This window comes from Phoenix dactylifera, unplaced genomic scaffold (assembly GCF_009389715.1).
Source record: "Phoenix dactylifera cultivar Barhee BC4 unplaced genomic scaffold, palm_55x_up_171113_PBpolish2nd_filt_p 001015F, whole genome shotgun sequence".
NCBI lineage: Eukaryota > Viridiplantae > Streptophyta > Magnoliopsida > Arecales > Arecaceae > Phoenix > Phoenix dactylifera.
Genome location: NW_024068369.1, coordinates 1 through 120,574, shown reverse-complemented (window position 1 = coordinate 120,574; position 120,574 = coordinate 1). Strand labels below are relative to the sequence as shown.

The 120,574-nt window shown below is 41.2% G+C and overlaps 8 protein-coding genes across 21 annotated transcripts; 2 read left to right on the top strand and 6 right to left on the bottom strand.

Moving 5' to 3' along the window:
- Positions 1-15,974: 15,974 nt before the first annotated feature.
- LOC120107781 lies at positions 15,975-40,620 on the bottom strand. 9 transcript variants are annotated; one of them, XR_005509428.1, is made up of 19 exons: positions 40,409-40,620; positions 40,197-40,299; positions 39,443-39,496; positions 39,273-39,325; positions 36,250-36,283; positions 35,165-35,255; positions 32,942-33,033; positions 29,755-29,829; positions 29,287-29,381; positions 25,386-25,515; positions 24,491-24,580; positions 22,961-23,026; positions 20,386-20,477; positions 19,924-19,986; positions 19,748-19,811; positions 17,270-17,618; positions 16,868-16,991; positions 16,306-16,430; positions 15,975-16,168 (listed from the first exon to the last, which is right to left on the bottom strand). XR_005509428.1 is itself a non-coding variant. In XM_039121234.1 (18 exons), the coding sequence occupies exons 1-18, from the start codon at positions 40,462-40,464 to the stop codon at positions 16,380-16,382; spliced, it is 1,422 nt and encodes a 473-aa protein (XP_038977162.1). In that variant the 5' UTR covers positions 40,465-40,601; the 3' UTR covers positions 15,975-16,379. The 9 variants fall into 9 exon arrangements, 1 of the variants encoding a protein (XP_038977162.1); XR_005509422.1 differs by having other exon boundaries at positions 17,270-17,358; positions 40,409-40,600; XR_005509423.1 differs by having other exon boundaries at positions 17,270-17,358; positions 40,197-40,293; positions 40,409-40,600.
- A 5,315-nt stretch (positions 40,621-45,935) lies between these two features.
- LOC120107779 lies at positions 45,936-53,431 on the bottom strand. Its single transcript, XM_039121219.1, has 7 exons — positions 53,002-53,431; positions 51,228-51,401; positions 51,010-51,102; positions 50,832-50,900; positions 47,037-47,243; positions 46,440-46,565; positions 45,936-46,301 (listed from the first exon to the last, which is right to left on the bottom strand). Exons 1-7 carry the CDS (start codon positions 53,260-53,262, stop codon positions 46,146-46,148), a joined length of 1,086 nt encoding a protein of 361 aa, XP_038977147.1. The 5' UTR covers positions 53,263-53,431; the 3' UTR covers positions 45,936-46,145.
- A 4,516-nt stretch (positions 53,432-57,947) lies between these two features.
- LOC103711388 (histone H3.2) lies at positions 57,948-59,108 on the bottom strand. Its single transcript, XM_008797512.4, has one exon. It carries the CDS (start codon positions 58,653-58,655, stop codon positions 58,245-58,247), a length of 411 nt encoding a protein of 136 aa, XP_008795734.1. The 5' UTR covers positions 58,656-59,108; the 3' UTR covers positions 57,948-58,244.
- A 379-nt stretch (positions 59,109-59,487) lies between these two features.
- On the bottom strand, positions 59,488-64,658 carry LOC103711409 (IRK-interacting protein). Its single transcript, XM_026806352.2, has 2 exons — positions 64,249-64,658; positions 59,488-61,771 (listed from the first exon to the last, which is right to left on the bottom strand). The coding sequence occupies exons 1-2, from the start codon at positions 64,462-64,464 to the stop codon at positions 60,254-60,256; spliced, it is 1,734 nt and encodes a 577-aa protein (XP_026662153.2). The 5' UTR covers positions 64,465-64,658; the 3' UTR covers positions 59,488-60,253.
- A 5,229-nt stretch (positions 64,659-69,887) lies between these two features.
- Positions 69,888-76,887, bottom strand: LOC103711389 (lysine-specific demethylase JMJ30). 3 transcript variants are annotated; one of them, XM_008797516.3, is made up of 7 exons: positions 76,333-76,887; positions 75,409-75,618; positions 74,078-74,209; positions 73,829-73,972; positions 70,752-70,844; positions 70,395-70,462; positions 69,888-70,285 (listed from the first exon to the last, which is right to left on the bottom strand). In XM_008797516.3, the coding sequence occupies exons 1-7, from the start codon at positions 76,825-76,827 to the stop codon at positions 70,282-70,284; spliced, it is 1,146 nt and encodes a 381-aa protein (XP_008795738.1). In that variant the 5' UTR covers positions 76,828-76,887; the 3' UTR covers positions 69,888-70,281. The 3 variants fall into 3 exon arrangements, with proteins under 3 accessions (XP_008795738.1, XP_008795735.1, XP_008795736.1); XM_008797514.4 differs by having other exon boundaries at positions 69,908-70,285; positions 70,372-70,462; XM_008797513.3 differs by lacking the exon at positions 70,395-70,462 and having other exon boundaries at positions 76,333-76,886.
- Positions 76,888-83,965: 7,078 nt separating this feature from the next.
- On the top strand, positions 83,966-112,832 carry LOC103711390 (clustered mitochondria protein-like). Of its 4 annotated transcripts, none has more exons than XM_026806353.2 (30): positions 83,966-84,188; positions 84,875-85,139; positions 89,143-89,204; positions 91,328-91,517; positions 91,612-91,743; positions 91,973-92,120; positions 92,617-92,810; positions 92,886-92,987; positions 94,076-94,211; positions 94,404-94,532; positions 95,329-95,483; positions 95,567-95,742; positions 96,927-97,031; positions 98,017-98,135; positions 100,522-100,630; positions 100,716-100,808; positions 101,694-101,828; positions 101,951-102,121; positions 102,201-102,287; positions 103,009-103,143; positions 106,004-106,159; positions 107,053-107,121; positions 107,895-108,053; positions 108,250-108,306; positions 108,389-108,429; positions 109,439-109,558; positions 109,654-109,963; positions 110,052-110,159; positions 111,035-111,106; positions 111,846-112,832. In XM_026806353.2, the coding sequence occupies exons 2-30, from the start codon at positions 84,884-84,886 to the stop codon at positions 112,290-112,292; spliced, it is 4,173 nt and encodes a 1,390-aa protein (XP_026662154.2). In that variant the 5' UTR covers positions 83,966-84,188; positions 84,875-84,883; the 3' UTR covers positions 112,293-112,832. The 4 variants fall into 4 exon arrangements, with proteins under 4 accessions (XP_026662154.2, XP_017699348.2, XP_008795739.2 ...); XM_017843859.3 differs by having other exon boundaries at positions 83,967-84,188; positions 84,884-85,139; positions 111,837-112,832; XM_008797517.3 differs by having other exon boundaries at positions 83,967-84,188; positions 111,837-112,832.
- Positions 112,833-114,347: 1,515 nt separating this feature from the next.
- On the top strand, positions 114,348-118,191 carry LOC103711391 (FT-interacting protein 1). The gene has a single exon (XM_017843860.3). It carries the CDS (start codon positions 114,820-114,822, stop codon positions 117,898-117,900), a length of 3,081 nt encoding a protein of 1,026 aa, XP_017699349.2. The 5' UTR covers positions 114,348-114,819; the 3' UTR covers positions 117,901-118,191.
- Positions 118,192-118,957: 766 nt separating this feature from the next.
- On the bottom strand, positions 118,958-120,557 carry LOC103711393 (60S ribosomal protein L6-like). The gene is made up of 3 exons (XM_039121221.1): positions 120,345-120,557; positions 119,402-119,583; positions 118,958-119,317 (listed from the first exon to the last, which is right to left on the bottom strand). Exons 1-3 carry the CDS (start codon positions 120,349-120,351, stop codon positions 119,162-119,164), a joined length of 345 nt encoding a protein of 114 aa, XP_038977149.1. The 5' UTR covers positions 120,352-120,557; the 3' UTR covers positions 118,958-119,161.
- Between the last annotated feature and the right edge of the window lie 17 nt (positions 120,558-120,574).

Here is a 120,574-nt window from a genome sequence, read left to right as displayed (position 1 = left end):
CATCATTCTTCCACCAACATAGGTCTCAAAGTGAGGGGTGGCACTGCTTTCAAAGCAACTACTGGGCGATCTCTTTTGCGTGCTCCCGCTCACCGGTAACCCTTGTTTGTCGGTTATGAAGGTGGCGATGGAGGGGTGGCGCATGTTGTTGTTTGACAATGACACAATGGTAGTGTTCATGAACTCGCAGGATGCCTTCGTCTCCTACACCAAGGATAGTTCCCTCCTCATCGATTGCTACGACGTCGACCTCCTCCTCAATCGAATCTCTTCTTGCTATGCTCACAGGAGGCACCTCCATCACGAAGACCCTAGCAGCAATGTCTCCCTCTCTGACCTAGACCACAAGTGGTACCTCGATCTCACTCCTTGTCATCAGCTCTACCATCCTTCTTTGCTCTTGGATCCTCCTCCGCCATGACCTCTTCATCCTCGCCCGCCTCAACTTCAAGCATGACCTCACCTGGCCAGCACTCGCCCTCAACCTCCCCTACAGCCTTTGACAGAATTTCTTTCCCCACCACTTATGAATCATCCATTGCAAAAATCTCAAAGCACGCCATCCTCTATAATTCATTCGCTTGCATAGATCTCAAAGCAACCAATGGGCAATCCAACCCACCTTCACATATCTCAAAGCAACTAGTAGATGATCCAACTGTTGGGAATAAAACTGTCCCAGAAAATTCTAAATCTATAATACTCTACTTCAATAAATAATAGGCAGAAATAGGCTTAGAGAAAATAAATAGAGAAAGTGGAAAAATGGAACCCGATATGCTGAGGCGTGGTATGTTGGTCACTTTCCTTGAAGTAGATTTCGCCGCCTTACAGTGCACTAGGCTTAGATGGCGTTCTACTCCTGAGATACAACAGCCTCTCGCACTGTTCCTTCTGCCTCAATGATTTGCACGGATGAAAGAAGCCTTCGAACCCAGAATCAGTATGCAGCAAGCCCGTTGATTGAAAGAAAAACAGCAAAACCGGGAGAATAGAAGTTCTCTGATTTCAATTTTATATATATCCTGTCTAATCCGAAGAGGTCTATTTATAGACTTCTTCGGGACAGACGCGACCCAAAACCGATCCAACGGTCAAAACCGGTAAGAAAGTTTGAAAAAACACTGGGAGTATGGCCAGCGGATGCGAGGTTGGTTGCGAAGAGGTGCTAACGAGGAAGCGACGTGGCTCCTCGTGCTATGGGTGCGAGGCACGGCCCACGCACCTCTTGGCTCATCGTACCCGTTGTCCGACCTCGGCTCCTCTGGGCTCATTACACCTGTGGTCCGACCTCGGCCTCGGCTCTTCGCGCTTCAGTTGAGGTGGGTCGGACGAGCACAGGCACACAGAACCTCGGACGAGCAGGGGCAGGGCCCAGCGAGCACTAGCACATGCGCAAAGAACCTTCGCTCGGACAAGCACAGGCACAGCTCGGCTGCAGAGAACCTCGGCTCGGACAAGCACATGCCCAGCTCGGCTGCAGAGAACCTCGGCTCGGACAAGCACATGCCCAGCTCGGCTGCAGAGAACCTCGGCTCGGACAAGCACAGGCCCAACGGGCACAAGAGAACCGAGCTCGGCTCGGACAAGGAGGGAACATCCCAACGAGCACAAGAAAACCAAGCTTTACGTAATAGAAATAAAAAGGAGGGAATGGGAATCGAACCTGTTATCTCATCCCCACCCAAACAACACACCAACCACCAAGACAAACTCCCTTATTAACATATATATATAATATATATATTTTAAGTATGAAAACTTTTAATCATTATTTAATAAAAATCTAACACCAACATGGCTGCATAGATCACAAAGTAACTAATAAGTATATGACTTTCCTTTCTACAAAGTTAATGGGAAGGGCATTTTGAAATTTTGTAATAAAAAAATAGACGGTTAGGCAACATTACAACAACTAAAACTGATTATAGCCTAGATTTGGGCACAAAAAATGTCAAATTTTACATAGATCAATTTTAATTGCAACGAGTTTCAAAACTTGAAGAAGTACCTCTATAATTTTTTCTCTTATAAACTGTTTATAAGTTACTGACGCAAACACTTCTACGTGACGCAAATGCTTGACGTGCCTGATGTTAAAGAAAGTCAACAACTTAAATTCTATCGAAACATACGCGCACACAGAGAACCATTAAAGGGACTAATTTATGAAAGTTTCTGTTACGGGGGAAATAAGCCGCCATGCCCCACGTGACCGGCACGCGCGCCCAGGAAGACTACGGCTGCCCTTTGATCCAGCAATCCGACCCCGAGTCGGACATCCTCGGCTCCGCAGCCCGACCCCGAGTCGGCTGCCCTTTGATCCAGCGCTCCGACCCCGAGTCGGACGTCCTCGGCTCCGCAGCCCGACCCCGAGTCGGCTGCCCTTTGATCCAGCAATCCGACCCCGAGTCGGATATCCTCGGCTCCGCAGCCCGACCCCGAGTCGGCTGCCCCTTGATCCAGCGCTCCGACCCCGAGTCGGAGATCTCTTGATAACGACAGGCTATTCCCCAGAGGCACGCCGCGGCCTCCTGCTCCACTACTCCCTGCAACGGCTGTATCCGATGCTGCTCCACGATCTCCTGCATCAGCCGTACAAAGCGGAGCCCCACTATGCCCTGACGTGGCCGTACCCGGTGCTGCTCCACGACGCCCTGTAACGGCCATGTCAGTGGCCACACCATCGTGCCCCACGATAACGAACCCCCCTGAGAGACCCCCCAGCCAGGTATATATGCGGCTGGGGGGAGAAAGGGGGGGAGGTGAGCAATATCTCCCAGAGCACTCTCTTACTTGCGATTATCACCTCTCCTCCTCCTCCAATCTCCTCTGACTTGACCGTCGGAGGGCCATCACCACCCTGGTGGTGGTGCAAGGCTTGTTTGCAGGTTTCTTGGCGGAAGGTGGAGCGCAACCAACACCAACCAAGACAACTCAGACGGAACCCCGTTCACACCGCAGTGCCAATCGTTCTCGGTTTGGACCACCAGCAACAGTTGGCGCTAGAGGAAGGGCCGAATCTTAGAACGATCGTAATGGCACGGCGAGGTGGTCGTGGAGCTTCCAATGCTTCCGGTCGCGGAGCCTCTCGCGCCTCCGGCCGAGAGGCTGCTGCGTCCCCAACGCACTCTCAGCAGCACTCCACCGCCCCTTCTCCCATTCAGACGGTCGAAGCTGCTCAGTTCGACCAGCTAGCCCAGCAGGTTCGCACCCTCGCGGAGGCAGTGCAGAATCTGCAGGGTGTGATCTCTCGGGTGCCGCAACGGGCTCAGGAGCCGCTGCCCCCCGAGCACTCGCCTCTTCCTCACAACCCGCGCTCCTTCCTCTCCCATGGAGAGGAGCGCCGGCGCGAGGAGGATTCTCGAGTGCGGTCCATTCTGCCAGGACCTTCTCATCGGAGCTGTGCGGGGTACGAGAGGCGGACCCGGGCGCGTTCTCAGACACCCCAGTCCTCGAGGGGCCCGCACTCCAGTCGGTCCCCCTCGCGCCGCTCCTTGTCCCCCACCCACCGGTCGCGCTCCCTGGACCGGCGGGTGGACGATCTCCACAGACAACTCCAGGTCCTGAAGGGCCACTCCAAAGATCCCTTCGCTGACTTGGAGATCTCCTCCCAGCCGGCGCTTGCCTCGAGGATCCTGCGGACCCCGAACCCGCCGGGGTTCAAAATGCCGGCGATCGAACCCTACGACGGGGCGGCGGACCCGCGGGACCACGTGGAGAGTTTCAGGACTCTTATGCTCCTCCATGGAGCATCGGATCCGCTCCTCTGCAAGGCCTTCCCGGCGACCCTCCGTGGCCCGGCAAGGGCATGGTTCGCCGGCCTGGAGGCTAACTCCATCCAGTCCTTCGACCAGTTCACCCGCTTCTTCATCAGCCATTTCGCCGTCAGTAGCAGGCGGCGACTGGTCTCCGACTCCCTCTTTGATGTCCGGCAAAACGAGGGAGAAAGCCTGCGGGATTATCTCACCCGCTTCAACAAGGCTACACTGGAGGTCCGGAACCTGAGCCAGGAAGTGGCTCTCTCAGCCCTGAAGCGTGGCTTCCGGAAGGGCAGACTCACCTTCTCCCTGGACAAACGCCTGCCGCGGAGCTTCCCGGAGCTGTTATCTCGGGCAAACCAGTATGCAGACGCCGAGGAGGCAGCCTCCCACCGGAACAAGGAGGCCGCCGAGGCCCCTCTAAAGCCCGGGAAGAAAAGGCGAAAAGAGGCACCCCAGAGGAGGAGCCCGACGCCTCAACGCCGGCGCAGAAGCCCGTCACCAGCAAGGAACCACGGCGCCACACGCCCTCGTTCTCCGCACCGACGCTTCAACCGGTACACCCCACTCCTGGCCCCCCGGGCCCAGATCCTCATGGAGGTCAAGGGGCGGGAGGACCTCCCGGTCCCGAGGCAGATGAAGAAGATCCCTGGGAGGAGGCCTTCTCGGGCGTACTGTGAGTACCACCGAGACCACGGCCACGATACCGAAGACTGCTTCCAGCTTCGGGACGAGATCGAGGCTCTCATTCGCCGAGGGCGTCTCGGTCGATATGTAAACGACCGACGTCCCCCGGCAGACCCGCGTCCGGCCGACCCGGCCCCTCAGGAGCCTCGGGAGCAGAATCGACCCGTTGCGGGAGTGATCCACACCATCACTGGGGGCTGCTCTCGGCCCGTGAGGAACGCAGGGGGCTCGGCGGAAGCATCAGGAGTGGCCGTCGCGAAGAGGCAGCGGGTCGGAAATGTAATCGCTTTTTGTGATGAAGATGTAAAGGGGGTTCAGACTCCCCACGATGACGCCATGGTGATCTCTCTCACTATGGCGAACTATGATGTAAGGCGTGTTCTTGTGGATAGTGGAAGCTCAGCTGATATTTTGTATTACGAGGCCTTCCAAAAGATGAGCTTGTCCCGACAATTGTTGCACAAAACATCCACCCCCCTCATAGGATTCACTGGAGACGCTATCTCGGCCGAAGGTGTCATTGAGCTGCCTGTGACTGCGGGCGTTGCACCCGCAGAAGCCACGGTGCGACTCGGGTTCTTGGTCGTCCGTGTCCCCTCGGCCTACAACGCTATCCTCGGACGACCCGGACTGAACGCCCTTCGCGCGGTGGTTTCTACCTACCATTTGCTCATGCGGTTCCCCACGGCGGCCGGGATTGGAGAGGTCCGAGGTGACCAACCAACCGCACGGCAGTGTTTCCTAGCAACTCTCAAAGGGAAGAAGCCCATGGAGGCCCTAAGCGTCGAGTCCCTTGACGCCAGAGACGAAGTGGCCTTGCGGCACGGGGAGCCGGCCGAGGGCGTAATCGAAGTTCCCCTCGAAGAAGGCCGCCCGGACCGCACGGTCCGGGTCGGTGCCAACCTCGACTTGGAAGCTCGGCTCCGGTTAGTGGAATTCCTCCGAGCCAATGCTGATGTGTTTGCCTGGTCGGCGGCCGATGTACCTGGGATCGACCCGGAGGTCATTTCTCACGCCCTCAACGTCGACCCGACCCACCGACCAGTAAAGCAAAAGAAGAGACACTGTGCCCCGGATCGGATCCGGGTGGTCGACCAGGAGGTAGACAAACTCTTGGAGGCAGGTTTCATAAGGGAAGTGAGCTACCCCGAGTGGCTGGCAAACGTCGTACTTGTCCGGAAGGCGAGCGGGAAGTGGAGGATGTGCGTCGACTACACCGACCTGAACAAGGCGTGCCCCAAGGATAGCTTTCCGCTTCCGCGAATAGACCAACTGGTCGACGCGACTTCCGGATATCAGCTGCTGTCTTTCATGGACGCCTTCTCCGGCTACAACCAAATAATGATGGCTCCACAGGACGAGGAGAAAACGGCCTTCATAACAGACAGGGGGCTGTACTGTTACAAGGTAATGCCCTTCGGTCTGAAGAACGCTGGCGCTACTTACCAGCGCCTCGTCAATAAAATCTTCAAGGAGCAGATCGGCCGGAACATGGAGGTGTACGTGGACGATATGCTGGTAAAGAGCCGCCATGCGGATCAGCACATTGCGGATCTGGAGGAGACCTTCGCCACCTTGCGGAAGTTTCGTATGAAGCTAAACCCAGCGAAGTGCGCCTTTGGTGCTTCGGCCGGGAGGTTCCTCGGCTTCATTGTCAACCAGCGGGGGATCGAGGCCAACCCGGACAAAATCAAGGCCATCCAAGATATGTCCCCTCCGACCAAAGTGAAGGAGGTTCAGGAGCTCGCTGGGAGGGTCGCCGCGCTCGGACGATTTGTGGCAAAATCGGCCGAACGCTGCCAACCGTTCTTCAAGGTGTTGAAGCGCCCGAAAGACTTCCTCTGGACGGCTGAATGTCAAGTGGCGTTCGACCAGCTCAAGGAGTACATGGCGTCTCCTCCCCTGCTGTCCAAGCCGCAAGAGGGGGAGATGCTCTACCTTTACCTGGCGGTCTCCCCAACCGCAGTCAGCGCAGTACTGGTTCGGGAAGAGGCAAAATTTCAGAAGCCCGTGTACTACACCAGCCGAGTCCTCCGGGATGCCGAGACGCGGTACACGAAGGCTGAAAAGATCGCCTTCGCGCTGCTGACTGCGACCAGGAGGCTTCGCCCCTATTTCCAGGCTCATTCTGTCACCCTTTTGACCGATCAACCACTGCGGCAGATCCTCAGCAATCCTGAGAATGCGGGACGGCTGGTGAAGTGGGCAGTAGAACTTGGTGAGTTCGACATCCGCTACCAGCCCCGGCCCGCCATCAAGGCCCAGGTGCTCGCGGACTTTCTCGCTGAGTGCACTGTGCAGGAGGCGGAACCTAGGCCGCCGGAAACACCCAGCCTCGATCTCCCGATCTGGACGCTCCACATTGACGGGTCGTCGAACCCTGAAGGTGGAGGGGCTGGGCTGGTCCTTACCAATCCCGATGGAGTGATAGCCGAGTATGCCTTGAGGTTCGGATTTCCAGTGACCAACAATGAGGCGGAGTACGAGGCCCTAGTCACGGGACTCAAACTCGCCAAGGAGCTCGGCATCCGGCGTCTGAAGGTCTTCACCGACTCCCAGCTGGTGGTCGGGCAGGTTCGAGGGGAGTTCGAGGCACGGAGCCCGACCATGCAGAGCTACGTCCGGAAGGTGCAAGCACTCATTCCCGACCTCGGCAGTATTGACATTCAGCAGGTCCCAAGGAGCGAAAATGCTAGGGCCGACAGGTTGTCCCGCTTGGTGGGCGCTGAGGCACACAACTTGTCAAGGGCGATATACCTGGAGACCCTAGATGCCCCGAGCATCGGCGAGGCTGAAGCGGTAATGGCAATTGATCCGGAACCATCTTGGATGGACCCGCTTGTAGCTTACCTCGCCGAAGGGATCCTCCCCGAAGATGAAGATCAAGCTCGGCGACTTGTTATGAAGTCCGCCCACTACGTACTCTACGAAGGGAGGCTGTATCGGACCTCGTTCACCGCCCCCCTCTTAAGGTGCCTCCGCCCTTCGGAAGCGGCTTACGCCCTCAGCGAAGTCCACGAAGGCATCTGCGGATCGCACCTGGGGGCTAGGTCCCTGGCACATAAGATCATGAGGCAAGGCTACTATTGGCCGACCTTATTGGAAGACTCAAAGGATCACGTACGGAAATGCGACGCCTGCCAGCGCCACGCCAACATCCAGAGAGTCCCCTCTGTTCCCTTGGCGCCAATCACCGCCCCCTGGCCCTTTGCACAGTGGGGAATGGATATCCTCGGACCATTCCCCATCGCTTCGGCCCAGCGGAAATTTTTGATTGTCGCCATCGACTACTTCACCAAGTGGGTGGAGGCAGAGCCACTGGCCACCATCACGGAGGCGCAAGTCCGGAAGTTCGTAAAGAAGAACATCATTGTCCGATTTGGGGTACCTCGGGTCCTCATCTCGGATAACGGTCGACAGTTTGATAACAAGCATTTCCGAGACTTCTGCGAGGAGTTCGGGATCGAACATCGGTTCACGTCCGTGTCGCATCCCCAAACCAACGGCGAGGCCGAGGTCACAAATCGGACAATCCTCCAAGGTATCAAAGCGCGGATCGGACGGACGGGGCAAGCTTGGGTCGAGGAACTCGAGAATGTCCTTTGGGCGTATCGGACCACGCATCGGACTCCTACCGGGGAGACGCCTTTCAGCCTAACCTATGGCACGGAAGCCGTTGTCCCCGTAGAGCTCGGACTTCCCTCACCTCGGGTAGCCGCACACCGACCCGAGGCCAACTCGGAGCAACTCCGAGGGAACCTGGATCTCTTGAAAGAAGCAAGGGAAATGGCGCAGGTTCGGATGGCAATGTATCAGCGGAGGGTGGCCCGATATTACAACTCCAAAGTCCGACCGAAGCTTTTCAGAATTGGAGATCTGGTGCTGAGGCGAGCTAAGGCATCTCAACCTACGGAAGGTGGGAAGCTAGCGCCGAATTGGGAAGGCCCGTATAAAGTTCGTTGGGTAAACCGACCTGGCTCCTACCAGTTGGAAGCCCTAGATGGCCGAGAAATTCCAAGGGGCTGGAATTCCGCTAACCTGCGGATGTATTACCAGTAGAACAACAAGGCCAGAAAGACAATTTGAAAAGGTGCAACACTTTTCATTTCAATAATTTCTGGTTACAATGGCGTGCTCGTGTGATTACAAGGAATTCCCAGAGGGGAATTAGGGAGTAAAGAAAGCAAAGAAGAGGTGGAGAATCCGTGGAGCTGAGGACCGAGGATCCCAAACCCTCAACCCAAAGCAGCTGCAATCCCACCGGAAGTGGGTGCTTCTAACCGGAGGCGCCATCCAGCACCTCACCAAAAAGACGAGGAGCCGCCGCAGAAGAAGCTCCCGCTGCCCCCAGGGGAACGCCGCCTCCAAAGGATATTCCCATCCTCCCCAGTGGTAGGAAAGAGAAGGAATTCGAGGGGGAAGAGCATATGGAGGCGCGGTCCCGGACTGAGCGTCTGGTGCAGAGCTCAATCGGGAGGCTGAACTTCAAGGAGGGGAGATGTGATCCCGGATGAAACGCCTAGAGCGGAGTTCCGCCGGGAAGACCCTCCTTGTTGATCCCAGATGAAACGGCTAGTTGGCTGAAGTCGCAAGGGGAGCGCCTCCCCTTTCCTTCAACAGGAGTCTCTCAGTCATATGCCAAGGAGGAGGTCCGCGATCCATGGCAACCTGAACAGCTCCGGCTTGGCAAACTCCATCGTACCTGCACCTGTATTTATAGCCAAACTGCGGCCCCCTGGTCGTTCCGATGCGGGTGGCTCCAATAAATGCAGGCGCATTGAAACCGGAGCCGTTCCGGCTCCCGAGGCGTATCTCCCCGCGATTTCCTAAGCGTCATTCTCCTTAAACCGCATTCTTTGTGCAGGACAATCCGGGTGTCATGTACCCCTAGGTCCACATATCTCCGCTCGCGCCCAGGCCGTATCCTCCTCGAAGAACCCGCGTATCGCGGCCGCTCAACTAACACTCCTCGCAAGCAGCAGCTGGCGATCCGATTTCCCAGGTAACGCATTAATTAGCGTTTAATGCCCTTCTCGTGTTCCCCCAGGCAACGCTTAGAGAAAAGGAGAAACATGATCGCGGCTGGCCACGGAGAAACCCCGTCGGGCAGCGAGCGACAAGCGCACGACCAGCGAGCGGAATTTCCCGAGGCTCGGCCCTCGGATGCCTGGCTAGCCCGATGATCATCCCGGGAGCAGACTAGCCGGAAGCCCCGACCGGTCGCCTCGGCTTGCGCCAGCCTTGGCCGACCAACGAGTGGAATGTCCCGAGGCTCGGCCCTCGGATGCCTGGCTAGCCCGATGATCATCCCGGGAGCAGACTAGCCTGAAGCCCCGACCGGTCGCCTCGGCTTGCGCTAGCCTTGGCCGACCAACGAGCGGAATTTCCTGAGGCTTGACGGCCCTCGGATGCCTGGCTAGCCCGATGATCATCCCGGGAGCAGACTAGCCGGAAGCCCCGACCGGTCGCCTCGGCTTGCGCCAGCCTTGGCCGACCAACGAGTGGAATGTCCCGAGGCTCGACCCTCGGATGCCAGGCTAACCCGACGATCATCCCGGGAGCAGACTAGCCTGAAGCCCCGACCGGTCGCCTCGGCTTGCGCCAGCCTTGGCCGACCAACGAGCGGAATGTCCCGAGGCTCGGCCCTCGGATGCCAGGCTAACCCGACGATCATCCCGGGAGCAGACTAGCCTGAAGCCCCGACCGGTCGCCTCGGCTTGCGCCAGCCTTGGCCGACCAACGAGCGGAATGTCCCGAGGCTCGGCCCTCGGATGCCAGGCTAACCCGACGATCATCCCGGGAGCAGACTAGCCTGAAGCCCCGACCGGTCGCCTCGGCTCGCGCCAGCCTTGGCCGACCAACGAGTGGAATTTCCTGAGGCTTGACAACCCTCGGATGCCAGGCTAACCCGACGATCATCCCGGGAGCAGACTAGCCTGAAGCCCCGACCGGTCGCCTCGGCTTGCGCCAGCCTTGGCCGACCAACGAGCGGAATTTCCTGAGGCTTGACGGCCCTCGGATGCCTGGCTAGCCCGATGATCATCCCGGGAGCAGACTAGCCGGAAGCCCCGACCGGTCGCCTCGGCTTGCGCCAGCCTTGGCCGACGAACGAGTGGAAGGTCCCGAGGCTCGGCCCTCGGATGCCAGGCTAACCCGATGACCATCCCGGGAGCAGACTAGCCTGAAGCCCCGACCAGTTGCCTCGGCATGCGCCAGCCTTGGTCGACCGACGAGTGGAATTTCCTGAGGCCTAACCCTCGGATGCCCGGCTTAGCGCCGGAAGAATTTCCTGAGGCCTAACCCTCGGATGCCTGGCTTAGCGCCGGAAGAATTTCCTGAGGCCTAACCCTCGGATGCCTGGCTTAGCGCCGGAAGAGTTTCCTGAGGCCTAACCCTCGGATGCCTGGCTTAGCGCCGGAAGAGTTTCCTGAGGCCTAACCCTCGGATGCCTGGCTTAGCGCCGGAAGAGTTTCCTGAGGCCTAACCCTCGGATGCCTGGCTTAGCGCCGGAAGAATTTCCTGGGGCCTAACCCTCGGATGCCTGGCTTAGCGCCGGAAGAATTTCCTGAGGCCTAACCCTCGGATGCCTGGCTTAGCGCCGGAAGAGTTTCCTGAGGCCTAACCCTCGGATGCCTGGCTTAGCGCCGGAAGAATTTCCTGGGGCCTAACCCTCGGATGCCTGGCTTAGCGCCGGAAGAATTTTCTGAGGCCTAACCCTCGGATGCCTGGCTTAGCGCCGGAAGAATTTCCTGAGGCCTAACCCTCGGATGCCTGGCTTAGCGCCGGAAGAATTTCCCGAGGCCTAACCCTCGGATGCCTGGCTTAGCGCCGGAAGAATTTTCTGAGGCCCAACCCTCGGATGCCTGGCTTAGCGCCGGAAGAGTTTCCTGAGGCCTAACCCTCGGATGCCTGGCCTAGCGCCGGAAGAATTTCGGGAGCCAGGAGTCAGCAAGACGCTACCGAGAGTTAAAAGAAAAAGAAGGACGAAGGCGAGATGAAGAAACATTCAACTTGCATTAATTTTCATTGTTTCAGGGCCGAGGCCCATACAATTTGGCAAAACGCCGGTATACAAAAAAAAAGAAGACAACGAAAGGTACAAGAGGTCAGCTTGGAGGAACTCCCGGGTCGGGAACGTCGGGCTCGTCCGCAGGAGGTAGGGAAGCAGCAGGAGAACCAACAGGCAATGGCGCCGGAGAGGAGTCGAGAAGGGAGATCTCGCTCAGGTCAACTTCGGGGTACTTAGCCGACACCCTTGCCAAGCCCTCCTCGAAGCCTAAGACAAAGGCTTCGGCCCCCGCGTCGGACGCGTCACGGACAAACTCGTCGGACTGACGATAGGTCTGTACTGCCTCCGACATATCATGAGCGAACTCGGCGGACTGGCGATAAGCCTCTACCGCCTGACGCCCGATTTCCGCACTCCTCTCGGCCAGCGCCGCCTCTGCCTGCTCCATAATCTGGGCTTTCGCCTCCAAGACCTTCGCCACAATCCGGCCTTCCGCCTCGGTGGAGACCCTCAGCAGCTCAGCCCGAGCCTCCTTGTGCTTCGCTTCGGCAGCAATGCGAGCAGCCTCAGCCTCCGTCAGGCGCGAATGAAGCTCCTGATCGCTCGCACGGGACTTCTCCAAGGCCGACTCCAATTCGCCCAGCTTAGCTTCAAGAGACCGGGTTCGGTTGCGGGCGTTGTCGGCTGACCGCTGGGCCTTCTCCCACCTCTCCCGGTAGTCGGCAGCCTTCCGGGACTGCTTCTCGGCCCGCTCATCCGCCTTCTTGACCTCGCCCTCGAGACCCGAGGCAACCTTGAGCTGCTCCTGAGCCTCCAACAGTTGCTTCTCGAGGGCAGCAAAGCCGAGTGCCCGCTCTTCGGCCTCCCGGAGCCTCGCCTCGAAGTCCCCGGTCGTCCTGCCTGCCACAGCCTGGCCTCCCTTTTCCACTGCTTTCAGCCGGTCCTCGGCCTTCGCCAGAAGCCCCGCCTGTTCCTTGTAGCACTCCTCCAGACGGATCATGTACTGGGCGAGCTAAGAAATAGGAAAAATAAGGGAGTCAGGCGGAGAACAACAGAGCCAATAAATGGTGAAAAGCGGCCAGAAGAACACTCACCGACATGAGACAGACACAGCTGGCAGCCCCAACGTCAGAGACCTCCAACTCCCGGACCCGCCGACGGTCCTTCTCCAGCAGCACTGTTTCGATGAGATTTCGGGCGCCATCGGTAGTGAAGGCAGACCCCGATTTCTCCCCAGAGCCGGACGGTGGTTCTGCAGCCTTACCCCTATCCATCGCCTGGGGAAGAGTCCGGCCGATCGCGCTCGGGGCGGGGGTCACCCCAGGAATTGATAGGGTCCCGCTCGGTCGGGGCCTCGGCGCGTCCCTCCTCGAGTCATCAGGAGCCGACCGAGTCGAAGGCCGGGTCGGGGACCGATCACGTCCGACCCGTCCGTCTCGGGCAGGCTCGGATGATACCTCCGGAGTAGCGGCAATCTTACCACCGGAGGGCTGATACAGCGTCAGCTGCCGGTCCGTGCCCACGACGTCTCCCTGATCGGTGGGCCCGGACTCGTCGGTCGGCGTCGGAGGCACCTCCTTACGGGACTTCTTCGCCGGTGGGGCCCCGCTCGGAAGAGCTCGTTTCCTCCTCTGGGCTGCTTCCAGCAGGGACGCCCTACCAACAGCCTTTGTCTTCACCGACCGCATGACGTCGTCGATCTCTGCAAAAAGGACGGGATAGTCGGAGACGGAGAAACCAAAGGAAAGAACGGGACGAAAGAAGGGAAAAAGTCAAGAAAGAATCGGTGGCGGACTCACGGTCGGTGGGGACCGAGCTCAGACCGACATTCACCAAAGTATCCTCGGAAATAAGGCGGGCCACCGGGGGGAGCTGGCCCTCGGCAACCAACCCCTTCAAGGCGGCCAAGCCATCGGACTCCTCCCTTGACAGTCTCGATAGGCCGATCGGAGACTTCATCGGGGTCTCCCAGGTCGCCCTGATTTCCCAAGAGGGATCTGCATCAACAAAAAAGAAGCGCTCCTTCCATTTGTGAATGGAGGTAGGAGCCTCCTTGACAAGGCCGCATCCTCGCCGCGCTGCGAAGCACCACCACCCTTTGTCCTGGGGGTGGCCGCTCAGGCTGTAGAACTCCCAAAAAACATTCAGGGTGGCGGGGATCTCGTGCATACGGCAGAGAACCTGGAAGACCGTCAGGGCCCGCCACGAGTTCGGCACCAGTTGCGTCGGTGCCACTCTTAAACCCCGTAGCACCTGCATGACCAAGTCCGAAGGGGGAAAGCGGAACCCGGCCTGGAGAATGCCCTCATTGATGGCGATCTTCCCTGGAGGAGGATGGGACATCCTCTCCTCAGGCCCCGGGAGCGTGGCGTTGCAGGCCTCGGGAAGGTGGTACCGAGCCACGAGTCTGTCTAAGTCTGTGGCGACCAGCTCCGACTTAATTTGGTCTGCTCTCACTTCGCCCATTCCTAATGGCCAATAAACCTACGGTCAGGACGGGGACAGGAAGGGGGGAGAGACCGGAGCGACTGGAGTACACTAGTATAAGAGGGGAAAGTATGGAGAGCCCTAAGTAGAAGAATGGGGAAAACTCACCGGAAAAGAGGTAAGAACGGCTCCGAGAGCGCCAAAGGAGAAACAAGTGAACAGTCCGACGGCAGCAACAGCTGCGCAAAGGGGAAACTTGAAAATATCTGTAAAGAAGAAGACGGACGGGGAAAGGCCCCCGATTAAATAGGCGGAAAGGCAAGTGACGCCTCGATGACGCCAGAGGACGCCTGGCTGCCGAAGGGTCGCTCGCGCCCCAAAGGCGAATCGACACCATTAAGGAAAGATGTCCGCCGAAATCCCCAGACTGCCAGGTCAGCAATAACCGCCATACGCCATAAAAAGGGCGGGGAGCTCGAAGCGCGCGCGCCTCTCCGAGGAACGGCGGCAATCCCGAAACATCACTCCCTTCACCTGTTCCCTTTCTGGTTCCAGGTTCGGAAGTGGGGGGCTACTGTTACGGGGGAAATAAGCCGCCATGCCCCACGTGACCGGCACGCGCGCCCAGGAAGACTACGGCTGCCCTTTGATCCAGCAATCCGACCCCGAGTCGGACATCCTCGGCTCCGCAGCCCGACCCCGAGTCGGCTGCCCTTTGATCCAGCGCTCCGACCCCGAGTCGGACGTCCTCGGCTCCGCAGCCCGACCCCGAGTCGGCTACCCTTTGATCCAGCAATCCGACCCCGAGTCGGATATCCTCGGCTCCGCAGCCCGACCCCGAGTCGGCTGCCCCTTGATCCAGCGCTCCGACCCCGAGTCGGAGATCTCTTGATAACGACAGGCTATTCCCCAGAGGCACGCCGCGGCCTCCTGCTCCACTACTCCCTGCAACGGCTGTATCCGATGCTGCTCCACGATCTCCTGCATCAGCCGTACAAAGCGGAGCCCCACTATGCCCTGACGTGGCCGTACCCGGTGCTGCTCCACGACGCCCTGTAACGGCCATGTCAGTGGCCACACCATCGTGCCCCACGATAACGAACCCCCCTGAGAGACCCCCCAGCCAGGTATATATGCGGCTGGGGGGAGAAAGGGGGGGGGTGAGCAATATCTCCCAGAGCACTCTCTTACTTGCGATTATCACCTCTCCTCCTCCTCCAATCTCCTCTGACTTGACCGTCGGAGGGCCATCACCACCCTGGTGGTGGTGCAAGGCTTGTTTGCAGGTTTCTTGGCGGAAGGTGGAGCGCAACCAACACCAACCAAGACAACTCAGACGGAACCCCGTTCACACCGCAGTGCCAATCGTTCTCGGTTTGGACCACCAGCAACAGTTTCTTATCAGCTTAACTTCTAAAGGTGCAGCAAACATAGAAAACTCCATCATGAGTAGCGAGTGCTAAACGAGACAAGTCTGTCAACGCTGGAAAAACTACAGACAGTTGGGCAACATTACAACAGCTTTACTAAAGCTGATTATAGCCTAGACTTGGGCCCAAAAAATGTCAAATTTTACATAGATCAATTTTAATTGCAACGAATTTCAAAACTTGAAGAAGTATCTCTATAGTTTTTTCTCTTATAAACTGTTTATAAGTTACCAACGCAAACACTTCTACGTGACACAAATGCTTGACGTGCCCGATGTTAAAGAAAGTCAACAACTAAAGTTCTATCGAAACATACGCGCACACAGAGAACCATTAAAGGGACTAATTTATGAAAGTTTCTTACCAGCTTAACTTCTAAAGGTGCAGCAAACATAGAAAACTCCACCATGAGCAGCGAGTGCTAAACGATACAAGTCTGTCAACGCTGGAAATGCCAATTAAATGTTCGTCCTACGTGTTGACTTTTTTAATCTCGCTGCAATGACGAGTCTTTTTCTCTAATGGAAAAAGTGAAGCCTTTCCCCCGTTCCTACTCTTTTCCAACGATTCCGTCAGCAAAAGCCCTGTTTGGTTGGAAGCCACCGACCATACGACATTCCAACCTCAAAAGCGGGACTTTAGGCATGCATCGTCACATTATTGCTAGAAAAAAACCATCTTAATTTATTGCTATTCACACAGCGAAATGCAATTACATGTTTGGATCCTAAAAAAAAATTGATAAAAAACATCACCGTCCATCACCGTCCATTTGTTCCTTGCTGCCAACCAGACTCGACGATGTAGCAGCTCATCCTGTCAAGACAGACAGGTTGCATATTTATTGGTACCTGCAAGAGTTTGCGTGCTCATCATTCTTCCATGTAGCAATTTTCTTGGTGCCTACAAGGGGATACGTCTTCATAATCCCCCCATGTTCGTTTACATGGGTAGTCTTTTAAACGTGAACGTGCGTGCTCTCGCTTACCCAACATGACGCTGACGCAGTGTCTCAGTTCAACTACAATGAACAATGTTGACCAGCCTTCACATAGTACAGTCCTAGTCTTCCAGAGTGTGGGACTTTTGAGAGATCACCAGTAAAGAAGATTGCTGAAATCAAGCATTAGATCCATATAAAAAGCTGATTTGACAAGAAACAATCATCAAAGAAATAGCACCCCACCATTCCCACCATCCCCACCCCCAAAAGGAGAGAGACACAAGAAACAAAAAAAAAAAAAAAAGAGAAAGTGATGTTCACGCCAAATCCAGACTAATATGGGCTCTATGGGAAAATACTATCATTAATCTTTTATTCACTTAGAAATCTTTTATACCAGCTCATGATAACAGTAAAGATTATGAAGGAGCACGTAAATGAGAAATCCTTGAGTACATAAATAAGCATAGTTTTGAATAACACATGCTCAGCGATTTGGTGAATCAAAAATTTCAGCAGCTAAAAAATTATGTGAATGTCATGAATTTCATTTATTTCAATGTCTTTCCACAAAAGGAAAAAAAATAATCATGTTGTCGAACCTAACCTTAGTTCCTGCTATGATGGTACCATTGCAGGGATGAGCAGCACAAGACAAAACATTTTGTGATAGAGGAACAAATTTGTTTTGGACGGTTCCTCTACTTTCTCCAGAAATGCATTGTACGTCCCTGACAAGTAGAAGGAATAAGTATCTGGAGTCTAGACACACACAAATGATGATGATGGTGATGAAAAAAGAAAAAAAACAACAATAGCAAATTCACTTTTCATATTAAAACACACACATGCACCTAAGCTAAATCTCTTGCTAGTATAAATAAATCATTTGCAGTGGCAAATCGATAACTACTTGCAGATGTTGAGCAATTGATAGGGACGTCCTCCAGCTCAATCTGCCTCTTCGAACAAAATTTCACAGAAGGGAGTAAGATTTAATTGTACTCACTCAAAATCTACATGGCATGCCGAGCTTGTGTCTGGATAGAAATCAAGCAGATAAATCCCATGACCAGAGGAAGATCCTACCGCATAGATCTGGACATAGAAGATATATTGAGCTTTTGAGGTAGCATATTCCTACAAAATACTGTGTGCATGCATGGTGACAGCTGAGCAGACATGAGACTGTAACACATCAGATATCAGTTTACCCTATGGATTTTCCATGTTGAGTTCTCCAAAATAGTATGATCTGCACAAATCATTAGCTGCGTTTCCCATAATAGTTGTCCTCTTCAAGATATAAATGCTGTCTTCAGTCACAAAGCGCTGATTGTTGTTACTTGTCACCTTTACTAGAAGTTGGAAAATTGTTGTATTAACTATTTATTTTTTTTGAAGTTGTTTAGTACTGTTGTTAAGCATACTGCCCAAGCACAAAAACACAAACAGCATCAACTATAGAGCAAAACTCAGTTTTTGCATGAAAGAATTTAGCAGATTTTATGAGTAGTTGTCAAGCCAACATCAACCCTATAAATATCAGCACCAGATTCCTTTGCATTAGCAATTTAGTATTTAATACTCCAACTCTGGTTTGTTGGAACTTCAGATTATATGCTCCAAATAAAATTTTGGATCATTGGAACTACAGTGCATATAATCTAAAAGATCTCTCCATGCTAATGATGAATAATTACAAGCATATCCCAGATGCTGCATCTTAAAGTTGACACCAGCTACCCAGCCCATCCGATAATAGCATGGACCGATTAGTGATCCCACGACAAGCATCACAATTGGTTTACAAAGCATGATTCTAAGCCATATACATATACCCACAAAACACCAGAGCAGCAGCCTGTAGATTATCAATTTCTTGAGTGACAGCAAATTTAGAGATTTTCTTAGGGCTTGTTTTAAACTGAATATAGAGCTCTGATTGCCTTTTGTTATATGTAGATGGTTCCTGGTATATGACGACTATATTGCACATAGCGTGAAAAAAGTTTTGCAAGACTTCCTTTTTCAGATTAAGAAAGGATTTTAATGTTAGTGTACTCTATACACTTTCTGGCTCTGTTATGTAGTTGAATTAAACAAATCACAAATTTTAGTTTATTTTGGCTGGAAGTGCATATTCATGCAGAAGTTCTGCAAGGCGACATGAATCAGCACAAGGCTTGATAGATTTTTTAAGAGATAGGAGCAAGAGCTAGGTGCTCTTTATTACATTGCCAAACCAAAAAGAGTTGTCTCGATTCTACAAGATTCCTAGGACACCTTTCTGAAGTTTCTTTTACATTTTAACAATGCTCTGCAGTTCAGGATGTCTCCTGAAACATAACATGCCAATATCTAAGCATTCACTAGCCTTAAGAAAGTCAAAACAGGTTGATTCAAACACCAAGGGAAGAAATATCTTGAAGATTGTAGAGATAATCTTGTTAGCTTCAGTCACTAAGACATCAAACCAAGATACGTCATCTCGGTACCGGGCCCATCTCAGTACTAAATGTTGGAACGCCCTCGTACCATGTACTAGTACTGAACCGGTACGGTACGTCCCATACCACCCGGTTCAATATGATATGCCATACCATACACCAAACTAGTATGCCGTGTTTTTTAATAAAAGAAAAGAAAGCTTAAAAAGATGAAATACTACTAGGTTTAGGGTATGTTTGCTTAGAAAGGAAGAAAACCAATTTTCCATTGAAAATCTAGCTTTCCTTTGTATAGTTCATTAAAAAGTTTACAAATTTGGAAAGCTTATAACTGATTTTCTGAAACATTTTCACTTCTCCATCTGTGGATTTCCTTGCAACCAAACATACCCTAAATAGAAGTCCAAGACTAACTTAATAATGACTTAAAGAAGCAAGCTTGATTGATAGACTTATATTTTTTTTTTTCGCAGTTGCGCGGGGGGCGGGGGTTGGGGACAACTGTTCCTTCTCAATAGCATACTTATTTCGTTCTAATATAACATACAACAAGTTAAACACAGTTACAACACAAAGTAATCCACCTTTCGAGAATCATTCTAAGAATCACTAGCCACTTTTATTATGCCAATAATTTTTTCACTGGGGAATTGGCACTTTGACATTCATATTAACTAAGCTTCTAGTTTACTTGCAACTTATACTGTAATTTAGTAACATACCTTCTCAATGGGTGCTTCTATTGCATGATTCATCTCTAGTTTGAAAAGAAGAGGGAGCTGGGGAAAGCTTGCTCATTCATGAGCTAGTGTATTATACTACTTAAGCAGTTTCAAAGCATGAAGTGGTGGTGGGTGAAAGAGAGAGAGAGAGAGAGAGAGAGAGAGAGAGAGAGAGATTCTACAAGTGACTACAACATTACATCATGGAAGACTATTATAAAACACTAGATTTATACTAGCAAGACTAAGTTGAAATCTGTTTCAGCACAATTTGGAATGGTAGTTGAACCTATACATTATATTGGCAGATCTTACCGAACATGCTGGCAGCCAAGACGGTCTTCTCAAATTTGGACTGGTGGACATGCCCACGCCATCCCTAATTCCACAACAAAAGAAAACAAAAACATAGTAATTGATAACTTGTATTATATTCATACGACCTCCAAAATATCACTTGATATGAAAGAACAGATTCAAACTTCACTTACAACCAAGCAGGAGGACAATGCACATGTGTCACACTAAGGCTCCCAATATTCAAGACCCCGGACCTGCAAAAACCATGCAATGCTAAATAAAAAAGTTCAATCATACATAATAGTGCAGGAACACCTTGTGTCATGTATTGGCAAAAGCAGAAGCTTGTAGACCTAACTAGGATCACCAAAGCAGTTTGCTGTTTGAGAACTATCAACATGACTCCACTGGTGGAGAGAACAAAAATATCAGTTGGCTTGACGAAATGAGATTGTCTTTTTTTCTTTGGAGAAAGAGGGAGAAAAAGGGGGGCGGGGGGGGGGGGGGGGGGGGGGGGAGGGAGGGGGGGGTGGTGGGGTTGAAACATTGTAGTGTATGTAATAAGTAACTCACAAAAATAAGTATCATCATAAAGACTAGAATAATTCCAAAGGAAAAGGTAAATTGAAGTTGAAGAACCACCAAGAACCTACCAACCATCATCTAGATGGAATGCTAACTGATAGGAGCAAGATGGATTGAAGCTGATCGAGTGAATTTCCTTTGGCGTGATGTTTGATTGTGCCTGAAAAGTGATGAGGGTATAAAATGTATATTTTGTACAAACTATAACACATCTAAATAGAGAATGCAAAAAAAAAAATCATTAATTATGGAAAAGGGAAAAAAGTGCATATATGCTTTGTTTTCCATCAAAATATATGCTGATAAAGAGTAAAATGTGCATGTCTAAAGCCCACACCATGCCATTTTACCGCATAGATGAGAACAAATTATAATTGGACTTGCTCAGAGCAACATTACACCATTAAAATCAGGATCCATCCATAACATGGTTCCAAACATAATTTCAAGTAGCCACAAAGTCCAACTCGGTGTGCCAGGTGGATCTAGTAACCTGCTTCAAGAATATCAAGGCATGTACCCAAGGATAAATGCTAGAATAGGTTGACAAGATGTAATATCATGACCTTGGGATGATAGGCTAGTAAACACAATTTTAATAGTTTAGTGAGGCCATTATCCAAGGAATGTTCATATAGCGACCCTGATGTATGTCATGTATTCTCAACTATTTTACAGTTTGTTAGCTCAAGAATAAATTTGAATAATGTTTGGGCCAGCAGTTGATATGCCAATTTTAGAGCTCTCTGCAACTGGTTTACTCCGATGCTTTGCAGGCAAAATGGTTACGTAAATTCACTTTGACAAACTTCTAGTGGGTGCCAAGCACTCTGGGAGAACGCACCACAAAATGCTTGCGTCATATATTCTGCTAACAGGATGCACAGTACCACAAAATGTTTGCATCATATATTCTGCTAACGTGATGCAGGGTGCTACTTGGTGAATACATGGTACCCAGCACCTGCCCGGGCCAATTTTTGAGGTAAAGCTATATAATGACGAATTCACCAGTCCAAGATTCCCTCTTCCCATAATTGCCCAGATTGCATGCAAGCTAATTAACGATAGCTTTCATGTTTTTTTGCAGCAGGATTCACAGAAAATCTTTACCAAATGGCCCATATGCCGAAACAAGATTTTGCATTGCCAAGGCTTGTTAATTTGGTGCAAATTCTAAAACATGATGTTTCGCAGCTGCCACTAAAACACTTCAATTAAGATTTTTAAGTGAGTCAACCTCAATGATTAGCATCATCTTCCCCAGCTACCTTTGATGTTATTCCAAGTTTCTCCATATCCTTCCTCACAACCTCCATCCATGTTACCATAGATCTTCTCAACCCTCTTTCCTTACAACCTTCAACACAAACCAACGTGCCTCTCCTTTTTGGAACCTCATTAGATCTTTGTTGTACATATCCATACAATCTCAATCGATTTTCCATCACGGTCTTTAATTTATGCAACTCCTAAAGCTCCTTTAATATAGTCATTTTTTATTTTATCCTTTCTAGTTTAATCACATATCCATCTTAACATTCTCAGTCATAATCAACTTGTTTTCATGTACTTTCTTTATTGCTAGCACCCTAAACCATACAATTGGCAGGCCTTATTGTCCTAAAAATTTTCACTCAAGTCTCCAAAGTATGCACCTATCACAAAATATTCTAAATGCACCTCGCCACTTCATCCCAGCAGCTCTAATATTATTACATATATCTTCAAGACTTCAACTATCTCCTCATTATTTTTGTATAATAGAGCCCAAATAATGAAATCAAACACTTTGTTCGATCTCTTGGTCACCAGTCTTCACATCTTCATTTCCATTCACCAAAATTACATTCCATGTATTCTTAATTAATAAAATAGAGGATACTTCTCCAAAATATGCATCAATGCTTTTTATCAACACCAACAAAAGTACAATTACACCAACTAACAAATCCAAGCTTTAGTAGCATATTCTACTACTTGTTAATACCTCTCCGATCATTTGCCACTTTTTCATTAGAGTTACATTCCAATGTTTATCATAGGTTGTTCAAACCTTTTTAAAATATATTTTACACTTTAGTATCCTTCTATTTCCTAGACCAAATGAAAATTTTACCAACTACAAAACAAATTAACTAAGGACTCTTTTAAGAGCAAATAGCAATTTAAAAAAAAACAGAGCTACAACCTTAACTAACAAACTGCTATTATAATGTCTGTTTAAGTGTGCACAAGTTGAATTTTGATTCTTACCTTCCATTTAAGAAAAGAAAAACCCAAATTCATGCAATAAAAAATTTACACCCTACAATTTCATAAATTCACATGGTAAAATTACATAAAATATATATTTGTGTGACTTATAATTTCGTTATTGAAATCTGGAATTAGTTGGTTGGTTTTATACGTATTGCAGCAAGCAGGTGGTGCAAATGTAGACATGCACACGCATGTTTTTAAATTCTAATGACAACATGAAAACATATATTATATGCTGAGTTACCAAAATTGACAATTTTTAAAGGTCTGGATGTGTGTTGGATAGATGAAACAAAGTAACAAACACTCAGCATAGAATCAAATTACTCAACAAGCTATGAGAGAGACATACAATTACAAGTTGATATTTCTTTCACATACCTTTAAAGATGTGATTTTCCCCAACAGTGACGGTAACTTCACAGATGTCAAAAGGGGATAATACACCTAGTGGAAAATTTTGATGAAAAATTTAGAATGTTTTAAAAATTACAAAATATATAATGCTGAAGACAATCTTTACTTATCAAAATAAAGTGAATAAGAAAAGGAAAAAAGCTCAAAAGAGTCGTAGTAGAGAGCTGACTAATATAATCAACACTTGCCCATGTGTAATATCATTTTACCCTACATGACATTGTTCCATTTCTAAGATGGACTTTTTATGGGTGGTACAGCATTCTTCATGGGAATATTTACACTTTTAGTAGTGAAGTCCACTACTCAAGGTTTTAAATTCTAGTGGTTGAATAGAATGTTAGCTATTTTAAGGTTTTGGGTTACAAAGCATCTTACCCTTTCAAAAGTATACCACTATTGCAGAAAAGAGTTTTATAATTAATGTTCACCTAAAAAAATTATCAAGTAATATAAAATCATTATTGCTTTAGTATGCAAGCACCAAACAGCATATCGTTGCAATTTGAGAGTTGCATGCAAAATCACTATGTTTCATGAATGAGGTAGCCCTCCATAGGAATGCTTGGGTAACTCACAGAGCCAACTAAAACAATTGGAACAAGCATTGATCACTATAGTTTAATAATTTATAGTATTCAGTACATGGAATGCCCATGGAGAAAAAACAGTGTTTGACAACGATCTCCATGCATGTGAAACCAATCCCAAATTCAGAAGTATGGACATTTACCATAGTTTTAATCTTGAAAACATACTTTTTGCCTACTGGGGCTCTAAATATTAAACAAAACCCAACTCTGCCACTTCTGTTCCTTTTCACCTCTGATTCCTAAAAATCCGCCAAGGCTTCACTACTTTGGAGTTGGCCACAGATGGCCGCCCGACTCCAAACCTTTGATTTAGATAATGCAGATGACAATCCATATCATCCTTTTTTGATTTTGCAACACGCCAATATAGTATTGGAATGATCGAATGTGGACTATGTGGGAAATTCAATTTTTGTGACATTACATTCTTACATTTCCAGTAAAATCAGCATTTCCCATATGCAGCTAACATTTGCATTAAATGCCGACAATACTAACTTATGGCTTGGACACCTACAAGCAAGGATTCAAGTCCCGACAGGATATCCCGTGGGACACTGAGACGTGGTACCATCCCATGTGTCGACACAAGACTACCCAGCCATCATCCTAGCACCCCAATCGGCACGTCTTGGGACATCTCCCATCCCAAGTGTCGAGACAGGGCGAGACGGCGGTGCATCACGTTCTATGGAAAAACCGAGATAGCCCCGTCCCACGGAATTTAAAACCTTGCCTACAAGTACATGCAAAGGCTCAAGACCCTTTATACAAGCAGGCTGTCAACTATCATGTGTTAAAGAATGAATACAAGGGTAATATAATGAAGACCATATTGAAACATTGAAGACCATATTGAAATACTAAAGACATCGATGTTATAGTTATATGAGCTGGGTACCTCATTATGACTTTGAAAAGCAAATGATGCTCTTCCTCCACGAAGATCCCAAGCATAAATGGTCCCATGTTTGCTTGCCCCAAATACAATCTACAGTTCTCAATGACAACATATAAGGATCTTCACAAACATTAAAAATACTTGTGTATGAAGGAATTCTACAAATCCTAGGCTTGACACACATAATACAAAAGCACATGGGTATTAATTCAAGTGTCTACAAGATCAAACCACTTCAGGTCTTCAAGACATTCCAAATATTTTTCTAGTATAATATAATACTCAAGTAGATATCAAGAGCATTGTACTCCTACAAATTTAAATGACGAGGAATTTAAGTGTCTATCCATTATGTCTATCACAATGTTAAGACTATGAAGATGTTCCACCATATACAAGAAGATATGATCGTTCTCATTTAAGCAAACATTTTCGAGATTGATCATAGGCATATAATCATAAGTATGGTAACAGGATTCAACTATAAAGTTTCTCTATTAGTCCATAAATAGTCATGCCCATAAAAAGCCATTGGCCTGTGTAAGATCAAAATATGAAACTTCTGTTAATATGCTAAGTGATGAATAATACTAGGTGATGTACCTTAGAGAGCCTAATTGATAAGACCTTTTCAACGACAATTTTGAATTTTAGAAATATCTTAGCATATTCAGAATGAGTGTTTAAAAAAGTCGGAGAACAATTTTGGACAATATCAAGCAAATTGAAGAAATTTCTAGCTAATAATTATAATCATACAAAGGAAGTTGTCAAACAAAATATGAAAAGAAAGGATATAAGTAACCCAACAAACTCCTCATCAAACCATTTTAAGGAAAATCCATATAGTAAATCTATGACAGAGAAAACAAAGGCTGCAATCAGCACTACTAACCCGGTCTTCCAAGTCCAAAACAATACTATTAATTTGGCTTTGTGAATTAGTTGTAAGCTCAAGACATGGAAGATTACTTAGCCGCCTATCCCATATGTAGATGGCACCATCTAAGCCAGATGCAAGCAACCTATGAAACAGATAAAAGAAAATCAAAGACAATCATATAGAAATTTATTCGCATAACATTAACCAGATTATAATGATTGCTCCCCTCTTTGTAAATCTTAATATGCTGTAAGCTGTTGGAAGCTATTGTTTTGTTTCTTTCCCTGGTCTTTTTTCTCTCCTATCCCTCTGCTTTTCTTTCTTTTTGCTAGGCACTCGTCTGGCTTTTGTCCCTTTCATTCTCTTAAAGAAAGCTAGTTGGGTAAGAGGTCAAAATATTTGTCCCAAGGGTAAGAGGTCAAAATATTTCATGTCACGTTTCCTATAAGGTTTGATTTAACACCATTTAAAATAGATAAAATTCATCCCCATAAGATGGTGAGCCTCAGTGCAAGGAAAGGTTGCTCCATTATGACCTAAAGGTCATATGTTTGAAGCATTGGAACAACCTCTTTGCACATAGGTGTAAGGTTGTATACATCCGGCCCTCCCCAAAGCCTACAATGATGGGAGCCTCGTGCTCTGGGCCACCATTTTTTATCTAGTTTGCCCAAAGCAAAAATCCACTTATAGTTAATATAAGATAATTAAAAATTTATTCTTCACTTAACAATTAAGAATTCCCATTCTATAATAAATCCAATGCTTCTAAATAACCTACACTTTCCACTCAATGTGATAAGTTTTTGATTAAGCATGTTTTTGTTTTCGTATTTGCTAATTGCTCGTAAACTTAAAAACAAAAGTGTATTTATCTTGATGGCTTCTCATTAGTAACAAATATATTTTTTTGTACATACTGAGAAGCAAAATTATATATAGAAGCCATAATTTACGACATATAGAAGCCATAATTTACGATAGAAGCAGCAGCAAAAGAAGAAGAAGCAGAAGAAGGAGAAGAAGAAGAAGCAGAAGAAGCAACAGAAGAAAAAAAAAGGAAAAGAAGAAGAAGCAGAAGAAGAAGCAAGAGAAGGAGAAGGAGGAGAAGAAGAAGCAGAAGGAGGAGGAGGAGGAGAAGAAGCAGAAGGAGAAGCAGAAGAAGGAGAAGGAGAAGGAGAACAAAAAGAAGGAAAAAAAGGAGGAGGAGGAGGAGGAGGAGGAGGAGGAGGAGAAGGAGGAGGAGGAGGAGAAGCAAAAGAAGAAAAAGAAGAAGAAGAAGCAGTAGAAGGAGAAGGAGGAGTAGAAGGAGAAGAAGAAGGAGTAGAAGGAGAAGAAGGAGGAGAAGAAGGAGGAGAAGAATGGGGAGGAGGAGGAGGAGAAGGAGAAGAAGAAGGAGGAGGAGGAGAAGGAGGAGGAGAAGAAACAAGTAAGGAGAAGGAGAAGGAGGAGGAGAAGAAGGAGAAGGAGAAGAAGAAGCAGAAGAAGAAAAAGAAGAAGAAGGAAAAGAAGAAGGAGAAGAAGAAGAAGAAGAAGAAGCAGTAGAAGGAGAAGAAGAAGAAGGAGAAGAAGAAGAAGCAGAAGGAGAAGAAGAAGAAGGAGAAGGAGAAAGAGAAGGAGAAGAAGAAGAAGAAGAAGAAGCAGTAGAAGGAGAAGAAGAAGAAGGAGAAGGAGAAGAAGAAGAAACGAGTAAGTTCTGGCTAGAGAGATGCTCAAGAGATGCATTAAAAGGATTTCGGCTCATTTTCATGTGTTGGAGGTTCTGGCTATAGAGTTGCATTGAAGAGGGAGAAGAAGAGAAGGAGAAGAAGAAGCAGCAGTAAGTTTTGGCTAGAGAGTTGCTAGAGAGTTGCATCGATAAAATTTTGAGTCATTTTCATGTGTTGGAGATTCTAGCTAGAGCATTGCTAGAGAGTTGCATTGAAAAGATTTCTACTCGTTTTCAAGTGTTGGAGGCCAAACCCAAGCTATCACCAGATTTGTGTCTTAAGACTAAGAAGTAAGGTGTAAAAGGAGTGCATTATCAAAGTTCATTATGTTAATATTGTTGGTACTATTATTCAACAATAATAGACATCCTAGTGTATTTAGTACTTTTTTGACACTATCTTGGTCTACAAGGATCAAAATAAACTTGGCATCTACAACTTTATCTTTATTAGGGAAAGTTGCCCTGCTGATCGAAGAAACCTATGTGCATTTAAGCATATTTTCTTAAGAATGGTATAATCAATTGACATGGGATCCTAATGCTTAAACTTTGTCCAACATACATTGCAGAATAAGAAGAGGCAAGAAAGTAGGAGGAGGAGGAGGAGAAGAAGAAGAAGAAGAAAAAGCATAAGAAGAAAATGGAGAAACAAGAAGAAGAAGATGGAGGACATGCAGAAGCAGGAGGAGGAGGAGGAGGAGAAAAAGAAACAAGTTGTGGTTCTCTCTAGAGAGTTGCATTGAAACGATTTCGACCCATTTTCACGTGTTGGAGGCCAAACCTAAGCTATCACTAGATTTGCGTCTTAAGACCAAGGAGTAAGGAGTAAAAGGAGGGCATTATCAAAGTTAATTATGTTAATATTGTTGGTACCATTGTTCAACAATAATAGACATCCTAGTGTATTTAGTACTTTTTTGACACTATCTTGGTCTACAAGGATCAAAATAATCTTGGCACCTACAACTTTATCTTTATTAGGGAAAGCTACTCTGCTGGTCAAAACCTATACGCATTTAATTATATTTTCTTAAGAATGGTATAATCAATTGACATGGGCTCCTAATGCTTAAGCTTTATCTAGTATACACTGCAGAACTACTTTTTTGAATGGACATGATAATTTTGTTTTGGCTTTGGAAAATCTAGTCTATTTGCTGGGAACAGTAGGCAAAAGTCTCAAAATTGGTCTTGCATAACTACCATTATTGACCAAAAAAATATTAAATTGTCCATTGTTACAAAATGTGGTAAGCTACTTGTCAGTCTGGACTCTTCTGCATTGGTTTATTAAACCTATTAATCTTCATCCATTTTCATATATTTTTATGTGACACAATACAAAATTATGGAGTTGTTAAAGGGTCTCTTCAGAAATTTACCATGCCAGCAAAAGACCCAATACCAGTATGTTGCTGAAAAAGCAAATGCTGCAGATCTAAACCCACCAATGAAAGTAATAATGATATTAGGAAAGGAAAGATTGGTGCATAGTGGGGAAATGAAAACAAAATATAATCGTGTTATCAAAATTTGTATCAAATAAGGAACTTTACAGATTTTTAAAGCAGAGAAGAATATAAGCCATATTGAATTACCTGTTAATGCATGACAATCTATAATGTGCTCATATATATTCACTGAAATAAAAACGACAGTTGATACATGACCATGGAAGCCATGACTGAATCAATATTAGCAAGGAAACTTGATTTTTCAGAGCAATAGGTTCCTTAGGAAATAATAAAGAGCATAGAGACTCTTGAACTTAAGGACAATGGTCATGATTATGTGTGGACATAGATATATAGAGAAGGGGGAAAAAATCAGTTTCAAACTAACCAAACTAAGAACATGCATAGAATATGTTCAATTATTGAGTTGAACATGCATAGAATGAACAAAAATATATCCCTTTTAAAATATGTTCAAATATTGAAGAATGAAGTTCAATCCCATTAGAGATATGTTCAAATATGAAAATATATCCTTCTAAAAAATTAAAAAAATAAGAACTCTCATGATTCGGAGATGCACATAGGAGTAAATTAATTAGGGAAAAAAAATGCAAAAAAGGAATGTGAGAACCAGCTGCTAGTCTCATAGTTCAGAGATGATCTTTGAATGAACTTCAAAATTAAGTAGAATCAGTTATAGTAAACCTCTATACAGAAGTTTAATATGATAGAAGATGTTACCAACCTTGACTTGTCAGCAGAGGCAAAAGCTATATCAGATAAACCATTGTACAGTTCACAGCTGTGTCGAGAAAACTTAGATTTCCCTTTCGCAAACACCTATATTGGTTGCCAATACAAAGAAAACATCACATTATAGCCATGCATCAAATGCGTGATAACAAAACGGATAATTATGAACCCTTTGAGATACAATTATAGGGAGGTAAAAAAAGGTAGAAATACTGTGATTAGAAAAATGAATAAAATTTGAAGGTTTATAATGCCAAATTTCGTCCATTAATTTGGTAGCCTAAGGAGTTCAGCATCATTAACAGACAAGGGAAAATGGACAGGGTTGAATATCCAGAATAAGAAGACTGAAATTTAGAATGAGACGAGATAGCACAAATTAGAAGGTAAAGCATGAACTGAACACGTCGGCCAAAGATTTTTTTTTTAGCAATAACCAAAGGTAATTAATATCACTTACTTCAACAGGTTCGGATGAAATATAACCGATATCAAAAAGCATAATTTTATCATCTTGTCTAGATGCACAAGCAACCTGCAGAAATGTGATAAGCAAATTAGTCTCCTGATCTTACAAAGCATGTAGTACACCATGCCAGTCCATGATTGCTTACATAAACTTGCAAATATGTTAGGGTTCAACCTTGTTGCAATTGTTAATTGAGAATAGATAAACCAAAACCAAAGACAATTAACTGACGGGCAGAAACACCAATATTGATGCGTACATAGAAGTACATGTGCAACCTTTCGATGGATAGACATGCCAACTGACATCCACACATACACTACATATACGGCTGAAGGTGTGCAAGTATGTTCCCATGAAGATGTCTTTATTCATCGCAAGTTCACAAAACACAGACAAGTATCCTTAAAAACAAATGGACAGAAGAACACAGGACTAACAAATGGATAGCTGCGAATATATGCACATTGACCACTAATGAACAAATTTGTGTATGGTATATATTACATATGAACATAAACATACCAATCCTATATTACGAGAATATCAATGCAAATGTAAATTCACCTTAATCAATTCACGAAAAAATTATCATGCTAGGTATGTCCATTTTTACTATAGAATATTGTTCTGCGCTTTTGACATAATATCTAATATGAATTTAACTAAAAATAAGAAATAGAATCTATAAGATGACCATTCACTCCTTGTAGAACAAGTTTGAAAACTATGCTAATACTCCACCCCCCAAATTGAACACCCAGCATTGGGCAAAGAAGCTAAGAGAGGAAACCGCAAAATGTTAGCTCAGTATGTGCCTACTCATGCTCAAAATCCTACACATAACAGGACCTTGTTCCATAACTCTTTAAACCATGGTACGCTATACCGGCCCGAACCGAGCGATATGGAGTTTACTATACCGTACCGATATCCACTACGGGTGACATATCGATACTCAATATGCCAAAAAAACTCCACACCTTACCGTACCGACACTGTGCTAGTGTGGCACCAGTACCGAGACGGCGAATCTTGCTTTAAACCTTATTTATGATTTCTACTTGCAGCAAAATGTCATTCCTCAGATTTTAAATCAAAGGAAAAAACTTAAGTTTCCAGAACAAATGCTGCATAGAGAAGCGTCGATAGAATATAAAAAGCAAACTCTATGGAGGCAACCATCAGTTGTTCATGGACTATCTCATGGACAGCTGGATGAAAAGGGAAGCCATGCAGTGCAAACGTAGAAAGTATAAGAATATGTATGCATTCTGGCAAAGAAATAGGGATTTCATCGGTCCCTTTCTCATTCAAGTACTAAATAACATCTAATCAAATGGACGAACCACAGCCATCCATTTCTCTCATAAATGATATCTGATTAAACAAAGAAATCAAAGCTGTCATTTCTCCTCTTACATGACCTCAACAGGGAAATCGAAGAAGGGGGGAGCGTGGAACTTGCACACCTCTAGATAATTGGAAAGGAGAAGAGGGGGCATAATTGGAAATTATTTGGGAATCTCAATCTAGCCACTTCTCTATCAACACCTGATGTACTAGATGCATTTTTGGTTATGTTATATTTGCTCTCTTTTAGGAGAGAAAAATAGCATAGGTTTAATAACCAAAATTGGAGTCTTATTATCAAGTGTCATAAACAAGAGAAGAAGAGGGTGTTTGGTTGGGGGGGGGGGGAGACTTCGATCATGGAAGCTCAAAGCCATCCATGCTTTTCCTTGAGCATCACACATGCATGAGACTAGTAAACATTCATAAAAAATGTTTAGATAAGGAGATCACAACCATCCTTCCTTATTATCATGAGCACCATATGCACCCAAGGCCATCACAACATCCAAGATTCTACTCAAAAGTATCAAGCTATATAAAAAATCTCAGCCACTAATTGTTCCCAGGAAGCAACTATGAAAAAGGATGGAAAGAATGAAATATTTATGTAAATGCCTTGGGTTTATAATAGTCATGTTCTAAAATATGATAAGCTATTATTGTTTTACTATAGACCATTATTAGAGAAAAGCTATAAAAGTAATATGTTATTAGCTCTGTTGTCAGAACATAATGGTTTCCTTCTCAAATGCTTGAATGACTGTCATTATTAAATAATGTTCATAATGGTGATTACCATTGTGATATAACAATTAAAAACTTATAGTTTGTTGTATATGCATTTAGCATCATAAAAAGTCCTAAAATTGTAATAATGGTTATTATTTGGACCATATACGTATAACTTACATGTAATTAAAAATATTTAGAACTTTATTAACAATCAACTAAAGAAAAGATTGTTGGAGTTCATTAAAGATCTAAATTTATATGATGGTATATTTCTTCCAAATCATGTAAATCATAATTGATCTAAACTACTATACCATAATACTAAGCATTTAGTTAATCTAAACAAACAAAATCACAGAAGCTCATCTCTTAGTACCATAATGATCAAAATCAGATATATGTGTTAGAGGAACTACAATAGCTAATCTTTAACAATACAGTTTTCACAAGCCAAGAAATATTTATTATTCTAAAAAGTATGCAATTCAGATTGAATTTTAACTTCCATATGGAATTTAAATTCTAATAAACAAGAAAATCAAGGAACAAATCCAATTGATTCACCATTGATTCTTTTGCCATTTTAAAAAATCTTAAGGAATGCACAAATATGTGGAGGTTTAGAGAGGGAAAGGGGCCCACCTAAGTTTTAATAGATGTGTGGTAGGGGTGCCTAACTCAAGGGGACAGGGAGCTGCGCCAAGGTGAATACTAGGATTTTGGGGAACCTTAAGGATTGTGCCCCCATAAATGGGGAGCCCCATTGCTCTGTCCCTGATAGTTGCTCTCTCGTACATTGCATGTGCCCTACACTAGTAATCATGAAATAGGTCTTTCTATCAAGATTTGTGCGACTTGCAAATATGCATATAATACATCTAAACAATTTTCCACTAGCATTCAACTGACGAATATATAAGGTCAAAAAAAAAATGAAAGGTCAATTTAACCATTTGATGTCACAAAAGTTTTTTTCTCTTTTTTTTTTTTTTTTTGATACCAATAGCAGGCACCAAACAGATTCTTAAGTTAGATAACTGAAAGATGCAATAACATGCATCAGGGATAAGATGAACCATCTCACTCAGACCTCGTCTTGATTTGCTGGGTTCCATCGAACAACATTTAATGGCAGACATGTAGAAATATGTAGCAAAGGCTTCACTTCATCCGCTAATAAACCTGTCAAGAACCAATAGAAACCTAGCCCATAATGTTCAACCTCAAAAATGTCTAATGGTTACTGAATTAACATAAAATATGCATATTTCCAGCAAACTGTTGTACCATAAGTACAGGTAAAATTTTCACATAAAATCATATATGAGAAAACATACAGCTAATATTAATTGTTGAAAAACAATTATTACACAAAGTGAAGCTAGACTGATATCAGTCCTGGTGAGAGTTTTGACTTTCACAAACCACATCATAAGTACCATTATTGAGCTGTACTACTACATATATATATCTAAGGCATGGAATATGTAGCCTATCTTTTAGCAAATTCTTTGAAAATATGATTATAAGCAGCTATCTTGTTAAGGATCAAGTGTGAGATTTAGTCCAATATGAAATAATTAGTGGGAGGGAGAATGATTTATATAGATGATCGGGCCCAAAATGTAACAGCTTTAACCTTTAAATTGAGTTGGATTCCAACATGTATATCAGGTTCTGTTGGTTTTAGGACTCTGCCAAATGTACGATATTTACTCTTTCTGAATGTATCCCAGTATAAAATTCAAAATCAAAATAGGCCTAAATATCTGAATTTGCAAGAAGATGAAAAACTCAATGAACATATAGTGAGTGAAGCACCCTGACAGATGCTAGGGGGAATAAAAAGACTGGGGCCTCCGCAGGTTGTTTGGAGGAAAGACCTCATTACCCCATATCAGGAGGCCTGATTCGAAGAAAAGTTGCATCCATTCAAATTTCTTGGGATTCACTCTATAAGGATTTCTAGTTCTATGTTGTCTGACATATGATGATTCTGACTGGCACAAAATTCTTTCTTCAGTTTAGGTTTGTATGGCACAAAGGCAGTGTCACTGTGACCAAATTCATTTTATTCCAGCCATTTTAAAGTTTCAGACATGGAGTCACTTAGTTTTCTCAGGACGTTTCAATGCTATCCTGTGTTTTCACATTTCTGCAGCATAGCTTAATCGTTGACTAATTAAGCTAAATACCTTCTGTATATATTTTCTATCACAGAAGATGACACTTAAAAGTTTTGTTATGATGCAATCTACAGGTTTGACTAAATCAGATGAACATTTCTGTGCCTTCTATAATATCTTCTTACCATGTTACCTGATCCTTAAACATAAATCATGAGTCAATGAAGAGATATAATCGATAAAAAAAAAGGTCCAAAAGTTCAAAAAGGGCTTGGAGATTGGAAGCAAGAAGGGCATAGGCTGAAATGTATTTGAGCCTGAAATGAGATTGTAAAAGGATTAATTTCTGAAAGGCTTCAACAGATAGTGGAGAACTGAATAATATCCAGAACAAGATTTCTGAAATTCAATGATTTGAATTTAGAGTCCTTTTTATTTTGATGATTATTAGATATACAGCATCAAGATAATGGAAGCATAATGTTAATACCACACAAGCATGTATCTGTATTTAGGTTTGAAGTTGTATTAATTGCATATTTCCTACATGACATAAGTTATTTCACACTACTATGACAATAGAATTCAAAAAAAAAAAAGGAATTGGAGATTATAATACTAGCTAATTCAAAGTGCAATCTCTGCTAATATTTGTAATTGCTGGTTTTAAGCCTCATACATCATTGACCCTTTCCCTAACAGCTTAAGATTTTGGAATCAAATAGTCAATTAATATGGTATGGAAGCTATGATTACACGAAATTTTTGGTTCAAGTCCCCTCCAAATCAATTAATTAATCCAGTTGTCCTTTCAACCTGTCTCATGCCTCTACTCATTTCTATCTCCAAATGTGTAGTCCAGCCTGCACATGAGAAGGGGACCTAATGTACATTGTTGACCCACTCCCTAACAGCTTAAGCTTTGGGGATCAAGCGGTTAATCAACAAGTATATAGTTACTTCTTGCAGTCTTAGATAATCAAAGTACTTTAGGCAAAAAAAAAAAATAAAGAAGAAACCAACTTGTCAATCTGAGATTTACTCCTGAATATTACATGATTAAGAAATATTTGAAGATAACTTTCATAAAAATATAAGCATATCGAACATCATCTCGTCATAAAACTAAATAATTAAAAAGATTGCATCAAACAGCTGATTATGTCCGTCATAATATGGAAACTTACTTGATGCTGGACCATATGCTATACAATAGAGAGTTTCAAAGTCATGCACTGTTAAACATCCTGATCTTGTTACTGATGCAAGATAGATTCCCTACAGAGTTCAAACACAATTAATCAAAAAGCTCAATCTTTCTGAATACAAGGTAAAATAAGTGTGAGATCATAAGAGATTTATAAAAGATTATATGCCTAAAAAAATGATCAAGGTAACAAAAGTTAATGCTCTTGACAATTCTGCAACCGTGCTGGAAAATTGAATGCACGGAACATTGAACTACATTTAGTTTTCCTGATGCATTCTGTACTTCTGTCTAAGCTTGTCACTATTAACTCAACAGCTACGGAATAGTTACATTTTGCATGAGCTATCAAGCCAATAATAATCCACACCCACTATAACTATTCTCAGGTTAGTCAGAGAGAAAGCATGAATTTTAATACTCATCCAGATGATTCAATATTTAGTAAGAAAAAGAATTGCAGGCTTAAGCATTAGAATAGAATAATGGTGGTAGTGATTTATGCCTTCACTGATAAACCGCAACATGGACATGATTATCCATAGTTAATATTAGCAACTTGAATGGGCTAAAACTCTAAATAATCTTTCTCAAGAGTTGAAGAGGGCTCAAAAACTCTGACGCATGCTAATGAACCAATTTAGCAACTACAGCCAGTTAGCACCAACTCAATCTTGCAGTCTTGCTCTTCTATTAAATAGCATGAATTGGCATCCGGAACTTGAAATGTCAGTTATGGAATCCTGGATTTGTTATTAGATACAGTATATATTCAGCGCCAGACTTAGATGGACAATTATAACATTCATGAATCGATAATTCAATACCCAGAAATTTTACAAAACAGGCAAAAAAAAGAATTTGAGACTTTGGCTTGGAGATTGTTTCACAGCCAACACCAAAAACCAGCCCCAATTTACCCATAAATAGTAACATGCTTGATCATGTTGAGCTATATAAGACTTGGAAGCAGAACTGGCAACAGCAAAACATATACATTAGAAAAGAAAAGGCCTTCCATTTTAATATATCCAAACATAAAGTTCAAAAATACCAAAGGTCAACCTTCATGTCAAATTCCAGTCCTAAAACTCCTTCCCTGCAAAAAAGTTAATAGCAAAAGGTTAATAGTATCCTGTAGAACACAGGAAAAAGTCCTTGGCAACTGAAAATACAGCTGAAGTGCCATCAGCATGCAAATAAAATCATTGGGCAAGATATAAATAACATGGTACAGAAGACAATTGGAGACAGGAGATACAATGCTATGGCAGACTAATTTTTGGTTTTATTATTTTTTTAAAAAAAAAGGAAAATATATCAGCTATAACTTGGCTGGATAACATAAATGTCAGCATCAGTGAGTGCAGCTTTAAAAGATCACTGGAGATGATTTGGAATACTACATAGTCTATACATATTGTTCCAGTTGACACTCAATATTAAAGAAAAAGATAATATTTTGAAATGAATGTATACTAATAATAATTTGAAATGAATGTAAAGTGTAGTTCAAATTATTTATTGCATAACTTGCTCTTGCATGGTGTTAAGACTTATAACATAAAGTAGAAGATCATGATAATTTTTAAATCTTTAAATATTAAGATTGAACTGAGATAATTTGGAATACAACTTCAAAAAGGAGAAACATATGTACAGACATAAGTTAATATGCTCCGGAGCAAGGTCCGCCGTACCGACTATATCAACGTACCGGTGGGCACCAGTACCGTACCGAATCAAACCAGTACCGTACCGGTTTGGCTGGTTTGGGGCGTCAGTTTTTTTTGGGGGGGGGGGAGTTCTCTCACTTTTGGATCTTTTTTTGATGTTTTTATATTTAGATTTAAGGTTTAAACTAGATAATGCAACTTATTACTTCCAAATAATTGAAATTATGAGATGAAGAACATAAAATTTCTTTAAATTAAGATACAATCAATTACATACATTTAAAGCACTCTCGAATATCTAAAATCGGATCGAGTAGCGATGCTTCTCGACGATATCCAGATCATCAGCATAATAAAGAGGCAAACAATCCATCCCTCTAACCAAGCGGTGTTATAGTCTGTATGCTCAATCTCCGAGGCGCGTCGAGTCATAAGAACTTTTGGATCTCTCGCTGAAACTCTGGCTCTGAAAGGTATCCTGTTAATAAAATCGTTGTGGAGGACATTAATTTATTTTTAAATTTTAAATTATTTTTTAATTTTAAATTATTTTTAAATTTTTTAATTATTTTAAATTTACCAAAAAATTCTGCCTCTAAAATGACTTCTAAATTATGTACAGCGTACTACTATTTTACAAAAAAAAAATATTTTTTATTAAAAATTAATTTTTAAACTTTTTTATTTTTTATTAAAATATAAACTATATATATTCTGAAAAAAATAATGTCACCATGCACATCTTCCATAAATCTATGACATATAAAAAATTCAAAATGAAATGAAAACATTGGGCATCATCTTCTATTTTTTGGCAATTTTTGACATATTTTTTAAGCACATTAAAAGATATATTAAAAAAAATAGAAAAAAGATTTTAATTAGCCTTTGCTGGATTTTTTTGGAAGGAAAACGACGCTCTCTCACCTCCTCAATATTTTTCACGCGGCCTCTGCAGAATTCCTGCTCGATCCGCCTTTCCTTCCTCTGTTGGATGCCTTCCTTTCCCTTCCCTTCCTCCGTCTTTTTTTGGCTAATCCATACCCTTCCCTTCCTCAATATTTTTTGGGCTAATCCTTACCCTTTTCTTTCCTTCCTCAATATTTTTGGCTAATTCCTTCCCTTTCCTTCCCTTGCCTCGCCTCTGAAATGTGTTCCTCGTTCGGCTTTTATAGCCGAGCGGGAAGAGGCCAACCTCAATTTGAATGGATAACCACGCGTTGTCGGAAAAATGCATGGCGATGTGGTTGAAAGGAAGACAGGCCACGCGCTGTCGGCCGCGGAGAAAAAAGGTCGTGCGTTGTGGTCAAAGGCCACAGCGCGCAGCAAAGTCGGTTCCACCGACGTACCAGTGCGAACCGAGTACGAGTATGGAACCGATCGGTTCCAACCCAGATAAGATCGAAACTGATTTTATATGCTGTACTGGAACGGGTTGAACGGACCGATTCCAGTCGGTTCAGCATGACTTGCTCCAGAGTGTAGTGTGAAAGCTTGTTAGTTCAAGTTTTGTTGTTTTATGGACCTCCTCTTCTGAACACATGCAACAGGTATCCATGCACTTCTTGCTCTTTTTTCTTCTATTGCAAAGTTGGTTGAAGCTGTAGTATCCTTATCTAAGTGAGAAGTAGTTTTGTCCTGGCATTAGCAATAAAGACAAAGAAAAAGACGGAGACTTGTTATTCGAGATTTTGTATACTAATATGGTTAGTGCAGAAAAAATCCATCTTTCTTATTGCATTGGAAAGCTATATGGCACTACTTTGTATCGTAAATGATTCCATGAACTTTCATCTTCTTTCTGGAATTAAACAAATATAAGTGTAAGACCTTGCTTTGTGGCTTAGATACATTGTTCAACCAAAAAGTTTTTTGACATTTTGCTACTTAATGTCGTGGTTTCTTTTTAAGTTTCCTGGTATGTTCCCAGTGCAACCCTCAGAATTCAAGATAACATAGACAAATAATCTTCAAAATAGCCTCTAGAGATTTATCTTACCCTAATCCTAGGATGTCTGATTTTATTCAGAAGGAACAAAACAATTGCAACAATGAAGCGCCAAATTCCTATAAGACCTAATTTGCGGAGCTAAATACTATATCAGAGGACAGCACAATTTATCATGATTATATCCATTAACATTCATGAAATATGCCATTACCATTCATAAAATAACTAAAGATGTCGATCAACACACCCAAGCTAAAATACAAGAAACATACGAAAACAAATATGTGCTCATAGGTTATCTACAAACATCTACAAGAAGCAGATCTTCAATAAATCCTAAAAACTGCAAAGATGGACTAGACAAAAAAATTCGAGTTCAATTTCTAATGTCATTTTCCCTTTAAAAAAATTTAAAAAAGGACATGAAACTTTATTAATAAAAAAAAGAGAGAGACACTGACCTCGCATAAGATATTGACGTTTCTTGGTTGAAAGCATTAGCCATTCGAGCCATCTGAAAGGCAAAATTTTGTGACTAACTTATAAATAAAATAATTGCAGAGAAATCCTCAACTAGAAGCAAAAAATTCAAAGAGTACTGCTAGAAAATAAGACAAGGTAGGACCCTTACATGTGTCGGACAGCTATCAGACCCATTACTGTAATTATGATCAAAAGCCCTAATCTATGTCAACATAAAGAAAACCAGTCAAATTCAAGAAACAATGAACCAACTGAATGCAAGCAAAAATTATCCTAAAAGCAAATTACAAACAGGAAAAGAACAATATCAAGATTGGGTCAAGCACCAGAGTTCAGGATCTCCATAAAGTGAGAGCAGACAGAGTCAAGAACACAGAACCAATTCAATGCAAGAAAACATCAAACTAAAACGAATTAAAAACAGAAAGGAAGCAATTCAATGCAACAAAATCAAAATCCAGTCAAATCCTAGATTTCAGAATCTCGCATAAACTGAAACCAACCAGCTCTAGAAATAAAGAACCAATTCATGGCAAACAAACGTTGTATTAGAAAGAACTACAAACAGGACGGAAACAATATCAAGATCCTGTCAAACGTCAAACCCTAGATTTCAGAATCTCGGATTAAAAGAGACCAGTCGGATTCAAGAAAGAAAGAAACAACATTTAAGCAAATACTGTACTGCAACAACTTACAAACTGAAAAAGAATTAGCTCGAGATCCAGCGGTCAGATTCAAGAAAAAAAGAACCAATTCGATGCACCCAAACATTACACCAAAACGAATTGCAAATGGGAAAAGAACAACATCAAGATCCAGTAGAAACCCTAGATTCCAAACCTAAAGAAAATGAACGGATCAATATGGAACTCGAAGCTGAGCTGGAAATTGAAACCCACCTCGGCGTACGAATCAAGAAGAAGCTGAGAAGCTTCGTGGCGGTACCTGGAAGAGATCCTTCCATCCAGTTCTGGAGCACTTCGCTTCCATCCAGGCCTTCCACTGCAAGAAAACCAAATCGATTCGAACGAGTACGTTTCCATCAAGATTTCAGAGAGATTTCTTCACGAGAAAGCAAGGAATTGGGAAAAGAAAGAGGAGAGGGCAGTACCTGGGAAGAGGTCTAGAGTTTTCCCGAGGGGGGACCGGGACGACGTAATTGTCCATGGACCGGGCTCTCGTCTCTCTGGACACCGGCGGAAAAGAGCCCTCCGAAAGCTTTTACTCGCCGGAGAAGGTGGTTCTCGCCCCAAACTCGGCGCCTGTTGGGGTGGGAGCGAGTCAACTCCGCTCCGAATCCAAGTTGAACGCCGAGTCGAGTGGAGCCTTGGGCCGGGCCCAAAGAAGCGGCGGGGCGGCTCGAGCTAGTGGGCCGCGTATTGTGGACGTTGACATGGCTAAGACGGGCTCCGGTGCGGGCCTTCTCAAGCGGGCCAGAAGCCCACCCTTGGACCGAGATAAGGCGTTCCGGGAGGAGCCCAACCCGACTCGGGGTAGGGCCATGCTTCCTCCCCGGAACCTGCGTCTTCTTCCTCTTGCCTCCAGTGCGATGGTCACCACCGCGCTCCGCTGGCGCTAGCAGCCACTACCTTACCAAAAATGCAAGGCACCACTGTGGAGGGTGGCGAAGTGGACCCTGCGATCGAGCCGGCTAGGAGGACCGGTGACTTGGAGCACAAGGGGCGGCGGCGGTTGGGTACTGATGCAATGGCTGCTGGGGCGGCGACTGGTTCTGGATGTTGACGGCCACTGGTGAAGCAGTGGGGATGGAGCCGACAGGACCTGAATTGCCTGACAGGTGGAGTGGGCCATCGGACCTGGCTGTGTTGACCGGCAACGCGAGGAGTTTGTGGAGGACGGGATGCAGAATCCCCGGCATTGGGGGCACTGTTGTGGCTGGGACGTACTCGAAGATCCAGGAAGAGGCGGTTGGTGGTCATGCCCGAGCTGTCCAGTGGCTCTCAAGGCAGCCTTGGCGATCAAGGCAGAGAACCCAGGCTGTGGTGAGGGGGTAGTGGGAGAGGTGAGCAAGACGGGGGCCGGTGAGGGGACCGTGGACAACAGTCAGCCCGAGGATCCTTCCTCATCAGCATGAAGCTGCTGCTCTGGAATTGCAGAGGGGCGGAAAGCCTTCCAGGTTAGTACACTTATATGATCCAGATGTGTGTGCTCTCTTGGAGGCAAGATTGTCAGGTATTAGCTCGAGGATCCTTCCTCGTCAGCATGAAGCTGCTGCTTTGCAATTACAGAAAGGTCGAAAAGCCTTCTTTCCTAGCCACGTTTAGGAGGTTAGCACGCTTGTATGATCCGAATGTATGTATCCTTTTGGGGTTCCCATCACAGGAAGGAGGTTACGGGTGGCAGAGTGCTCCACCTTATTGGAGAGGGTGCGGAGCAGATTAGAGGGATGGAGGGCATCATCTCTTTCTATGATGGGGAGATTGACGTTGATCAGGTCAGTTCTGTGTTCCATGCCTATTTATTTGATGGCTCACACAGTGGTGCCGAAGATCGTGCTGGTGGAGATTGAGCGGCTTATGTGGAGCTTTTTTTGGGGCTCCTACCGGGGGGGCCATGGGATACATCTGGTGGCTTGGGAGAGAGTGTGTTTACCACTGAGGGAGGGTGGGCTGGGGGTGCAGTCACTCTTGGTGCGACGCGAGGCCCTCTTAGCACGGAGGGTGGTACAGCTTGTCCTGGAGCCGCACGGTTACTGGAGCCAGGTTATGGCCGAGCGGGTCTCGAGGGCCAGGCGACAGGCCGGCGGATGAGATCCTTTATGTGGCGAGAGATTGGGAGGTATGTGCCTATGGCCCTGGCGCATTCGAGGTGGTTGATCGGCGACGGACGGAGTATTGATGTGATGGAGGACCTATGGATGGATGCAGTTCCTTTGAGACTATGGCCGACGACTATCAGCACTGAGGTGGGGGAGGGACTCCGAGTTTCTGATCTGCTCCGGCCGGGAGAGGCAGAGTGGGATGGCGACAGGCTGGGCCAGTTGTTTGGAGAGCATCTAGTAGAGCGGGTTCGGTCGATTTTCCTTCCAGGATCAGCAGGTCCAGATGTCAGGGTCTGGAGCACTACCTCTCGAGCGGGCGTTGGGATCGGAGAGGTTGCCCGGCTCCTTCAGCCAGGCTCATAGCCGGGCCTAAATTGTGGCTGGGTGTGGAGGTTTGGGCTACACCAGAGGGTTGCTCTCTTCCTTTGGAAGGTGGCCTGGGAGCGGTTGCCGACATGCTCAGTGCTGTGTAGACGAGGTATGAGTCTTTCCCCCTCATGTCCAGACTGTGGGGTAGATGAGTCGGTGGATCATGTTCTATTCCACTGTGTATGGGCGAGAGGTGTTTGGAGTTTGACTGGGATCCCGGGGGACACCTGGAGTGGGAGGGATCTCTTCCTGGAGGAGGTTCGGCTGTGGGCTAGTGCACCTCAGATGCGGGGATTGGCTATCAGGGCGTCTTGTACAGCGTACCAGATATGGCTGGCCAGGAACGCCCGAGTGTTTGGTGAGCGTCGGCTATCCCTACGTTTTGTGATGGAGCGGGCTTGCGCTCAGGCTGCAGAGATTGTTCAGGTAGAGCCAGCTCATAGACCTTTGACAGCTCGGAACATCTGGGGTTCCTATATTGCCTCGGCAGCTCCACACAGGGTATTCTTTACCTGGGAGCCCCCACCCCCGAGTTTCCTCAAGGTCAATTTTGATGGCTCTGTCATGGATGGTGGCAGGAGGGGAGGGGCCGGATTCGTTGTTAGGGACTCGAGTTTTGATGTGGTGGCAGCAGGGGGCCGTCGGATTTTTGATATCTCTGTTCTAGGGGCAGAGCTGCGAGCGGCCTGGATGGGCCTGTCTTATGCGCGGCGGGTACTCCAGGCGAGCTCGGTTTTTCTAGAGGGTGATTCGGCCACAGTGATTAGCTGGATCCGTAGGGGCCCGGGTAGTCATGGATGTGCTCATCCCTTGCTTCGCGACATTTGGATGATGGTGGAAGAGGGGGTTACATTACAGGCCATGCGTGTATGTCGTGAGGCCAATGGGGCGGCCGACTGGGTGGCTGCTTATGTAGCGAGCCACTCAGGAGGCACCCTATGGGCTGGGGAGAGAGAGATGCCCAGAGCACTTCGGGACATTCTGTATTCTGACTTCTTAGAGTGTATTCGTATCCGTGATGTATGAAATGCCCGCTTTAGCCAAAAAAAAAAAAAAAAGCCTTAATCGAGCTAGATGGCGCTTTCCTCCATTTTAGGGCTTCTATGCAATTGAGTCATAGGGCTTGTCTAGGGGTGTAGTGGAGGTGTGGAAACTAGGCTTTGCTAACTTGGACATCTTTCATAGATGTAATCAACAAGCCATTATGGTGACTTCAACTGTATTGACGGCCTGCAAATGAAATAGAGGGTTAGGGCATTCTCTAGCAAGGTTGAGGTTAGAAAGTTTCAAGATTTCATGTTGTTAATGGCTTGGTGGATCTTGGTTTCATTAGACTAAGGTTTACTTGGTGCAACAACCACCACGGTAGAGCAAGGTTCTAGGAGAGGATTGATAGGGCTTTTGCCACGACATGATAGATCTAGCAGTTTCTAGATTACCACACGTGTCATCTGCCCCATATTCCGGTCCTTATCTACACGCAGTCCACCATTCCCTATCGGTTTGAGAAGATTTAGCTTTCGTACCCGAGATCCTAGGACATTGTTAGGGAGGTGTACAGTATGGCGATGCGAGGTGTGTGATGTACCATGCGACCCGCAAGTTCCAGTTACTCAGACGCCAGCTTTGGAGGTGGAACAAAGAGAAGGTGGGTGACATTTTCAAGAGACTAGAAGAGGTCAAAGACTCGATTGTCTCTCTGCTGTGAAAGGAAGAGTGGGACGGGAGTTTGTCTTCGGAGGATTTGGCTAAGTTGAGATCTAAATTGTCTATGCATTATTGTCTCCTGCATCAATATGGAACCTTTTGGCGGCAAAAATTTAGAGTCTAGTGGATCATGGAGGGCGACCGAAACACTAGATTCTTTCACCGATCGATAGTGATTAAAAGGCAGAGGAACAAGATCTGGAACCTTAGAGACAGAAATGGAGTGATGACGAAGGATGTGGAGGTCATTAGTCGGGAGCTCTTGTAGTTTTTTAATCAGAGGTGGTCCTGAGCATGGATGTCGGCCCTATTCCTAAGGCGAGAGTTTCAGAGGCTTAGAAGAGGGCTCTCTCTATGCTAGTCACAACTTTAGAGGTCCAGGCAGCATTCTAGTCATTGGCAGAGGATAAAGCTTCGGGCCCCAATCGTTTTTTCCCTTCTTTTATAGAAGGTACTGGACTATTATTCATCATGAGGAGGTAGCTTCTATCCAGCATTTCTTTGACACGGCATCGATGTCGAGGAAATAGAAGGAGATTTTTATTACCTTGTTTTCTAAGTGGCAAGATGCGCCATGCCTGGCTATTATAGACCTATCAATATTTGCTTTACTCTTTATATGGCTACTGTGAAGATCTTGGTTGCAAGACTCAGAGGGATCCTTTCTAGACTCATTAGCCCTAAGCGTGTGTCTTTATTGGTGGTCGTCGCATCTCTAACAACATTCTCCTTGCCTAAAAATTCATGCATGACCTACGTAGAGCCCCTTGTAGACCGAGCCTCATGGCTGTTAAACTGAATATGGAGGGAGCCTATGACCGAATGAGCTGGCGCTTTCCCTCTTATTTCTTGGAGAGTTTCGAGATTGGTGAGGACTGGATCCGGTGGGTTATGGGATATGTTCAGTTTCCATCCTTCGTCATTCTGTTGAATGACACGCCCACTCCTTTCTTCGACCCCATCGTTGGTCTTCGGCGAGATTGTCCTCTCTCCTTATTTGTTCGTCATTTGTGCCGATGCCTTGTCTAAAGCCCTTCGGGTTGCTTCTTTGATGCGAGTCATCAAATCCTATAGGCCTACTCTGGAGGCCTAACCGATCTCTCGCCTCCTTTTTGTGGACGATCACATGCTCCTAGGTTGAGCCACGAGATAGGGTGTCATGAGAATCAGGGGCATATTGGAGGACTATTGTGCTGCATCAGGCCAACGAGTCAACCTTGCAAAATCAGCAGTCCACTTTAGCCCAAAGACTAAGCCAGTACTCAAAGGCTGCATCAAGAAGATCTTAGGGATTGGAGAGCAAGTTGGCTGCTGTAGGTATCTGGTGGTGCCCGGAAGACTTCTATGGAGGGCTAATTGTGGCGAGGTTGAGAGAGCATCAGTAGATTGGAGGGGTGGCAAGTAAGTGCCCTCTCTATAATGGGCAGAGTGATGTATCTCTTGTCCAAACACCCTTTTGCCCAAGATGTTGTTGCTAAGATTGGAGCAGATGTTTGGGAACTTCCTTTCGAGAATGCAAGACGGAAGAAGAGGTGTTCATCTACTAACAGATTTCTTTGGATTCCATAATACTGTTTCAGTGCTTCTTTGAGGATTTAAACACGCTTCACTTTTGTATGCACAATTCTGCTTCCATGGGTTCACAATAGTACGAGATAAGGCACCACTAGTAAGCCTATACAGGGGAAGTGCTTAAATTAAAATTGACTATGATCACTCTTCCAGCATAGATGTGGTGGAATTTAGTTTGTACTGAACACTGATAAAGACAGAAGACACAGAGCATAAGCTTAGCCTGCAACATCATGGCATATAATAAGAAGTATTTCCATGCACACATATGCCAAAGAGTATCGCAACATCTGTAAGTGATTATTGGATAAATAACTGGTTAGGATACAGAAACCAAGACCAGCCTCCTACCTGGATTACCCTCGAACAAAGCTTATAAGAAGGACATGAATCAAACTTTATTTCCTCCAGGCTTGGCCTACGAGTATCCTTTCTTTCCTTTGAGATTGATCACTGCAAGCTCTTGTTCGACAAAATCTCCAGCACAGATGGGAGGGTACTTGCTTGCATGGGGTGCCTCAGCAAAATGGCCTAGTGGCTGTAGTGTTGCATCAGAAGCAATATGTGCGAAGAGCTAAGCAAGGACCAATACGAGAGGAAAAGGTGATTAATCAAGCAACTCAGGAGCAACAGAAGGGAAGTGGGGAAGCGAGTGAAAGTTGAATTCTCATATAAAATTAAGTCAGCTTAACAGGCAGTCTGTAGTACTTACTGTTGATGAGACCCTCCACAGGCTGCGGTTTTGCTGGCGAGCCAGTTCAATAGCTTCGAGAGTCCTCTTAGTCACAGCAACCTCATGCATTCCAGCTAAACACTCACCCCCAGTCAGCCACTCTAGCTGTATACAAGCACAACCATCAACTGAGCTATTACCATGATATTGTTCTATTTATGTTCTTTTGACAGGAAATTTTCATGCTATCAAGGACAATTAGCCAGCCTCATTGACTATGGTGAGTATTATGCCGTCATGCAGCAAGCAGATCCAGCATTAATGTTGTCATAGTCCAGCCATATGCTAGCATATTTTGAAACTTAAAGAATGACAAAATGAAAAGGATAAATAATCAAGTAATCAGAGATGAAATAATCAGAGATCACAAAGGATACTGATAGAATACTGTCATTTTGTTGGCTCATGCTGGCATATATGGTTGTCTTTCTTTGTACATCTCATGGTATTACAGATATTTCAGGTATTACCAATATGAAATTTGCTTCCTAACAATCAGTTGAAATTTGAAGTCGAGATACTATAGTTGCGATGCATTTGAATGTGGCATTATCAAAGAGCAAAACCGTAGTTTACCTGTTTTCCTGTTTGAATGAGAAGGCACCCGACAGGGACCTTCACTTCCATTTTCTGTCCACTTCGCAACCAGATATTAAGGCCAGGAAACCTGCTCCTGCCATGTATAGTCAAGAAATTGAGGTCATAATGATATCCTGCAAATACTGTGCCCTTGGTTCCATGATGCTGAAGGTCGCTTCCTGTTGGAGCAAGGAGGTGAGGTCCCTAGTTTCAAAGAAAATGTAGAACTTTGTAAGAGAAGGAACATAGATATGATACTGAGAGGAATACTTTTGGTAAAAAAAAATGATATGGTCGGTAAGATGCAATCGAAAACTTTAAGAACAATTATCAGCAATTAAGTGCAATAGTTTACTAATAATGCATGAAAAGATTCAGTCTAAATACTCCATCAAAAGTGTTCGCTTTATTTAAACCACTTCCATATGGAACAAATATTCATAACTAAACACACTGATTAAACTCATTACCATCAACTTTCAGCTTTTTTGACAGTTAAAAGTCAAAAACTGTAGTTTTCTTGAAATAAGAAGTGGTGATGTCATCATACAAAGTTTGATTGTACCGCTAAACACTCAATAAAGCAAAGAGTTGGCTTCTTCAATCTTGAACAAGATTTATGCATGAAACATAAACAAAAATGGTGAATGTTAAAAGGCTGCCAGAAAAGATAGTATGAGCAAAGCTGTAATTTCAGATTATCATATTCCACCTCAAAATGATAATCAAACTGGAAAAGTAAATAAATCCCAATCCTGAATATTTTAAAAACAAGCAGAGTGGAATATGCAATCATAACATATTCTCATAACCATTAGATTAACTGAATTTAGTAAAATATCACCAAGAAGCACATGATGTTACCAAGATCATATTGGTAAATGCCTTGATTCCACAAGATAATACCTATGAAAATTTTAACATAAATACATAAGGAATCCGTGGTCTTCAGTCTGTGAAGTTTGTCTTACAAGCTGAGAGGAAAAACCAATCTGTCCCTCTTCCCTTTCAACTACCAACCAGCAACCACCAACTTCAGAAAGACACAAGAAAGGGAGCGCCCTTTACTTCTCTTTCTTTGCCATATGTACTTCATGACTCTATTTTGTGATGCAACACAAACTACTACAAATAAAGTTGAAGTGGGAATAAAAGATATACCAAAGTAGGCAACAATGAAGTGAAAAATGTTAGATTATCAAGATTCAGTGGAGAAATGTTTATAAAACATGAAGTTAGAAATGCCATATGGGCTGGTATCTTAGCCAATAAAGAGAGTAAGCTTAGAAAAGGTGAGACCGTCTTTTTTTCAAAAAAAAAATGAGGTAAGTGGTGAATTCACATGAAGGATGGATACTTCAGAGAAAAAAGAACAAAAACCATTAGACAGACCAAAAAAAGAAAAAAGAATTAAGAATGCCTTGGAGCGAGTTTATTTCATTATAATGTGACTATAACATAACCGAACAGGGGACAGACGCAGATTTAAATGTAGGTGGTAACATATTAGCTAAGACATACACTAAAGCAGCTTTTTACATTTTTACGCAGATAAATGGAGAGAGAGATGAAGGATCTCCAAGATATAATAAGCTATTGACACAAAATTATGAAAGGCACATCTGAAGCTGATATGATAGACCTAAAGGAGTCAAAGGAAATTTTGCCCCAAAAGAAAGGAGAACAAAAGATGTAGCCAACAATATTGTGTGGATTAGTTCGTTAAAATGAAAGAAAATACACATAAGAAGAGTATGAAATAGATGAATACATTGAGATGAGTTATGGAGGAATTAAGACCTTAGGAAAGATTCGAACCATGCGAAAACAAAGAAGTCAAGCGAATAAGTTAATAAGCACCATGAATTCCTAATTCCTATGCGTCATGACTCAATCAATGAATTAAATTTGTACACATTGTCTTGGATGTTCTGCACTTTGTATCACTATGGGATGCATCAGCGTGTAATAACAGGTTCATTGATGCTTCGCATACGCTTATCAAATTCCAAGTTCTCAAGGCCTAAGAATTTATATGTTCTACATTCACTTGGACATCCAGAATTATGAAAGTCAAGATTTTCTATATTTGCTACTTGTAATATCCCAGATTGCAAGACTACTTCAAGGCATATTGTAATAGATAATTTGTGTTAAAAATAAAAAGTCGAGGATTTTCTGCGTAACATCATTACATAGCTAAGTACGATTGTTGCCTCTTAAAATTCACAAGGAGAAGAAATGAGCATAAACATGGGAAGTTGAACAATTTCATCTTCATTTTTATACCACAAAAAGTGGAGAATTCTTTTTTGCTGAGGAATTACAAAGGCTCCTGGCATAATCCCTAGGCTAGATCAGATCTGGAGCTAGGATGTTTAAGGTCTTATAGGACAGTGGGTTGATGAAAATGTTGATGTCTTAGAATTCTTCTTGTGTCTCAAAAACAGTATTTAGGAGCACAAGTGGGATATCAACTTGATATGAAGAAGCATTGAGAGGGTTAAGGGAGGAGGCACTAAATTGGAGAAGGTAGGACTTGTTTTTAAAAGATCTACAAGAGATTGGATGTTTAATGCTTGATTAGTGTCAAATTCCTGTATATATTTGAACTGTCAGGGCAAGACTTGGCACAACACTAAGGTTGTTCCATTATAACCTAGAGGTCGTGAGTTTGAAACAAGGAAGCAGCCTCTCCGCATGCGTGGGTAAGCTACATATATCTAACCCTTCCCAGACCTCACAATTGGATGAGCCTCATGCACTTTTTTTCCTGTATATATGAATTGCGAAGTTCCATGATACAAGGACTTTGGATTCTCTAGAGATTTCGACCCATTTCACAAAGAACTAATGGAACCAAAGTTAAAGCACTAACTAAGCATTCTACAAAGGTGGCAATGTTTAAAATCATGATGCATATTTAACCTATCTGAGTTCTCTTCAATAGCTGCTGTATTTAGTCTAACAATTAATACTTAAAGTCCTAAATGGTGCACTGGTTTCCATTAATACGAAGTAGGAACATTGTAACATGATTAATTGCTATTTTGATCAATTCTAACATTTAGCTTTCAAGAACTATCTAGGCCTGTAGCAGTCACCATGCCATGTCAGTTTGAATGCCATCAAAGTAAATGATTGCCTGAGATCTTGTCTTGGGGATACAGAAAATCTGTCAAAATCAAGGCTCCACCACCATGTGCCCATATGGGGCTAAAAACAAATTCTCTACACATTGATAAGGTAAGTAGTCAACCAAGAAAAGAGTAAAAATCAGCAAATTGAGCTGAGAAGATTCTCTTGCTCTATAGCAAAAGATACTGAGCTCAACTAGCCCCATCCTGCCTACAATGAATATTATAATTCTCACACATTCATACATATCAAGTGCTACACATCCTTAAGTTGATTTTCTTGCTATTATATCTACCATTTAAATACTTATAGGCCCTTAATCCATTCAACACATTTCTTTGTTCCTCTCCTTACTAGTTCCTCCCATGATATTTGGACGTGGCTGTACCATGCAGATTCGTCAAGCCACCTAAGCAATGAAGCTCTAGACAGCCTATACTGCCTAGCAAGTGCAACTGAAGTTGAAAATCTGAACAACTTATCAGGATATTCAACAAATGTAAGACTACTTGGCACTACATATAGTATTATTAATTAGTTTGCACTAGTAAACTAAATAAGCTTGTAACATGATGAGAAATTTGCATTGCAAGCCCGGTTTTGGTTGATTAGAAAGCATAAGTGACAATATCTGCAACAATATGTCACCGGTACCTGTTTCATCAAAGAAGTGAATGCATCCTGCGACAAGCCAAAACCAATTGCAGCCATCTCAGCAACAGCCTGCACCAGAATATGCATCATATAAATTTATAATCTGGAGTTTATAACCTGTCACCTCAGAGGGCAACAAAAAAAATTGCCTTAGTAGAAAAGGACACTAGTGTTGTACCTCAATTGCGGCTATCATCTTGAATCCCCATAGGTCCATGGTTTCTTTCCACTCAGGAAACCCTTCTGGTATGACAGGTTCAGAATTCAGTTCCTGCATGAAAGAAAACAATAGTTCCACAGTGCCCTAAGTCCTAACCATGTAGAGAAGAATATTTTGTTTTAAAATAAATGTACACAGAAAGATCTTGCTAGAAAGAAATTCACAATGCTTGATACCTGAAAGCAGGTATTTGCTGGTCGAGGACCTATCCTCCACATGTATCGCCATTTAGGATCTGGTCCTGTAGGAGTGAATGGCCGAAACTCCTCTGGCATCATTTTTATTTTTTCTTGCATGTCCTTATCCACTAGACTGCGTGGTATCTCCACCCCTTCAGGTGTTACACCAACCTGTTTCCACTCAACAAAAACTTTCCAGGTAAATATGCTAATGAACAGTGAAGAACAAGAATGGTCCTTATCTCTAACAACAGTTCAGAGCTAATTTTTTTTTTATTTTTTCCATTTGAGATAGTCTTGCAGATCTCCATACGCTTATGGTGACCACAAGAAAGTTGTCATAAATTATTTCATTCTGAGGGCTCATTTTCGTAATGATGATCAACAAAAGGCAAGAACAAAGAGAATTTGCAAAAATATTGTGAAATGGGAGTAAAAACTTTTAGCTTTGACAAAGAAGGTGATCGTGATAGGAATGGATGGTGGAGAAGATTCACAAGGCCAAGCCTAAACATTAGGGATAAGGAGATGAGATATGATAAGAAATCTAAGCTTCAGACAGAGACTGAACAAAATGAGGTGGAGAAGGAACCTAACTCAATAATATTGTGATGACTATAGTCTCAGAATTCTGAAGAGTTTTTCCTTGTACCACAAATATATTAAAGGAGCATTCCTACATCAGCAACACTAATCATAGTATCTGCTTCATAGATAAGAGGGTCAGAAGTTTGCTCGTGATGCGTAACAAGAAATGTCACAACCTCAGTTTGTACCAGGAGTAAACATGAATTAATTGTTTTAATATAATTTGTGTTTGCACTAAGATGGCACTTATCTGATCTTTGTTTTTCTGCAAATCACTATAATCTTTTTTGATGTAAAGGGGAGGCAAAAGGAGCCACCCGGTCTGCAAATCATTAATCATTAGCATGTCCCTTGTATGTTCTGTATCCAGAACATATGAAAATTCTCAGAGTGCTTTAGCAGTCACCTTATAATTTCTTTTACTACCAAAAACCAAACTTGGTAGTTACTTACCCAGGATCATTTAATTTATAAAGAAAAGTCAATACCTTAAATCATGTAACTAGGTGGGGAAAGTGCGAGGGATTTAACCCAATCTCAACCAACCATTAAATAGAAAGCCTAATGTTATCCATATCAAGTCTATATCACTAATCAAAGTTTGGGAAAGCTCTTCATGGCCAATTTTCAATCTGACTTCAACCCTCAAATTAGTCTCCAGAGATCAGAGTACGGCCTCGGCAACTTCAGGACAGAGAATGACATGCCATAAGATCTAGAGGGCTAGTCGGCGCATAGGAAGATGACATGTTTTTGCTTACGCAATGTAACAAGTACCCTCCGGAACTTCCTGAGACTTGAAGAGCTTCAAAATTTAATTTAGAAAATTACATTCGACTCCGAGGCCCAAGTTACAGGCTAACGAGCCAGAAATAACACATGATGCACAGGATGGCACGACCACTAGATCAAGTTTATATACATACTGGAGAAAATGATCCTTTTTTCAACAATTGCACATAAAATTTTTCCAATGCCCCCCTCCCCAAAGAAAAAAAAAATAAACCCAACCCCATCAAATTTCAACCAATCCTAAACTTCGATTCCATCTTTAAATTACAATGTCAAACATCAAAATAAATAAATAAATAAAACTCAAAAACAATGAATCGGCGACTTTTCCCTTAAGATGCTACCAAAAATTTCTTTTAGAAAAGGGGGAAAAGAAGAAGAAAAATGGGACCTGGTAATGGAGGTGGGGGCGCTCTTGGAGCCGCTTGAATTCCTCGGATCGCTCGAAGTACCTCTCCATCATATCCAGGAACCGATCGTTGTCCTCGGCGGAGCACCGGGGGTCCTTCACCAAGAGCGCCCCAGTGTCCCTCAGGCTTCTACTCACCACCGCGCATAGCTCCCTCAGCTCCTCATCCGCCGCCTCCGCCGCCGGATCGGGGGATCCGGCGATTACCAGGTACGGGGCAAGGTCCACGACGGGCAGGTCCATCGCCCTAGGTTGCGGGTCCTCGGAGGCGGCGATCACTGCGCTGCTAAATTGGCGATGTCCTCGAGTGGCGGGAGAATAAATTTACGAAGAAGGAAGGCGTGGGGAGTCCAACTGGAATGACGAGGGTGAGACGTATCCGACTCATGATGTGAAACCAGGGGCGCACAAAATCCGGGATCGGGTGGGGAAGTTGGAGTAGGGCACTGCAACATCTGCACGTTTCCAGGGCTGGAAGTAGCTCATGGGCCATGGCCAGCCCGACGTTCGACGGGCAGGGTCGGCCTGCGGTTGGGCCCTGGGTTCGGTCTAAGATAATTTGTCACGAGCTTGAATCTACAAATAAGATCCGATGCTTGGCCCAGTCCGGGCCTCACTTGAAGGCCAAGCCAGGACCAGGCCTGAAGACCCAGCCTGGAATCAAGTACCAATCTAGCGCTGAACTAGGGCCAGAAACCTTTTTTTCAGACCTCTACTCCCCAATTCTCCGAAACCGTAGGCTTATCAGAGAAACCGAAATGGGTCCGGGGCGCCGGGCCTCATCTTCCTTCGTCCCCGCGCCCCTTCCTTTGTCATCCCCAAAGAGCGGGGGGAGTTGGAGGTCTCGAATCCACTAACGAGGAAGAAGGCTACGAAGAAAAAGATCAGGGTGAAGGAAAAAAAAAAAAGCTTTGATGACGGTGACGTTGTTGTACATGCCACATCCCGAGCTCAGAGAATAACAGATGTCACATATATGTACGGTGGATCATATAAGTATTTAAGACTACAAATCATATCAAAGGAATCATAATTTTTTAAAATATATTTAATCATGTATTTATTCAAATAATTTTTATAATAATTTCAACTTAACATAAGTCAATATATGCTAACTATTTATTTAAATCAAATAAAATATTCTAGCTAGTTTAAATAGTCTCACTAGAACTCTAATAAGCGAAAGTATCTTCAGAAGATCCAGCGCACTCTTCCAAGTCCCAAGCAATCATGCATTTAGATCTGAAAAATAGAGAAAGTATAATAATGAGTTATACTAGCCCAATAAACAACATAATACCCAAAGTGGATCTACGCATGTCAAATAAATAAGTAATTAAAGAGGATGATACTAACCGAGAATAAATCAATTTTCGAATAATATATATATATATATATATATATATATATATATATATATATATATATATATATATCTTTTGAAATTTATTACTATTTCATAAGCTGATACTAGAAATCCAATATCAGATTATGGCCACGTAACCCAATGGCATGGGTCAGAATACACAAAATGCCAAACACCACTTGTTGCTGGTGGTCCAAACCGTGAACGATTGGTACTACGGTGTGAACGGGGTTCCGTCTGAGTTGTCTTGGTTGGTGTTGGTTGCGCTCCACCTTCCGCCAAGAAACCTGCAAACAAGCCTTGCACCACCACCAGGGTGGTGATGGCCCTCCGACGGTCAAGTCAGAGGAGATTGGAGGAGGAGGAGTGGTGATAATCGTAAGTAAGAGAGTGCTCTGGGAGATATTGCTCACCTCCCCCTTTCTCCCCCCAGCCGCATATATACCTGGCTGGGGGGTCTCTCAGGGGGGTTCGTTATCGTGGGGCACGATGGTGTGGCCACTGACATGGCCGTTACAGGGCGTCGTGGAGCAGCACCGGGTACGGCCACGTCAGGGCATAGTGGGGCTCCGCTTTGTACGGCTGATGCAGGAGATCGTGGAGCAGCATCGGATACAGCCGTTGCAGGGAGTAGTGGAGCAGGAGGCCGCGGCGTGCCTCTGGGGAATAGCCTGTCGTTATCAAGAGATCTCCGACTCGGGGTCGGAGCGCTGGATCAAGGGGCAGCTGACTCGGGGTCGGGCTGCGGAGCCGAGGATATCCGACTCAGGGTCGGATTGCTGGATCAAAGGGCAGCCGACTCGGGGTCGGGCTGCGGAGCCGAGGATATCCGCCTCGGGGTCGGATTGCTGGATCAAAGGGCAGCCGTAGTCTTCCTGGGCGCGCGTGCCGGTCACGTGGGGCATGGCGGCTTATTTCCCCCGTAACACCACTATTATTAACTATCGGTAGTACGGTGTCCAAATATCACTATTTTAATCATTAGTGGTGCAGTGTCGAAAGTAATTTCTCGGATTACAAGTCGATAGAGCTAACAAATAATCTCTATTGGCGGAGCCAGATCATAACCGTGCTGAGAATACATGTATATATATAAAACAGATTTTTCATAATTTGCTTGGCCATAATTTTCAAATTTCATAACATAGCATATAATATATTTTAAAATAATTACTATCATAGCATTAATATGCCCGATCCATTTAACTAAGTGTAAAACATATATTATAATTAAATTTAATTAACTATTTATTATTTTACCAAAAATTTAGAAAATATACTTTGAAGCATTAGGTTAAATACCTCTTATCATTTCAAAATTCCACTCTAGTTAGACGGGTTACGTTCGCCTGCTTTAATATCATTAAAATATAATTAACTTTTATTAATATCTTAAAAGCCAAGCAAAATCAAAATTAAAATACTATTCCGGATACAATCTCGTGCCCAAATCAGATCGGTCATGTGACAGTGCATGACTACTTGGGTCGGTCTGAACAAGGTGAACTGAACTGATCAAGTGAAGATTAATAGTGGCTAAATTTCAAAAGATATGGTTAGGATTGAAGTAATGGGTCAGTCTTTCGTCTGGATATCAGGGCGGTTCAGGGTCTCCACACTGGATCAACTTAGATCCGAGTAATAAGGAAAGCAAGGCTTACAATAGAATCCCTGAGCCTAGAAAGCGAGAGAAAGGAGAGAGAATCTCGGCTTGTGTTGAGCCAAGGTGTAGGTTTGGTCCGTCGATGGCACGACCATCCTGGATCATCTGATCCACGAGTCAAGTAGAGAGAAAAAAGGAAGTAGATTTTTTTAAAAAATTAATTACAATTAGGGGGAAAATGGAAAGAAAAATAAAAGAAATAAGAAGAAGAAGAATGGAGGGAGAGAGAGGGAAGAGAAGGCTCGGGGTGGGTATTGGGGATCCGGTGGCCAGGTATGGTGGAGTCGATGGCGGCGGCGGCCTCGGCGATGGCCAAGGACCATAGTCGCAGCCATAGATGGTGGTGATCTATGAACATGTCGAATCAAGGCCCCATGATTGATTTAAAACTAAGAAAGTAGGCTTGACCTGAAGGCAGAAGAGGAAAGGAGGAAGGGAGCTCACCGGCAATAGCGATGGTGGATCCCTGCTGACTATGATGGTGGATTCCAATGGATCCCGTCGAGATAGGTCTCGAAAAAGAGCAACAAAGTAACAGAGAAAAATAGAGAGGGGAGGAGGGAACTTCGGGCACTGGTGCTTGGCCAAGGTGGCACGCCGTCCATCGGAGAAGAGAAAGGAAAAGGGAGGAAGCGGGGAGGGTCTCGGCGGTGATCTATCGCAAGGGATGAAGGGATTTGAAAGCTTTCAGATTAGTATGGCTTAACGGTAGATGAGGCTGGCCATTCGCCGGTCACACCAGCCCCAAACGGTCGTTGGTCGTTCGAACTAGCCCTGGGAAGGTCACGGTGGCAAAATTATCCCCCAACGGGGATTGTGATCCTCTGATCCAATACCCCCCCAATTGTTAAGTTGAAGTCGATTAGGTTTGTCGACTTCAGCCCAATATGGGCCTAATTTGGGCTAGTTATCACAGTACATGGCGATGTCCGAGGCGGTGGCGATTAAGATTCCATGGACGGAGGCAGAGGCGTCAGAAATGCTAAAGGCGATGGAGGTCCTTATCACCGAGAAGGAATCAAAGATGAAGATCACATGGTCATTTGATTAGAACATCAAGATGCTGAGAGAGATCATTGATTTTCTCCACGACGACATGTGCGTGTCATTCAACTAGTCAAAAACAGTCTATGAGCACCTCGACCTCGTTCGCCCGCTCCCCATTTCCTAGCCGACCTTCAAGTCCCTCAACAACACCTTTGAGGAAGAGGGCGATAAAAGAGCAAGAGGTAGGGAGATGGAGAGGGCAATTCGGTCAAGGTGGGAAGCGAAGGAGAGACAGTTGCGCGGCAGATCTCAATGATGTAGACAATGTCGGAATCAGATAACTGTAGTGGCAACACTGCCGATGGGATCCATCAGCGACAGCAGCGAGGGGCCTCTCTCTCATTCTCTCCTCTAATCTCATCCCCTAAATAGCAAGCAGAAGGAAGTCAACAATGGGAGTTATGGTTTCGGCCCAATTAGCTTTTGTGCCGGGCTTGGGACCAAAGTCGGCTCAAGCCAACATTTTGAAAAAATAAATCTTCAAGCCTTCGTGCCTGATCCCAACCCAAAACCCCAAAAATTTCAACTTGGGTTGAGGCTGGGGAGTAGATCGACTCGATCTGATCCAACCCATATCACGCAAGCTAAATGGACCAAACTTTTTTTTTTATTTTTTAGTTTACACAACCGAACCAATTTGACCTCAACCGAGCATGATCTGCATCCAACATGTCCAACTTATTTGGTTCGGACAATTAATGTTTAACATATCTAGTTGATGCAATAGGTGAAAACATATGATGGATAGTTCTAATTTTATTAATTAATTAGCAATATTACTTAAATAAATTAATAAATTTACTTAATTAATATACTTCCCACTTTCATGAATATCACATGTAACAACATTTGAGGAGAGGATCAAACTCATGTTGTCTTTGAAAATAAACTTGTTGAAACAACATAGAACCAATCTTTTGGGAAAGAAAATGTGATTTGGGTAGTAACAAGAAGATGAATGCCGTATGAACCCAACTTTTCATGGAAAGACTCGTCTCATCCCTAGACAAAGCGGAGGGAGTAAAAAGAAAAAGAAGAAACAAGAAAGAGAAACAAGAAAATCTCGTCCGAAATAGAACACATGGATCGGACGGCACTCCATCCATTCCCCCTTCATTCATTCATCAAAGACAAGCGATCTCAGAATATCTAGGCGCGCTCGCCGCGGATGCGACGGGCGAGCTGCATGTCCTTGGGCATGATGGTGACACGCTTGGCGTGGATGGCGCAGAGGTTGGTGTCCTCAAAGAGACCTACCAAATAGGCCTCGGCGGCCTCCTGAAGGGCGGCGACGGCGGAGCTCTGAAAGCGGAGGTCAGTCTTGAAGTCCTGGGCAATCTCGCGGACGAGGCGCTGGAAGGGGAGTTTCCGGATGAGGAGCTCCGTGCTCTTCTGGTACTTGCGGATCTCTCGCAGAGCCACAGTCCCTGGCCGGAACCTGTGCGGCTTCTTCACTCCTCCCGTCGCCGGCGCCGACTTCCGGGCCGCCTTCGTCGCAAGCTGCTTCCGCGGCGCCTTCCCGCCCGTCGACTTCCGCGCCGTCTGCTTCGTCCGTGCCATCTTAAAGTATCTCTGTCTCGACCTCGATCGAAGATAAAAGCTGAGATTGAAGAGAACTAAGTGCAGGAAGAAAGGGGAATGGGGATTTGGTCAGGGTTTCTTCAATTGCTATGCAGGAGAGAGGAAGGGAATGGGGCTTTATTTGCAGCGCTCGGCGAGGGAGAAATTAAAAAGAGGACAAGAAGCGGGAATTTTGTCGATCACCTTTTCGGGCAGCTGGGTTTCGAGTTTGGGAATGGTTTCTGTACGTCCGATTCAAGTAAATTGACGGACTACATTTGTTCTAGCGAGAGCACGCGGATCGCGATCCGGGTTCCGCTGTATGACACGTGGTCGGGAAGAAGAACCTTTTGAGAATCAACACGGAAATTCATATCTTTATTATACACAATTACATACAAGTGATAGAATAATAGCGGCATTGGTGCACGTTCTTTACACCATGACACGGGGATTAAAAATATTATTATATCAATATATATATATATATATATATGATTAAGTTTACTATTATCATGCTATAATAGAAAAGTAAACGATTCATCTGCAATTCTAATTGTAAGATTTGACACCTTTTTTTTATAGTTCCACTACGTCTGCATTCATAATTGTATTCATTTAAGTAGTTTTAGATATATATATACTTCGGTTGCGAGATTTGTAAGTGTAACATGTCCAGTTGCAGATAAATAAACAATTTCTTAGACCGCTCTTAATTAATTTTTTGTTGCACAATAAGCAATGAACCTTAAGGATGGTCAAGCACATTAATGGCAACATCATAGATATATATCTCATATTAATAAATAAACTTTAATGATGGCTAAGCACATATATTAATACCAGCATCACATGATAAATAAAAAACTTTGTACAATATATATTAGTCATACCACTGTACTTCTTTTACTTTTCCTAGTGCTGGTTGTCATCCTCTGTGTTACTTGTCCCACCATTTTCATTCCTTTCATTTCACTAGCAAGTTGAAATCTCAGGGCTTTTATAATAGAAGAACATTGGTCACCTGTTTGTCAAAAAAGTTGCTCAAATTTGTTTTAGAGGTTTCATAATTTGCCACCAATTAAAATATGGTTTTGTAAACTTTCGTTAAGCATCAATTTCATTTGAATAACTTAATTTAGAGCAACATCCATGTCACCAGTAAATAATACCAGATGTGCATAATATTTTAACAATGGCTTTCTACTGTAACGTGAAAAAAAATTATTGTACTTTCCTCAGTAAATGGATCCCCCTGCTCATTTGTCTGATAAACCTGCAAACATGCCAGCTCTAAATCTTAGGGGTTTCATCAACATAGGAAGTAGTAGACACAAGGTACTTTCAGTTGCTCAGTTTGATCATCAGCTAAATCATTAACAGTGTGCCCTAAATTTTAGTAGAATCAGTCACACAAAGCAAAATCCTACCGAACATATTATCTTGTTCATATTCATTTCAACTGGTACACGAAATGCTCTTTAACATTAGTCAAATGAAAATTACAATCTTCCCTCACTGAGATGAGAGGCTGATTCAGATATGACAGTCTGTTAAAAGCCTAAATTTACTATAAAAAAAAGCATCAGAATGAATGGTTATGCTACAGATCTGTACCTGCACAGAACTCTGCATCTGAGAACCTTCTCCTGAACATAAAATCCTGGCATTACCATGATCTTGACTTGAGCTGGGGCTCGTGCTCTGTGCCGGTCAAAGAGGATATCCTCCATATAAAGGTGATCAAAACTTCTATTCTCCCCAACCCGCAAGATCGCCAGGGGTGGGCTGAAGGAGAAGGCCAGCAGATGAAGCAACCAAATGCACTTGGCAGCAACAAAGAATGACTGGAGCAGCTGTTCAGGCCATGGCCTTGACCAATTCAGTATAGAAATGATGCAACTCATTTTTTGATCACAGAACTTGCTGAATTCTTCACTGTAGTACTTAGTTCCCTTCTGCAAGACCTCATTCCAGCTCAAGTTCCGCAGCGCAACAAAAGCTGAGAAGTTCTCCTGGTGATCTTGCTGGGGATCCAGAAATTTTCGTGATCCATTCTTCTGGAACACACAGTTCTCAAAGTCCTCATATAGGGATTGATTTATGAGAGCTTCCAAATGATACAGTACTCCTTTTGAGTACTTATTGCTTAATGTCACATGATGAGGTTGGAGAAGCAAGTTTAGCTTCTCCATCAGATCACTATCAGTTTCTTCAATCTGGTGGATGAGTGTCTTGCAGAGTTGTTTGACAGAGAGCCTTGCTTCGGATACTATCTGTAAGAACCCTTCTACCATTACTTCAAGACTGACAGGAATTAAATTATCTCTGCTGCCACTGATGGATTTTGCTCTCTTTGACAAATTTGGCCCGCCCAGAACCTGAGTGTCCTTCGCTTGTACTGCCTGTTTTAGAGCCTTCTTCATCTCTTCACAGTATGTTTCTAAGCTTGCTAGCTTCTGTCTCAGTTCTCCTAAAGAAGATTTCATCTCTGCAACTTCTGCCAATGCAGCATCCCTTTTCTCATTGGCCTCAAGCAGCTCTTTCTTCAATGACTCGAGGGAAAACAACCCCCAGTCTTTTAAACACTGGGACATGTCCTCAGATTCTATCATGTTTGGGGACATCTCTGACTTGGTGGTCTTCTTAGATTTGGGAAACAACCATGAAAGTATTGGCCCTCTCTGCTTTCTATGCAACTGTATGGACGGCTGTGTGTCAGGCACCGGTGCTGTGCTAGTAATGTTCTTAGTGTTCTTGCGATCATTTTCAGATTCCCTGTTGCTAGTAGCAGGCTTGCATGTATTGGATGTTGCAACGGTTTTGAATTCTCCTGAACTGGTTCTCCTACTCGCAGATTTATCATCTCCAGGAGCAATTTGCAGAAGGGACATGTGGTTTAAATATGGGCTTCCGTTGGATAAATAGTTATTCGAAGAGCAAATATGTTGTTCGCTGTTTGAGGAAGAAAATTTATTTACACTTTTATTATCAGAGGAAATGGCTTCATCATCTCTGTCTTCTCCTCCCAGCACAATTCCGCTCCAGATTTCTGATAAGCTTTGGTTCTCTGGACAAATGTAGTGATTCCCAGGTAAGGTTTCTGCTTCATAACTCTGCAAGAAAAAATAAATCACAAAGCCGTCTTTACAAACCCAATAAATAAATAAATAAATAAATATACTACTTAGGAGATACTTCTTCTATCCGCGTAGATTTTAATAATGAATGATATCTCTCCATTAGAATCTGTAAAACTTAATATTTTGTCTGCTGACAATATTACTCATTGGGAAGTTCTATTATTGACAGCTCTAGTAATATAAAGATCTCAGAATCCACAGCAACATAATCTCACCGAGAATTCTACTTAAAGACTAAACCGGAAAATGATATTTCAATGGATATTTTGCTCAACTACTATCTTCCAGTAAAAATGAAATGTTGACAAAATATATAGAGATCTTTGTTTTTCACTGCACCATGCTCATTGTTCTAATAATAGTCATTCAACTGCCAAGACAGGGTAGTTAGAAAATATTAAAAACGCATAGGCATACAAAACTATGCAGCCGTACTGGACAAATATCAGAAGCTGATGCCAAGCCTTAACAAACAAAGAAGTGAACCCATGTCACCACCACTGCCCAACAAAAATGATTAGGACTACCCCGTCACCCATGAAAAAGCAGCAAGAGTAAGGGAAGCTGAAATCCTGAAAGAGCTTAGCTCTTTCGACTTATCAATCCCATTCTTTCTATTCAACATTTAGAAAATTTTGTTTCAAACACAGATAACATCGACGCAATATGCAAGGCCAATTCAATATGGACAAATCAACAGAACAAAAAAATACATTTCACTAATAAAACTAACAGCTTTGGCAATTAATCTTCATTATAAATATTCAAGCGCCACAAACACATGCACAGAAGAGCAAGAACCAAGTTGAAAGCAAGGTCCAAGCCTTCAATATTTCTGGGTACATATAGGAGCTAAAAGTTAGTATAAATCTTTACTTTGAGAATGCAGTTTTCAAAGGAGTACTGATAGCCCTTGATGAAATTTTAGGTTCTATAATTACCAATAAGAACACTCAATTAGGCCAAGTAGAGCCACTTCATAAAGATTTATAACTAGAGGACTTTACTCACAAGAAGGCTAGGGTAATCTGCTTGGGCCGGCACAACCCTATTCCACGAGGAAAATTAACAAATATGTGCACCATTGAGATTCATGAGGAATGATCTCGCCCATATGCTTGGACAGTTCAACAATTGATTCAGCTTTTCTGAGTTATTGAGGGATCTAAATGATGGTAGTCAGCTCAGAGTAATGGCTTACAATGAACAAGTCCTGATTTTCATAAAATTTGGCTAATATTTAAATCATATTATTATCTGAAAACACCCAGGAAGGGGATGGAAAAATGAGGGAAAAAAACATTCTAACAAGGTTGAGGACCAAGCAGAAGCAAATGTAGAGAATGCTAAGAAGTTAGTACCGCCTTATTAGAAAGTGGACATTATGTTTAAGTCTAATCAGGATACCCAAATTTTCCTAGAAAGAAAAGTCTAGCATGGTTGTTTATGAGAGCAAGGTACAAAATCGAGCATTGTTTTCTCACAGTTTTGTGCAAACCGTCCTTGCCACTAAGAAGGTAAGCTTCATAAAGGAAGAGAATGAAGAAAAAAAGAAAAAGGGTATTAGTGGGTTTTTAGAAGAGAAAATCACCATACATAAGAAGAACTATGGAGAAGCATCAGAAAAGTAGGGTCCTTTTATTTGTATGGAAGAAAATAAACAACCGGGTGGTTAATTTATACTTGCGGATTGCTTTCCATAACTGAATCATCTCCTTCTTGTTGACCATGGGTGTAGTCCTCTTTTCATAGCACACAAATCAAAAGTTTCCTACTTGCGTTCGTTTTTCTTGACATAGAGCAAGCTTCTTTATAATCTTCTTCAAATCTCGTCTTACAAGTTGCATAAAGGATACCAAAAACAACAGAGACATCAAGAGGTTTTATTAAAACAAAAAACAGCAGCTTGGATAAACATAGAACTACTTAACACTTCATGAAAGATGCCACAAATACCCATCTCACAAAAGTGCCAAAGGCAGCTATAACACACTCGAGAACACATGATGAATGCGAAGGTATCAATTGAAGGAACCAAAACACCGTAGTACCATGCACCCGTTGAATTAAAATATAGATCAGTTTAAAGAGCCTGAGGAACTCTATTTATATAGATTACGAACTATCCACGAACCTTACATGAAATTCCAATGCCAAACCAAGATAACCAAATAAAAAGAGAAATTCCACTGCACCACAACATCAGAAATCCATCAAAATCCAGAGAATGACTAAGAAACACACCTCCACCCAATCATAAAGACATAAACCAACACTATGAACCCATCAAACTCAACCGAAAAAAAAAGAGATTCATGCAATAATATCCACCAAAAACTACCTTTCTGGAAAACCAACTTTCTCAGCTCAAAACCAAAATAACGCACAGAAAAAAGAAGAAGAAGAAGAAGAAGATGGGAACAACTTGAGCAAGAGCCGCAAGAACTCACCGGCGCGAAGACGGGGTAATCGTCGGCGGAGCATTGGTTAGGACCCCTGGAAAGAGAAGGGGAAGCGCCAGGCTGGAGCCTCTGGACGGCGGGGCTGCCGCCGCTTCCCTGGAGCAGCGCCGCATGGAGGGCCCTGAGCTCGACGGCCTTGGCCATGGCGGCCTGGACGTCACGCCTCTGGATCCCCTGCGCCTGCGTAGCAGTAGAAGAAGCCATGGAGCTCGAAAGCGCTCGGAGGGTGGGGATTGAGCTCCAGAGGCGATACTAGTTTGACCATATCCGTAGAAACTACCTGGGAGCCAGAGAAAATGAGAGAGAGTGTGCGTACGTGTTGGGATTCTGGAAATCTAAGGTCTGCGGTAAAAGGGTAAGACCCCCAAGAGGCGGGGTGACGAGTGGAGAGTGAAAGCAGCTGCCTTTTTTTAGTGCCCAATGGAATGAATGGCAGCAATATAATAGCATGGAGCATGCCTTGTGAGGCGTCACTTTGGTCAGAATTACTCCAAAGCCTTTGCTATCTACTTATCAGCATATAATTATTTGGATTTTTCAAATTTTAATTATAGTTGTAATGTTAATAAAAATGATAAAAAGTTGAGTACCTCTCTCTCTCTCTCTCTCTCTCTCTCTCTCTCTCTCTCTCTGTCCCTCTCTTCTTGTGTTTTTGTTGTTGTTGTTGTTGTTGAGAAGGTTCCTTTATTTTGAGATGAGAAGACACCGACTCTATTTATTGTTTGGATTAGATTATGTAAGCATTAGGTGTGGAGGACCTTTGATTAGATTAATGTAAACTGCACATGACAAGTGGATATCAATTTCATCTTTATTCAAATGATGAGAATGAACTTGATTAATGATGCAATTAGTCCTTGAGATGGACAGCATTATTAGCTTTTGCCAGGCTGCTGTTTGTTTTAGCTGCTAACAGGATGGATCTTATGTTAGAAAATATGGTGGATATTATTGCTAACCAACCACGCAATAAGCTCTAAATTGGAGCTTTGGTTCTCGTAATGGACAAAATTATTAGTACGTGACAGAGTTTCAATTTTCTACTATATTATATTATATATATATATATATTGTAGCAATATGCAAGATGGATTTTATGCAAGAAAAGGTTGAAGATATCATGATCAACCAACTAAACTATAGGCCCTAAATTAAATTTTGTGTGCTTCAATTGTTGAACAGCTAGCTTTGATGGATTAGAGGACCTTTTGGCTTATTATGCTAATAATGCACTCCATTTCATGAGTAGCAGAGTAGCCTTTTCCCAAGAAAGAGGCCAAGAGGCAAGAAGATGGTGATTCCCTTGGAGTTCTGTCTGCACGCGAATGTTAAAAACCGTCTCTTGAAAGGCCAAAACATAAAAAACTAGCTTCATGCGGCCAGCAAGAGCAAAGTCTTGCTTCCTGGCTGTACAGGTGTTATTTAATCAAGAATTTAAGTGGTATCAAGCATCATTCTAGAAAAGAAAGAATTCTGGGTTCATGTGCAAGAATTAGAATATTTAGAAAATCAGGCATAGTTTGAATCACATCATACTTGAGATATCTGAATAACACTTAAATTCTCAAGAAAAAAAACTAGATGTCTTAGAATCTGGGAACTTCAAAAAAAAGGTTCTATAAGAACTGAGTGTTTTCACAACAAATAGTTCTAAATCCCGAGAAAGTAGAGAAGGAAATGGTTCAAACCTAAATTTAGCACATCAAATTCTTGGCTTTAGTAACATTGTCCACTGGATGGTAAAGAGGAATAGATGCCATCAGGGGAATGTATACGTTTCTCATGCACAATTAAGCTTCTCCAGGAAAGCGAAGGATAATAATTTTAATGGAATATACAAAAGAAAATTAAGAAGCCACTGTAACTATCCATTTCTGATGTTTGTGCATGTTCTCCTAATATTTGCTTCTATATGTATAATGTTATCACAATCATTTTCAATCAGTATTATTATTCTTTTAACATTAAAATCTTAAAAGCATGAAGGGATTATAATGTAATGTTGGCATATTTTTCTAGTATACGCGGTCCTAGCACCCACTATTCCATGACATCGAGCTTGGTACCGGCCCGGTCTCTGAGAGCAATTTGGTCTGATAAAAGCATGGCCAAAAGGTAAAGGCCGAAGTGTGGATGAAGGTGAGGAAGACCCAAAAACTCGGTAGCTTTCCAACAACTACCTTTGACCGCTGGCCCCCTCCGCATAGGTCACTTTTTCTCTTCAAAGATTGTTTTATCTATCCATATGGGTGGTTATTTATGACCTAACCCATCAATTCGACCCATAAACGATCCGCTTTAAGCAGATTTGAGTTTGACATAAACAAATTTAGATCGTAAATGGATTAATCTGTCTAAATCTATATATCAAATAGGTTGGGTTCAGATTTAAATCTTTGACCCATTTCACCCATTCTGACCTTTTTAATAATTAGGTCAGGTTATGACCCGACATGTTTAACTTGTTTAAAATCTGTTTAACTTTTTTAAAACCTGTTTGAAACTTGCTTAATCTGTTTCTGATCTATTTAACCCGATCCGCTTAATCTATTCAATCTGTTTAAATCTATTTAATCTGTCTAACCATCTAATTTGTTTAATAAATAAGTTATGTGGGTCGGATCAAGTTATCTGTTTAATAAATAGGTCGGATCTAGATTTAAAATTTCGATCTATTTAATAAATAGATTAGGTTTGGGTTAATAAATTTTTGATCTAACTCATATCCAATCCGATCCATATTTCATCCTGTCCAATTGCCACCCTTATCTGTCTGAGAAAATTTTTTTGAAAGAGCAGGCCTTGTTTTGGGGAGGAGGCCATTATATTATTTAGGAAGGTGGGGGTTGCTTTATTCCCCCGCTGTCATGAGATCTAATGAAGGGCGTGGTTGTCGGAGGGAGTTGGGGAGAGTACAGTGGCGAATTAGTGTTCCAATAACCGCTTTTCCCTTTTTTATAGGTAAGGTTTCGTTGCACGGCCAACCACCCAATACGACGCACTGCCAACCTCCGCATGAATGGAAAGATCCAATTTTTATCAGGTTTCCTCCACATTAAACCTAAGGAACACTTATGTATATTTTCGCAGCCACCGAACACCCAAGCCTATTAGGAATCTGGGAATATACACCTTGAAAATTTCATTCAGAAACGTATAAATTTTGCATAGAAATAATTACATCGCAGATAGGTAATTAACCCAGATAACAAATGAGTTACTAGAAATAAATGACACACAGTGGTTGAGAGACATTCATTTTCTTAATAAATGACAGCACTTCTAACAGCAGAACCTACGTAAAAGTGCAGGACTCACAGCAAAACCCTCCCATTTGCTTTCCTGTTTCTCGCCAATTGCCATCATGTGCTCCTCTTAACTTTTTGTTCTTCTCGGTATATGAGGGATAAGGTTTTCGGTACGCTAGCCTTTGTTTGGATCCTTCAATGGCCTTTGTGGTTGTAACTCAATGGCTGTCTTTCAAGCTTCTTAATTCTTATCACCACCTTGGATGGATACAGAGAACAAAATTATACAAGGACATATTGGCATGGACCTCAAAAGAGGAATCAATGGGCTCCCAGAAAGAGCCAACTACTACCCATCCGAGCCCTCCAATTTTAAAGAACCAGAAAAGTTTACTGAACTTAGATGGATCGCTTTACTTTATTCACTGGAAGGCATGACACCTGGTACAGACATCTCTCAAGACCATGCAGGATTAAGCAAGCACACAGAGCATGACAAATTTGATGCTCTGGTTGCAAATTTAGGAGAAGTCGTTGCTAACACATACAAAATTCATATTTTTTTGGAAAAAGAGAAACTAGATAAAGATAAATATAGGAAAGTTAATTCAATTATTGGACACACTTTTGCTAATTCTTACACAAAATAATGGTCGTTGGCGTATTTTCATTAAATGAAGGCTCCCTTAAAAAAATTTAACTACTGCATTCTTACTTGGTTAAGGTTTGTGACTAAGCTTGTCTGCACAAACTAAAAGCTAACTATGGATGCTCTAAGTGAGGTTACAAACCCAAGCTAACCTTGTTATATTTGCGGATTGCTTCATTTTTTTTGTTGGTAATGGGTAACTTTAATTAGCACAGCACAACTTGGAAACTTATGCAAGTGGGATCCACAAACATGGGTCACTCCCTCTGCCCCGAAGGTGGTAGTACTTTGGCCCTTCAAAGCTGAAGTGAGACTGAGGAAAGAAGCAGGGGATCGAAGAGTTTGTACCCATGAGGATGGCAACAAGGCTTGCAAAGAATTACCTCTACTCCTGTGCACTTGCTTCTCCTAGCTTTCTAGCTTGGATCCTTCCATATGCCCGTTAGAGATAACAAAATATGGTGATCGGACAATTTTAGAAAACTTCCTTTCAATAACAAATAATGATGATGATGATGATAGTAATAGTTATAATAAGAATACTAAGAAAGGAGCTTTAAGGTACTATAAAACAGGGGAAGGTCATTCCTACCCCAAAAAATAACCAGTGGTCCCTCCTATCGTGAAAAACAGCCCAAATTAACAGACTCGTAAATTTTTTTTCCTGAAGAAAGAGTGTATGGTCCTTAATCAGCAAGTGAGTTAGTAGATTTAGTTTCTAATTATTTCACTAACCGATTACAAGTGGTCATGGGGCAAGGAACACCAGCATGATAGTTTAATACGTACATAGTCAACTAGGAAATGAAAAAAATAAGATCGAATCAAACACGGATTGAGCGGGTCAACAAAATTCACAGGTCCAGCCTATGGATGGAGGGATCGATGAATGGGTTGAAAAAAGGCCGCGGCCCAAGTGCGTGACCAAAAATAGCACGTCTCATGAAGTAGGAATGCATAGATCAGTTCTTACTCACTAGCAAATCCTTGCTCTCAAATTGAATTCTACATTGAACAAAAACTAAAGAGGCAGACCAGGAAGGCTACGTTTCATAAAACCAGAGTACCTTCTTCAGTTCCCACCACTCAAAGTTATATATATATATATATATAAAAAGAGAGAATCCATCTCCAGATCGTTGCTCTTCCCGAGTAGAAGTGAAGAGGGCTAATGCAATTCATATTAGTGGAGGAAGTAAAGAGCGGCGTCGGCCAGTTTAAAAGGAACAATAGACCCTGCTGTGATGATAGTCACCTTTGGTTTTCTTGGATGTTTCACTTCTTCTGTTGCAGGCCAATGCAGCTGTTCTTTTGCGATCTCCGTTAGCTGCTTCTCCAACCATCTTTTTTACTTGTTTGGCTGTAAACTAGCAGTTTCCTTCTTCCGTTCTTTGCTTCAATTTAGACTCATTTTATAATTGTTAGGCGGAGTGCAAGAATATTTCTGAACAAAACGACTTCACCTGAATGACTGCACATTAACGAACAACAGCACGCACTAACGGCTGGTCTATACTTTGTTCTTAAAAACAACTACCGGACGCAAATAATTTTTTTCTCATACCTAGTGGAGACAAATTTCTCGTCGGATGTATGGATTTTTTTTTCTCCTGTCAGATGCATCGTTCATCTTAGTAAATAAGTTTGAAATGGGTTAATGCAGATTGAACTGGTTAAAGGAAGCAATTCTCTTGCCTTGGTAAGTCACGGCAACAAAGCTTCTCCAAATGTTAGCAGAGTAGAAGAAATATTTGATTACGAGAAAGTTTGCTATGGTATATTTTCTTTGATCAGTAGACAAAAACAACCATGTACAAGAGAACATGACATTTCCTGTGATGATGGATCGCAAATAGTGGGTAGAATGACGTTTTAAATTTCTTTCATTGGATGTCCAATACCCATAAGACAAACGGCATGGAAAATTATAGGACTACTACTGTAAACCCTTTGATGGCCCTGTAGCACTCCACCAAAAACTAACAGAGAAGCTCGGGGAAAGCGACCTCACGTAATGCCACCACTTGGGTGGAATGTAAAGCATATCACCTTCCTCTAAGATACAATCCATGAAGTCCAGATCTTCTACCTTAGGAAACTCTTTCACGTCAATGTTGTCAAGGTCTACCTGCAAGTATAATTTCATCAGAAATCAGAACACTATAAAAAAAACTTGGAAACAATCTTTAGATATGGTATATAAACTGATTTTACAAAGAGATGAGAGCAGTCTGCACATCATAAGTAATGTTTGATGGGGAAAAAATCTTCGAAAGATAGTCCTCAGAATAGTGCCGAGTTCAAACTACACAAGCATCAAACACTATATATCAGCACTACTAACACAGTTCTTATCTGAAAAATACAAAAACTAGATTTTGCCTGTTCGTATCTATGTTAACACATGTAAATGCTTCATCTGTATTGGAGCAGTAGAGCATTGTGCACTGGAAATGTTCACAATGGAACAAAGCCATGCCCCCTATTGGGTTTCAAAGACAAAAATCATATGGGGATAACTGCCATTCTTGTTTGAAGATCAACACCATCATCCCTGGTTCTTTCTAAGAGATTCTAAGAGAAATTGCATGTACCTGGCTGGAATTGCTCAGCATGGACTCACTATGAGGGTACAAGTCCTCCGAAACCGAATCTGGATAGAGTCTTATGTACTTTCTGCCAACAACCTATAAATATATCAGGAAAAAAAAGAGAATAATAAGCCTCGTGACTGTTGATGTGCCTACCTTCCAACAATTTATATGAAGAGAAAATACAAAAACACAAATCAGATTGCCCACATGTTACCTCTTTAAGGGCTTCGGGGGTTAGTTGCACCAGCACAAATTATGATCTAACAATTCGTAGCACCTTTAGATCAGATTTTTGTTAACATGTTAGGAACTGAGATAAAGCTCACATGGGCTCGGTATTTCTTGATCAGCTAGTTGCGTGGATGGACTGAGACATGTCTTAGGCTATGATGACCATTATGCTTGGATTACCAATTTATGAAATTTTGAACTGCATGCTAATGAAAACATGTGTTTGACAACTTTCATCTAAACTTATGACGAGCATTGCCAATCAAATTATCCAGGATAGAATTTTGGTGGGATTAACTCAGATGTTGCCGTTCAAACTGACCAGAACAAATCCACTATACAATATGTATACTGAATTTTCAAGGGATCCATAAATTGTCGTATAGTCTTGAGGTACTACTTGACCATTAACATAGAGGATTAATTGTCACTGAATTATTCTTGGAGAAATTTTTTAAAGGATGTTGCTAAAAATTTAGTGGATGTCACCTACTTGTGGGGCTCTCAACTATGCATTACACATGCATCATTTCAAGGGAATGTACACAATGCAAGGGACCAAGATGGGAATCTCTTCCCAAAATATATTAATCCAAATGTCTCCTTCCAAGATAAGGACATGATGATAAACTCTTTTGGACATTAAGGAGGTCCTACGATGTCTAAACCTGTGCTTTGTTCTTGCTAGACATTGTGAACTTGGCAAGAGGAAGAGAAGCTAAAGGAAGATTTTTAAAAAAGAAAGAGAAAAAGAAAGAAGAGCGAGAGTGATAATCGAATAAGAAAAAGTTCTAAAGATACAAAATGAATAGTGAAAGAGAAGAAAACAATTGAAAAAGAATGTGGAAGCAAAAGAAAACGAGGAAGGAGACGAGGGACTACTGAAAGATGATTTTATGATAAACATGCAAGTGTAAGTGAAAAACCACTCTTTCTTTTCCTTTGCTAACAAGCCACGGCTTGGTTTCAGCTTCATTTGCACATAACATTGATGATTACCAGTAGTCAAAATATAAATTTAAAAATAGCATTTTATATTATATACAACTGTGAGCATAGCCAGCGCCCCAGTTGAAACACCAGGGCATCACTTGCTCATATTAAATAGGCAGCCGCAGCAGGTTAATCATTTGTGGTAAAAATACATCTCAATGGCAACTCCATCCGCAATCTATAGAATGCTCGACAACTCAGTAGCAAACCTAAGCAACCCTCTGGCAAGACACCAGACATGCTGTACCTTCTCCAACACAAACCAGATTATCAAAAGGATCCATACTAAAGAGTGTAATTTTTTGAAATTCCTTTACACAAATGATCAGAATAAACTAGCAAATGCTTGACAGAATATTTCAAAGTAGTTTGCTGCATACACAACATCGTTTTGGATCCGATCACAGAACATAGTTCCATTTGGTTGATGAAAGACAAAAAGCATCTTTCTACTGGATTCACAGGAACAAAGGCTTTATATAATTTTTTTATAGCAAGTATCAAATATAAAATATCATTCTAATTCAGGAAAAATTTAAAAAACAAAAACACAGAGGGCATGTCTAGCACCCTCATAAGAACATAAACAATGTTGTCATAATCATTCTCAAGTATTGGCATGTGAGCTTGGGGAAAAATGATGCAATGAGACCCTCAAAGAGATTCTACAGAGCTTAGATGTTGAACTTCAGGAGAATCATGGATAAGAATGATTGGCTTACAAGTGTTGCAAGAACTGTGAACACTGAAAGCAAATCAGAATTGAAAAAATTATGGAAGCAAATCCATGGTAGAAACATGTGCATCAGATTTCCTACATTTGCAATGCTCTTGGGTGCTAATTGCAAGTCTTCAGTTAGAAGAACCTTTGCAACTCTTCAGTTAGATGAACCAGCGCAAAGGCTATAGTTTTGTTATACTTTAACAGCTGGAAAAAACAATCAGCACCTAATTTGAGGCTAATATGAATGATGCAGAGGCATATAACCAAAAAATGTCCATATTTACAAAGTCTTAATTATGGTAGTTGGCGACAATATGGAGATGGACTAGAAGAAATATAAGCAAGAAATGATAATAGAATGAATATACCTGAACATCAACTTATTACTTTCCATGATGAGTCATGCAATAACTTGTTGCATAGCAAATGCATATTTTTGGCCTCCCTAATGGGAAAAACTCTGTTTCCAACTTCCAATTCAAATCTAGGGTGGTAAGCAAAACATATGGCTGAACCAAGAGTTTCATATAGCATACATTAGTAACCTAAAGCTTGCAATATTTGAAGCGTGATTTCCAATGAGAACAATAGAAAAGGATTGATCAAGTCGATCCCAATTCCCAAACAGACGAGATCCACGTTGCTTTTGCAACGGTCACAGTAAACAAAAGCATATGCAAATCCCAGCTTCCTTAAGTGAATTCTAAATGTTCCTTAATAAAAAAAATCATAAATTAGAGTTGAATTCAGAATGAATGCAATAGAAATGAGGGAGATGCCTTCTGCATTATTGTGCACAAATGTGTGATCCTGTGCCTTTCCATCAAGAATCACGATGATAAAGATCATTTCACTGTTACTGCTGTCTAAAATTCTACACAATGCAAGATTAATGATCATGACTCAGGAAATCATTTTTATTTGACAATTTACTAAATCTAGAAGAAGGTTGCATGTACTAGGAAGAACCCTTTATAAAAGTAAAAAAGAAAATTTTCAATGGAATCACTCAAATGGCAATAAGTACCAGGAGCAATCTATTGGGTCTAACAATATAAATATAAAGCATTTAAAGTTATAACATTGTCAAATATCAGCTACCATGTTTAGCATGGTTCTCTCAATATACCTGTGCAAAAAGATTATGGTGTGGATCATGGTGCAGTGGTGTCACTGTTCCAAGTGGACCAAACCAAGCATTTAGAGACTGGAGTTCCCCGCCACCAGCAAAACAGTAGTCTGGAATCATTATGTCATTGTGCAGCTCTTGTATCTAAAATTAAATAGTTAGTAGTGACAAAAATAAAAAATCACCATTTTACTACTATATAATCCTAACATGGTGCAGAAATTTAGCATTAGAACATGACTAAGAAACCTGATCGAATAAGGGATGCTGAGCTAGGTATGTCAGGTTGGCAGGACTGTCAGCAGACCAGATCCTCTCAAGAAACTGAGAGAAGGTGATTAGCTCTTGCTTCCACTCAGAGCAGAGATAGTTCTTTCCAACCTGAAAATGTTATCAACTTTACCAGACTTCAGCTCAAATATTAAACATAAGCCAAAAGCAATTCCCTTTCAAGTAAGAAGCATGAAACCTGAATGAACAAGCAAACGAGAGCATGCATGCAGACAAATGCATACAGATATAAGCATCAAAATAAAGTAGCACTTAGTCAACGGAACAAATGTAAAATAGAACAGAGAGAGGTACATATAAATTTTAACTGATATATCTTCCCATGTATCAACCAGATAAAGATTACCTAATGAAGAAAACTTGTTGATTAGTTATATTACCGCATTACCAAAACCAAGTTGAAAAACCTCAGACTTGTTTGATTGTTTGACTCAGGCTATTCAGAGTTGGACAAGTCATGATTATTTTATGAACTATTGAAAACATAAAGAAATTTTCCAAATATCATATAAAAAATGCTATCATGTAAGTATTTATGTTTTTGATTCAACTGAAGAATATGTAGAACCCAAACTAAGACAAAACACTTATGATTTATCTAAAAGCATGCGTGCATACATGCATGTATGTATTTATACATATATAACCTCATATCACAAAACAATCATCTTAGCTACCTTTAAAAATCAATAATTTGAGGGTAAATAGTTCACTTTTGATCTGCCAACAACAACACATTCCAAAGTTCATTATCTCTAAAAAACATAGTATCATAATTCATAAGACTTAATAAATTTATGAAAACCAAAGAGTGAAGGATGTAAAATTACTAATATCTTAAACAGGTACATTTGAATAAAACCACAAAGACTAATATCCAAAAGCATGAGCCCTAAAATATAAACACAATATCCATTGGAGAGGTCACATCAAAATCTGCATTTTTATCCACATCATGCTTGATTTGATTGATTACATCAGTTTCACACACCAAGTGATTGGTCCAAGATAACTGAGTCATGAGTCAACTTGGTGGATTTCCCAACTTTGTCTTCAATCATAAGCCTTGCTTATTGGATATGATGATAGGTTTTATTTTTGTCAACAAAGAGCATTTGCTTGAGGAAAGGTGCATAGATCATGTTCACAAATTCTGTGTTTAAGTTCAGAATTCTCAAGTATATAGATCCAACATAAACAACTGATCGACAATAAGCAACTTGCTCTCCAAATATCATGCCACGATGTGTGAAGATCAAATATCACCTACAAAGAGAAAGGCTATTCACCTCAACAGGGATAGTTCGATCTCCTGCAATCCTTTTCAAATACTCAAGGTCTTTCCATTTTGTCCTTGCAGGCCAATGATCAATGTAGCCACTGATTATAACCGGAGAATCACGTAAAAAATAATCACGTACAAATGTCTCCAAAGAAAGGGATGACCGTTTCTCGATTATTTTGCAGGATAATGATCTGCTTGGCAGAACTCGAAGCACCTACAAGATGAGAATCAATAGACAATAGCATAAACTCATTTACTTTCCAATCTGTTCTGCATCATCTATAAAATAATAAAAGCGCAAGAAGGTTCTTGAGTTAACTAATAGTACAGAACTTTAAAATTGTACATGTAAAATCTAATTGTTTTGATATAAAAGATTGCCAATATTGAAATTTAACGAAATGGATTGGCCATTAAATAAAACACAAATTCACGATGATGATAATATAATAAGCCAATTTTAAATCCGCAAACCCAGAATTATTTTTTAAAAAATCCAACTCTACAAAGATATAAAACTAAAGAACTTGCATTTCAATGAAATTGCACAAATGGTAGGATAATTCATAAATACTTCACATGCTTGTAAATAAATCTGGAAATTGCAACAAGAAAGCAAGCAAACAAACAAATAAATAAATGCCAGGGCTATATCATATTCAAGCAATGGCCTATCTAAGCTTGATGAGCTCAGTTGTACGGTCGAGATCGACCATGTCCAAACAAATTAGACAAGGAGGAGCATTAGGTAACAAATCAAGATTAAATTTCCAGCGTAAGTATAACGCTAATCTAAACCCTATCAGTCTATCAGTCCCACCAAAAGTTCATTACAATCGCATTGCAATGAATTCTTCCCAATAAATTAAAGATAATAGTAATAAATGAAAAATACAAATCTACTCGGAAAAGAAATACAAATCTAAACCTCTGTCAAGTTCCAGTTCTTGGAGAACTCCTCCTTCCACCTCTCCACAGAATCCCCACCGTCGGATCCATCAACCTCCCCTTCGCCCATCCTCGCCATGATTCTCTCCACCGCGGCGTGGAGGTCGCAGCGGAGGAGCGAGCCGCCCATGATCAGCCCCATGTCGAGCGCCCGGAGGGCCTCCCGGCGATCGCCGGCGCCGGCCCGGAGCTCCGCCACCTGGAGGCAAGCCATGGCGTACGCGTCCCGCCATGCAGGGACGACCTCGTGCCAAGGCCCGGAGTGGAGCTGCTCCCACGCCATCTCCTTTGCCGCTTCCGCCGCCCGGAGGTCCCCGCCGGCCGCCAGCTCCGCCGAGCTCACGTACGCGAAACCCCCCTCCACCGTTATTTTCCGCAGCAGCGCCGCCCGTGTCTCCTCGTCCACCACCACCGTCATCGCCTCCTCCGCCGCCCGCGGGGCCGCGTCGGCGCCGCCACCGGGTTCGCCTCCCATGGGGCGCGAGCCGGAAACGGATTTGGAATCACGAGCTCCGGACTAGAAATCTTCAAAAAGAGCAGACGAAGATCTTTTAGACCAAGGAACTAGAGTGTCCCGTTACCTCCCTTTAAGTTACCTCCTTCGGTAACGGGTATTTAATCAATCCCATGGTCCTAGTTCTGAGACGCAGGCCGGTATTCAACTTAGAATACGCCGCTAGTCCGACCGGTGGTGACGGTAGTCGCATTCGTGGGTATGGGAAGAGTTGAAGACCTGTTGACGTGGGGTCGCGTTTCCAACCCGAGCTCGCTGGTGTCTTATCTACATGGTGGGTGAGAAAGTTGCGGTCACCTCCCAGTCAAACGGGCCCCGTGCACTAATACTAGATTACTATCCGTCCACATATGTGACATGTGGAAGCGGTAAGCATTATGGTGGTGCTCGGAATTTTACCACGTCGCGGTTTTGGGGCCCGATCCGGTTCAGCTTTTGGGAGTCCGAGTTCCGGCGGGGGTCACACCAAAGTCTACAGAAGATGGCAATCAATGTACGATTAAAGCTCATATATATGAAACGCTTGATTATTGCAAAAGGTTTTGCACGTCGCATTAATGTTCACGTGACTCGGGGGGCACCCTGGCACTTTTCATGTATATATGATACTTCTGCGACCTTAAATGCTTGAGTGCTTAAATCTGACACTTTGTTAATTGACAACTCGTGATGTTGCTTAGATTTGTTTGAAGGGAGTACAGATAAGTACCGCGCTTTGGAGTAATGGGCCCCATGACCGTCAAGGTATCTAGCTAGGGCATCATTATGCAGCCTTGCAAATTTTCTCGAGAAACATTGTGGGCTCGTTTGGTTCGCGGAAAGGAAGGAAAAAAAAATATGGTCCAAAAAATAATGAGATGCTTCTTATTTGGTTGGAATTTTTAAAGAAGAAAGAAGAAAAAGTTATATTTCTATGGAAATATGATTCTCACATTTCATGAGAAAGTTTTTTTCATTAGAAATATGGAAAAGTTACTTTCCCATGAGACGAAAATCACTCCATTTTTACTTTTTTCTAAAAAATCCCTTTAGCATTAAAAAAGCATTAAAGAGTCATTAAAAATTTAATTTTTGTTAAGGGCATAATAGGAATTATACATAACTTTTCTAGAAAAGTGGATGGCCAACCAAACATAAGCACTTTGAAAATTTGTCACTTTCTCATAGTCAACCAAATATTCCAAAAATACTTTCCTAGGCATTCTCTTCCTAGGAATTTGTTTTCCAGAAATCATATTCCTAGGAGGGAAAATGCTTCCCGCGAACCAAACGAGCCCCGCAGGTTTTTTGAGAGCCTCCATCCCCGACTACCTCAAAATGAACTTTTTTTTTTTTTGTTAAAAACGGCAGTTCATATAACTCTAATTTGAGTACATCCAGCCATATCAAAAGAAAGTAAAGATAACAACGGAGTGGGACTATCAGCTGCTGAAGTCCAAAGAAACTCTCCGGAATGCCTAGCTACGTAAGAGGCGACCCAGTCAGCAGCTCTGTTCGCCTCCCGATACACATGTGTAGCATGAGAATCACCCATCTCCTGAACCAGCCTTCTAATCTCAAAATGAACTTTGACTATCATATTTTAACAAGCAAATATAGTAGAGACGAAATTGGTAATCCGAGACTACATCTCCAGGCTAGTTGTGGCAGACCGGCAATGCATTTGTAATATGATTATTATTGGAGTCGAGCTTAGGGCAACATAAGAGAAGATCACTTATGCGATGAGTGTCTTAGGGCCTGACTACATTATCTCGGAGGCAGGCTCTACTATGGTGATTGATTGGAATCAGCAGGATGAGCGACAAGACGATGGCCATCCATTACTTAGAGACACTTAGAGATTGGTGTCCGGATGTCGTCCTATCCAGATTGCTCATGTTTATCTAAAAGTGAATAGGGTTGCCGACTGGGTCGCCTCATTTACTGCTCATCACTCAGGAGAGGTCCTGTGGACAGTGTCCGACCCTACCCCTTCACCCCTATATTACCTCATTTTTCTTGACTCCGCTGGTAGTACTCATGCTAGATTGACATGAACTACTATTGTACCAAAAAAAATTAGTTAATTATTAAAAAAAATAGTACATTCCATAGTGATTTATATTTAATTGTACATCTATTTTTGTAAAAAAATTATGTGAAATATAATTTATATTTTTAATAATAAAAAAAGATCTTGATTTGATGACTTGAGAGTAGTTTGTGAAGAAAAAAAAATCAATTCCTAACCAGTAAAAAAGTAGTTTTCTATGTTTTCCATAAATTTTTTGTTTCTATGAAGCATGAAAATTTTATTATCATAAAAATACTATTTTTTTAAAAAAAACTCTAATTAAATAAAAAAATTATTTTTTTGTTGACCATATTTTTTTTCTTTTTTTGGGTTAACCAACTACACAGCCACAAGTATCCCTCTTATAAGTCATAAACAACCTCACGTGAATAAGTTTGAAAAATACCATTTTAACGCTATGCCACATCTGGCGTGCTACATCTTGTTGACATGACATTAGCATATTTGCCTTCTATGATCTTTGATTATCAAAAAAAAAAACAACCTATGAACTCACAACATAAAATTAATAGGTTGCTTCCATAATACTTATTTATTCTAATAATTATGCTCTTACTAGGCTTTTTTCGTGTATGCTGTCCCCGGCTAAGTTAGAGATCCATATAACACATCAAAAAAAAAAGTTAGTGTTTAGAGCGGTACAAAGATCACAATAAAAAGGCAGTCTCGTTGAACATGCTTCAGAGTTCAAGTTTACTGGTTGAATAGAGATTTTGTAGAAAGAAACAAGCTTCTATTGATGCACAAATTTTGTCCGACCATGGAAGTCTAGAGAACACCAGTCAATTCACGGAGAGATGTTGATCTGCAAACAAAAAAAAGAAAAAGACTTGTTGAATTGGCTTTGGCCGGACCCTCCGATACCTAAGTCGGGAAGGGCTTTTAAATAATAATAGAAAAATAGGAAATATAAGAGAAAAAATCAATGTAGAATATTGCTTTCTTCTTGTTGGCCTTCTCGCCCTGGCCTTTTCACCTTGATCTTCTTAGGTTGGTCGTCTCACCTCGGCCTTTTTACTTCAGCTTTATCAAGTTGGCCTTCTCACCTTGGCCTTTTCACCTCTATCTTTTCTCCTCGGCTTTCTCAAGTCAGCCTTCTCATCTTGGCCTTCTTATATCGGCCTTCTGGTTCTAAATAACCTTTTGGTCAACTTTGGGAGCTCGACCTCATTCTCCTCGCTTCAACCTCGGCCTTCTCATCTCGGCCTCGATCTTCACCTCGGCCATAGCCTTCTCACCTTAGGTCCTTAGCTACAACCTTCTTAGGTAGGCCTTCTCAAGTCGGTCTTCTCACCCCAGCCTTTTGATGTTGGTCGGCCTTCTGGTCAACTTTAGGAGCTCTACCTCAAGCTCCTCGCCTCGGCCTTGGTCTCCTCACCTAAGCCACGAGCGTCACCTTAGCCTTCTCATCTCGGCCTCGGCCTCGGTATTCACTTTGGCCTTAGAGTTCACCTCAGCATTGGTTTTCACCTCGATCTTAGTCTTCACCTCAGCCTTTCTCCTCGGCTACGGTTTCTCACCTCGACCTTGGAAGCTCATAGACCTATTGACCTGCCAAAAAAGAAGAGCAAAATAATGGATGAAGGCTTGAGAGCCTCACACCATGAGAGCTTTGAGCTATAAGTGCCTTTGACTATGTGAGCTTCTAGCTAATAAAACTCCTCTCTTTGGGATCACTTAGCCTTATTTATATAGGCATGAGAGCAAGGATCCGTTACAATTGAAGGCAAAAATTAAGAGATAAGCCATAACTCCTCTACGAGCCATAACGATTCATCCTTATGAGCCATAACCATCCATCCATTTTGGATTCTCTTAATTTTAAAGTTGTAACCACTTAGAATTCAAATCTTTTCAAACTTGCCTGCCATGTGTCCATTCACAATAGGGAGGCAGTTTTATGCCATATCACCTCCCATTGCAGCTGATACAAGCTGCTGGGATGGCATTCTTTTAATAAGGGGCATCAAACCATATGTAGCAATCTGCACCTCGTGACTAGAAGGAATATTCTTTTTTTTCCTAACATATTGCACCTAGAAAAAACCAAATCTTTTCTGAGACTAGACATGCTATTTCTAACCCTTGACCATCTACCCACTTTATCCCACCTGGGATGGCATTTGGATTAGACCTATTGAGTTAGATATAGGTTGGGTCGGATGTAGGTTAGGCCAAAAAGTTGGTCAAGCCATGCTCGACTTGCTCATCCAATATTTTAAAAATTCAAATTTGAACCTAAACCTTTTTTATTAAATTGATATCTTGATCCGACCCGCATAGCCTATTTATTTAATGGGTTAAATAATGTTAAACATGTTAAATATGTTAAGTAATTTTTTTTTTGGTACAGTAAGGGATGCTAGGAGAATTAAAGAGCAAATAGAGCAACAATCCATGAAACCAAATTGAGCCAAGATGGCAAATTCAGTAGGAAGACTTAAATATGCAATGAAGTCACAATTTAGATACCTCTCAGCTAGCCAATCTACTAGGGCCCTAGCTTCTCTAAATGTATGCAATATTTGGAAGGAAGCCGGCCTCGACATAATAACCTAAGTATCTTGAAGAAGTGGATGCAAAGAACCTAAAAAAAACATCATTTCTAATCCAGTTGATGACGACGGGGGAGTTGCCTTCCAAGACACTCATCGTGCACTTTAGAATATAAAAAACAATTGGAATACCCTTCCAAATAGCCTGTAGTCTAGCAAATGCAACCATAGTAACTGGAAAAACTCTAGCCCCTACATGAATGTCAAGCCAAGATGATCCTTAAAAATGAAACCAACCCTTGCAAGTCCTTCATTAAGTGGGCTTTTAATAGATTAAATAGGTAGAAATAGGGTAAACAAGTTAAACTTGTCTTGTTAAATAGATTTGAAATGGGTTAAATAGGTTTGCTAGAACGTGACTTAATTATTAAATGGGTCAAAAAATATTAACTAGGTTGAAGGTCTAAATTTGAACCTAACCTGTTTAATAAATAGGTCAAAGTAGGTTGACACATTTATCAATTAGAACTCATTTATACCAAACCCAAATATGCTTAAAGTGGGTCCATTATGGACCAACTTGAAGGGCCAATTCATAAGTTTTTGTCCTTAACTCCAATAAGGCGGAGGTTGTAGGATGGATCAAGCTACTCCTTGGCAAACCAAAACTTAGTATAATGGGGCGTTGAAGCAAGGGTTGACATCTACCAAAGAGAACTCCTCATCCCATGTCTAAAGTGGCAAAGATCGTATTTTTGAATCACATTTGGTTTAAAAGGACCTTACATCCCATTCACCTTTCAGCATGGGCGAGATATAAACAGGTTTGAGGCCACGCATAGCCATGTGGGCGCCACAAATTACACAGACCATTTTTGAAAAAAAAGTAAATTATGAAAATCTCCAAAGAGATTAGGGATAAATTATACTTGTATTCAATAATATGAAAAATCTATGTTTACCTTTTTGAGATTTCTTTTTCTCCAATACTTCAAGTCTTCAACCATAACCTAATAGAATGTTAGTTAAACTGTTAACTTTTTATAGGACCCAAATGCCATATCTGGAAAAAAATGAAAATATCCAAAATAACCTTACAAAAACCTTCTTGAGGTTTATGTTTATTATACTTACACCAGCATGTTGTAAAAACCTATACTTACACCCATTTAAATTGGCAGTGTTAGTAAAACTGCTTATCTATTATAAAAAGTCAAAATTATCTCTATAAGAAAATAAGGCTCCTCTTTTACTTTACAACTCTTGAAACTCTTCAAAGTATTACATCTTCAAGAGTTTTCTTCTCTTGGAGATTAAGCGACTAAAGTTTTTTTCCCACTTTGCCAATCCACCACGAGCGTTCCTTTATGACGAGCGACCAATGATAAGCTTCCTTCCGAACCGATATCCGATGACAAGCATCTTTTCCAATCAGCCTTTGTTCTTTATAATCAGATTTTATTCTCGCTTTTTCACTCACCACATCATAAAGATCGGAGATGCTTGTATATTATTTGCTGATTTTGAGTTTTACTTGTCAAATACTGTAGACATGATTTTTTAATATTGTTGCTGCGAGTAAGAATTCCTATATCTACATAGCTCTGGCAACTTATCATCAAAAAGATCTAAATCAATACATACATGAAAACTCTTCGTTTTGGAGGGTGCATCAATTGCGGTTCCATAGCTTGGTTTGGACTTTGGACAAGCTGGCTCAAGTGATAAAACTCTTGGTGTTAATTTCTTGCAACAGAAAATTTTAAAGGTATCAACTTATTTGAGAAATCTAAATTGCTTTTTTCTTTGTATATGACTATTTTCTAATAACTTATTGAGATCAAGTTCAAAAGCTTTCTTGGTTGATCTTCTCTTTGAATTGATATTATATCACTTAAGGCTAGTTTGGTCATTTTTTATATTTTTTATGAACGTGGCATTTAGGTCCCATTTAAGTTAATAGTTTGGCTAACATTCTGCTAAGTTATGGGTTAAAGTGTTAGATAAAAACAAATTTCATGGATAAGCGTAGATTTTTCAAACTATTGGATGCAAGTATAATTTATCTCTAATTGTAGAGGTTTTTTGTAATTTACTTATCACATACGAGTAATTTTGACTTTTTATATGATGTAAGTGAATACCATTAATTTAATTGGATAAAAGTATATATTCAATAAATTAGTGGGTATAAGTATAATAAAAGTAAACCTGAGAAAGATTTATATAATTTATTTTTTAAAAAAAAATCAAAGTTTTCCTTGCTCTGCAAGGGGCGAATCATGGAATGCAGGAAGGCCAAACATATTCTCCATGGTGTTTCCTGTTCCTTGCGGACAAGCAAATCCCCGGCACAAATATTTTACAGTAGTTTAAAGTAAAAACCAAATTGGAGGAAGTTGATTCATCCGGGCCAATGGCATCTCAGCCCTCAGGACCCAATGAAGCGCTAATATGCCAAAACCCAACCAAAACCCTAACTAGTAAGTATCGCACACTTATATATCATCACACATTTTTGTATCTTTTAATCCCCTCACCATACATCAAAAAGTCAGCCGAAAATAAAAACAATCTCCGGTCATCTCCCTGTCCGTGTGAACTTTTTTCCAAAAAATATATAAAAGGGAATAAAGGCCTATTTCCAAGAACGCCTTCCAAGGAGAAGGGCTCCAATCATCATCTCCTTGGGCGCCGCCGTCTCCTCCTCATTGCTGTCTCTCCCTCAACGCCTGTTCACTTTCTCTCAGGTTTTTCTCTACCATTTCCCTCCCAATCTCGCTCCCTCGGCGCTCTTTAATTTTCCGCTACGTCCTGTAGTTCTCTTGCGCCTCCCCGTCCGAAGAACTCGATTGATTTCATCCGCTCCGGATCGTCTTGTCGTTGAGGTTTCGATCATAATGATGTTTTGAATTTATTATTTTTTTTAAATTTTAATTTGGTGTTAAAGTCGCGTTCTATGCGGACCAGAAAGCAGCAAGCAGTTATTATCAATGCGCAGTTTGAGCTTCTTTTTTGATGAAAAGAGCGTTGGTTTTAGTGAGCAACATATTTTTTTTAGGTTTAGGGTTTTTCTCCCGCTGATGGAATTTATTTATCTGTTGTTCTTTTATCTTTGTTTTTACGTTGACTGTTGGGTGTTTGACATGGGGAAGGATGATGAGTAAGGATGCCATTTCTAGCATATTTGAATGAATAAAAGTGTATAATTTTGTCATTTTAAGAAAATGTTTTTTGTTTTTATACTAATTTACGGTAGTTTTAGTTTTCAAAACACAAAAAGTGCTGTGCCGACTGATTAGTACTGCTCGCTGGATATTACTTGTCTTCTATCTAGTACATTAAACTTGTAGTAAAAGGATATTTCGTTAAGTAATGTGGTAGGGGTAACTATATTTCTTTTGAGGATACGCTGATTTATTATTACTGGCTTAAGGATCAAAAGATGGCTGGAAAATCTAACAAGGCCAAAAACAAGGGGAGGGCCTTCAAGTCCAATCTTGCTGATTCTTGGGAATCAGAATCAAAGCCACTTGATTCATCTCCATCCTTGAATGGTGGTGCTCGTGCTGTGGTAGCATCTAACGGTGATGCCAATGGGGTTGGAGACACAAGCAGTAAGTCTCCTGCAGCAAATGGGGTTATCAGTGATAAGGTAGAGATGGAAAATCTTTCGGCAACAACATCCAAGCAGGCTGAAGGTGAACTCTCTGTTCTTCATTTGATGTTATGTTACCCTCAGGCTGTTTATTTTACAGCTAAAAGACGAGTCCATTTCATGCTTGTTTGCTGTGTAACTTGTTATTGTTCATGGCCCAATTGACCGAAAAGAATACTGGAACTTTGAGATCTTACAATCAAATCCTGGTTACTCATTAAGAGAAAATTTGTTTTGATTTTCTAGCTAGGATTTTGTGCTTCAAAGTGGTTTTGTTGATCTTTTAATCTCTATGTATCTTGAACTTATTAATACATATAATTGTGCAAGGGAGGTCGACTCTCAACAGTGGCTTTTGTCTTTTCTTTTGATTCTACGATCTCTAAGGTCCTTTCACCCTGTGTAAAGAATATTGAATCGTGACTTTCTAATGTTCTGTTCATTGTCATGTAGATGACCATAGGGTTTGGGTGAGATTCATTGTTACTATATGTGTATGCATGACATGTAGACTGATATGCTGTCTAATATTCTGTTTTGAGCTCCTGAACTGCTGTACCATGGTGAAGGCAAACTAAACTCTCTGGGCTCGTTTGGTTCGCGGGAAGCATTTTTTCTCTTAGGAATATGATTTCTGGGAAGCAGAGGATGCCTAGGAAAGTACTTTTGGCATGTTTGGTTGACCATGGGAAAGTGACAAATTTCCAAAGTGCTTATGTTTGGTTGACCATCCACTTTCCTAGGAAAGTTATGTATAATCCCTATTATACCCTTAATAAAAATTAGATCTTTAATGCCTCTTTAATGCTTCTTTAATACTGAAGGGCCTTTTTGGGAAAAAATAAAAATGGAGTGATTCCCGCCTCATGGGAAAGACTTTCCCATGAAATGTGGGAATCATATTCCCATGGGAATATAATTTTTCCATCTCTCTTCTTTGAAAACTCCAACCAAACAAGAGGCATCTCATTACTTTCCCGTTGACCACATTTTTCCTTCTTCTTTTCCCGCGAACCGAACGAGCCCTCAATTGCTCAGTGTCATGTTGCCCTGCGGACAACCATCGAACTTATTACTAATCAGTGAATGGGGAAATCTGTCCTAAAGTGTCAGCTAATAAATGTTCTTTCAAAAGCATACATATTCTAGCAACAATCATAAAACAACTTTCCATTTTGGCCAACTCCTTTTTAAGTACTGTTTCAATCGATACATCTATATCTCGTGTTTAGGTAATGCTATCATCAGCTTTCCATATTTTATAAATTTGTTATCCTAGAAGAATTTCAAGAGGTAATCCATTGACCACATCTACTAAAGTGCTGACAGATTGGCGGTTCAGCTTGCAAAATAAGGAGAAATTGGCCTTTTTTTACTTGAATCTTTCCTTTCATGTCAGAAAAATATGCCTGGAATTTAAATATTCCCCTTGTGAACCCTGTGGAGCCCTTCCCTTTTCCTTTTTTCTACCTTTCATGATCTTCTCAACCCATCTTTCTTTCATGTATTCTTTAACTCATTGTTTTGAAGGTCTGATTGATGAGGAAACATAGGTGTGTAGGTGCTTGATGGTATGTGTAGTTTTACCAAGTCCACCAAATAAGTTTCATCTGTTGAGGTTCAACTTTTGAAGTTTCAGTTTAATTTCAAAAAAGATAAAAAATATCATAAAATTTTAAAAATAAAAAAGTGTTTACAGTTTTGAGACAGACAAATATTATAATTTAAAAAGAATAACGAAAAGCCATTTTTACATCATTTTATTGTGCGACATGTCATTAATTATTTGAGGACAATCTGTTTGAGATTTGATCTCTAGGATAGCTAATTCTGTCGACAATAATTCAATAAACTTATCTCTCTCTCTCTCTCTATATATATATATGTATTATTTGATGTCAAAATGCACCTAATTCTTCTCAAATTCTAATTAAGTTTGACTCTTTATAAGTGTTTCAAAAATCAAGAAAAACATGTATAAAAGGCAAAATAGCTTTACAATTTGCCCATACATATATACACATCCGCACATACATATATACTCATCCATATATATATATATATACACACACACATATACACATGTATGATTGCAAGTATGCAGTCCCTTAGTTTTGGAGTGGTTCCAGCCAAAGCCAAAACATCTTGGTTACTGAGTTTTGGTCGAAACATCAAATTCATCACTATACTTTCCTATTTTTGCAATCCCAAAGACGCATTTCCATAAATAGGATCCATCTATTGTCCAGAATCCTCAATTCTGAATGCCCATTACTTATTGGGCAAAAAATGTATAGGAAAGAGGCCTTCAAAATGTAGTATTTTGGATTTATTGGTACTTTAACTATTTAGATCCTCTATTTGGAATGCCCACGATCAATATCCGATTAGTAAAATTGAGATTTTAATCCTATTAGAAGGATGTTAGTTGAACTCTCTCTCTCTCTATATATATATGTATGCGTGTTCGCATGCATATGTGTTTGCTAGTAGAAAAGTTTCTTGTATGTTGGGTTTAGTAATCTCCATGGATGCAACTTGGCATTTGTTGAAAATGGTTTGAAAAAGAAGGAAAGTAGCTGTTGAGGTTGCACAGAAGTGGAAAAGAAGGAAAATCCAAAGGTCTAGCTGTTGAGAAAGAAGATAGAAAATGCTAAAAGATGATCAGAAAGTGAGAAAAAGGAAAACCTAAAACTAATTTTTATTTCATTTCTGATTTTCTGGTTAAAAAGGTCCCAGGTTTTGCATTTCTAATCACTTTGTTTAAATCCTACTTTCTATTGAGAACTTAATATAAACAAGAACTTCCCATAATGGCCAATGCTTTATCCTCCTAAGAACACTCAGGAAACATGAAAAATCTATATACCCCCTGAATAAACATGGAACATACTCATTTTTGGCACTTTTTGTCCTTGAAACCCTTCATTTTTCCTTCATTTCCTTTTCGTTGGCTCCTCTTATTGTAACTTAATATTAGACCATAACTAGAAGGTTCACAACCTTAACCATCATACCATGTTCCAACTCCTAACTATTGCTGTCTACTTTCTTAGTCCTTATTTGCCCAGCATTCCTATTTAAAGCTAGATTTAACTGTTATTTCACGCTTTCTCATATCCTCTCACAATTTTAGTCTGTGTTAGCTCTCGTCTTTTCCTCCTACATCGACAAAAATTGAAATACTTTCCTACTGGAACCCCCTCAAATCTTTGTTGGACATATCCATACCATCTCGTTTGAGTCTCTATTATTTTAACTTGTGCAACTCCCACTCCTTTGATAAACTTGTTTCTCACTTTCTCACTTCAGCCTTTTGTTTTCACATCCAACTCAACATTTTTCTAGTACATTTAATTTATTTTCTTGGATCCACTTTATTGTGCAATAATTTCAACCACACAACATGGCATGCATTATTTCTATTTCATAGAATTTTCCTTCAAGACGCCAAAGTATGCATTGATCACATAGTACACTAGAAATACCCCTCCATATCATCCAGTCAGCTCCAACTTTTTTACGTGTTTTCATTATCACCCCATTATTTTCATGATAACTTTTCTCCCCATGTTTTTGTAGATAAACACAAAAAAAAGCCTTATGGATGAGACAAGAATAAATAAGGCAAGATTTGTTCGTTGCCATCATAGTCCTTTGTTCACTTTGCTGTAATAACTTTTTTATCTACTAACAATCATAACTATGGGCTATCATATTTGTGGGTTTGCTACTGATTTTTCTGACTGTATTGGAAAAGTCAGTAGCTTCATTATAACAGCAAAGTTTATGATCCATTTGAATTTTCCATGCATAGATTGGAACTCCTGGTTGGGTTCCTTTCACTTGTTGGTTTGTTTTTTATGCACTTTTTTCTACTAATCATCTTTACTAATGGCAATTCTAATATGATATCGGCTTTGGATCAGCTTAATGTGATTTAGGGGCATTTAAAAACTGGCCATCTCTCTCTCTCTCTCTCTCTCATGAACCAATCAAAATTCGAGCTAGCAATTTTAAGAAACTGTGCGCTTTTTGGTGGGCAGGTGAGATTCATCTTTACCCTGTTTCTGTGAAGACACAATCTGGGGAAAAGCTAGAGTTGCAGGTAAGTTGTTCATAAACAAATATGGGATGTATTTTTAGGCAATGGGAGTCTTCTTTTGTGTTTTTTTTTAAAAATTTTTAGTGCGCTAGACTGATGAGGTGGCCCTTCCTCCATAGCCTTAAACCCCTTAACCTTGATGATGGTGAGGTTCACATGTATTGGGCGCAACCACGAAGGGATGTCACCAGCAGGCTAGCTGGCACCTTCAGTGAAAGGGGACATGTAGCTATCAAGAATTTGCTTCTAGTAAGAGCAATCCAATGGTTCTGTCCCATGCATTTTATGAGGCACATATATGCACACTTGCGTATGCTTGTTTCATATGCAGAGGTCCATCTTCACATGTCTGCAGGCATACATAACTTTTTTTAGCAATTTATTAATGGAAGTTTAGGTTTGTTGTTTTTGTGAGCGTTCAAAGATTCTTTATACATTTTCTAGTGTTCTATCTTTTGAATTAGTTCACACGCAGTTACTTTTGTACTTTGCTTTTTCATGTGGAATTTTAGTGGCTGTTTTCTTTTTTTGTTAGTTATTTTTACTTTTCCTGATGATCTGTAAATCATTGGGGAAACTGGCATCTGTCTACAATAGAATTTACTCGAGCTCATGCTAGCTTGGTGCGAGAAATCACCATGCTCCCTTAATATTTATAAAGCCTATTATCAGTGACTGGGGTATTGAAAGGTGAAATCATGCCACTTTCTTGAGTGTATACAGAAGTTTAATACAGTATAGCAATGTATAGGGAGATAATAATTGTTTTTGTTTGTAAAATGGTATCATGCCCTGTATGTTTTTCAAAAAAATCAAACACCATGAGAAAATAGTAATTTGTTGAGGTCTGCCATATGAGTTGGGTCTACTTCTAGTAATGCATATGATAAAAGGCACGCAGCCACTGTTGAGGGACCTAAGGGATTTCTTTTTCTAGATTCAGGACTCATGATTTGGAGGTCTACATACATCTATACAATCTTCTATTGCTTTATCCTGGTTGGGCAACAATCTAACTTTTTAATGCAAAAGAAATTTAGATATCCAAGTATCCAATAATTCAGTAGTGTTGTCACTTTGCATGGGCATTTTTCCTTTTTGTCTTCGTTGTTGCTGATGAAGCTTTGCTTAGCATTAATTTTACAGATTAATAGAGAAGTAAAATCAATTGAAGAGGCAAGAACATTTAGCCTATATCATGCAGATGCTGCTTTCCACATGTCTTACCTGTGAGAGAGGGTTTGCATATTGATTGATTGATTTGTCATTATAACAGTGGGCTGATCCGCAACAGAAACAGTTTAAAGAAAATCAAGAGAGAACTTACCTGTTTTCATCTGATTTGCAGATTGCATTGGAAAAGAGCAAATAACTGCAGAGTTTTAGTGCAGCAAGATAAAGACATAATAAGAATATTTCTGACATACCAAAGTAGACAGAAGAGAGAATGTAATAAATAATTTGTTGTTTATATTAAAAATTGATGAAGATAGAAGAAGCTGGGAACTGCTCCTACTCATTTCTTAGTTGAATAGCTCAAATCTTTAAAAGTAGTCCTTTGGCCATGAAATTCCAAAAGATGACTAATCTTCAAAACTAGTCCTTTGGCCATGAATTCCAAAAAATGACTAGCTGTGCCAGCTGGCTGGCAACCAACTCACTGACAAAGCTGTTACGAAGTTTTCCTAAATCATGCAACGTGACTGTTAAAAACCTGGTCTCCTTGAGCTTGCTTGATTAGAATGGTGCCATCAGGTGGCAACCATGCTCAGTTCCACTCGCCTCCTTTGCTACTCAACACTTGGGAGAGGTCCTTTGGACATGTTTTGTAGCCCCCCTCCACCCTTACGCCATCTCCTTTCTCTTGATTCTGTTGGTTGTACTCACACTAGAGTTGTGCGAGTAGCCATTGTACCAAAAAAACAAAAAAGGGTTACTTTATACTAGTTTGTTTCTTTGTGTGTGGTTCATACTTTATAACTTCTTTAGTTGTACTTTGAAATAACATTATCTACTGATGTTTGTCTTTGATGCGCTTCAACAATTGAAGTATTCTAAAGCTTCTTTTATCCTTGCCCATTAAATTTGCACCTCTACAAATTCTAATTTTGATTTTGGATGTGCAGCTAAGTCCAGGAGATTCTGTGATGGATATCAGACAGTTCCTTCTTGATGCTCCAGAGACCTGTTTCTTTACTTGCTATGATTTAATTCTACATACTAAAGATGGTTCGGTTCATCATTTAGAGGATTACAATGAAATTTCTGAAGTTGCAGATATTACTGCTGGTGGTTGCACCTTAGAGATGGTTGCTGGTTTGTGCACCTTATTTACTAAGTTTCTTTTATCTGTTCAGCTTTTTGGTTGTATCAGTAGTAATCAGGTGGCATTATGTCTGTGTTTTTGCAGCATTATATGATGAAAGATCCATTAGGTCACATGTACGCCGTGCCCGAGAATTGCTCTCTCTTTCAACTCCTCATGTCTCATTATCAACATTGTTAGCTTTGCAGCACAAAACTGCACCACAAAAAGTTTCAGGTTTCTATCTGCCAAGTGCAATGTTTTCAACCTCATGCATGTTGTCTCTGTAGTTAGCTATTATGATAAACTAAAAGTCCATCATTTGGATTACAGTTTCATATCGTTTTCTGCCTTTTTTAACTTAATTGCATCTTTCACATGGGGTGAATTTCCTTGAAGCTGGAGTAGATGCAGTTTTACCATCATTTCTTATCGCCTTTTTACTGTTCTTCTCATTGTTATACAGATGTGAAAACAAAAACTCCGGATGGGTTAGGTTTCATGGAGGATTTTATGGGTTCCCTCCACAATTTGGTGACACCAATACCTCATGAGATCAAATGTGTGGAAAGCATTGTATTTTCTTCTTTCAACTCTCCTCCAACTTACAGAAAGTAAATCCTTTCTCCTTAGTTCTTTTTTCTATGCTTCTATCTTTATCTGTGTAATGTTCCCTTCACAAATTTTAACCCACTTACAATACAATATTTAGTAGATTGGTTTGTATAATCGAAAACTTTCTTCTGAAGTTCACTATGTTTAACCTTCCGTCCAACTATATCTTGGAAACTAGGAGTTCTCTGGAAAAATAGAAGAACAAACCGGTTGTCTACCCCTTTATAAATAATTTCCTTCGTTATGGCCTCTTTTTCTGAATCAGTATGTCATTATTTACCTACACAAAAAAAGATTTACCACTATGACCGCATCTTCTTACGTACTGTGTCTAAAGGCATTGCACATCATTGGCTACATTTTTCTGTTTGAACATCCTTTGATCTTTAGAAATTTAACCATTACAAAAGTTACAAAGTAAACAGCAGTCACTTTTTTAGCACATTGTGTTAGGAAGGAGTATAGCTAATTAATTTTGTTCCTTTTCTTTTTCAGGCTAGTTGGAGATCTGATCTATATTGATGTAGTAACATTAGAAGGAAATAAGTTTTGCATCACAGGGACGACAAAAGCTTTTTATGTGAACTCTAGCACAGGGAGTATATTGGATCCAAGACCATTAAAGCCTGCTTATGAAGCAAGTACCCTAATTGGTCTATTGCAAAAAATCAGCTCCAAGTTCAAGAAAGGTGGACAAGTTTTTTGTAACAACAACAATTTTGATATTTTGTGCGTAACTCTAACAAATGGATATATGTTTGAAGGTTTTCGTGAAATTTTGGACCAGAAAGCTTCTGCACATCCTTTTGAAACCGTCCAATCCCTGTTGCCACCAAATTCATGGTTGGGGCACTATCCCATTCCTGGTATAAATGGCAGCTGACCTTTGTACTCTTTATGTTGAGATTTTTGTCTTAACTTCTTTCTTGGTTTTTCTTGCATTAGAAGATGCACTGCTCTTCAAATTTAAGTTCAACTTTCTCGGGACATTATCTTACAGATTATTACTTTCCTTTATTTCATGAAACTCTCTTTTTTCTAAGATTTTTTTTTTTGGGAAAATTCCTCCGTAGTTGTTCCTAAAATTCCATTCATGAAATTATATAGCTGCAAACGACATACAAGGGGTCTGTGTTTGCTGTAACTGAAAACAGTAAGTGTTTAGTCTCTTAAGGTCCACTGGCTTTAAAAGAAGGCTAGTCACTGCTCTCAAGATATGAGTTTTGTTCTACAGGCTTCTTGCACATATATAATAATTTTTATTGCTGGGACCAGATCTGACTCATGGTCTGTGTCCATGTTTAAAACCATGTTGGTGCTCTTCCAATTATCCTGCATGCTGCTTTGGATCCTTTTCAGACACATAATGCCATTTTGTTCCCTTGGCACTTGCAATGATTTGTTGTATAAGATGATCATCAGTTCATATTATAGCAAACGTAGTTGCTTGCAAGTGCAAAATTGCGGGTGCACTACATCTCATGTGGTACATTGTAGGTCTGTATACACGCTCTATGTGATGACTTATGGTATAGATGTTGTCAGAAAAATAACTTGATTAAAGTTAGATTCTGTAATTTTAATTATTTTTTGCAATTTTTTTTTTCATCAGTTTTGTTCAAACAAGATAATATGAGCAAACATTTGGCTGCATACCCAGATTTCCATGGTAAATGTGCTGTATCGCTGAAAGATACGTTATAATACATAACAAAAGGGTATATCTTCAAATCTTTGTAATTGTTGATTAATATATATGCAATCATTCTATAGTATGATATTTCACTGATACTTTTGGTCCAACTAACGTTACTTTGTATTTTCAGAAAATATATTGTTTTCATCTGGGTTAAAGTATCATTCAGAATTTAGATGCCCGTTATGCTGTAAAGTGTGTCTGTGCTTTTACGATCCATAAATGCTTTCACAACCTGCATCTTTTCAATGTTTGCAGATCATAAACGGGATGCAGCCAGAGCAGAGGATGCCTTTGCTCTTTCTTATGGAAGTGAATTAATTGGCATGCAGAGAGACTGGAATGAGGAATTACAATCCTGTCGGGAATTTCCTCACAATACTTCTCAAGAGAGGTGTATATATTCATATGCTTGATGCAGATCATCCACTGAACTGCGTTTTTAACCCTTTTTTCAATTCCTTTTCTTTCAATTGCAGCAGCTGCAGTTGTTCCTTCTAACATATATATTTTGTTTTCATTTAATCACATAAGAAGCTATTAAAAAGAGCTTTCTGCATTGCTTACAGAGATCATTTTGTTGTAGGATACTGCATGGCAGGGCTCTTTATAAAGTGACATGCGATTTCGTTGATGCAGCAATTAAAGGAGCAATCGGTGTCATCAACAGATGTATACCCCCTATTAATCCAACTGATCCAGAATGTTTCCATATGTGAGTGAACCCAGAGAAGTTTGTCTCATCATTGTCCTTGTAATTAGATTTCTAGCATCTTTTTGGTACAATCATATACCCTGGTAGAAATAACTTTGGAAACTTGACTAAGTAGATGGAGCTTCTGTGCATTATATTTAGTTGATCAGGGTGAATGAACTTTCTTACTGTAGTCAATTCTTGGCTCATAATTCCTCTTTTTTCTTTCTCCTGTTTTTTTTTGAGTGGTGTGCTTCCAATATGTGCCACTCTTCCACAGCATGGTCTATAGATTCTTTGACGCTGCTGTTGAAAAGTCTGCAGCCTTCTTACATATTCGCCAATATCTACTGACTAATAAAATATGTAATTTATAATGATTATACACATGTACATGTAGGCATGCACGCTCAACACTTGCATGGACACATGGACAGAGAGGAAGACACATGCATGTATATGCAGGTATATGTACATATATACATAAATACAGATAGACAGACAGGCAAATAGAGAGAAAGCAAATCAACAGAGAGATGTGTTTGTGTACATGTGTGATATACAGATGGGTAGCATGTTTGTGTTTATTATGTGTACTTCTGCTGACTGTTCGAAATATTTATTTAATTGCAACTGATTCTTTTATGCATACCATGCTTTGACCTTTGTCTTTATCTCCAGCTCCATTAGGCATGCCTTGTGGCTGCATAGAATTGTACATGCATAATAGGCAACCATTTAATTAACCATTAGTATTCCAATTTTCTGTGGAAATCTAGTGCTTTTTTAATTAACCATCCTTTCTATCTTCTCACAGGTATGTACACAATAACATATTCTTTAGTTTTGCTGTGGATGCTGACCTTGGGCAGATATCAAAAGATCAAGGCTCGAGTAGTAAGTTAAATTCTTGGCATTTTGTTGACAACTGCAATGATGCGGCCTCACCTGATTTGTTGGCAAAGGCATCAGGTAATACGTTCCGCAGGACCTGTGGTGACTCCAGTTATGCTTGTCCATGAGCCTAAACACTGATCAATTTCAAAATGTTTCAGATAATACTTCTGATGCATCTGCTGAGACACAGATTTCTGACAATGAACAAGCTACATATGCTTCTGCAAATAATGACTTGAAAGGAACTAAAGCTTACCAGGAAGCTGATGTTCCTGGACTTTATAATCTTGCCATGGCTATAATTGATTACAGAGGTTACAGAGTGGTAGCACAGGTGCATCATAGAGATCCTTTTTTCCCTAACATCTTATATTACAATGGCCCTTGATGAGGTTTTTTGGGAAGTGTGCTTTTTCTGATTGTGTGTGTATATATATATATATATTCAAGTTTTAACTGCTCCATTGTATGATTGCATGCACCAATTTTTGTTGTCTGGTATTCTTTCACTATTGATGCTTTCTTAAATAAATTATGAATTAGTGGTTCAACATAATGGCTAGATTTATATTTCTTGTCATATCATATTCAGATACTCTGTATTCTTCTCAGGTATCAGCTAATCTTTCTTGAGTCTAAAAATCTTCACTTTCCTTTTTCAAGTATGCGTTAGTAGTTGTTTTCGAAAATGGGGAGTTTCAAACTTCTTATAACCTTATATAACCACACTTTCAAAATTTAAAAAGAGAAATTGCAACTTCCTTTTTTCTATGGGACCAAAACATAAGATACATCCAGAAAAGAGGCAAGAACGATGATAAAATTGGGGGAGAAGTGCAAGGGGTTAGGCACTAGGATATGCTTGTGGGGGCAGATGCAGGAGTGCATCGTAGGAAGAATGTAAAGGATAAGAAGTTGCCTCAGTGGATGGCTTTATCTATGTTCTCTTATGCCATCCTTTTGTGTGTATGAGTAGGCTAAGCTTGGCTATGTGAGGGGATGCAAACTTTTGATTTTATCCTCTACTTCTGAAAGACTTAAGAGTGTCTTTCATGATAATTTTTTTCCTTTTTCTTTTTGATTAAACACATCATTTTTAATATTGATAAATGCAAATTTTCATTTTGATCCTATAATTAAACAAGAGGGTGGGTCTTAGTGCAATGGTAAGCTTGCTTCATTATGACCTGGGTGTTACAGGTTCGAAACACGGAAACATACTCTCCGCATGCGGGGGTTAGGCTGCATACATTTGACCCTCCTCAGATCTAGCAATCACGGGTACTCGTGCATTGAAATGCCCTTTTTTATCCTATAACTAAACAAACTTATTCCTTTTACATTTTATAATGCTAAACTTTTTTCCCTTTTATTTCTGAAGCTGTTGTATTATTCTCCCAATTTTTATCCTTCTCAACCTAACATAACTTTAGGCAATGTATTTCTATGATACCTTTTTATGTATCATCGCGGGCTTCAGCTTTTCGATTAGTCACTGCATTCATATTCAATTTGCAGAGCATTATCCCTGGCATCCTTCAAGGAGATAAATCTGATTCCCTTCTATATGGTTCTGTTGACAATGGCAAGAAAATTTGCTGGGATGAATCATTTCATTCCAAGGTGAGTCACTTGCTCTAATTTTATAGAATCTCCTTTTATGCTTTTGTATGTCACTATCTGTAATGGTTTGACTCTTTTTTCCATTAGAAAACATCAAAATCTTGTTCGGCTTATGAACTTTGGTTTATCATAACTTTCAATTTTTGAAGTCTGTTAATCTTTGGAGGTGCTTCATTATCAAAATTGTTTTAGGTCGATTATAATTTATCCAATATATGCTCCTCTATAGTTGATGTGAATTTTCTTGATTGTCTTAGCAACATTTCTCTGGATTTCATTTGATTGTTTTACTGTATGTGGATGGTGAACCATGTTCAAAATTTTTCTATGCTTTTATCTTACTGATTTCTTGTGAGAAGGTTATTATAAGCACCTTTATAGCTGGAGGCACTTTCTATATTTCAACATGGAGGTGCTTATTGGTTTGTTTAGGATGGCTATCAAGATGTGTGCAGTAGCTACAATTGATATAACAATGACCACCTTATATAGCTGCAATGGCCATGACAGCGATCACTTTATCCAGTTAGTATGGAGTTTTCTTTAGTTCCAGTGGCTGCAAGATGGACGAGTACTTTTCTGGGCAAATTTGAGAGTTAATTGTTGGGCTTTCAATATGGTAGACATGTACGCCGCATTGGACAGGCCGTGGTTTGAGCAACAAATTGAAGCCTATGGCCAGGCCTGCATGACACTCTCTAATCTAGGATGAAGAAAATGGGCTAGGTGCAAACTTATCATGGATCTCCTGTTCAATATTTTGTTAAATAGAAAAAGTTGTACTTGATTTAATAGATGATATTTAAACTTAGCAAGAAAATTAATTCCTGCATGATTTGAATCTAATATGTTGTGATATGATAGTGACATCTAAGACTTGTTTGAGATTTTATTTTTCTTATTTTTTGAGATGACATTTGCTGCTTTTTTTATCAGATGTCACTATTTCATTAGCTTCTTCTTTTTCTTCTTCTTATATTGATAGGTAGTAGAGGTTGCTAAGCGCCTTCATTTGAAGGAACATGCTGTTCTGGATGGTTCTGGCAATGTTGTCAAAATAGCTGCTCCAGTGGAATGCAAGGGTATCATTGGCAGCGATAACAGGTGACATAGATGGCTTTTTTAATATTTTTTTCTTCATTTTATTAATCATTTTACTAGTGTAATTTTCAAAGTTTGCTTGTAAAAGATGCTGACGAGCCAGGTTATGTAACTATGACATGATTATCGATTTTTTCTTTCAAAAGCTGAAAATGATCGATCAGTTTTAACCATTTTCATTCGGGTTCGAGCAATACGATGTGGTAAATGTTTTCTCTGGAGAAGCAATATTATTATTAGGTTAGCATAACTTGAAAATGAATGTGCTGTATATTCAGGATTGCTAAAGTTTTGTTGATAACTAATAAGAGCTGGTAAGCAGATAATGACCAATCAGAACATGCTTTTTCAGTGCATGTGTTCCTGCAAGCATGTGCTATTTTGTGCATGCCATGTGTTATGGTGTGTAACTGTATGGAAGTTGGTGAGGCCTTGAAAATTTAAGTTTTATGGTGTAATTTTGCCTGAACAGTTTTCATTTTTCAGGGACAGCTTATGCTGATATAGTTGTGAACTCGAAACTAATTTATGGATCTTGGTTTTATTAGATCTTGGGCTGTCTCTTTGCTTTTCAAATGGTGTTTTCTTCTCTTTGTCGAGTCTTTACCTATTTTGCATGCATGCTTATGTGCATGTTCCCTTTGGCTCCAGACTCAGATAGGAGTTGGCCTGCCCTTCACTGTCTCGTGCTAGTTATAATAAGCAGCTTTCAGTTCTAGTTCTATCAATAATCCGTAACTGGAATATTGTATTCTATGGGTCTACTTTATAAGCTATTTTTCTGTGTGGAACACTCCTCCAATATGTTTCTGCAGAAAAGTGTGGCTGGAATTTTGCAGGAGTGTTCTTTTTCATGGGCAGATTGATGCTGACAGATTCAATTAGGCTAGAATGCTTCTGAGTTCTCTCAAACAATCATGTGTTCCTTTCTCAGTCTGATCAATATGATCTGTAAAATTATAAGTACTTGAATCAGTTTTTGAGTCTTGCTATGGGGCCCCATACTGATACCCTACAAGTAGGATACAATGCATTACAGGCGCCACTTTACTAGCACATGGTTCGCTGTTGGCACAATACCTGTGCTGAGCCTTCCTACCATACTAGTTCTGCACCGCATCATTGTGGTATACCCTGTGCTGCCTGGTAGGCTGGTACAGAGCAGTGCTTAATCGCTGCTTGGAACCCTTTTTGGACTAGACTAATAGCAATAGTTATGAGTTTTCAGGTCTTATTGGAATTATTTCATTATTTTTCTTCATACAAAAATAAAATGTTGATAGAATTATACTTGCAAAAACCTTTTCATATTACATCTTATATGGATGTTCCTAATTAGATGCTTGAACTAGTTTGCTAAATGGTTATTTTTCCTTATGCTTTAAAATCGAAAAATAAATATTGTACTTTGTCAAGTATGGCACCTTTTAATGTATGATCTCGTGCTTTTTTTGACCCTTTATTTTTCTTGACAAAATCTTGTGGTATATATAGAAATGCTGCACTTTGTTGGAGCATTTAAAGGAAGATAATATCAACTTTATGAATCCTTTTTCACTTTTGTTTATTTATAGTTCCATACTAAACTAGATGTTGAAGTTCCATTTTTTTCCGGCATTAGTGTTCTTGTTGCTTTCTTGTTCTTGCATATCCTTTGCTTGCTTCTTGTTGTGATTCAGAATAACCTTGCTTTTTAACATGATTTTAGGTGTTGTATAACTGAAAATAGGAGAATAGCACACAAATGCTATTTTTCTGATAAAGGAGCAAGAAGTGACTGGAAAAAGAGAAAGCAATACTGTAAACATAAAATCAAAATGGAGTAGCTACTTCATTAACGTCAGTGCATAAAATACCAACTCTATTAATAGAGATAAATGTTGCTGGGGTGGTTAAACAGTTTATGACAAGTCCTTAATTTCTGTTCTTTCCAATCTTAGGCAAGATGGCTTGTTAAAAAAGCAGGTCTTTATCTTAACAAGCTTTAATAGTTACTTGAATGAATAACTTGATAAGATTTTAGAGGCTTATGGGAATGAGTCTTCCTATTTGATCACGAATTGTGTTTGTAGAGTCAGATCATACATTTTCTCTAGAAGCCTCTTTCAACCTGAGCCTTACAGAGTGCCAAAATTTAGTCTTGTTTGAAGCTTTCCTCACTGCAGATAAGGAAAACCGTAACTGCATCTGCAACAAAATTTCAGCTGACTCTGCAAACTTCTTTTATGCTTTTTCCATGAGGACTATCATGGAGTCGAATTCACAATCAGTATACCACCATTCTTATAGGAAATTAGTCAAGTAATACTCACTGGATTAGTATGTAAGAGCAGAATTGCAGCTTCTTTCTTACTCCTTTTTTATTTTTGTTATTTCCTGTTACACTCAGGCACTATGTTTTGGACTTAATGAGGGTGACTCCTCGTGATGCAAATTGTACGGGACCTGCACACCGATTTTGTGTCTTGAGGCCAGAACTTGTTGCTTCCTTTTGTGAGGTATGCATATATTCAATATTCTATGACCCTTTTCAGAATGAAACTCTGACTGTTTTCTAATTTACCATGCTTTCATGTGAGATAGGCTGAAGCTGCACAGAGCTCACACTCTAGACCTAAAATTGCAGGAGAGGCCACAGAGACACCTAATTCTCAAAATTGTAGTTCTCATGTGATGGTGAGTACTGAAAATGGGGCAATTTACAGTAAAATAAAATGTTGATCATATTCCAATTGAATTTAAAGTTATCATTTGCCCTGCCATATTTGTAAGCTGGCATGCTGCGTTATCTGGAGTTCTGGATGCTTGCGTCCAGCTCCTAGAATCTGTGTCGGATACATATCCAAGTTGGATACACATCAAACACTTGGCTACGTATGAAGATTTTTTTTAGTTTCAGGTTTTAGATGTTGGTAGAGAGTTGGCTCCAACAATTAATTTGATCCATTATAATAATTCTTAAAGTGAGATTTTGTTCTTTTTCAGAGGTTCGTTAAGAATGTAATGTCAAAATAATTTTACAAATTATCATTTTTTCCAAAATCCTTAAGCTAACCTGGAAGTCTGGACAAGAAACATGTATATTGCAAGACCCTATTACATAATATCTTTTTATATGATAGTTAAATGTATATATTTTAGTTAAAATTATTTTTTTCTATGTATCCCATATCTCTTTTTTCTCTTTTTGGTGAGTCAGACACTTGGACATGTGTCCATGTCCATGCACACTGCTAGCCTGAGCTTGTATTCTATTCTGCTTCTCTTTGGTGCTTATTTACATACAAGTATTTATTTTGATTGAAGCCATAAAAGGAGGGGTCATTTGTCACTCCCGATAGAGCTTAATATTTTTCATGCTGTGACATGCGGCACTTTTTGTCCACCTCTCTGTTGAGGTAACTATTATAAGAAGTTGAAGGAAAAAGTTCTGCAACATGAATCTAGGACTTCCGTTACACTATAATAAGTTTATGCCAGATTATGTAATATAATTTTATGTCAAAACAAAAGAAAAACATTTAGCTCTGGTATTCACTCTGAAACTTTTGCCTCTGCTAGGAAACACCTGTAGAAGCGCAGACAAAAGCTAGTGAAGATTGTGCTTCTGCACCTTCTGAAGCTCAGACACCGGGCAAAGATATACTTCTGAATCCAAATGTCTTTACCGAGTTCAAGCTGGCAGGTAGTCAGGAGGTAAACTCTATATAATTGACAATGCAATATGAATTTCAATTTCAATTATTTATTTATTTATCTTGTATGAATGCAATTTTTAATATATATTTCTTCTCATCTCCTTTCCTTTTGATTATTAGGATATTGCTGCAGATGAAACAATTGTGAGGAAGGCTGCTTCATATCTTATAGATGTGGTTCTTCCAAAGTTTGTTCAAGACCTTTGCTCCCTTGACGTCTCACCCTTGGATGGCCAGTCATTAACTGATGCACTACATGCTCATGGAGTAAATGTTCGCTATCTTGGAAGGGTAAGTTTTGCTTGATTTATGGTTTGGATTACTGGTCCTCTCCAGCAGTCAATGTACTGAATCTCATTTTATTTCTCAGATTACTGACATGATCAAACATTTACCTTACTTATGGGATATATGTTCCGGTGAGATTACTGTTAGGTCAGCAAAACATATTTTAAAGGTAACCATTCTTTCCATCATAGCTGATTTAATATGTTTTCTAACTCCTATAACCAAAAGGAATTATGTCATGTTTCAATTCTGTGGAACATCGTGCATACAATACCTCTGAGAAGGTAGTCATAGTGAGTTGAATACACTATCTATGGTGGACGTGCTTTTAGAGTGAACAAGTGTTTGAGCACTTTTGGTGATTTGGAACAACATGAACTAATCATATATACAACTAGTTAGTCAAGAATAGCAAAATAGTTATAATCAGAAGTCAGAACTCTCTCTGGGATTATCTGTAAAAAAAAAAATACCTTGAACTTAGATCTAAGCTTTTTAAACTTACTTGGTGATATAGAGTCAACTAACTTTTAATTTGGAAATAAACTAATTATGATATATAGTATCCTTAGTCTGTAAAGCTGTAATCTCTTTTTAGTGGACAGTTGAAATGTTTGTATACAAACTAGTGGCATCTTAAATACCTGATACTCCATTTAGTTTGAGTGCACGAGCTTGATTGTCCAGCAATAACCAGCTGTACTTCCCTCAATCAATCTATGAGTATTGACTAGTTATAGGTCTCCTACCTAAAATGAATTTGTTTATTTTGAAATCTCGTAGTATATGTAGAATCATGTAAGACAATCCTTGAGAATCTGTTTCACAAAAATATTGTGCTAATTAACTTGTATGCCATCTGGTTAATAGTTTTTTCTGCTATCTTGCAGGATATACTACGGGAATCACAGGATCATGATCTCAGGCCAGCAATTGCACATTTCTTCAATTGTTTTGTGGGAAATGTTTCACATGTTGGCACAAAGGGCAGCACTAACAATACACAGTCGAAAATCCGAAAAAAGGTATGGAATCTTCCCCCCCTTCTCTCTCATGTATCTCTTGTTGTAGGACTTACTTTTTAAGCTCTCATACCCCTCATTTTCAAGCATGCATGTGCAGCTCTTATCTGTTTGTGCATGTTGGACATAGGTTTACTTATAATTTTATTTGCTTGTTTATATGCAAATATTTTACTTTTTGGTTATGAATATGAAGCAAAATTTTGAAGTTTGATTCTGTATAAAGTTGTTGAGGAAGCATTGCTAAATTATCCAGGAAATCATAATGCGTATATGTTAGCTGCATGATTGAGGCAACTGCAACAGAGATTTTTCATTTTCTTGTCTGTTGATTAAACTGTACTGAACCGCTTATTTTTCCTGAGTATAATTGAAATTTCTTGTTGAAATGGAGCTTCAAACAGGGAAAAAAGGGTCTTCGCAATGAAACTAAGAATGTAAGGGAATATATTCTAAATCTGTAATGCACTTTGCTCTTAACTAGTCACTCTATTTAGTGTAGTGAAAACCTAGAAGAGGATAAGGGTTGGAGTAGGACAAGGCATCCTAGTGTAGACATAGGAAACACTAATGCTTTGTTTGGTTGCAGATAAAATTGAAGAAAGGAAAATGCTTCAAAAAAAGGTACAAAAAAGAAAAGTGATTCAAGAATTTTCTTTTGTTGATTGAAATGAGAATATTGCAGAAGAAAAAACAAAGAAAAGTAAATAGTATATTGATGACTTGATCAAATAGCCTTTATTTATTTTCTTTCAATACAGCCAGCTAACACACAGAAAAAAAACTAAATTTTGGAGAGAAATTTTGAGACTTTTTTTTTCCCCTTATTTCCGCTTCCTGAATCTTCTTTTCATTGCTGAAAGGTGGAAGGAAAATTCTCTTATAATTAACATTCTCTACTCTTATTCTATCAGCAATTACCTAAGTTTTGAAGACCAAAACTAAAAGCCTATAAGGTGATAAGCGAAACCAGGCTGAAAATGCTAGGTTGAAGAAAACAAGCCAAAAATTTAAAACCTTGAAGCAGTTAATGTTAAATACAGCAGAAAAAGGGGAAAAAATTACTGCTGTCTTAGCTGATCTTGGCCTATGATTGTCAGCTGAAACTTGCTTATGTTGTAGAAATTCTCATCTAAATTTTGTAAAGGTGTCTCCTGCCAATTGTTTCAATTAACAGCTATCAAATGAAATTGTAAATATTGTAATCTATTAAAATTCACTATTTTTCTCTAAAACCAGCACCTCTCGTTGTATATAGATGCGAGGTCAGCTCAATGCTAATGGATTTTTAATTTCTTTTAGCTTTTTTAGCCTCATGTTGACTTAATTTAGAATCTCTATTTTTTTATAAAAAAGAAAATTACAGGACAATATAGCTTAATTAACATGAACAGACACATAAACTCTGAAAGGGCTTAGGTGGTGATAAGGAGGCTACCTCTAAATAACTTTAAGTTTTTTGAGAAAGGAGTACTATCTAGTTCATGGTAGCCTCCAAATCATCACTGTATGAAACTTATACCTAACTCTTTTCAGAACAACCCAGGGCATGAGTTTTTAGTTCAGAAGAATCATTACTTTAGCATCTCTAGGACTATCATATAAAGACAAACTAGGGCCTTATGGAAATCTAGAAGCTGGAATGCTTGTAGACTCAGATTCAGGTGTAAAATGTGAGAGCACCTAGGAAGCATCTTTACAAATAATCCTGGTGGCTGTACAATAATAAAAATTGATGAAAAGAACATATGCAGAAAAAGGTTATAATCTGCATTAGTCAGAACCATCCTATATAATTAAGTTTTGTAATTTTTAAAAATAGTAGTATATTTGGCATTTTAAGATTTTAAGTTCTTTTTTCTCCATATATTAGATCTACAAAATTGTTGTCTGCACTATAACATCTAACCTTGTAGCATTTTTTGCTCCAAAATGCCAAACCCCTCATCTCATGTTTGTGATCCCTGGAAAAGCAAATATCTCCTAAATCCACCACCACTTATTGGTAAAAAGTGCTACCACAAGTCCATGACTATGTCTAGACCAATAAAAGTACAGATGTTGTAGTGATGCTTTATCACTCAACTTTGGAATATTGTTATTAACTGCATATAAAAAGTCATTTTTTCACTAAAGTTATACCCTAAAAGTTTTATTGAGTTAGCTATTTTACTTTTGGAAGAGGGTTTCTTCTCCCATATCATTTGCTTGGTTTACAATCTCACTGGAGTCCATTTATCATTTGCTTGGTTTACAATCTCAATGGTGACCATTGCCTCCAGTTTTAGCATAAATTCAGTAGCAGGGCTGGTTCTTGAGAACGTGGATTGTTATTTTCTCCTACAGATTTTCCTTTGATTATGATCTTGAAAGAGTCCATTACCTCCAGGTTTAGAATGTATTTGCTGGCCTGATGGTTCTTAAAAGCATGAAGTGTTAAATTAAGAATCAAACCTGTCCTGGCCTTGGTTACTGTTTCTGCCCCTGCCCGCATTCATTATTACCTCTTCTTTGTTCCCTAGATTTGTTTTTGGTCCTGGCTTATAAAGGATTTGCCTGCCATATCTAAAGGGGAAGTATCAGGAGAAGAAATATTATGTGTCCTCTCTAATAATCTAATCAAACAAATCAATATAATGCTAGTTTAACCCCTTCACATGCAGCCCAATCACATGGATATCTGTGATTCTGAGTCCAGCTTGCTACTCCTAGTTATGGCACCGCAATTTTCAATTCATTATTTATGCTTCTCCCGCAACTTATGTGGACGTTTTAAATTCACAGATTAAAAGAATAGTACTTTGACTTTAGAATGTTCTGCTGATTGTTCAGTTTCCATTTCACCTTCATACTATTTTGCCAGGGCCAAGAGAGCCATCAATCTCCACTTAAGTCTGGAAAGGGGCAAATGAGGTGGAGTCATGGAGCATCATCTACAAAAGGTCACTCAGCACATTTGCTCTGGACCTCTGAAGGACTGTGGTCTTACATTCAGGAATTTGCTAGATTCAAATATCAGGTGCCATTATTGAATTGCTGCTCTCAATTTTTTCAAGGTGGTCAGGCAGTCCCTAGTTGGCAGTGTCATTTATTGCTTAGAAACTGCCAAGATGATTAGGTGGACCACCTAGTGAAATAAGCAGTCCATTTGAAAAAAAGGACAAAAAAAACACAAAAGGTCATGATATAACACAAATAATTTTATTTTTTTAGTTATACATACAAAAACCTAATAAACTACTATAGCATAGTGGGGGATAAAATTAATCAAATCCAAGTGAGCATTTCATTATTGCACGAGTCTACCAAGTCAAATATAAGTGTGATAAGATAGCAAAAGCAAGTTCTTCAACAGCAGAGAAACAGAGGAAAAACTGAAAAAAGAAAAAAGGACAAAAAAGGGAAAAAAGATGAAAAGGATAAAAGGAAGAAGTAAAATAGAGAAAACATAGAAAAAACTGAGGTTAGAAGAGGAATGAGAGGACTAATGGTGAAGTAATAGAAGGAAAAAAGGGGAATGAAGAACTAGAATAATAGGGGAAAAAAGTAAGATCATTTGAAAGAGAAAGACAGGGGAGAGAGATTGTATTGTATGGTGAGACGAGGGATTATAAATTAGGAAAGTTATGACATATAGAATATCATTTTTCACTCCCGTATAACTTTCTAAGTTACAAACATTCAAAACTGATAGAAAGGGGGAAGTGTGTAATGTAAAGAAGGGTTAAACTGTTAAAGTAATATTTATGTATGTTGCCTAATTGCAAATTGCCTATGCAGTTCAGCCATTTTAGGCACCTAGCTGGACCACCCAGACACCGAAGCAGCGATTTTGAGAACCTTGGCTTCTCTGTTCAAATTTTTAAACAACCAACATAATTCTGTGCCCTGAAATAGTTTTCTTTGATCTAGTTTGAATTACCAGATGATGCAAGGATACAAGTAAAAAAGGTTGCAGTCATTCGTAATTTGTGCCAAAAGGTAAATGCTATTATTGTCAGCTTTTTTCTTACCATTCGCCAGTAATAATTCATGTCCATTTGAAACCACATTGTAATTTTATGCAGTATGATTGGAATTCTCAATTAGCTTTCGATGTTTATTATTTTTAGGGCACCTTATGCTAATTTCATGCAAACTTACCATTGTTACCTGCACTTCTACGTTTTTAGTTAATAGACTAGGATGTTTACACAACTCATGATAATCCTTGACACTTAAAATCATCAGATCTTGATGTTATCACTATCATATCTCAACCTTTAGCACTTCTATATGAAACTTGTTAGATGTATTATAACATTTAGCAAGGAATTGATCTTACTGATTATTCATTGTATGCATACATCCATGCACACAAACATCTATAAAGATATTGATGTTTCCTTGTCAAATTCTTGAAGATCCTGTCTTGGATTTTTTAGAACACTTCGATACTTTTGAGACTTGTATTATGCATCTCAATACTGCAGGATGTCAGATAACATTTTTTATTTTTTAATCCAGGTTTTAAAATATGCAATAAAAACCATGTTTTAGTTCTTCCTGCTAATTATCTCGTATACATATGTAGGTTAGTGCTTAACACTGTGTACTAAAATTGACTGAGAGTTGTGGTACATGTTAATTATGCCTGTTTTGCATGGTTTGTTTGATAGTACTGTCATGATGCTCTTCTTTCAACATTGATTTTGAAGTTTTTAGAATTTTGCAGTGGCAGAGCCCATGTTTCATGCATACTCTCTTTGTGACAGGTAGGAATAACAATTGCTGCACGCAAATTTGATCTTGATTCTTCAGCACCATTTCAAACCTCGGATATTCTAAATCTCCAACCAGTTGTGAAGCATTCAGTTCCAGTGTGCTCAGAAGCAAGGAATCTCATGGAAGCAGGGAAAGCCCGACTGGCTGAGGTACGTTAGATGAATTTTTTTGAAGACTTTTTGTTATCTTATAGTATGTTCTTGCAAGAGTTCTTTTAAGTGTGAGTCGTGCATGCCTGTTGATTATCTTATATGAACTTAGCTGATTTATGTGAGCAATTTTTTTTTGGGTATATAATTTCTAGTTTGCAGATGCAGTATGTAATATGATGCTCCCATGTTTCAGGGATTGCTAAATGAAGCCTATATCCTTTTTTCTGAAGCATTTTCTTTGCTTCAACAAGTAGGCTGTTTTCCATTCCTGTTACTTTTATTTGGATTTCTCTTCTGGAGTTTTTTCTAACTTTGTCAGCCATGGTTTGCAGATTACAGGTCCTATGCACCCGGATGTTGCTAACTGCTGTCGGTATGATCCTAATCTTTTTTAATCTGTCTTGAGAAAATATTGCCTATCTAGCATCTATCATTACGACATTTACATTATACGCGCACATACATGAATATGTATGTGACATGCTTATCGATCTGTCAGTGACCTATAGACAAGTGCATTAAAAATGGCACATCTTCTAAATGTTGGAGAGTGCCTATTAGATGAAAAGGATTGTGTTCATGAAACAAAGTTATCAGAATGCAACATGTGCATCATAAATTTCCTGCTACCAAGTGGTCATATAGTGTCTATGTCAGATGTCACTATTTTGGGCAAGGTCTGCAATCTCAGTACCAGGTATCGAATTAGTACCTTATCGGTTCGGTACAGTACGATATGGTATGCTCTTGTACCGAAATAGCTGTTTAATCATTTTTCTCAATTTTTATATCGGCATGCCTCAATACAGTTGGCATGCTTCAGTACGACCTAGTATGCACCTTGGTACGCACCTTGATATGCCTCGGTACAAATCGGTATGCCTCAATATGGGGCTGGTACCGACTCGAAGTTAAGTTTTGTACCAGTTTTCTTCTGGTACGGTGTGGTACACCCCATACCGAGCGGTATGGCAACCTATGGTTTTAGGTCTATGATCAACATCATCTGCTAGTGATATAATATCTTTATTTTGGATACCCAAATTTTACTATCATGAACTTGTTATAAGAGAAATACTCCATGTACCTAATGTAAAGCAACAAGCAACGGATTGAGCGCGCAAGGCGCGAAAGAACAAGCAACGGCTTTCGCCGTTGCGCGTTAGCGCAGCCGTTTTGAAGCTGGTAATTGTGAAGTATTTACTATTTCCCTTGTAGTTCGTTGAGGTGTAGTAGTAAAAATGGGCTTTTCTCTCTCGAGTCCTGAGCTGTTATTGAGGTTTCTTTTCTTATTAAAGTGCTCCGTAAGATGGATAAGACATTTGCTCATGATTATTTCCATAACTTCCTGTTCTTCATATCATGTGTTTCTTGTTTTTCAGCTATCTTGCGATGGTTCTATATCATGCTGGCGACATGGAAGGAGCCATAGTGCAGCAGCACAAAGAACTAATAATAAACGAGCGCTGTCTCGGTCTAGATCATCCTGATACTGCACACAGGCACAGATTTATTCTTTCACTGCTTATTGTCCTAACTAATGACATCTTTTAAATCCACTTCGACTCAGCTGCTGTAACCTTACGTTGTTCTACAGCTACGGAAACATGGCTCTGTTCTACCATGGCCTCAATCAGACTGAACTTGCTCTGCAGCATATGTCTCGAACATTGCTCCTGCTAAGTTTGTCATCAGGCCCTGATCATCCTGACGTTGCAGCAACTTTCATAAATGTTGCTATGATGTACCAGGATATTGGGAATATGAATATTGCACTCCGTTATTTGCAAGAAGCACTAAAAAAGAATGAGCGCCTTCTTGGTCCTGAGCATACTCAAACTGCTGTGTGTTACCATGCTCTTGCCATTGCATTTAACTGTATGGGTGCCTATAAACTTTCTATTCAGGCACGTATGTTGAATCTTAAAGCACTAGTTCTTGGACAAATTAAGGATATGATTTGTTTATGATACTGATTGTTTCTTCTTATGGCAGCACGAAAAGAAAACTTACGACATACTTGTCAAGAAACTTGGAGAGGAGGATTCAAGAACAAAAGATTCAGAAAATTGGATAAAGACATTTAAATTGCGTGAGCAGCAGGTATATTCAAGTTTCAGTACTTTGAAGCATAGTCACAAAAACTGGGCTGTGCATTAAATCAGGAAGAGGACAATACTGTTATCTAATTCTAATGTTATGTGGGATAAGTTGGCAGCTGCAAACTCTGTTATTGGACCAGTACAATTGTACAAATGTTAAGTGTTATATTATGTGGAAACAAATCGAATAGCTACTGAACAAAAGGGGAGAAGAGAATTTAAAAAATAAACAATTTTTAAGAAATAAATTATTGATAGAATGATTTGTGGACCATTCGCATTTTCACTGGAGAAAGTTTTTTTGTGATAAATCAGAAGACTGACACTCAATGAAACAATTAAAGAGGAAACCGAAAATGTATCAACTGAGTGTATTACCTGTGGTTCAGGGGCAATGCGTGTGTTCAATAACACTCTAATGCTTTTCTATTCCGATATCATCTTTTAACTTGGATGGGTAGGTGATATTTTAGCATTTTATCATTAAGAATGTGCGACTCTTTTTTACTTGTTCCTGAAGATAAGCCACGTTTGGTTACAAGAATAGATAGATATTGTTTACTTGTAAGATCATTCTAATCTGTTTCTCTTTTTCTTTCTCCCTTGCAACATGGTGTTAAGCATTACAATTTTCTCAGATATTCAGGCTCTTGCCTTTTTATTTTTGGAGATTTTCATGGTAGCACCATTAGAATCTGTTCAAGATAATGTAAAGAGAACAGTGTCATACATTTTAGCTCTATAGATAGGTTATGAAACTTTTCCCTTTTAGAAATACTTTTTAAATTTTTGCCAATATCTTGTAGGTTGAGTTACCAATGAGAACATGGTTGTATTACTCTAATTGGTGTTTTTCATTAAATTACTTTGGGCCAGGCAAGTGCACAGAAACAAAAGGGGCAGGTGGTGAATACGGCTTCTGCCTTGAAGGCTATTGATATTTTGAAGGTATGTCCAAACTCATCTTTATGAAGTTTATGTGTGTGTGGATTTGCTTTAATATTAAACTTTAGTTTTTGTTAGTTCCTGTTAAATCGTTTGACTGTGCACTGTTTTCCCTGGTATGGTGTGGAGCAAATCACATTGCACATGATTAATCTTTACGTTTGATCATTTGGGAGACAGTCATAGGATTTGGGAAATGTCATAGGAGTTTGTTTCTCCAGTGTTGCAGGGCTGAAACCCAAAAATGATCATAGAATTCCGACAAAGTTTTAAAATTTCATAGCACAGGTGCATGGGTGGATTTACTTCTTCTAGGCCATAGTTGCACAATATGGCCACAAAGTAGATAGGCTTTTTTTTTTTTTTTTTTTTTTCTAGCAACAGATGTTTGCTTTTGTTTGTGGTTATGAGTGTATCTAAACCAGTAGAAAGTTGGCCAATCATGCATTTCAAGATGTTTTGATCAGGATTAAGCTGGTTGGATGTTGGTAACTATATTAGAAGACTCGTATGAAATTTGAAAGCCTTTCCCTCTTCATAATAAGCAACAGCATGATCCATGATTTAGACCCTGCACTGCAGTCTCTGCTGTTACTCTAGCATTTCTTCTGAGAGGTCATAAATGTAGCTTCAATGTACTAGTCATGTCTCCTGTTATATTCGGTCCATATCAGGATAGGCACAACATGATTCTGATAACATGCTGCAGCAGGCTAACCCTGATCTTTTACAGGCATTCCAGGCTGTGGCTGGGGGGTCTGGAAATGCCAGCGCATCATCAGTCAACAAATCCCTTAATGCAGCTATAATTGGTGAGGCCCTGCCTCGGGGAAGGAGTGTTGATGAACGAGCAGCTCGAGCAGCAGCAGAAATCCGAAAGAAAGCTGAAGCTAGAGGTCTCCTTGTACGCCAGAATGGTGTCCCTGTCCAAGCTCTTCCCCCACTGAGTCAACTCCTTGACATCATTAACACTGGGGCTGCTGCATCTGAAGCTCAACCAAATGCCCAGGCAAATGAACCCAATGGGGAGGCGAGCAATAGCTCCACCTTAAATGCTACTTCAGTTGGAACAAAGGATACCAATGGGTCAGCTGAGAACAATGAAGATCGAGCTCCTGTTGGTTTAGGAACGTCTTTAGGTTCATTGGATGCAAAAAAGCAAAAATCAAAACCACAGGCTACAGCTTGAGGAAGGAAATGATGGCGTTTTTATCAGTTAGGCTATATAGCCTGCAGTTTTGGACATGGATGTGATTTTTAAGGACCACAGAACATTTTATGCTTCATTGGGGGTAAATTGATGATAATAAGTTAACATTCTCATTCAGTCATGAAGATTTTTATAGGATGACATCAGCTGGAATCATGAAGATCCAGATAGATGCTGAAGTTTGTTCAATTGATGTTCTCATGAATTACTCGTTTGGATGCTCTAGATTCTAGCAAAGATTCAACCTCCAGTTGACAGTATGGACTCACCTTGGGTTTCATTTCCAATAAGTGGTTGCTTAGACATTTGAATCAAGAACGGCAGATGCGGCAACCAGACAAGCTTCTCTTCATACAGGTCGTTATTACTTTCTAAATGATGTATTTTGCACAATATGTCAGAAGAGCATGGCCAGCAGGGTCTTGTAACTTGTAAAATATGGGACATAGGCCAGTTCATGAATCCTAAAAATATTTATTTTGGAAATGCGACATTCGAGTGCTATTATTAGTCGCTTTTTATTTGCGTTACTTTTTTTTTTGTTTTAATATTGCTAAGATGGTGAGCTTTTAACCCAGTAGTCTTTCTCCTAAATATGTTGGTATAATGCTCATTTTAGTGAATCTAATGAATTCATTCATAGTGAGTATTACCCAGTGTCAGCTGTAAAAATAAATTTACTAGCATTAGCGGTCCTTGAATGAATACCTGGTCATGGCCTTACTAAACGCTGAAGCCATGGAATAATCATAGGACAGCTATAATTGAGAATCCACTCCCTTACATGTTTAAAGTGGCGTAGAGAATCAATTCCAACTTGGAAAGATAGCCAAGATCTTGGTCGGCGGTAAAGAATAAAACAATCGTTTCGGTGGGCTAGGATGGAGTGGAAAGGGGATGCCAATCTGGTTATCAACCCTCCAAACTGGCCATTCCAATATATATATATATAAAAAAGAGATAGTGATTGTACTTTATTTCAAGTGGTCAGCAAGTTCCCGCTGTGAAACCTCCCCTTCTTTGGAGGAAAAAAAAATATTTTGTCAAATGTCTTTGTATGTCTTTCTGGCAAAGGAGGCGAGGCAACACAAGTTGAGAACTTCATCTCACAGCTGTTGAATTTGCCTCAGAAAATTGGTTGCCAGATGCTTCTATGCGTTCATCAGCTAATCTCTGCACAACCAGCTATTGCTTTCTTGACATTTATAGATCACTTTTTATTAGATGACTAGTATCATTCCTTGCTTCTCCATATCAGCTGATCCACCCTAGATCAGCTTTTGTTAGTATCTACTAAGTTGTGCATAAGGTGCATAGAAGTAACGTGACAATCTCTTTGAGTTAACTAAAACTTTCGTATCCTTCAAAAACTTTTCACTAGCTTGAATCATTCTCTGGACTGTTCCCAGAAATTTGGATTATTGTTCATGATATCATTCTTTTCTGAACTCTGAACCTTTTCTCCTCCTAGCATTCCTCCCTTTTATTTTCCCACCAAAACCTCGTCCCTCTCCGGTCTTCCACCCTAGGAAACCAAGAAGAGGGATCATATATGTAATGATAATAGTAGTGATTGTTTTTCTTAGACCCATTATTTAAATAACTAGAAAAAAAACTTTTTAGTTCATTCAGAAAAGAGTTATCATTGTCAATGTCAAAAATTTGATTTTCAATATCAAAACATACCGAAAAACTATCACTGTTAACATCCCTACCTAAAAAAGTGTCATCAGATATCAAACTCTAAACTTCTCAAATTGAACATCAGGAACAGGTGGTACCCAGGAAATGCGGTAGCAGGAGCGCAAGCAAGTGTTTAATTGAAACAAGGAGAATAAAGCTCCCAGGAAAGCATCTTAGGCTAAAGTCCCCCCGTGCCCTAAAAGCCTCTGGGTTCAGCTTTAGCTTTTGAAACGCCCTCCGCTTTACACTACTATTTCGGCCCCACGCTTTGCTTTTCCCCCCCGGCTTTGCTGGCCGAAGAAGGAAGGGATACGAAGATTAACACCGAGAGACCCCTTTAAGCCGCCCAACCAAATTGACCTACCTCTCCTTGTCCTACCCATCGCGACCACAAGGCTTTCTTGCAGTTCCCTCGTCTAAACAAGGCCCAACATGCAACCCAACATGGTCAGTTTTCTCCAAACAAAACTCAGTTCCGTCCATGACTCATCCGGTTCCATGACAGACTTGGCTAAGGCACCGCCACCGACCCATCATGATCACATCTTTATTCCCTCCACTTTCGCCTTTTAAATATAGCTTCAGGTTCTTCCCTCTTTGGATCCTTTAGTCCCTTGCTCACAAAGACGTAGCTTCTCCATGAATGAAGTCCGCTTCCTTCCCCCTTGAAGGCAGAGCCTGCCATCTTGAGTCACTGAAAGAAAGGAGAAGGCAGCACAACTTTGCGTCACAATTGGGCTTGAGATTGCTTGCAAGGTGGCCGGCCACTTTCGCTTCCTCGCCGGCAAGAGAAGCCGAGAAACTTGGCTGAGGGCGGAGGAACATGAAGCTGGTGGTAGAGGTGGTGGATGCCCGTGATCTTATGCCCAAGGACGGCGAGGGGTCGGCAAGCGCATTCGTTGAGGTGGACTTTGGCAACCAGCTCATCCGAACCAGAACCATCCCCAAGGATCTCAACCCCGTGTGGAACCAGAAGCTCTCCTTCTACCTCGACGATCCTGAAATCCTCTCGAAACAGAGCATCGAGGTCTGCATCTACAACGACCGGAAGACCTTCCCCGGTCGCAACTTCCTCGGGAAGGTAAGAATTCACGGCTCGAATATTGTTAGAAAAGGCGAGGAAATCCTCCAGAGATTCCCACTAGAGAAGAAGTGGTTCCTCTCCTCAGTCAAAGGCGACATCGCCTTGAAGCTCTACATCTCTCCAGAGCCTAAAACTCCACCACCACTTCCATCTCCCCCTCCTTCCACCGATACAACTGAAACATCGACCGCCACTTCTACTGCCGAGAGCCCCCCTGTAGTTGAAAGCAATTCTACTACTACTAAAACCCCTGCCTCTTCTCCCGCTGAAGAGGAAGCGGAGGTGATCAAAGAGCCAGTTGAAGTAAAAGTAGAGACCATCCGCCACATCAACAAGCATCAGGTCTCGCCACAGGCGGGGAAATCAATCGAGCAGCAGAGCCCAGCAGCCGTGCCTGTGCCGATCATGACGTACCACCAGGTTCAACATGGCCAGGCCCAGCCGAGCCGGGGAGAGGAGTACAAGCTCAAGGACACCAGCCCCCAGCTCGGCGAGCGATGGCCTGCAGGGGCCCATGGGAGGGGTGGCGCGTGGATGACGAGCCTCTACGGCGACAAGTTCACGAGCACCTACGACCTCGTCGAGCAGATGTACTACCTCTACGTGCGCGTCGTCAAGGCCAAGGACCTCCCCCCCAACGCCTTGACCGGAAGCTGCGACCCGTACGCGGAGGTGAAGCTCGGCAACTACCGGGGCACCACCAAACACTACGAGAAGAGGACCCATCCTGAATGGAACCAGGTGTTCGCTTTCTCCAAGGAGCGAATCCAGTCGACGGTCCTCGAAGTGTTTGTCAAGGATAGGGAGATGGTGGCGAGGGACGACTATGTCGGGAAGGTGGTGTTTGATCTGAACGAAGTGCCGACGAGAGTCCCGCCGGACAGTCCCTTAGCCCCGCAGTGGTACCGGCTGGAGGACCGCCGGGGGGAAGTCAAGGTGAGGGGGGAGATCATGCTCGCTGTGTGGATGGGGACGCAGGCCGACGAGGCCTTCCCGGAGGCGTGGCACGCCGACGCTGCCTCGGTGCAAGGCGAGGGAGTGTTCAACATCCGGTCGAAGGTCTACGTCTCCCCAAAGCTCTGGTACCTCAGAGTGAATGTCATCGAAGCTCAGGACGTGCAGCCGACCGAGAAAGGCCGGTACCCGGATGCGTTCGTCAAGGCCCAGGTCGGCAACCAGGTGCTCAAGACTCGAGTCTGCAGCACGCGAACCTTGAATCCCATGTGGAATGAGGACCTGGTGTTCGTCGCGGCCGAGCCCTTCGAGGAGCACCTGGTGCTCACCGTCGAGGACCGGGTGCAGCCGACGAAAGACGAGTTGCTCGGGAGGATTGCGCTGCCGATGTCACTGTTCGAGAAGCGGCTGGACCACCGGCCGGTGCACTCGCGGTGGTTCAATCTGGAGAGGTTCGGCTTCGGCGCGCTCGAAGGCCAGCAGCGGAAGGAGCTCAGGTTCTCGACCAGGGTCCACCTGCGCGTCTGCCTCGAGGGAGCCTACCACGTCATGGACGAGTCCACCATGTACATCAGCGACACCCGCCCCACCGCCCGCCAGCTCTGGAAGCAGCCCATCGGAATCCTGGAGGTCGGCATTCTCAGCGCCCAAGGTCTAGCTCCGATGAAGGCCAAGGATGGCAGGGGCACCACCGACGCCTACTGCGTTGCGAAATATGGCCAGAAATGGGTTCGGACTCGAACGATCATCGACTCCTTCAATCCCAAATGGAACGAGCAGTACACGTGGGAGGTCTTCGACCCCTGCACCGTGATCACGCTTGGAGTGTTCGACAACTGCCATCTCGGCGGCAATGACAAGCCTGCCGGAGCTGGGCCGCCCAAAGACATGAGAATCGGCAAGGTGAGGATTCGGCTCTCGACGCTCGAAATGGATCGGATATACACGCATGCGTACCCGCTCATCGTTCTCCAGCCGTCGGGGGTGAAGAAGATGGGGGAGCTGCAGCTGGCGCTGCGCTTCACCTGCCTCTCTCTCGCCAACGTAATCTACCTCTACGGCCACCCTCTTCTGCCCAAGATGCATTACATCCATCCATTCACTGTGAGCCAGGTCGACAACCTGCGGTACCAAGCGATGAGCATCGTGGCGGCGAGGCTCGGCCGGGCAGAGCCGCCGCTGAGGAAGGAGGTGGTCGAGTACATGCTGGACGCGGACTCCCACATGTGGAGCATGAGGAGGAGCAAGGCCAACTTCTTCCGGATCATGTCGCTGCTCTCGGGTTCCATTGCTATGTGCCGCTGGTTCGACGATGTTTGCCACTGGAAGAATCCGATCACGACCATACTCGTCCATGTCCTGTTCGTGATACTCATCTGTTATCCCGAGCTCATCCTCCCGACGATGTTCCTGTACATGTTTATGATCGGGCTGTGGAATTACAGGTTCAGGCCGAGGCACCCGCCGCACATGGACACGAAGCTTTCCTGGGCGGAGGCCACGCACCCGGACGAGCTCGACGAGGAGTTCGACACATTTCCCACGACGAAGCCCCATGATTTGGTCCGGATGAGGTATGACAGGCTTCGGAGCGTGGCAGGGAGGATACAGACGGTGGTGGGGGACATGGCGACGCAGGGCGAGAGGTTTCAGTCCCTCTTGAGTTGGAGGGACCCAAGGGCAACCTGCCTCTTTGTGATGTTCTGCCTAATTGCAGCTGTGGCGCTGTACGTGACCCCATTCAGGGTCATAGCACTGGTGGCAGGACTGTACACGCTGCGCCACCCCCGGTTCAGGAGCAAGCTGCCCTCGGTGCCGAGCAATTTCTTCAAGAGACTGCCATCCCGGATTGATAGCATGCTTTGAAAGGACGTGACGTTAGCTGCCGCCATGGAGGAACCTGTTTAGGGGGGAGATCTAGCCCTCTCCAAAGTGCTCTAATTTTGGTATTTGTTGAACTATACTGGTATATGTATTTTATTTTATTTTTTTGACATCTTTCTTTTAAGTGGTGTAATGATTACGAAGTTCAGCTTCCTCTTGTTTTTATTTTGGATGGTGAGTTGAGAGTCCATCATACAACTTCAAGTCCTCCCGTGATGTAATAATGTAATGTTTCGTTTTCCTTTTCAATATGTACTTGGGTTCTTCTTCGAACTTCCCTCTGGCTTTCTGAGAAAAACTGTCGGTAGATTGATCATATAGTGATTTGCGTCACAGGTAATGATGCACTACAATCAAAAATAGAAGGTCGCTTAGGTAGAAGATAGGCCAATATTTGAAGATGTTTGGATGAAGGGGAAAAGTAAAGGAACTAGCAGCCGGTACAGCTCGATGAGACTTCCAGAGAAAGTATGAGCGATAAAAATATTCTAATAAAAAGGGGATTCTCCTTCCACCATTTAATCGTACTTGAGGTAAAAAAAGCAGAGGTGCCATACTTTTAAAAGTTAGTAGTGCTCGGAGAAGATTAAAGTTACATGAATTGCGCACATATATGTGCTGTCACTTTTGAAATCAAGGAAAGTTATATTCTCCTGACCGCATCACACAACATTGTGTAGGATTAGGCTGCTGAACTTTATTCCCACAAATTTGGCAAAAACAACTCCGTGATCAGATTCCAAAACAAAAATATTCTTAGTGCTGAACAAAAAAACTATTGCAGGAGACTATTAACTTCTTTAAAGCCACATATTTATTGAGAGGCGAACACTATAGCTGACTAATGGCCTCATTTGAGGCGCATCACTTTAAGGTTTTCTCTTTCTCTAAATGAATCGGGCTGATGTTCTCTACTCACTACACCAGCTTCTTTTTTTTGATTTTATTGAGTGTACTCATATGAGCGTTGTGCGAAGACCCTGTGTATCAAAAAAAACCCATAAACTCATTCTCAAAGGTAAAAAATAACGCACCCTACTCCAAAAAAAAAAGGAGTCAATCTATTAATAATTCAGATTTATCTAAATAGTCCAACCAACCAAATACGGCCTCATGAATAACAAACCAAACATAAACCAAAAATCAAGTTCACTTCCTCGCATCCAAAACTGAAAGAAACCGCCTACATTGAAGCTTGAATAGCAATTCAAAGGGAAGCTACTCAAATGCTTTCATTGCCATTTTAGAAAACAAGCTCATGTGGTTTCATGCCTGCCCTAAGAGAAAATCTAGCGCCTAAATATGCCGTCAAGTCTGGAACAGCTTCAATGGCTTTGATCAATTGGGCATCCACGAACTTCTGATCATCTTTCTTCTCCTGAGGGAGTGCCTTGGTTACCTACATTATTTTAAGAATTATACGATCAGCAATGGGGCACATATAAATGTCATCAGCCAGAATCTGTGATCAATAGCAACAGACCTCTTTTTCTGTATCAAAAAATTCACTTTCACTCTTGTTTGTCTTCTTCTTATTTTCCTTTGTGAAATATTTGTCATCAAATTTCTCAACATCAACCCCAGAAATATCAATCTTGGTGGATGTTCCAATCACATAAGCCTGATTCACACGACGCAGAGGAACTCCATTTATCTTGAAGGGCCCTGCAGCAGCATAACATTACAACAAGCAATTCCAAGAAACAAAATTGGTGGAGACAAGTAAATCAACTATCAGAAAAAGGAATAAGGAAAAATACATTAAACAGTTAGATGCAATTGCATACTTGTTTCTGATTTTTTGGCCTACTAACTGAAACAGAATGCCAAAAGGACTATGTTGGTTTCAGCACTGTTTCATCAAATTGAGCATTGGATGAGATACTTGGGATTTTGATCAAAACATATAAAAACAAGACCTAAGCTACAGTTGGCTATAGTCGTGCATTGATAGTTACTGCTACCATCCATAATATGTATCTTTAAAGTCCCTACAAGATTCCTAATTTTATTTTTCAAAGACTGAAAATTTCAATATATTTATTATTGTTGCTTTGAAAACACAGGTTACGTTCCAAGATACGATAAAAAGAAATAACATAACAATTGTAGTAATGCCTTCAAAATTATATCATTTATCAATTATCTCAAAAGGACATTTCAACATATTTTATCAACATCAAAGGTACAAAAAGGGAAAAAAACAGATCACCATTACAAAATACATTAGAGAGCAAAGACATAACAGTCAGCATCATTTGTTTTTCCCCCGGTAAAATTTTATATCAATGATCTATCGCAATGTGCTCTGCATCTTGTGCTTAATCCTTCATTATCCTTTTCTGTCATTTTTGTTGTTTTACTTCAATCAGATCAGGCTGAGGTATGGTCAGTTGCTGGTGATAATGTGTGAGGAGCTACGGTACCTTGCATCAGGCAGGTTGATTGGTTCACATCGTCGAACCATTAGCAGGATCAGGTCCATGACCTGCATCAATTGGAAGAAGAGGCTGACGTGAACCATCTCGACTCAACCCGACTTATATTGCCAACCCTCCTTCCAAATTTGTATTTAGAACACTATAGGTTCACATGAACAGGTCCATCTCTCTCCCTCATTCTCTTCCATTGTCTTACATGCACCACCATTTTCCAC

Coding starts and splice junctions, on each gene's coding strand:
- LOC120107781 (XM_039121234.1), bottom strand. CDS start 40,464: ATGGACAATTACGTCGTCCCGGTCCCCCCTCGGGAAAACTCTAGACCT. Junction 36,284..39,272: donor ACGTCAATATCTTATGCGAG/GTCAGTGTCTCT, acceptor ACTTTTTTGCAG/GGAAGGAGTTTTAGGACTGG. Junction 16,431..16,867: donor CCATCATAGCAGGAACTAAG/GTTAGGTTCGAC, acceptor GCTTGATTTCAG/CAATCTTCTTTACTGGTGAT.
- LOC120107779 (XM_039121219.1), bottom strand. CDS start 53,262: ATGGACCTGCCCGTCGTGGACCTTGCCCCGTACCTGGTAATCGCCGGA. Junction 51,402..53,001: donor GCCCCCACCTCCATTACCAG/GTCCCATTTTTC, acceptor GAGTGGAAACAG/GTTGGTGTAACACCTGAAGG. Junction 51,103..51,227: donor CAGCAAATACCTGCTTTCAG/GTATCAAGCATT, acceptor TCTTTCATGCAG/GAACTGAATTCTGAACCTGT.
- LOC103711388 (XM_008797512.4), bottom strand. CDS start 58,655: ATGGCACGGACGAAGCAGACGGCGCGGAAGTCGACGGGCGGGAAGGCG.
- LOC103711409 (XM_026806352.2), bottom strand. CDS start 64,464: ATGGCTTCTTCTACTGCTACGCAGGCGCAGGGGATCCAGAGGCGTGAC. Junction 61,772..64,248: donor ATTACCCCGTCTTCGCGCCG/GTGAGTTCTTGC, acceptor TTTTTCTTGCAG/AGTTATGAAGCAGAAACCTT.
- LOC103711389 (XM_008797513.3), bottom strand. CDS start 76,827: ATGGGAGGCGAACCCGGTGGCGGCGCCGACGCGGCCCCGCGGGCGGCG. Junction 75,619..76,332: donor AGAACTGGAACTTGACAGAG/GTTTAGATTTGT, acceptor CTCATCTTGTAG/GTGCTTCGAGTTCTGCCAAG. Junction 73,973..74,077: donor AGCATCCCTTATTCGATCAG/GTTTCTTAGTCA, acceptor ATTTAATTTTAG/ATACAAGAGCTGCACAATGA.
- LOC103711390 (XM_017843859.3), top strand. CDS start 84,884: ATGGCTGGAAAATCTAACAAGGCCAAAAACAAGGGGAGGGCCTTCAAG. Junction 91,744..91,972: donor TGCACCACAAAAAGTTTCAG/GTTTCTATCTGC, acceptor ATTGTTATACAG/ATGTGAAAACAAAAACTCCG. Junction 94,212..94,403: donor CACAATACTTCTCAAGAGAG/GTGTATATATTC, acceptor ATTTTGTTGTAG/GATACTGCATGGCAGGGCTC.
- LOC103711391 (XM_017843860.3), top strand. CDS start 114,820: ATGAAGCTGGTGGTAGAGGTGGTGGATGCCCGTGATCTTATGCCCAAG.
- LOC103711393 (XM_039121221.1), bottom strand. Junction 119,318..119,401: donor TTTTTGATACAGAAAAAGAG/GTCTGTTGCTAT, acceptor AAAATAATGTAG/GTAACCAAGGCACTCCCTCA.